General features: G+C 37.2%; 3 protein-coding genes across 15 annotated transcripts; all 3 read left to right on the top strand.

The window, feature by feature from the left end:
* Positions 1–7,159: 7,159 nt before the first annotated feature.
* On the top strand, positions 7,160–23,339 carry LOC120583309 (guanylate-binding protein 7-like). Its single transcript, XM_039838751.1, has 11 exons — positions 7,160–7,331; positions 10,198–10,392; positions 13,241–13,368; positions 15,171–15,280; positions 15,482–15,678; positions 17,067–17,312; positions 18,233–18,513; positions 19,477–19,689; positions 20,744–20,846; positions 21,179–21,372; positions 22,245–23,339. Exons 2-11 carry the CDS (start codon positions 10,203–10,205, stop codon positions 22,434–22,436), a joined length of 1,854 nt encoding a protein of 617 aa, XP_039694685.1. The 5' UTR covers positions 7,160–7,331; positions 10,198–10,202; the 3' UTR covers positions 22,437–23,339.
* Positions 23,340–59,745: 36,406 nt separating this feature from the next.
* Positions 59,746–72,750, top strand: LOC120583310 (guanylate-binding protein 1-like). The gene is made up of 11 exons (XM_039838752.1): positions 59,746–59,907; positions 62,670–62,878; positions 64,016–64,143; positions 65,045–65,154; positions 65,447–65,643; positions 66,234–66,476; positions 67,319–67,599; positions 68,372–68,584; positions 69,384–69,486; positions 70,277–70,470; positions 71,560–72,750. Exons 2-11 carry the CDS (start codon positions 62,689–62,691, stop codon positions 71,674–71,676), a joined length of 1,776 nt encoding a protein of 591 aa, XP_039694686.1. The 5' UTR covers positions 59,746–59,907; positions 62,670–62,688; the 3' UTR covers positions 71,677–72,750.
* A 12,530-nt stretch (positions 72,751–85,280) lies between these two features.
* KYAT3 (kynurenine aminotransferase 3) lies at positions 85,281–133,058 on the top strand. 13 transcript variants are annotated; one of them, XM_039838770.1, is made up of 15 exons: positions 85,281–85,414; positions 90,599–90,696; positions 102,663–102,720; positions 106,069–106,127; positions 106,712–106,856; positions 109,357–109,506; positions 112,240–112,326; positions 113,116–113,241; positions 113,345–113,465; positions 119,953–120,029; positions 120,895–120,984; positions 124,941–125,127; positions 128,559–128,635; positions 128,905–128,991; positions 132,677–133,058. In XM_039838770.1, exons 4-15 carry the CDS (start codon positions 106,072–106,074, stop codon positions 132,728–132,730), a joined length of 1,257 nt encoding a protein of 418 aa, XP_039694704.1. In that variant the 5' UTR covers positions 85,281–85,414; positions 90,599–90,696; positions 102,663–102,720; positions 106,069–106,071; the 3' UTR covers positions 132,731–133,058. The 13 variants fall into 13 exon arrangements, with proteins under 13 accessions (XP_039694704.1, XP_039694703.1, XP_039694700.1 ...); XM_039838769.1 differs by lacking the exon at positions 102,663–102,720 and having other exon boundaries at positions 90,599–90,640; XM_039838766.1 differs by lacking the exon at positions 102,663–102,720 and having other exon boundaries at positions 90,599–90,640; positions 106,053–106,127.
* The last annotated feature ends 11,121 nt before the right edge of the window (positions 133,059–144,179 follow it).

Below are 144,179 nucleotides of genomic sequence, written 5' to 3'. Positions count from 1 at the left end.
GGCCCAGCCTGACCCAGGAATTAAGGCCACAGTCTTACCTGTTTCAGTTACTGAAACAATAGACCATGAAGGGCTGGGTGCTGATTCTATTGTTCTACCAGAGTTAAGAAAGCTAATTCGAAGCCTGGTCTTCTACTGTACCAAGTCCTGACCATACTGGAAGCCTGACCAGAGAACCCAACAATACACAAAGCCCATCCTAAGCCTACCTTGGGGAGGAAACCAAGCCCGCAATACTATCCAACTGTTCTGAGCCAGCAGCACTCCCCATCAACCTCAGACCTTGGGCACGGCCTCACCCCAAAACAAACCCTGATAGTAAGCTCCACCTACACAAATATGTTTTCAGCAGACACATCCAGAAACCTAAACTGTACTGACTGATGAAGAAATGTCTCTACCAAAGTAATATCTGAGAAAGGAGGCAGCTTACTCAAATGCACAAACACAAATGTAAGGAGTCAAAAATCATGAAAAATCAGGTAAATATGACACCATGAATAAAAACTAATAAAGCTCCAATAACTGACCCTAAATAAATGGAGATCTACAATCTGTCATAAGTGGAATTCAAAATAATCCTCTTAAATAAGTTTAGTGAAATACAAGAACACAGAGACAACTAAACAAAGTTAGGTGGACAATGCTTGAACAAAACAAAAAGTTCAACAAAGAAAAGACAACATCGAAAAACAAACAGAAATTCTAGGTCTGAAAAATACAATAATTTAACTGCAAATTTCAATGGAGAACTCCAAAATCAGACCAAGTCATACAGAAGAAGAAAGAATCAGTGACTGAGAAAACAGAACATTTGAAATATCCAGTCAGAGGACAAAAAAAAAAAAGAATAAAGTTAAAAGAGTGGAGAAACTATGAGACTTACGAAACACAATAAAAAGAAAAATATTAACCTTATGGGAATTCCAGAAGGAGATGAGAAATAGAGAGAGATAGAAAGTGTATTTAAATTAATAATGGCTGAAAACCTTCCAAAGCTGGGGAGACAAATGGATGTCCAGATCCATGAGACCCAAAAGATTTCAAATAGGTGAAGCCCAGATGGGTCTACACCAAGATGCATTATAAATAGTCAGAAGTCAAAAACAGAAAAGAATTTGAAAGAAACAAGAGAAAAGAGAGAAGTTACATAAAAAGTAACCACTATAAGACTATTGAAGAGCTTCTCAACAGAAACGTTGCAGGCTGGCAGACAATGGGATGATGTATTTAAAATATTGAAAGAAGAAAACTGACAACCATTAATTCTATACCTGGTAAAGCTGTCCACACAGATGAGATGAAAGACTTTCCTGAACAAACAAGAGCTGAGGGAATTGATCACCACTAGACCTGCCTTACAAGACATGCTAAAGAGATTTCTTTGTGTGAAAGTAAAAGGATGTTAATTAACATCACAAACTATAACGAGTTACTGTAAAACTCATTGGCAATGGTAAACATATAGTCAAAATTAGATTCTGTAATATGATAATGGTGGTGAGTAATTCACTTACAACTGTAGCTAAAAGTTAAAAAATCAAATGTAATAACTTTACTGAAGTAAAGTTGTTATCAGTTTAAAATAGGGTATTATAATCTTATATTTTATGAAGCCTCGTGGTAACCACAGAAAAAAATACAAAAAAAAGTAAAAGCTTACCAATACCAAAAGAGATGAAAACATGAAAGAAGACAGCAGAATAAAAGAGCAAGAAAAAAATGGATATGCAAATAACCCAATAAAGGTAGGGTAGCTAGACTTATATTAGACAAAATATATTTTAAATTAAAATTAGTAAGAAGAGACAAAGAAGGTCATTATATACTGATAAAAGGAACAATCTATCAAAAGGTGATAACAATTGTAAATATTTATGCACCCAACATCAGAGCACCTAAATATATAAAGCAATAAGTAACAGAACTAAAAGGAGTAATAACAGCAATACAATAAAACTTGGAAACTTCAATACCTACTCTCAATATTAAATAATAGATCCTCCAGACAAAAAATCAAAAAGTAAACATTGGATTTGAACAACAATATAGATCATAGAGACCTAACAGATATATACAGAACCTTCTATCTGACAACAACAAAATACACATTCTTCTCAAGCACACATGGAAGACTTGCTAGGATAGACAATATGTTAGGTCACAAAACGTGTCTTAGCAAATTCAAGAAAACTGAAGTCATACCAAGTGTCTTCTCTGACCACAATGGTATGAACCTAGAAAAAAATATCATGAGGACAACTGGAAAACTCACAAATACATGGCAATTAACACTCTCCTTAACAACCAATGGATTAGAAAGGAAATTGAAGATGAAATACAAAATATATGGAAACAAACAAATTTTGAAATACAAATATCAAAATTATGGGATGCATCAATAGCCAGTCTAAGAGGGACCTTCATAGCAATAAATGTCCATAAAGAAACAAGAAATATCGCAAATAAACAACCCAAATCTACACCTCAAAAAAACTACATAAAGAACAAACTCGGCCTAAAGTTAACAGAAAGAAGGAAATAAGAACGATTAGAACAAAAATAAATGAAACGGAGAACAGAAAAAAAGGGAAAAGATTAATAAGAGTTTTTTCTTTGAAAAGATAAACAAAATAGACAACTTTAGCTAGACTAACCAAGAAAAAAAGAGATAAAATCCAAGTCAAAATTATAAATCAAAGAGGAGATGTCACAACTGATACCACAAATATACAAAGGTTCATAATAAGCTACTAAAAACAAGTATACATAAAAAAACTGCACAACCTAAAAAATTGGAAAATTTCTCGAAAACACACAACCTACCAAGACCAAAATTTTCTAAGGAATAGAAAATCTGAACAGCCAATTACTTTCTTAAAAGGAGATTGAAATGATAATTCAAAATCTCTAAAAGAAGGAAAATCCTGGACCTGATAACTACACTAGTGTATTCTATCTATGCCAATCCTTCTCAAACACTTCCACAAAATCTAAGAGGAGAAAACACCTCTGAACTCATTTAAAGGTCAGGAATTACCCTGATATCAAAGCCAGGAAAAGACACTACAAGAAAAAAAAAACAAAAAAACTATAGGCCAATATCATTGATAAATATAGATGCAAAAATTCTTAATAAAATACTAGAAAAGTGTATTCAGTGGCACGCTATAAAAATATTCACCATGATCAAGAGGAATATATGTACCTAGACTATAAGGATGGTTTAACATACTCAAATCATGATAGAAACTCTTAACAAACTAGTTAGAGAAGAAGCATACCCAAACATAATAAAGGCCACATAGGACAAACCCACAACAAACACTATACTCATGGTGAGAGGTTGAAAGCTTTCCCTCTATGATCAAGAACAAGACAAGGTGCTCAATTTCACCACTCCTAGCCAGCAAAGTCCTGGAAGTTCTAGCCATAGCAATCAGGCAAGAAAAAGTAAAATTGTCTCTATTTGTTTGCAGATGACATGATATTATCATTAGAAAAATCCTAAAGATTCCACCAAAAATAATCTGTTAGATTGAATTCATAAATTCAGTAGATTTGCAGGATACAAAATTAATATGCGAAAATCAGTAGCATTTCTATACACTCGCAACAAAACATCTGATAAAAAAGAAAATGATCCCATTTACAATAACATCAAGAGCAATGAAACACTTGAGTAAATTTAATCAGGGAAGTGAAATATCTCTATCTGAAAACTACAACACATTGATGAAAAAATTCAAAGGAAGCACAAATAAATGTAAAGGTATCTTGTATTCATGGACTGGAATAATTAATGTTGTTAAAATGTCCTTTCTACCCAAAGCCAACTACAGATTCAGTGTTGACTCTATCAAAATTCTAATGGCATTTTTTATAGAACTATAAAAAACAATCCTAAAATTTATGTGGAACCACGTTAGCCCCGAGTAGCCAAAGTACTCCTGAGGAAGAAGAACAAAGCAGGAGACATACACTTCCTGATTTCAAGCTATCTTATCAAGTTATAATGATCAAAACAGTATGGTACTGTCATAAAAACACGGAAGTAAACCGATGAAACAGAATTGACAGCCCAGAAATAAACCCGAACTTATACAGTCAAGTAGTATTTACAAGGGAACCAAGAACACTTCAAGGAGAAAAGATCTGTCTTCAGTAAATGGTGCCGGGAAATTGGATATCCACATCCTCATTGACAACAATAACAAAAATGATAAAAACAAAAGAGGAGAGAGCAAAAGAGACAGAGCTAGATAAGAGCAAAACAGAGAGAGAAAAATAGACATTTCTTGGATATAGGTAACTAAAAAAGGACTACATTTATTTGGTCGTAGATCATGTATTCACTTGAACCCCCAAATCAAACTTTATGGTTCAGGGACTATGGGGCCTCTACTATTTTCTCTGTTTAGATTCAAGTCCTGGATCTGCCAAGTTTAGTTTCAGAACTTTACTAAAATCTGTCCCTGATATTGTTGCATATACTTTTAATATTAAAACATGCCATACAGCTCCAAAAAGTGTGATTCTATTTTACAAGATAAACTTATGGCAGTCTAGCTGAGGCAGGATAGTTAGCCTAGGGAAGACCAACCACCTCCCCTCTCCCCGCCATATTCCCACCCCCACCTCCTCCACACACCTCCTCCCCTCACCCCAGAATGCGACTCTGGAATTTTTCCTCAGTCCCTTACTCAGTTCTCTCCTTGCGGCTCTAGAATTTCCCCCTTGTCTCTTTCTCAGCCCTCTCCTTATTTTGATTTCAAGGTGAGACCCCAGCAAGAGAAACAAGCCAAGACCAGGAGACAAGAAAGATGGCTTTGGGCCACCTCCTCCCATCCAGGTAGCATGAGAAACAAGCCAAGACCTGGAGGCAGGATGGATGCCTTGAGACACCCCCATCCCCAAGAAAACAAAAGCCCATAATTCAGACAACTTGAAGCAGACTCTCTGAGCTGCCTGCACTTTTCTCTTAAGTGTGTGCTTTCACTTTGATAAAACTAGAGCTTTTCTGATTGCTGTTTGTTGTACCCTTGAATTCTTTCTCTTGTCATAAGACCAGAACCTGGTCACTGGAGCTCCAGGGTTGGGCTCCCTCTTTGGATTCCCACCGTTTGATCTCTCTGGCTTCATAGCTAAGGATTATATCTATCTAGCTGCTCTTACAGCTAGGTGTGACCATATAATTAAGTTTGCATATGAAGTATGTGCTAAAGCGCTTGCCATTTGTGAACCTGGGCCATAGAACTTTGAGACTATACATTACTGCACTTGTCCTTCCATTCTCTTGCCAGTTAGTATCTGAATCACAAATGTGGCAAAGTGAAGCTTTTTAACAGATAAGTGCAATGCTTTAAAGGATACAGAACACCAGGATTGAAGAGATCTGAATCACTTGTGAAGCCAAGCTTTGCCTGAGGCCTAGAGTGGAGGGACATGCTTTCCTCCTTTAGTACACCTCCTAAATGATCCCAATCTCCAGAATTCCCACTTTATTCTTTACCCGCTCCTGCCATTAATGGGACTCAAGCATAGCTCTCAGCATGCTTCAGCACCTTCAAGACTCCACCTGCCTGGAGTAAAGTCTATGACCCAGGTCCCAATTGAACTTTGAAACTCATCCTCCATCAGCGTGGGTTTATTTATATATAAAATTGAGCAACACCATTTTTTCCCAGTGACATTTGGGGATACAATTTACTGGTATTTGGAATCCAAATGTGGAAATCATTGCTACCAGATAATTAAAGATAAACAAAGCAAAGTTCTCTTGGTGAATATATATCTGGTAGAAAAAAAAAATATGAAATACATAGAGAAGTGATGATTGTTAAATAATGGTGTAAATAAAGTGCTTGTTTAACTACAAAAACAATTTATTAGATTTGGAATATTTCTAGATGTCTTCACTATAGATATGCCATTACAGCTGGATTTTGTAGGATGACTCATATAAACACAGTTCAAAAAATTGATCATCCAATTTTACTATAATTCTATGCAGTATCCATTTTAACATTTAAAATATAAACTCATGTTAAAGACAACTTTCTGATGAAAATGTGATTGGTAGAATCATACCACTTAACGAAGGAGAAGCAGTGAATTTTATTCACTGGTATTTTCATTCTCTGTAAGTCTTCTATTTTTCTAAGTTATATGTTAGAAATCTATTTTTGATAGTACTGTAAAATTGAGTTTCTAACATCTGTTTTTTGTTTTTATCACTGTATTACAAAAAGCCCTTTCATAGAGATATATTGGCTAAAATGCATTCGACACTTTTGATTAATTGACAGTTTTGGTTCTGTAGTGCAATACAATAGAATGAAAAATTTTTAAGTGAATTAAAATTTCCCTGTTATACAACTCAAACATTATGCCAGAAGTCTGGCTCACGCTGAAATTCAGACATGATAGGAGTAGCTTAACAGAAGGAAACAAACTGATGAGACAAAATGTTTGTAGTATTTGACAACTTTTAAAAAATATTGGTTGTGTTTTTGCTCATTTTTTATTTCATATTTTTTCTGTTATTCAATTTTAAGGAGAACTTCAAATTACATTTAGTATTCTCTGTCTCCCCCAGTAAATCTGGAAACCCTAGTAAAAGAAAGAAAGAAAAAAAAACTGTAAGCATATGCAACAAAATAACTATGTATGTCTAAGTTATAAAACCAGGCATTTTACACATATACACACACACACTGGTATTTATACTGATAATGAAAAACTCACTGTCGAAAGCAAAATACTTTTTTTAAAAGGAAGGAAAAGAACTGAACAAGTAAAAAAACCCCTTTTTTTTAATAAAAATAAGCAAACTCCTTCCCTCCCAAAAGTACCCCTGAGAGACAGGCTGCTGACCTCTGTCAGGCTGCTGTTACTGACTCAGATTCAGCCTGTGGCTCTGCGTTCATTGTGGGGTCAGGAGAATTGGGGAGAAGGAAACAACCCTTACCAAACTGGGTGTGGAGGAACCAGGATTGTCCACCTCGTTTCGCCCCCACCCTCGGGCCTCTCTTTTTCAAGGGGAGAGGAGAGACGGGAGGGGGGAGGGGGAGAGGGAAGAGGAGGGGAGGGGAGAGGAGGGGGCGGTGGAACAAGATAAAAACCCTTAACAGTTAAACCACGAGAAGGGCGTGACTTTTTGGTTTAGATTCTTTTCAATTGACCTCACTAACATCTTGGCTGTAATATCCGGCTATATTTTTAGCTTCTATAAAAGCAGCCTGTACCGGGAGAAGCCAGACACAGGAGTAGAGCGAGGGACAAGTGAGGACAGCTTAGAATTTGTCCCTTGCCTGCCGCACCCGCACCACGTAAGTTCGCCCCTAAACTTGGTCTTGCATGCACGCATCCGTTAACTAACAACAACAACAAATGCGCAGCTGCAGGCTCCGCACTGGCGGCGGGAAGGCGGACAGTGCAGGGCCCGATGGTGGTACCCCGAGGGAGGCTTTGCTCTGGGCAAACCCCAGAAATTCCTTTTGCATGTGAGGCGGGTACCAGGCGGGGGACAGCGCGCTGGCACTGCGTGCCCCCCATTCGGTGCTCCTTCTCAGGCACCCGCCCTGGGCCGCACCGAGAGCTTTGTCTGGGAGAAGTTGGAGCGCATCCTACCTCATCTGCGGAAAGGGGCTGAAATTCTTTCTGGGAACAATTCCTGACCCCCTCGCAGAGTCAATAGTTGGGTTCCTTTCCTCCACCTGGCCTCAGGCATTTTCATACTGTGCTCCCCGACTCTCCTTCCCAGGCATCGGGAATACAAAAAGAAAAGATTGTCCTCATTTACAATTTATATCCTAAAAGAATGACACCGGATTATTTTCTTAACTTTTAATATTCCAAAGATACTACAAAATTGTGTTATTTACAATAATTCAGTCTTTCACTAATCAACTGTTAAAAATAAATATAAAGTCTAATCGTGTTAATTATGTAAGGTTTTAATGTGTGGTCCATACAAGAACTGTATCAGAATAACCTGTGGTAATTGCTGAAAAGACAGGGTTTGGGGTATTTTTAACCATCACTCCAGTAAATTTTGGAAAAGTGTTGATCATCTAACTCCATCTAATAGACTATTTCATTCTACTTGTTTATTTGGAGTTAATAGCTTCTGAGTTTGGGTACCTAAATATATTTGCGTTAAAACAGACACACACATTATAAACTTATTTATTCTTAACCAAAGTTTTTAAGCATTAAATCTAAGAAATAAACCTACAATTTCTCCTTTATAACACAGCAGTAAAAAGCTTATGTTTTGCTCCCCAGCTCTGCTCCCAGTTGCCTGTAGAAGAGCAATGGTGCAGAGGAAATAAACAAATTCATGTTTTTCCGACACATGCCTTATTATTTCTTGGCATTTTGCAGCTCACTGAACATATTGACACATTTCAGCACATTGACCAACTTGCTTTTTGTTGAAATGGTACATAAATCCTGGAAAGTTTTTTTAATTATTGAGAGCCTGTGTGTTCCCAGCATGTATAGTAATGAATCAGGCAGGAATTGTTGTTTTACTTATTACATTGATAAGAAAATGGAAGATCACAGAGGGAAGTTCCTTTTTCAAGATCTCACAACCAATAAGTGATTTGAACCTTGAGGTTTGAACCCTGTCAGCTAGCTGCTCAAGAATCTGTGCTCTGACTCCCAGGACTGCTCTGGGTTCCTTCCAGGAAACTCATCCCCCTCCCCCATCCAGTGTCCTGCCTCTCAGCTGTTACTGCCTTTCCTGTCCTGCCTCCTCATCCTCATGGGCTGTGTCCTCCCACTTGCTTGCTGCCACTGGGGAGAGGAGTCACTGTTTCAGTGCAAAGCCAGTCCTACACCTTCATTTAACAATTACCCTCCCCGCCTTCTTAGACACTCAGTTTTTAATCGATACTCACATAGGATTCAGTATGTACCAAAATGATTTTAAGAGCATTAAAATTTTATCAGATATTTAATTTTCCTACTGAACCAGATGACCCGTAGAGTGTTACTTTTAGTGTTTCCATTTTACAGAAAACAAAACAAGCATAGAGAAATTAATCTTTCCAGTGGTCACACAGCTAGGAAAGTATAGGAACACTTGAATATTGCTTAGCATTGTCTTTAAAAAAAAATAAAGGGACAGTCATAGCTCTTTGACTGTTCTCTGTCTCTCGATCTCATGAAACACCCAGTCACTGTGATGAAAACATTAAAGTAGAGCCTAGCCCAGCTGTTGGACTCTGGCAGATCTGGGCAGACCCAGACACACCCTGACTATAGCCTCTCTTCTCTATCAGCCTATAAATAAGAAATTTCTTCTTATTCCTGTTAAATACATTTATTTATTCCGGCAGCCATAACTTTATCTAGATCCTATAAGATCTGTCCTGTTGTGTTTTGAGAGCGAGCTGTATTCTTTTTCTCTTCTTCTTCCTCTTAGTCTTTCCTCCTTCAGCCTGCTCCTATTCCTACAATTCTCTAAACCTTCCTCATCAAGGTCGCAGATCACATTTACTTCTCTTTCTCAGAGAGGCCTTCCCTGACCACCCTCTATATAAATACAGTCCCTGCCCTCCCTATCATTGTTCCTGCTTATTTTTTTCTGAGCCTTTTCCATTATCTAATGCACATATGTGAATTTTTCTAATTTCTCTCTTTATTACCTGTCTCCTCCCTCTAGAGTAGAGCTCTGTGAAACAGAAATTGTATCTATTTTGCTCACCACTTGATATTGAACATCTAGAACAGTGCCCATCACATAGTAAGTACTCAGTAAATACTCGTGCAATAGTGAGAGATGAAATCATTCCAGAATTCCTGATATCTTCTCTGGTCACTCATCTCCTGCATGTCCCACTCTGCCTCTACTTCCCCCTGCCCCGCTCCCTCTCCCCTCGCCAAATATGTTAGTGTTTTCTAGGCTCCGTTGTCAGTGCTTAGTTTTTCTCATTCTATTCATTTTATACATCACATGGACAAGGTTGTTTTAGGGTTCATATATTGATCAATATGATAATGTGCATAAGGAATCCATACAGGCCTTGACGCTCTAAGCTAAATATTTAATTTTTAGAAACATAAAATGTAAGAAATTGATTTGTAAGTTCTACACACGGAAAGCAGACATGCATGTGATTTGTGTAACCATTAACTATGACTTTGGGGTCTTGTATGCTACTGAGTTGTTCTTCTGGGTTACAGATAACATGGCATCTGGATCCACCATGATGGAACCCATATGTCTGATAGAAAACCAGAAAAATCAACTAAGAGTAAATCCAAACGCACTGAAGATTCTTCAGGAGAACTCTCAGCCTGTGGTGGTGGTGGCTATTGTAGGGCTGTATCGAACAGGAAAATCCTACCTAATGAATCGCCTGGCAGGACAGAACCATGGTGAGTATTGCTCTAGAACAGTGGCCATATGCTAGGAAGCAGTGATAACACTGTCAGTTCACACCTCTTCCGGGGTCATCTTAAGGGAGAGCCTAACCCCTTCCACTAAAGAAAATTTATCATCACCAAATTAATAACTTCAACCCCATCTGTCCATAAAACCTCACTCTTTTGACCAGTAATAAGGGGTTTGCAACCCTATTGAAAAATCCACCCCATTTCATCCATTTTCATCTGTTCAGGAGCTCAGCTCCAGAAATGATGCTCTTTTTTATCTTATATCACATTTGCCCTAAGAAATTACAGGGTCATTTCAAGTAGCTCACAAATATTGTTCAACATGTCCTGTTTTTAAAAAGAGATGGTAAGAAAAACAGACAGTAGAATCCCTGCATATTCCACATCTCAGTGGGGCTACCATCCTTTTTTTTTTTTGATTCATTTAATATCAAAACTTTGATAAATTATGCCCATTTTCCCTTCCTCCCCAACCCTTCTCTCTCGCTCTGAACTGTCTGTGAACTATAACACATACAAAAGAGTGCTTGAACCATCTAGTTTGTCAGATGTATTTGTAATTTATTTATTTTCACTACTTTACAGTATGCTATAGTCAGAGGATACAACAATTTATCCAGTTGTTGACAATGAAAACTGGTATTATTTCTAGTTTTTATCCTTTATAAATGATGTCGTCATGAATATCCTCGTGTTTATATCATGGCGGACATATGCATACACTTTCCTTGTGTGATATACCAGAAATGGAATTGCCTTGCTAGATAATATCAGACAGCTTTTCAAACTTTATGAGCACTTTATATGCTTAATAGCAATAATTGAGAATTCTCCACATCCTCATAAAAATTTGGTAAAAGACTTTTTAACTTTTGATCTGTTTGACTATAGAGTTACAAGTTATTTGCCAAGTTACAAATAACAAATAAGTCTGAGCACCTTTTCACAAATTTAGTTGCTATTTGCATTTCTTATGTCAGGGAGGGTTTTTTTTGTTTCCTATTAAATTGACTCTCTTGGTTCCTATTGATTTTTAGGACAATCTGTCTATGTCCTGTTCAGCATTTCTGTCTATGAAGACTACACGCTTTTTTTTTTTTTAATGTCTTCCTGTGCGGCTTAGCAGCTCAGCACCATTAGGGGATAGACCTCAGTCATTGAACTCTAAGGATCCCCCTAGCAATCTCTCTCATAGTCCTTCTCTCAATGTGTCTCTTTCATCTGTCACTCTCCTTTCCCTCTCTCTCCTTCCTTCCTTTCTCCCTTTCTCCATTTTACTTCCCAATCTCCTCTTGGCTTCTAATAAAACATTTTGTCTTGGTCTTTCTTATAGAGAGTTTCTTGACCACCAATCATAAAGGACACCTTTTTTTGGCCTAGCCTAATTAATAGGCCATTTTTTGAAGGGTTAAAGAGGTTAAGAAAGATATATTAGTCAAGGGGTTTCAACAGCATCATTTTTAATCTACTCAGAGAACATGTGGTAATATTTAGGTGATTTCTATTGCTGAGGAAGTCTTTACAATCAAAATATTTCAAAGCACCACCCTACTCATAGGAATGCAAAGAAAGGAATTTGTACCCTGTCATGATCCAAGATCATGACCAAGTCACTAGTCTCTCCTTGTTGATGACTTTCTCCATGTTTTTGATACTTTTCATAACCAAGTATAATGACCTTCAGTTATACCTATCTTTTCTCACTGGGAGAACTGGACGTTCAGATTACGCTACATAAATCAGCAAGCAAGCAAATAGTATCATGATGCAGAAGAGTACAGACCATCTCAGGCTTACACCTTGTCTGTGGAGAACACACTGGATGTGGAAATGGAATAACTTGAGCCATGCTGAACCAACCCTCTGCTACGGATTTCAACACGTCCATTTCTAGTCTCCATTAAAAGAAGCATTGGCATATAGCAGATGGTCAGAATCTTGCTCTGTGAAACAAGATATGTCACTCTGAGGTTCTTGAGCATACACCTCACATCCTCTCCCTCTGTGTGTTAATTTAAGTTTTTGGAAACAAGCAAGTCTCACATGTCTTTTCTGCTTTCCCCACCTGAGGCAATTAACAAAGAATTCACCATTTGCTTGAAGAGGGGAAAAGAAATGAGGAAAATATGGAGAGACAGGAGTAAAAACACCAACAAAAGCTGATATACCAGTTCAGGCCCATGCAATACACATGTGACCCACTGAAGGGATAACTAAAAAGTGTTTAATGGAGGGACCATTTGCAAGGATATACACAGGGCAAAGGAAACCAATGAGAGATGGGCAAACCCCCAGATTGTGGCAATAGCAATGGCCAGGTAGCCATTATAACTTAAGTAGCCTGAAGAGGCAAGCAAAAAGTGGATACCATAATGTGGCAAAGACCAGAGCTATGGGATGGAGCTACATGAAAAGAGCTGTGACTCAACTTAGAGGAACAGAGGCACTGAGACACTATGGCTCACCAGGTAGAAGCTACTGGAACACATGCCTGAATTCTAGTCGCTAGTGCTTCCCACAGGTTGAACTCCATCAGAAGCTGGAGGACAGGGGAGTCAGATAAAAATACAAAAGTTAATAGAGTTTATCTTAATTCTATAACATGACACAGCTTTGGCCATTGATAGTATGAGGTGAATAGGGGACACAAAGTGTTTCTTGAGAAAGTCCTTAATATATATAAAGGTCAGACTGGCTGTTCTTTCTGAAATGGAAGCAACCTTCCTCCCAGCCAGGCACTCACGTTTCTGACAAGTTTAAGCAGTATAACTTGTGGGAAGCCTGCACTATCTGTTGTTACTGTATACTGTTCTCTCCTCTTCCTTTACAGGTTTCCCTCTGGGCTCCACAGTGCAGTCTCAAACCAAGGGCATCTGGATGTGGTGTGTGCCTCACCCCTCCAAGCCAAACCATACTCTGGTCCTCCTGGACACTGAGGGCCTGGGCGATGTGGAAAAGGTAAGGCAGAGAGTCTTCTTTGTTCTTGATACTTTACTTACATTTTAATCTGCAACCTCAATTCAACTTTTAGGATACATTTCTGTAAACTACAAATCCAATTAGTAATAATGAGGTTACATTTTGTTTCTTTGAATTTACTTTCTTGGTAAACTCAATGCTTTGGTTATTAGGGATAGATTTTATTTTTAACACTGAGGGTAAAAGATACAAGTTAACAAGTATTTATTGGGCAGCTAAATTGTAGGGCTTTTTGTTAAGTACTACATACATTCCACTGAATGAGGTAAAGACCCAGAACCTAGTTAAGAAAATAAGAAATATGCAGTGTTATCAGTACAGGATACCATGGGTACAAAAAGTGAGAACGTAACTCAGTCTTTCAGGTTGAGGAAAACATCCTAGAGAAGCCATAACCATGGGATCAGTAAGCTTAAGGTGTGTGAGGTTGATGGGTTTGGAAGTAGGACCCATGAAAATAGGGTTTCAGTTAAAGAATCTCCAGAAAAAATTTAGCTGCTCCAAGAACCATCATTAAGGTTTTAGTCCATCTCTGTGTTTTGAAGATGAATTCCTCACTGACTTCTATAAAACATGAGTTAGACCCACCAACAGCATTATAAATGGGATAATTTCAGTTATTTTGTCTTTATAATGTTAGTTGCAACCTTGTCTCCTTATTTATGTTAGCCTGAGTCTAAAATGAAAGTAGCAGCAGTGGGTCTTTCGCTTTCATTACTGCAAATTTAGATAATCTGAAATTTAAATTTTTAGGTTGAATGTACCCAATAATCACCTCAATGAAAACCCAAGATGGTCTAATAAATTTTAATTCGCATAACCTTTTTCTTTTTGTCTAATTGCATTTGTCAAGGAACCAAATGTAAACTGATAGCAGAACTACCTGCTGCCCTTACAATTTGCAGTGTATTGGGTAGTATTTCTACTTGTAACGAATTCTATTACAAAGTCACTTATGACTTTCTCGGAATCTCATTTTCAGCCTTATCATCTACTACCACACGCAAAACCACTACTTCAGTCCAATAAAATAACCTAGTAGTAATACCTTTATATGACTGCCACTTTCTGATAATTCTGATTGGCTTCTGTTAGTCCTCCCACCTACATGGACTTTGTATCTCCACAATTCTACATTCTGTCAGTTCTTTAAAGCCCAGCTAATGGGATTGTATCTCATTCAGACATAATTACTTCTTGCTCTGAATTCACAAAGTACATTTTTGTTTTTTTTGCATTTCCCTTTTGTCTTTTACACTATAACATTTTGATTCCACTCCTGGCAGCATTTATCATCTTGGATGCATTTACATGTTGCCATGTATACCTGCCCCTCCAGAAACTCATCTCTTGAGAATAAAGATTATCATATAGAATTTTATATCCACACAAGCAAATGCAGTCTGGCATTTTGTAGGTGCACAATGAGTAGTTGGTGAATTTAACTGAATAATATTTGTGTCACCAGTAAGCCCACAAAGAGAAAAATTTGCAGAAGGATCATTGCCCACTTATTATTACATACTTCTGTGTTCTAGGCACTGTATGAAATATTTGACAGGTATTTACAGTGTCATTCACTTCTGTTAATAGCTAAACAAACTCAGGTCCTTAGAAGGGTCAATGTCAGTAGTAAAAATGAGCTTTGAATTGAGCATTGTCTTCACAATCTGTGTTATTTGTCTTACTATTCAATTACAGTACAGCTGACATAGTGAATGAACAACTGAATGAGTGAGAACAGTAGATGCCTAAGTCCTCTGCTATAACGTACTTTCTAGGGTGACTCTAACAATGACTCATGGATCTTTGCCCTGGCCGTGCTTCTGAGCAGCATGTTTGTCTACAACAACGTGGGCATCATCAACCACCAGGCCCTGGAGCAGCTGCAGTATCCTTCCAGGAAATGAAGCACCATGTGTCCTTGTGTCTATGGGAATGTAATTGAGACTGTTTCTTCTTTTCCATGACTGTTCTCATTTTTTAAGAGAAGGGGACACAGGACTAATGGGAATGTTTATAAATCTTGTTTCTAAGTAAGATCTGAAAATTTTGCAGCAAAGCACTTCCCTTTCCTTAGCTATGTTTCCAGCTACGTGACTGAACTAACAAAACTAATCAGGACAAAATCCTCTCCCAGCTCTGGTGAAGTACCTGACTCAGCCAACTTTGTGAGTTTCTTCCCAGACTTTGTTTGGGCTGCACGAGATTTCATGATGGAGTTAGTGTGGAAAGGACACCCCATCACTGAAGATGAATACCTGGAGAATGCCTTGAAGTTGATTCCAGGTATCAGAGCATGGCCTGGCTGGTGGAAGGTTCAGCAGAAAGTGGAATCAACTCAGCCCTGTCACTCAGCACTTGACATCAACCTTTATTTGGATTAGATTGAGGCCCACGTTAGTGGTGATATGTGTATGACAGATGGATATAGATTTTGTTGTTATTCTTTCTGGAATAACTCCCGTGACCAGAGTTGAAGCTCACTGAGGAAATTTAGAATCCAATATTCGACCAAATGATTTTAGAAAATTTTCAGGATTACAGCTAATGCTAAAACTTCCTAAGGGTTAAATGCTTGTGTTACTTGTTAATTTCAGAGCTCCTCTACTTCTGTTTAGAGAAAAATGCCCATGAGTGTGGAAGACAGTAAACATAGAATCATAAAGATATCAAATGACTTCATTTTTGAAATATATTTCATGTAGTCTGTTATACTAATCTACATAGTTACATCCTTCACATAAAAGATATTTATACACTAAAAATTCCTCCAAAGAATCATTGACATAGCCTTCCAGTAAGACTGTTAAATCCTTCTTTTCCTGTTTCTCAGAACATAACCTACACAATATGTTGTCATGTCAGTGTAATAAGTTTATTACACAGAGTACATTTAGCAAAGATAATGGATGGTACCTAGAAGCATATCCTTTTTTGCTTATTTAATCATTTATTTATCCATTCAAGAATCACTTATTGAATAGCTAACATATGCCCAGAACCTCTCTGTGGAAATTGTCACATCTAATATAATCTGATATATAGAACAGGTGAGGTCTCCAAGTTGCATTATGTTAATCTTACTTTTTCATGATATCTACTAAAAAAAAAAAAAATCTCTGAACATATTTATATTGTGTATATTTTTTACTCTGATCTTTAGAAGTTTTTCTTTACTATTGCAAGTATTATCTGTGCTCCACATAGTATTTTCCCCAGCAATATCATAATTATCCTTATTTCTAAGAGGAAATATTTTACTCTTACTTCAGAGCCCACATTTTATTTTCGACATTAGGACTGTAACATCAAGAGTATTTCTGACAATTTTTTTGATTAATCTGCCATTCAGAAAATATCTAATAAATAGTCAAGCCACTGGACACCATGAAAGGGCTAAGGAAAACAATCATACATTTCTTCACTTGGGTTAGATGCCCCTCCTTTTTCCCCAGAAGTACTTCCTTCACTCTTAGCTATGGCAAAAAATAATAATAATAATAATAATAATCCTATGCTTTGAGTAGGTTGGCATTAGGTCAATTTGCATAATTAAATAAAAGATTTACAGGCAGCCCAATTACTGTAATACAAAGATCTCTGGAAATGAAAGTCTTCAATCTCCTTGCCTGACTACTATCTCATCAGTGATTGCTTTTTTTTCTTTTCTTTAGGGGAGAATCACCAAACCCAGAAATCTAACTTGTCCAGAGAGTCTATCAGGAAGTTTTTTCCAAAACGGAAGTGCTTTGTTTTTGACTGGCCTACAAATGACAAAAAATTATTACTCCATATTGAGGAAGCATCAGAAAACCAACTGGAACAGAATTTCCAGGTGCAATCCAAAAATTTCTGTTCCTATATCTTCACACATGCAAAAACCAAGACCCTACGAGAGGGACTCATTGTCACTGGAAATAGTGAGTCTCCTTTGTTACAGTCTGTCTCTCTGTGGTTCAATGTGTATGATGAAGCTGTGATTGCTCTCTGGATTTGTCCGTAAATGTCTTCCTTAGGTGATGTGGAAAAGCGGATATTTATGCCACACACAGATATGCATGTTTCTTCATTAAACTTTTCCTATATGAGGAATTACTGAACCTGCTACATCTCATGAAACTAGTACACTTATGACATAAACACAAACTGCTGTTAAGAATACACATCTGCATGTGGATGAAACGTTCAATAGGATAAGTGTTTCTTGGTGAGGATTCACGAGGTACTTTGTAAATTTTCACCAGATAGAAAATAAATAGCGCCTGAAAGCTCACTTAGGGTGTGAGAAACAAATTTATGTATAATCATATGTACAAGGCTGGATTCATGAACGTGCATTGTGGGCAGACACAAAGTACCCTGTGCTGAAATGGGCCCATGCTTGGTTTAATATTTATATCACTGTCCTGAAATTCTTGATATTTTTACAAGGGCCCCCACATTTTCATTTGGAAGTAATGCCCACAAGTTATCTACTTTAATTACCTGTAAAATACACTCTTTTTAATTTTATTTCAATGGGAAAAGTGTTCTCAGAAATCTTTGAATATATTGATTGAGATTATTAATTTAATATTATGATGAGATGAATTCATGAACCATAAAAGAGAGACTGGATAGGAGATACAGTGATGTTACTCTAAGAAAGTCAGTTTGTAGGGGAGCAAGGAGGAGGAAACAAGCCAAGGCCAAGGAGGAAGATTTGGAGGAAAAGAAAAAGAGAAAAAACAAAACTTCATTTCAATAAAATTGTTGTGGTTTTTAGAATGCTGATCTCAAAATCTCTAAAACAGTGAATGGGAAATTCCTGTCTATTCCCTAAATATCGTATGTCTTTCAGGGCTGGCCACTCTGGCAGAGACCTATGTAAATTCTATCAACAGTGGAGCAATTCCTTGTTTGGAAAATGCAGTGATAAATCTGGCTGAGCGTGAGAATTCAGTGGCCGTGCAGAAGGCAGCCAACTACTACAGTGAGCAGATGGCCCAGCGAGTAAAGTTCCCCACAGACACACTCCAGGAACTACTGGACCTGCATGCAGCATGTGATAAGGAAGCCATTGCAGTGTTCATGGAGAACTCTTTCAAAGATGACAAGTTGGAGTTCCAGAAGAAGCTTGTGGTAATATGTCTTAGCATATACTCTGTCTCTTTCTTGTCTTTTTAAGACCTCATAGTTCTCTTTGACCTCATAGTTCATGTGTTTCTCATTGTAGAAGGAGTTTAGATTCTTGTGAGTGACAGGACTCTATTGGCTATAATTGTTCCTTTTTCTGAAAGATCAGTTCTTTATTTTCTGTCATGAGAAAATGAATAACCATGTGCTTAACATCTTGAAACAAATACACATTTATTAGCTCAGAGTTCTTCAGGTCACATCCTAGCATAAGATGTATGGGTGCTATGCTCAGTATACCACAGTTGAAGACATGGATCAAATGTGCTAATATTAACATCTGGCGGCTCCATGGAATTTCCCCTCCATCTTTAAGCCAGCAATGGTACATTATATTTTTATGTTGTTTCTAGTCTCTCTGACTATCTTCTGTGCCACCAACTGGAGAAAACTGCTTTTAAAGGACTCATATAGTTAGATCATGTCCACCTGGTACTCTCCATTTCTTAAAGTCAGCTTGTACCATATATATAATCTAATCACAGTATTACTATTGGTCATATTCACAGGCCCAGGCACTCTGTAGGGTGTGGACATCAAGGGAGAGAACTCTTAGAGGAAATCATAATTCTGCCTACTATCGGACCTTCACTAAAATTTGTCTTTGAGTCTGGTTGTGACCATCCTATAGGATACAAAATTTCTCAGTTTGTATAGAAGAAAACCAAATGAATTGAAATTTATAAGTACAGGAAAAATATTTTTATCCATAGAAAACCAAGTTTGCAGAAGAAAGTCTACTTCTAGTCATATTGAATTTTCCACTGTTCATTGTCAATAGATGGATCACTGTTAACCCTACTACTGGTAAAAGAACCACAGATAATAATGGATTGCATATGTGAAAGTTGCTGGACTTTCCTTTCTAAATCCTTCTTTCCTTTGAATTTCTCCATATTTCTCTGGCAGGAAACAATAGAGGGCAAAAAAGGAGAATTCTTGCTTCAGAATGAAGAGGCATCTGCCAAGTATTGCCAGGCTCAGCTTAAGCAGCTTTCAGAGACCCTGATGGAAAGCATTTCCAGAGGAATTTTCTCTGTGCCTGGAGGACACAATCTCTACTTAGAAGCAAGGAACACAGTTGAACGGTCCTATCAGCTGGTGCCCAGGAAAGGGGTTAAGGTGAGAAACAAACAGAGGGACAAAGAACAGCAGATTGGGGTCAGAGGGTTCTTTTGAAAATCTAAAACCAGAGCACTGTTTGTGCAGAGAAAGCAGAGCATGACAATATCTCTCCATTTTTCAACTTTTATATCCACAATTAGTTAGATAATCTTAAATAAACCAGAAATATATCTTCCCAAATATAAAATTTGTTATCAGGAATCTAGATGAAAGAGAATATTCCTTTCATTAAGCAAACAATGTAACAGTTTTTGTGCTAGGTACAGGAGATACATGTTTAAAGAAACAACATTGTTTTCAAGAAGCTTAAGATCTTACCTGAGAAGGACATATAGTCAGTTGGTTATAGAAGGATAATGGTTATCACACAGGTAAACACAGATGGTTTTGGTGATTATGATGATGGCTGACATACCTTGAGTGCTCACTTCCCAAATCTAGTGTATTCTTAGGTGCTGTGTTTGGATTCTCCATTTAATTTTCACATAACATGAATTAGGTACTGCGGTCCTCCCCATTATACAGTTGAGAAATGTGATACACTGAGAAATTAATAAGTTACACCTAAGAACACACAGCCAGCAAGTGGTAGAGCTGGTAGGACAGCTTCATGTACCTGGCAGCCATTTAAATCTAAGAAGAAAGTTAAGGAAATCTTCCTGGCTGAGGAGGAAGGAACTAAAAGTTGATGTATCAATAAATGATATCTGAATAAAGAAAGGATAAAGAAGCATCCAGTCAGAAGAAAAAGAATATGCGGATATTGCAAACATTGCAGGATTGGTGTTTGTAGAACTGCACATAAATCTGGTTATCTGTAAACACAAGGTGGGTGATAGGCACCATCATTAGGAGAAGAGACCTAGAAAAGAGGTTACTGTCGAAGATTTTCATATCTAATTAAGGAGGTTGGATTTTTGATTGTGGCCATGGAAAGAAAAGAACTGTCGTGGGATCCTTAGAAGGATGAAGAATTTACAGTGTCCAATTTGTAGGTCCATTGAGCAATAATTTTCCTAGCAAGAGTCTGTACTCTTTCTTGTTTCCTCAGGCGAACGAGGTCCTCCAGAGCTTCCTGCAGTCACAGGCTGCAATAGAGAAATCCATCCTGCAGTCAGACAAAGCTCTCACTACTGCAGAGAAGGCCACACTAGGTAAGGAACAGGACTCAGCCCATGTCAGGGTGATTTAATTCCCGCAGTGCCCTGTGACAGGGGTAAGAGCAAAACCTTCCTGAACCAAGCAGCTTCTTCTCCTTTTGTGGAACAACCTAGCTAAATCTGAAAATAACGAGAGGGTTTGGTTGCTCATTCAGCCATTCAGTGCCATTCCATCACATTCTGAAACATGTTTTGCTGGTGTGGCTAGTAGGAATATTCAGAGTTTCCTCCCTGACATTTTAAAGTCATTTCAGTCTTTTAGCTTAGAAGGTCACAGCTTGGCTTAACTGTCACTTTCTTCCCTCTGTAAAACATGTGGAGAACAGCTGAGCGTGCCAAGAATGTGGCAACTGAGAAGGAACTGGCACTGCTAATACAGAAAGTACAGGAACAGGAGGAAAAATTGAAGGCTCAACAGAAAAGCTACAATGAAAACATGGCCCAGCTGAAGATAAAGTTGGAGAGAACGGAGAAAACCCTACTGGAAGAGACAGAAAGAATGCTAGAGCACAAGCTGAAGGTAAAAGTCTGGGTGTGGCTGGGCATTGCATTAATGACAGTACCTTGTTTCCTCAGGAAGGGAAGCACAAAAATTTTAACTAAAGTCATGTATCCAGAGAGAAATCCAAAGTCCTGTGATTCAGTGAAATGTCAAAAATTCTGGATCATTCAAAAGCCCTAAATCTATAAGACTCCGTACCTTCTGTAGTATTAGAGTTTGGTGGGTACAAATAACATGCCCCAGGCTCCTGAACTGCAGTTTGTGGTGATTATAGGGTCTCACCGTGACCCCAAAGGAATAGGACTTCAGTCCTATTGTTTTTTGGCTGTTTGATACAACCATCAAAGAGACTGGATATAGATCAATCAGGTCTGAAAGTTTCAGATGTGTCTGATGTGAAGTATGGGATGCTGAAATTCTAACATTTGCTGCAGTCGTTTCCAGATCTGACCGATTTATTCTATACACCCAGAGTACCCTGCATTCTTTGTCCCAACCTGGATTTGATTAGCCAGTGTTCTAAAGAGTCAGCAGTTCCTGTTATTTGTTACACATTTGTGATCATCCTCCCCAGCAGAACTGAGAAATAATTAGAATTAAACCTCTATCCTCCCCAAAGTGCATTCCTAGGTCTGGAACACATTCCTGGGATAGCTGTCAGGCCACAGCTCCTCCCCATCCCCCATATGATGGTGCTAAGCAATCATAGGAAGTTACAAACCATGGATTCTCCCACTACCCAAGTCAAAATGTTTAGAAATATTAGATAAACTCATCCAAGTGCATGTAAGTTGGTAGAGAAATAAAACATGTGCTTAGCTGTTGCATTTGTTAAATACAAAGTGCTGATAATTGGGGATTTTCAAAAGAGAACTCTTTCCTTTTTACAGATCCAGAAAGAACTATTTAATGAAGGGTTTAAAGAGAAATATGAGGAGATAAATAAAGAGATAAAACAACTCAAAGAAGATAATGAAAGGTCGAAAATTTATTCACCAGAGAATATTTCAAAACTCCTTTCTTTGGCAGAAACTTTGTTAACTGGAGTATGCTGGGGTGTTAAACTAATCACTGAGATGTGAGATGTATCTACAATTCTGCCTCTATAAAGCATGTTTAAAGGGAATCTTATGTTTTAATAGCCTATCACTGTGGCTTATTTTTGAAGTATGTGTATCATGGTGGGTTCATCTAAGAAAAGTTTAAAAAATAAAAAGTGATTAAAAGAATATCAGGGTGTGATATCCAAAGTTTAAAAAAAAAAACCTTAATTTTGATTTAAAATTAAATCAAAATTTAATTTAAAACCCTAAATTTAAAGAAATGGAAACAATTTAGAAGATAATAATTTATTCATAAAAATATCTTAAGCAAAGTAAAATGGCAAATGAGAAAATAAAGAAAACATTGGCAATCTATATTAGAGTTATGGAAATTATTTCTTTAAGCTATGATGAGTCCTATTAAATCAGTGAGGAAAGAACAACAATCATATTTTTTAAATGGGCCTAAATATAAGAAGAACATAAACATGTTTAACTTCACCGATTATAAAAGATGTGCAAAGTAAAACCAAGAAGTACCTGTGTCACCTCGCAGATGTTCCAAAAGAACAGTATTGATAGAACACTATGTTGGCAAGAGTTTGGAGAAATTGGCAGTCTCTCCTATTTGCTAGTGAGAATGCAATTTTAGGCAAATCCATGTCAAAAATTCTAAATGCAAATACTAATCTAGCAAGTCTACATTCAGGAATAAATCTTATAGATTTATTTACCCAAGCTGAAAATGACACATGTAGTGGTATATTTGTTGCAAGATTGTTGTAAGTCCAAAAGACTGGGACCAACTTTAAATTCCCTCTGTCAGATACTGATACAGACATCCCAAGATATACTTACAAAGGAATACTCTACAGTCACTAAAATGAAAGGAGAAGCTCTATTTGTATTAACGTGAAGAAACCTACAAGATTTATCATAAGTGAAAAAAAGATGCAGAACATGTATAGAGCTGTACCACCAAATTTAAAAATAATGAATATGTGCGTATATGATCATCTATCTGGAAAAATATAAAATAAACTAGTATCCATGGACACAACAGGAATGAATGCTCATAGTTGAGATGAGACATGAGGATAACTAACCTTATATTGTATATTCTTCTGTGCCTTTTACATCTTGTATGGGTTATTAGTTATTCAAGCATGAATAAATAACAATTATCAAGATTAAAATTGAATAATAACACATGAAAGGGCAAGTTTCCATGACAAGATCAAAGTATTTAATACTACTAGAAATAACACAAGTCAGTTCAACAGAAAGAGTCTACTTACTACAGCAGAAAATGGAAATTACAAGATGTGCATCTTAATTTTTTTGTCTGTTGAGCCTCTCAACGTGGCCTTGAAATTCTAGACTTTAATTTATCTTCAGATATAAAGTCTACTGAGATGTCAACTGGAGTGGTCTTCAAATTCCCACCCCACTTTTATAAAAATGGTGATTTAGAAGGAAAATTATTTTCAAAGTCAGCTCAACATTTTAGGAATTCTTTTCAGCAGTACAAAGCTTTAGACTTTTCTGGCTAAAAAGAGTTTTTTGTAATTTCACGAGTCATATGTATTTTCTTGACTCTGGATGTTTGCACACAGGACACAGACTCCCTTAAATACCCCGGCTCCTCACTTTATACCCTTTATTTGCAAGCCTCTGTTCCTCCTCACCCTCTGCTATTTCCTGATCTCCTGAGATTAGATGTAGTTTTCTCCTTGCGCTATCATTATGCTATGACATCTATGCTACCATAGCACTTTTACATAATTGTGAAATAAAAATGACCTGATTATAGCTGTCTCCTTTACTGCTTCATGGTCTCATGCATTTGATGATACTCATCATCGTATATTTGGCTACCAGCACAAAGCCCTCCCTGTAAACACCGGGTGTTCAAAAAATAGGGGTGAACATGTGCACGAGCTGCCCCAGTTACCATTTCCTTACTATATTAACTCTCTAGGTTTAGGAACCAGTGCATCAGGGATTTGCAGATGCAAAACGGACATGAACACCTGTTTGAACCTGCTGCCCTCTTCTCTCTGAGGGACTGGCCACTTCCTGTGCTTTGGCCTACTCAAGCTTCTCTCCCATGACCATTACCCAGCAATGAAGCTACTACCTTTGTCTCACTGTGCAATTAAGACATTTAAAATTGTAAAGAAAAAGTGGTATCTTGTAAACCTCTCATTTAGAGCATCATTGTTCCATGCATTCGAGGGGCTTCATTTGAAATAAAACTATGTTTTTGATATGAGGATTTCATGGAACATGATACCCACAGGTGACAGAGGGATAAAATCTACAGGCACAGCTCTAATGTCTGTGAGTTAATGCCCAGTTGTCTTCGATTTTCCCCATCCAAACCCACTGGAATGAGAAGTCCTGTAGCTGAACCTGTCCCCAGACCCACTGGTATCACCAGATGAATGCTCCAAATACTGCAAATTTGTATAGAATTCTGCTTCCCCATCAAATCTCCCAACACACATGACCAGCAATACAAATTAGAAACAGTTAACACGAGAATGGTGAAGTGAAATGATCACCGTTTAGAGAAAGGAAGATATCAGGAGTGAGGTGAAGGGCGATAAAAGCAAAATGAAAAAAGTCTTCACTCACTTTTTTAGTTAGAAATTGTCACCTCTTGGACTAAATTTACACAAATCTTAAGATTAGGCTCCGGTAAAAAGACCTCTGCCATTCTTGAAAATTAATAAATAATTGTTAAATTATTGAAAGAATCAAAGGTCTATACAAGGATGCCTTCTAACAATTTTGGGGGAAGGCAGTTTCACGACCAGTCTTTCACATATTTTGGTAGAGTAAGAAGGGAGCCGCTTCAGACATCTCTACATTCCTTTTGCTAGTTCCTCAGATTTGTCTATATCCTGCCTCATGAGTACTCACGAATGTTGTTGTCTCTCACTTGTTACTGGTATTGTATAATCCTCACAGCATCTATTTATTATAGAAGTTCTTCATTTTTAGAGGGGATGAGATGCAAGAACTTGTTAGAAATGCAAAGAAAAATAGAGGAGATTTTCTCTCACAGTACAGGAAAAAGCTTAACAAAGCCGGAAGACTGACAAGACCCTGTCAGCTAGTCTTTTTTGGACTATTCAGATGCAGGTTAATTCTGCCAGTTATGCATACATTGAGCAAGACCATTTAAACAACCTCTGCAGCCTGGGAAATCCTTCTCTGAAAACAAAGGGCTCACTCCATGGTGGATGTAGGAGCGTCTGTAGATTCTCTGGCCTTGAACTTACTATATCAGAAGCTGGGTCCTCCCTGGTGTGTGGAGAAGCAAGGAAACAGGTACAAGCCCTGGAACATGCACAGCTGGCAGGAGCTACTTGGCCTACCATACTTGTGTCTTTTTCATACCAAGGTATCAGGACCTGATTGATTCTCCTAACGATCACATATTTTAAGCCCCAGTGACTTCATTATTTTTACTGACTCTCATGCCAATTAATAAACTCTGTTGTTAATTCAGAAAAGAATGTGTCCTGTACTAAATCACCAAATGTAAAGGGGTTATTCTAGATTTGGTCAAACTACATGCTTATTAACCATTCCACAGCTGTAAATTGGAGTCGGCATGTAAACATACACAGTGCAGTGTTCATGCTGAAATATTTTCAAGTTGACTCCTTTCTGGATAATATCATTTTCTCTAGTTCCAAACTGCTATTTTCCTGAGCTTTGTCTCTTTATTTGCTTACCAGCATAAAGCACTTTTACTGGGCCCTGCAAATTTATCAATTGCCCCTGTTTTCTGTCCAAACCAAGTAGACTAGTTAAATTCCTTATTTCAAGCCTCCTTTTCTATTTGACCTACTTTAACATATTAACTCATCTGTTCACAGTTGAACATTAATATATGACAGACTTTATGCATCATATTGATTACTAGGTGCTTGTCTAAGAAATGAATGAACAATAAATTCCAATACCCAATATCCAGCAGAAAATGTTTCCTGATAAGTGATTTTTGTTTTTTGAAAGAGAATGTACTTTACTTTTGTGTATTTGCTTTTTAGGATTTAAAAATAATTCACAGTCATTAAAAGTATTCACTAGACACATAAAAGTAAAAAATAAAAAATAAATACAATAACATTAATGAATTAGAAATACTGCTGATATCAGATTACATAATATTCAAGACTCTGATCTGCTTGTTATAGGCATATAAATGCCTTCATAAATAGAACAATTTTGTTCCTTTCATGAATTGAATTATTCTCAGCAAACACGTCCAAATGTATCTACAGAAAATAACTTTGTTCATCTGGAAAGGAGTTTGGAATGTAGGCAGGAAATTTATTTGTTTATATTATTAGTGAATTAAAAGTCTTATCAACAATAAAATTCCTCTCCGTTACAATGTAAAAAAGAAATCTTTTTTATTATTGAATAATTAATACTGAGTATATCTTGATAGAAAGAAAGTGACTAGAAAGTCAGGATAAAATTTCACTTTATTTACACATCGAAGCAGATGAGAATCTTTTACATTGCACAATTTTTTTTAGTATCAATAATATCCTGTTTTCCTATAAGAGGACAGGACAATGTCTTAAATCCTGAACTTTCTGTACCTTCCTTCATAGAATTCACCCTATGCTCACTTGGGAACTAAGGTTAGTTGCCTTCCTCTGAAAGAAAAATCAAAACTTCTTTCATCTTCCTGAGAAGAAAGGGTTGCATGATAGAACCCAGGTTAAGTTCCCAAGGTGTCATGGAACCTAGAGCTCTAGTTTTCCAGGTGTTCACATTTTAAAAGGCATGGAGCCTAGATAGTTGAAGACAACCCTGGATTCTCAAGCTGCCAATGGTTTTGTTTAGCCCTGTAGAGTTATACTGACATTCAAAATTTTAGAGAAAGGACTCTTGCATACTTGTTCCAAAGAGACACTCTAAAAAAGACATGGACAGGAGGCAGAAAAAGTGGCCTAAACAATAGAGGCTTTGTTCATCCCTCTTTAACCAAATCAAAGTTGCGACAGAAACACGGAACAAATAGCAAGCAAAGTCGCATGGGATCTAGATGAACAAAAGCACTACAACTAGGAAGAGAAATAAGAAATCACCCTGCAATGAGAGGAAGTGAAGATGTGAGGCTTTCTGCTCTCAACTGCCTGAGTGGTACAGAGGCTGAAGCAGTTGTAGCCGACAGCTGCAGATGCCTCTTAAAGGGGCCGTGTCTGCAAGCAAACTTTTGCAGTGGTGGACCTGCTCGCTCTGAGCACCAGCATTGGGTCAGCTGCTCGGGGGGCACCAGGGAGTTACAGGAGGACACTGAGTTGTTGGTGTGAGGGCCAGAGGTGAGAATCTCTCCTGGGCAGAAGAGCTGGTGGTATCTATTATTCTTCTGTTGAGCCCTTCCCCGTCCCAGTGTGTGGACTCAGGGCTGCCATAGCTGAGACATCACCAAACTAGATAACAGAGGTTGCTCCACACAGAGAATTCCCTGAAACTCCACATCTCCCACCTCTGGCCCCACTCAAGCCACATTTAATTTTGTCATAGATGAGTTTGGTACTCCTTGTTAAGCCAACTCCAGGACTAACGCTGGTGGCAGCTGACCTCAGTTTCTGGCATGGCCTTCTGAGGCAACTATAAGCACAGCATCTGTGGGTTGCTTGCTGAATCTTAACAGGTGGACCCAGAGGGACACATTCTGGGGCTAAACTTGGCCTGTAGCTGAACCCCTCTCAGGACGGTGCCATTGGACACCTGCTACACATAAGCCATGCTAATAAGACTGGGAGACTTAGGAGCTTTGCTTAGTACACAGAAAAAGACACAGAAAGGCAGCCAAAATAGGAAGATAAAGAAGCAGGAACTGTATGAGAAAACAGAACAGGAATAATGGAGTCAAGCAATCTAACAGATGCAGAGTTCAAAACACTGGTTATAAAGATGCTCAATGAACTTAGAGGAAATGTAGAAGAATTCAGTGGAACTTTAACAAAGAGATAAAAAATATAAAAATGGAAATGGACATTATAAAAGGGAACCAGTCAGAAATGAAGAATACAGTATCTGAGTTGAGGAGTATATTAGAGAGAATCAACAGAATGAAAGAAGAAAAGGATTGAAACACTGATATAGAGGATGAGGAGGCCAAGGACACCCAATCAGAACAGCAAGAAAAAAGTAACCAAGAATATAATAATAATTTAAGGAGCCTATGGGGCACTATTCAGTGTAAAAATATCTGTGTCATAGGGGAACCAGAAGGAAAACAAGACGTTGAAGAGCTATTTGAAGAAATAATGATGGAAAACTTTCCTAACCTGGTGAAGGAAATAGACATACAACCCCAGGAAGCTCAGAAAGTCCCACATCAAGACACATTATAATTAAAATGCCGAAGGTTAAATGCAAAGAGAGAATCTTAAAAGTAGCAAGAGAAAAGCAGTTAGTTACCCACAAGGGAGCTCCCATAAGACCGATAGCTGATATCTCAAAAGAAACTCTGCAGGACAGAAGGGCTTGGTACAAAATATTCAATGTGATGAAAACCCATGGTCTAAAACCAAGAATACTTTATCTAGCAAAGCTATCATTTAGAGTCAAAAGACAGATAAAGAGCTTCCTAAACAAAAATAAGCTAAAGGAAGTTATCATTACCAAGCCAGTATTATAAGAAATGTTGGAGGGACTTATTTAAGAAGAACAAAACATGTATCAAAAACATGAATAAGAATGGTAACAACTCCATTCCTATCAACAAGTACCTCACATGGAAAAGGATTAAGTGATCCAACCAAAAAAATAGAGTGGCTGAATGGATAAGAAAACATGACCCCTGCATATGCTGCCTACAATAGACTCACTTCAGATTGAAAAACACACACAGACTAAAAGGAAGGGGATGGCAAAAGATATTGCCTTAATAGACCTAGAGGGTATTGCACTAAATGAAATAAGTCAGTAGAGACAGGCAAATATTACATGTTTTTTATGTAAATATGGAATCTAAAGAACAAAATAACAACCAAAAAAAATGGAAATAAACTCATAGATACAGAGAATATTTTGAGGACTACCAGCTGGGGTGTGTTGGGGGAGAAAGTGAAAAAGGGCAAAAAGATTAAGAAGTACAAATGGATAGTTACAAAATAAACATGGAGATACAGAGTGTAGCATAAGGAAAATAGTTAACAATGTTGTAATAAATATGAAAAGAGGAAGTGGGGTATTAGATTTAGTGGGGTGATCACTTTGTGAGTTATATAGATCTCTAATCACTATGCTGTACAACTAAGATGAATATATTATTTATGAATTATGCCAACTATAATTGAAAAAAGCTCATTGGCTCATACAATGTAAATGCAAACAACTACTTGCCTATTATAGTTCAATAACGTCGAAAAAAAGAGTCATGCTAAAAGCAACATAAAAAAATGAATACAGAAACAGGAAGTGGACCGGAAAAACTGTAAACAATAAATGGGATCTGTATGTACTACTTCTACAACTATATGAATCTACGAGTATCTCAAATTAAAAGTTTATTTTAAAAAATCAATAAAAATACTTATTATCTCTATCGTATACAAAAAAATGCTACCTAAAAATTTTAAAAAATGAATTCCTGATACACACAACAACATAGAGGAATCCTGAGTCTCTTTATAGGAAGTTCAATAACAGACTAAACTCCTCAATAGAAATCAGAATAGTGGTTGCAATGAGGGAGGAAAAGAGGTGATTGGAAAGGGGCACGAGGGGACTTTCTGGAGTAATGGAAACATTCTACAACTTTTGGGGGGCAATGGTTAGAGTATATATACAATTGTCAAATGTACTGAACATTTAAGACCTATGCATTTTATGGATGTTAATTATACCTCATTGAAAAAAATGAAAGTAAAAAGTAGAAAAAAAAAGACATGGAGAAATAAACTTTTTCAGCTTATACACTGCCACTTCCAGCAAGTGGTAAATCCTGCCATGTCCTGTATGACCCTGGAAAATAATCCTGAGTGGGAACGGTGAGAGATTGAGAAAAGAAAGAAGACAGAAATTATTCTATTTGGAATAGAATAATTCTATTCTAAAGTAACCCTGCCCTACTTTCACTTTCAATCTTACTTATATTAACCCTAAATAAGATTTCAATTTTTTTTCTGTGATCATATCAAGGCTCATTTGGGAGGGATTCACTAATGTGATTGTTTGCAAGTCTCATTTCATTATGATTGTTAGATGGAAGGCCTCAGTCTCTTACCGATTTCTTCCTGGAGACTATCCTCAATTCATTATCATGTGAGCCTCTCCACTGTGGTAACTTGCTTTATCCATATGAGAAAGAGAGAGAATGAGAGAGAGGAAGAGAGAGGGGAGGAGGGAAGGAAGGGAAGGGAAGAAAAGAGAAGAAAAAGAGCACTGGAAAGAGAAAAAGAGAGGCAGCAGAGAGCATGCTATCAAGATCAAAATCATTCCTGTAACTATGATATGGGAAACATAAAGAAATCTAAGATGGCTACCCTGTCCCAGAGGAATTTTTCCAACCTCTTCTCCCTGGAACACTACCTTTCCCGCAGGTGAAACAAAAGACCTCCAAGTATGAGGAAGTAATCAATGTATAAATCTACCTGCCTGCCTTTGTTCGAGGCTCAGACTCTGGAGAGTGACTCCTCTGAGCCCACTGGCATAAATAAACCTCCTTTGATTTTTAGTTCACTGAGTGCCACTTGGTTCTTCTGGGTACACGGGCCAAAATCCGCAACATTTTGGTTCCCTGACAGGGAAACCCAACCACGCTGGCCCTTTGAAGCCACCGGTCTGGGCACAACGCTGAGATGCTGGTCAGCTGAGGCAACTGAGGAACTAGAAGGTGCACCCCGCCCCAGCTGGGCGGTCTTGGGCCCGGCTGCACTTGGCGGGCCCTGCTCCATCGTTTCCCCCGGACTCTGAGTGGCGAGAATAAGGAGATTCGGCAGATCCACATCAGACACGGTAAGGCCTGGGCCCCACAGACCCAGACAGGCCCACCTTAAGGGTGGAAGGGGAGACTGATCACCTTCCAGGGGCAAGCGCCCCTCAGGCAGGGACTACCAGGGAGAGAATGTTTTAACCTCTGAGAGTGTGTGTGCGTCTGTGTGGATCTCAGAGACCTGTCTCTTAGTTTCCAGTCTGTGGCCCCACGGTGAAGAACTATGGGGTCTGAGAAGGCCCCAACCTGCAGTACTGTAGCAACATCATAAGGCATAACGGTGATTCATCCCTCTGGGGAACGACCAGGCCCAGGGTTTATACGGGTACACCTTAGCCAAGATGCACCGAAAGTCTCCAGAGAGACACGGCCAGGTGGGCATCTGAATGTTCTCTGAAAAGGGACACACTACCCTTTGTCTGTCTTTGCGGTACCGACACAGTAGGAAACGTGGGGTCAGGTCAGAGTAAGGCAACGGTCCTTGAGAATATGTTAAAGAATTTCAAGAAAGGTATTTGCCTCAGAGGTGGTTATTACTGAACTGGTAAAAAGAGGCAAACTGAAGGAATAAAGAAAGTGTGAAAGAAGGTTTGCGGAAGTAGTTGAAGGTCTGTGAAGGGAAATCTTGAGAGGAAATTTTGTGAGGGGAAGATATAGGAGAAGGTTTGTGAAGAAATTCTGAAGGAAAATTTTATGTCATAAAGTGAAACAAGGTTGGAAATTTAAACACAGAAAGGCAGCCGAGAGAAAGCCAATGCAAAAAAAATTGGAATTGTGTTTTATGTTCTTTAGACTATTGGTCTGATGCAAATGTTTTGAAAAGGTTTTCTGGGAAGAAAACTAGGATTCTGTATTTCTTTGAAATAATTTTAGTGTTTTGCATTGCTTTAACTAGGTTTCTAAGACTTTAGAGAATATATTAGCACTGGCCTCTGTGCTTACTTCTCAAAGGAAGCTCCCTGCAAATAGTGGGGGAGTTCCACTAAGCCAACTGTCTTAGACTGTGTGTTGGAAAATTTTAAGGAGGGTTTCTCTGAGGCGTATAGAGTCATGCTGACCTCGGAAAAACTTGGTATTCTTTGTGAGCTTGAGTGGCCCACCTTAGGGGTAGGTAGGTCCTCAGAAGGGACCTTAAACCTCCCCCACAGTGAGAGCAGTGTATTGGGTAGTGACAGGGACCCCAAGATATCTAGAACAAGTTCCATAAATAGACACATGGGTGCAGACTACCACTATAGTGCTCCCTTGGGTCCAGTTCGGCACAAATAGGCAGGGACAGAATAGGGCGTTTGTGGTCTGCCTGGCTAAGCGAAAGGACAAGGAAGCACCAACAAAATTAATTCACCCAGGGACCCTAAGGAAGATTCTATCTTCTGACCGGCCATACATCCGAGTAAGCTCCATCGGTCCCCACGAGGCCACTCTACTATCAATTGCCAGACAGGCTCTACCATCAGTGCCTTTGCCTCCTCCTACCGCCCCAGAGCCCCGGCCCGACACCATGCCTCCCATCTCGTTCAAGTTCAACTTGATAATAGGAAAGCCCGAAGAACAGCGGTGGAGTGCCCGGAACAAAGACGGCCGGATTGGAATGATTCTTGTCCCTTTTGTTAAAAAGCTCGTGAGATCCCCACTACAGGGAAAATAGCGTGAAAAGTCTAAATTAGAGGTAAAGACTGGGGCTAGGAAGTCAACATATGTGTCAAAAACAGCAGAGATACACCAGGAGGTAACCGACAAATGGGGAAAGCAGAAGGTGTCCCTGTTGGCAGCTGCATTAGGGAACCCGGGTCTACTGCAATAGACGGCTACTCCCACATGGCAGAAAGAAACCAAAAGGAAATTACACCGTAACCAATGTGCCTTGTGTAGAGAGATCTGCTATTGGAAGAATGAGTGCCCTCGTCGCAGGGAAACTGTAAGTCCAAAAGGGCCAGATAATTTGAATAAACCTGAGCCAGGCGTCAAAGAGGACTGGGCCGAAGGACAATCAGACTAGCAACGGTTGCTATAGAAGTAGGGGGCCAATCAATAATTTGTATAGTGGACACTCAACACCGTAGCCTCGGCCAAACATCAAAAAGGAGTCAGTAAGTTTCGAGGGGCAACGGAATTCTGTCAGTTCTGAGTGCTAGGTTTAAATGTAAAGGTTCCACATACTGTAATTACATTAATGAATAGTCAAGAACATAAGCAGCTGACCAATGCCAGAATAACTTATTATCAGGGATTGCTGTGCGAAAACCACGAGTCCATCTCAAAACTCTAAGCACATTAAACCCTGTAGACGGCCTTGGTGCCAGAGGTCTTTAAGGTGCCCAATAACTGGGACTGGGCAGAGAAGGAAGCAAAGTACAAAAGGGCGCCAATTTTAACTGCCATAATACAGGGACCATCTCCAGGTGACCTTAGGCAGTAAAAATCTTGCAGGCCTGAAGGTCCTTGATCTTGGTTGGCCATGAGTGGCATTGTCGGGACTGAGACATAATCAATGTGCAAACTGCAAAAGGAAGGACACTGAAAGGGCAAGTGTCCATCAAGCCCTGGGAAGCCGGGGAAGGGTGGACCTCATAAGCCCTCACCCCACAGAGCAAGCCTCTCACAAAGGGGTTGCTCTCTTCTGCAACAATGGAGGCCCAAGTACTTGCAAGCTCCAGTCCTAGAAAAATCCGCCAGGATCACAACAGTAGAACCTCAGGTCACCCTCGACATGGCAAGAAGGAAAAACTAAATTTTTACTAGATACTAGAGCTGCCTACTCTGTCTTGACCCTTCCCATAGCTCTCTCTCTCTCCAATGCTAACTGCACAGTGACAGAAATAAAGACAGAAAGGGAGCAGCCCCCTTTCCTACCACACAGTGCACGTTTGTAGGCAACCTAAGGCTAAACCATTCATAGACAACCCGCCTCTATGTCAGAGTTTCCTACTAGCAGGCCAACTACCTCTCAGCAATCTGTTAAAAGTCAGCCCATGAGGCAAGCGGGAAGGGCCCCACCCAAACCTCAGGAAGGATAAGGCTATTTAAAACTGTCTACTATGACACCAACAGAAAATGTGTAACATTTACTACTAAGTGAGCTAACTAATGTTTTAACATCTCAGATAATAACATTGAACTGCAGCTCCACTACTTCTGTAAGGTATGCAAATTACTCTTCTTAATGGAAGAACTATTGTTATGTTAAAACCGAGGGAAGAATTTTCTTACAGCAACAAAGCGATCAGCTTCATCTTAAGCTAGTCTCAGATATGAGACCCATCAAAAGAGGGAGGAAATGAAATGAGACATCTCTTGCAGAGTTAATCTTTTTAGTAAACCTAGTTCAGTTTTCTTCCCTCCTTGCTTTAGGAAAAAGGTCCTTTCCCTCAAATCCTGATAATTGCCCAAACTGGTAACTCAGATCCTCTGGCTATTAATAAGGATCATCAGCCCATTGTTAAGCAGAAATTGTGTTAAAACAGGCAGAGCCCTTAAAGTCTGAGTGGGAGGGAACTTTAGGCCAAAGGCTTTTTTTTTTAACTCTATAAGAACTACGTTAACCAAACCTGTTTTCCTTTACTCGCTTAATAGGCAAATTAATAGATATATGATTTAAAGAATCAGTTCGAATATTTTTCCTTGTCTAGGGACTAAGGCTGCACCTCAGCAGGAAACTCAAGACCCCACCCTGACTGAGGCAGAAAGGGAAAGAGCTCCACAAAACCCCAGTAGGCAGGGACTACGTTACGACCCTTCTCAGCAGGAAGCAGATAACGGTAAAAGAGACCTCCTGTCCCTCAACATCCATACTAATAATAAGGGGGTTCATGGCTCTTAGAAAAGAGTTAGGCAGGAAAAATTAGTTAAGGGGTTTCTAGGTCTGCCTGCAAAGACACTGAGGTCATCCTATCTCAGGATGGGTTCTCTGTTATCCATCATGCACCCCAAGGCCTTTAGGCTTCTCACCTTACAAAATCCTTTTTGGGAGACTCTTTCCCCAGAGCGAAATTGGGGGAAGGGTGTAACTGCAACTATGTTAGCAGAAATTTAGGAAAAATAGAGATTTAAGTGTATTCAGTCAGTAGAAAAAGAAATTTAGTAAGTTTTGTGTTAGGATCTGGCTGGCAGAATTAACTTTTTGAAAAAGGTTTATACACAGGCATTTGTAATAAATTTGGAGTCATAATCGGAAGACTCATCATAATTGACTTATTTTTCTAACTATTGTAATATAATTCTCATTTAAAAGATAAATTAAACTTTTGAAAGAGCCCCCATCGTTCCAGGGAATTAAGTCCATCCCTTTTAGTCAGGAGAAGAAATATAGGTTAAAGATTAGAAAAAAGAGCCATTCTGGCAAACGAAACAGGCTCTCACATTGTTATATTAGCGACTCTCACTGACATTAAACTTACAGATATTACTCTGTGAATCCACCACACCTAGTAAGAAAACTGCGTCTCCAGAGAACCGGGAAACTTAGACTGCAGAACGTTTTCTTGATCAGCCTCTCTGGATCATGTTCTGGAAGCAGCAGAAATTCTACCTGAGATTGTCGGCCCTGTTCTGGCCACTCCCAGAAGCTGGCCAGTATATGCACAGCAGAAACTTGAAGAATTTCATCATGGGGCTCCTTATAATTGGACTTTAGGGAGGAAATTGGTGCAAAGAACTGTGAGCTATGTATCCATGTTACCAAACGAGGTCAGAAAATGTCCACATCAGTTTTCTATAGCTACAGTGAATGACAGTGCTTTTCATATATATATATTCCAGAGCTGCACTGGATATGGCAGGATTTACCACTTGCTGGATGCAGCAAGTGGCCCCTGAATAGGGACCTGAGTACAGGAAAACGTGTAAATGAGGTAAGGTGAATAGACTCTTTCAGGAAAAGCCTACGCAAAAGAGTAGGAGGGAGAAAATACAGATCACAGCCTGGTAGAATTCAAGAAAGCACATGTGTTAAATAAATTTGATGAATAGACTGTCATAACCAGGAGTAAAACATAGGACAACAAGGGTCAAAGGACTGCAATATTTTTGTACAGAACTTAAAGCTACACTTAGGGCTAGAAAATATGCTGTGCACACTCACCAGATTCAGCAATTTTAGATCTCATATAGAAAACTTGTCCCTGGTTCCCAGAGGAAGGAACTGTAAATAATCAAAGCTGGGAAAAGACTGGGAAGCTACTGAATTGATTCCCGCCCAGGCAAGGTCCGAAACTGGGTGGCCCCATATAGGCTTTACTCGATTTGCAGAAACAAGGCCTACAATTGCCTCCCCAAATTTAGGAAGGAAGCTGCATGATTAGCATTATAAAGCCTTTCTTCTACCTCTGATAACAGGGGAATTGCTTGGTCACCTGGTCCCAAAAGCCCTTGCCGGGCACAGTGGCGTGTGCTTGTAGTCCCAGCTACTAGGGAGGCTGAGGAAGGAGGATCTCTTGAGCCCCAGAGTTCTGGGCTGTAGTGCACTATGCCGATCAGGTGTCTGCACTAAGTTCGGCATCAACATGGTGATCTCCCGGGAGCTGGGGACCACCAGGTTGCCTAAGAAGGAGTGAACCAGCCCAGGTCAGAAACGGAGCAGGTCAAAACTCCCATGCTGATCAGTAGTAGAATCGAGACAATGAATAGTCACTGCACTCACGGCCTGGGCAACATAGCAAGATCCTGTCTCTATTACAGCAGGTAAAAAGGGAACTCTAAATAGGGGACTGGAAGAATAATAAGTGGCCCCCAAAACATATAATCCAATAGTATAGGCCTGCCACTTGGGCAAAAGAGATCTTGGGATACCATATCCCCATTTACATTCCTGTTGTGTCCAGAATAACCAGACCCAACTTGAGTGCTCTTAACCAGGAGACAGTTTATTAGCCGGCGGCTGTCCTTGCAAAGGAGCAGCCCCGAATTGCCAAGATACAAGGTTTTTAAGCCCCAAATCCCATTCTTCATTCTGTCTTAAACACAAAGGTCCATCTTTCTCCTATTCACTACCTGTCAACCCACTGGTCAGGTGTGCAAGTGGGAAGTACAGAAGCAGAAAGCTTGTTGTTAAAATGTTATGTTCCTATGGGTGATTGCCTATGTTCCCATGGGCAATAGCCAGTGTTCCCATGGGCGATGGCCAAACAGTAATTTTCAGCTTATGTACAATTGATTATTTTTCATGCCACGCAAGCAAGCAGGGTTACACAGGCTAAAATTGGCAGTTAGCGTATGAGCTCATTGTTACAAGTTTCATGATTAACAGAATGTGGTTAGGGGTTCCAGAAACTAGGCCTAAGTTATAGACTTCCTTTGTCCAGTTTCAGGTTTTAATTATTCTTTAACCCTTTCACATTTCAGCGGGCTATTACAATTCCCATATCATCCAATACGTTCCCACATAATCCAATACTATAAGCCCACATAATTACGTTCCAACATAATCCAATACTATAGGCCTGCCACTTGGGCAAAAGAGATTTTGGGATACCATATCCCCATGTTAAATCAAATTATCCGACTGCAGGCAGTTACTAATAAAACTAGAAGAGCCCTGACCCTCCTGGCACATCAAGAAACTCAGATGAGAAATGCCATCTACCAGAACAGTTTGGCACTAGATTATCTATTAGCAGCAGAAGGAGGTGTATTTAGGAAATTCAATCTCACCAACTGTTGTGGGCAAATAGATGACCAGGGCCGGACAGTTAAAGATCTCGTCAAACAGATGACGGGACTGGGACATGTGCCCATACAAACATGGCATGGATGGGACCCCAATAACCTCTTTAGAGGTTGGTTCTCCACTTTTGGAGGCTTTAAGACCTTAGAGTTCCTCCTCCTCCTCGGTACCTGCCTCCTTCTGCCTTGCCTGTTGCCTCTTGTTTGGACAATTACCTCCCTTATAGAAGCTACAGTAGAGAGAAAGACTACAGCAAAGATCCTTATGCAATAGAATTGTTGGTCCCTGGTCCAGGGAGACCAAGAGAGAGATCAGGAAGATAGTCAAAAAGGTGATGCCCTATAAAGAATTTAGATGAGCATCAAAAGGGAAAAATAATATGGGAACGTAAAGAAATCTAAGATGGCTACCCTGTCCCAGAGGAATTTTTCCAACCTCCTCTCCCTGAAACACTGCCTTTCCTGCAGGCATGAAACAAAAGACCGCCAAGTATGCAGAAGTAATCAATGTATAAATCTACCTGCCTGCCTTTGTTTGAGGCTCAGACTCTGGAGAGTGACTCCTCTGAGCCCACTGGCATAAATAAATCTCCTTTGATTTTTAGTTCACTGAGTGCCGCTTGGTTCTTCTGGGTACACGGGCCAAAATCTGCTACTAGGTTGTTACCTACTCATAGAAGTAACGACATGAAGTAATATCATAATGTTCATGATATTAATTAGAAGCAATTCACTAGGTTCAGCTCACATTTGAAGTGGAGAGGATTGCACAAGAGTGAATAGTGAGAGGCAGAAATCATTGGGAGCCAGTGTCAGAAATTGTCTACTACAGTTTCTTTGTGGGAGAAGGAAGTTGAAATTTGAAGGTGCTTATGACTGAGCTTCTGGAATATTTGTAAAATCCTCTTCCTTGACTTACATGGTGGCATAAGGACATGCGTACTTTTAAAAATCATCTACTATAATATTATAATTTGGTTATTACCCTTTATGCATGTGAAATTTTGATTAACTTTAAAAAAAAATCATTGTGACTAGATCAGATCTAGGAGAGTAAGTGTGAACATTGCAAGTTAGGAGTCTAGTATAGGATTCTGGGTGACTTGGACTAGAGATTTGAGAGTTTGTCTTGTTGTGGCACGATCAATTCTAAGATCCACAGAGCCAATTAAGATGAATTGTGAGCCTTTGTTAGCTGGCCAGCAACTGACTCTCTACCACACAGGGTTCGAGGAGATCAGCCTCGAGCTCCCAAAAGAGGCAGTTTACAAAGCCTAGCCAAACCCCAGTTAACATCAAACAAGCAAGCAGATTAACCACACCATAGTTAGTCATCAAATAAGCAAGCAGATTATAGAAGCAGAAGTTGGCCATTAGCATATCTTTGCCTAGAACCATACCCTTAACATTCCCCACTGTTTTTAGGGGAATTCAAATCATTGATTCCTGCCTGCACCCTTTTTGACATACGTAGTTAACAGTAGGTCTAATCCTCTCCTATTCTGTCAAGTTTCACCTAAAAGCCATACAAAGACCCCCTTACTTTAGGATGGAGAGAATTAAGATGGTCCCACATCTGCGCACAAGTGAATCCAGGGCCCTCCAAGGAAATACAACAAGGGATGAGACTTCGTGGTCAGGCCTTGGGGGAACATTGAGAGTTGGATTTCACTGAGGTCAGCCCAGGAACCTTCGGATTCAAGTACTTGCTTGTGTTCATTGACACTTTCTCAGGATGGACTGAAGCCTTCCCCACTAAGCAGGAGACCACTCAGGTAGTAGCAAAGAAATTAGTCTCAGAAATAGTGCCTCAATTTGGCCTGCCCATAACACTGGGGTCCGACAACGGCCCGGCGTTCATCGCCCAGACCAGCCAATCTCTAGCAAAGGTGTTAGGGATCAATTGTAAATTGCATTGCGTTTATAGGCCTCAGAGTTCAGGGCAAGTAGAAAGAATGAATAGAACCTTGAAAGAAACCCTAAGTTCAAGCTAGAAACTGGTGAAAACTGGTTGAGTCTCCTCCCCTTTGCCCTGTTAAGGGCACGGTGCACACCCTATTGTAAGGGCATCACGCCTTATGAAATAATGTTTGGAAGACTCCCACCTCTCCTCCCCAAGTTAGGGGTAGAAAAGCTAGCGGAAGTTCATAATTTTTCACTGTTTAAGTCCTTACAGTCCCTCTATCTCACACGGCAAGAGACCCACCAACTGGTCTCTGCCACCAGAACAACCGCTCAGCATCCAGTCCAGCCACACAACCACGCTCCAGGCGATTGGATCTGGGTGAAAAAGGTACAGCCTGCTTCTCTTGAGCACCACCGGGATGGACCTTTCCCTGTCATCCTCCCAACACCCACTGCGGTCAAGGTGTTATGGCGCAAATGATTCTGAGACCCACGGAGTCAATTGAGATTAATTATGAGCCTTAATTAGCCGGCTGGCGACTGACTCTCTACCACGCAGGGCTAGAGGAGATCAGCCCCGAGCTTTCAGAGCAGGCAGCTGATAAAGCTTTAAGACCATATCCTGGTGGTCTCCTGAACAAGCAAGCAGATTACAGAAGTGCAAGTTGGCTGTTAGCATATCTTTGCCCGGAACAACACCCTTAATTAACAAGTAAATGGATTACAGAAGTAGACTTTGGCCATCTTCATATCTTATACAATACACTTCCTAAACCACACACAAGCAAGTAGGACAACTTCTGGTATTTAAAGATATTTCTTCCCTGTAGCTGACTTAGCTAGTTGGCTCACTTGAAAATTTTCCACCCTTAACAAAGGTAGCTGAACGCCATCATTAGATTCACCATACCAGGATCAAGGCTGCACATCCACCACAGACATCAGAACAATGGACCCTGCGTCGGACAGAGGACCCACTAGAGATAAGACTATCAAGGGTCCAGTCTGGACCATCTTAATTCTCTCCGTCCTAAAGTTTAGGGATCTTTGTATGGCTTTTAGGTGAAACCTGACAGAATAGGAGAGGATTAGACCTACTGTTATGTCAAAAAGGGTACAGGCAGGAATTAATGATTTGAATTCCCCTAAAAAATCAGTGGGGAATGTTAAGGGTGTGGTTCTGGGCAAAGATATGCTAATGGCCAACTTCTGCTTCTGTAATCTGCTTGCTTATTTGATGATTAACTAGGGCGTGGTTAATCTGCTTGCTTGTTTGGTGTTAACTGGGGTGTGGCTGGGCTTTGTAAACTGCCTCTTTTGGGAGCCGGAGGCTGATCTTGAACCCTGTGTGGTAGAGAGTCAGTTGCTGGCCAGCTAATAAAGGTTCACAATTCATCTCAACTGGCTCCGTGGGTCTTAGAATTGATCGCACCACAACAGGAGGTCAAGAAACTGATAGGTAAAGTTATTAGATGTTTGTGCACTGGATCATAAAAGTCCAAAGATTTACAATTAGAGTAGTGATGGAGAACAGCCAGATGCTAAAATCTTGAGTGAACGAAGAGATTGAGAGGTCTAGAATGCCTGAAATAAAGAGATAATATGCAGTACAGGTCAATGATACGTGCTTTAAAGACATTGTATGTGTTTTGTCTTTGTTATTTGTTGTTTTGTGTTTTTTTGTTGGGGAGGAGGTGATTGAGGGGTTAAAGAAAGTAGATTGACCAAAATGGAAGCAAGAAAGGACATCTAATCTACCACACTTTCAAATGTCTAAATTTGCAATGTAGAGAAAAACACTTAAGGGAGTTGCTTGCATACCCAGTACCAAACCTGTTCTGCTTATCAGCTTCAAAGTTCTCCATGCATTATTTCACCATCTTCTCAATGGTATATTAATACCCAAATTCATAATGATCTGTGAGAGTTAATTGAGATAATGTATATAAAAGTCTTATCACATCGTTATGGTCATTGGTATGTGAAAATCAATACCTCTTTTAATTAATGATTAAATAACAAAGACATTTCTCAACTTGATATTTAAACATATGCTCCTTCCTGATTAAGTTTTCAGGATACAAAATTTGTAGTAATGTATAATCCTTTATATTGTCATTATTTTTTTCTTAATTTCTGTTTTCATAACTCACATTTGTAAAATGTCTAATGAAAATTAAAGGATATACAATGCTCTTACTGTAGAGCTTTACTTCTCTGTTAAATAAAAGTGGTTTAAGAAAGTGTTGTTAGACCCGTGGCTTTTTAGGCACATACTCTAATCAAATGACTTATCTGTTTTGTCCAATACTCATACTATGTGAACAGTATAAGGGCATGGGGCAGTGAACACTTTAAAAGTGTTGGAATGATCCTCATTCAGAGTTTTATCCTCATACAACGTTGGGGGATTAGTCTCGATTTGGTCAGGAAAACAGTCACCACCAAGCATTACAGAGAGAATATATGTGTTTTATGTAGGAATTATGTGAATATAGGGCTAACTTAAATTATAAAGGGGTGCTGGGGTATGAAATTCTGGAAAGAGGTGATTGAGGGGAGGACAAAGAAATAATTACTAACCAGTACAGCCTGAAGCGCTGGCAAGGGAAGAAAAGCTGTAGCTTGTAGAGAAGTCAGAATACAGTGCCATCTGGTGTCAAAGTGAGCCTGGAGACATCTGCTGAAACATGGCATCTGACCACCACTGTATATGAAGCCACTACTGCCAAAGAATAACTGCACTGTTTCTACTTGCATCTTTCAAATATTCCATGATACTTTTATCTAAAATATATAAAGAACTCTCACAGCTTAATAAAACACAAATAACTCAATTTTAAAAAGTGAGCACAGGATCTGAATAGATGGTATTCCAAAGAATATATATAAATGTCAATAAGAACATATAAAAAGATGCTCAAAATCGTTAGGAAGGAAATATAAATCAAAACCACAATGAGATTCCCACTAAGATGGATAGAAACAAAAAGACAGATAATAAAAAGTGTTGGCAAGGAAGTAAGAAAATTGAAATCCTCATAGACTGCTGGTGGGAATGTGAAATAGTACAGCTGCTTTGGAATACAGTCTGGCTTAAAAGTTTAAAACGTTAGAGTTACCATAATCCAGCAATTCTGTTTTTAGGTATATACCCTTAAGAAATGACACCAATCACAAAAAACCTATTGCTGCATAATTCTGTTAATATTAAATGTCCAGAGCAGGCAAATCCATAGAGACCGAAAGCAGATTAGAGTTGTCTAGGGCTAGGGGTTGAGGAGAAATACTGCTAATGTATACTGGGTTTCCTTCTGGGGTGATATAAATTTCTATCACTGATTGTAGGGGTGGTTGCAGAACTCTATGTCTATACTAAAAATCATTAATTGTACCTTTTGAGTTTGTGAATTGCATGGTACGTGATTTATATCCTAATAAACCTGTAATTTTTTAAAGAAGGTTATGGAACCAGCAATTATGTATATTGCCACCTCTTTCCACTTCAGATCCTCTTTGTCCCATTTTACCTTGTTTCACCTGACATTGGATTGGCTATTGGAATTTTTTGATATTTGCTACGAACAATTGAGGTTAAAATACATTGAGTTTGGGTTTGGTGGAATATATATTTTTTGGTTTACGATTACTTTCATAAATAGTTCATCCTTTTCTAGCTGCCCCAGGATTTTTCTACTTCTGATGGTGTATCACCATGTGAAGGTACGAGGCCAGAGGTCACACATGGGGCCACATTTTAAGGTTCCCAGAACCAGTGATGTGTGGGTAGTGGTTGCAAAACAAGGTTTGAAATGTAAAGAACCAAAACTAGTCTGTGCGAAAATTTTCCAATCATCGGTTTGGTAACCTTTGAAATAAAAAATTCAGTTCTTATCAATGCTTGGTCAAAAATGGAAGTTTCCTATCAGAAAAATATTCAATAATGCAGTGTAGACAAATGTAAATTCGCTACATATTATTCCTTTTTAAGTGACAGTCATAGAGTAGAATTCACCCCAATTCTTGTGTTTATAGTACACAAACCTCTACTAATTCTGTGACAAGTAAGTATGTTCATGTGTAAAGTAGTTTTTACTCTTCTCAACCAATTAGATCGTGTCTTTTGTACATGTAAAAATTTCACCAGTGCAGCAAAACCATCTACCAAAGAAATGTTCCTAAGACAAGGTTCCTACTATATACCTGTGAGTAAATAGTAAGGGATGTGATTGCTGGATTAGCATTCCTACTAGCAAGGGATGACAGTTTCTGTTGCTCCACATCCTCACCATCATTTGGTGGTGTCAACATTTTGGATTTCCATTCTAATAAGTATGTAGTGTTATCTCACTGTTTTAATTTGCAATTTCCTGATGGCATATGATGTTGAACATCTTTTCGTATGCCGATTTGCTGTCTGCATATCTTCTTTGGTGTGTGGTGTTTGTTCGGTCTTTTGCCCAATCAGCATAGTTTTGATTGTGTTATTTGTTGTCTTGTTAAATTTTAAGAGTTCTTTCTATGTTTTGGATAACAGTCGTTTATCAGATATATATTTTATAAACATTTTCTCCAAGTCTGAAGTTTATTTTTTCATTCTCTTGAAACAGTATCATGTTTTTGTTTGTTTGTTTGTTTGGTCATGCTGCAGTCACCTTCCTTTAAATTTTTATAAGAATTTAAAAATGTATTTAGCCATTATCTTGGAAGGGTTTTGTAAATTATAAAAATGATGTAAGCACAAACAAAAAATAATAATTTAGGCTATGAAATTAAAAGACAGCTTAAATGGCCTATAATAGGATATTTTGGAAGATATTTCTTAGAAGATCGTCTTCTAGGAAATCTGAATTTAAAGGCAGTGGTTAAATGTGCAGCTCCAAGAGCCTCATTAATGACCCAGCTTTCTTTTTATGTTATTCACTAACTCATTTTTATTTTCCAAGGCCAGCTCCCCTCATGTTACCAAAATGACAGCTGTTGTTCTAGGTGTTACATTGTAATTCAACATACTGAGAATGAAAGGTGTTGTTTTTCCCAAAGTTTCCTTTATTTTCTGTGAAAAAAATATTCTCCCAGGAGCCACCAACACCTCTGGACCATAGTACAGAGGAAGAAATTGGCCACAATGTACATAAACCAAATGCAATCTGTTATTTTATGTGTATCTATTAACTTTAATAAAAGTCAATCTGAACTAATTAAGGTGGGACATAATTCAGATGAAAGACTGTTGTACTCAGAGAACTTTTGATCTCAGGAATTTCCAAGTTTGTTAGTACTGTTACTGGAGAGTGGGGTCTTCTCCCGGAGCGTTGTCCAGGTTCTTGATATCTTTAACAAAGAATTGAGCAAGACACTGAAATACAGTAGAAAAGAAAAGTTTTATTAGAAGGGGAAAAGAAAAGTTTTATTAGAAGGGAAAGTACACTTCAGACGTGGAAGCGAGCCTGAGCGAGAGAAGCATGGCTCAAAAGGCCTGGTAACAAAGACTTCAAGCCTTTATCCCTTTTTTGCAGTGGGTGGTTACTTTTCTTAGAGGAGTGGGCTTCCTTGACTGGCAACTAAGATTGACAGGACTCAGTGATTCATCATTTTGCTTTCTGCGCATGTTTGTTCCCAGAATTCAGTCTGTTATAATGATATTAATGAATTTCCGGGCATATGCATCATATTATAATGAGACTCAGGTGAGTTGAAGGTCGTTGGGGTTTTCATTGCGCAGGTGCGAGTGACTGGCTTAATCTGGTACCTAAATCTCTACCTGCTGGTTTCTTTGTGTGAGTTAAAAAAAAAATGCCTTCTGGCTTGCTTGATTGTGGACAGATTAGGGTGGACCCCTTCTAAGATAAGATGACCTCAGTGTCTTTATAGGCAGACCTGAAACCCGCTAACTAACTTTCCTGCCTACCTCTTTTCTAAGAATCATGAACCCCCTTATTTATTATCAGTATGGATGCTGAGGGACAGGAGGTCTCTTCTTCGTATCTGCTTCCTACTGAGAAGGGTCGTAAGGTAGTCCCGGCCTACAGGGGTTTCTTGGAGCTCTTTCCCTTCCTGCCTCAGTAAGGGTGGAGTCTTGGGTTTCCTGCTGAAGTGCCACCTCAGTCCCTAGACAAGAAAAAGAAAATACAAACTCGTTATTTAAATCATACGTCTATTAATTTCTATTATTGATTTGCCTATTAAGTGAGTAAAGGGAAACAGGCTTGGTTAATATATTTCTTAAAGAGTAAAAAGAAGACCTTTGGCTTAAAGTCTCCTCTCTCTCAGACTCTAAGGGCCCTGCCTGGCTTAACATCATTTCTGCTTAATGGGCTGATGACCCTTATCAATAGCCAGAGGAGCTGAGTCGCCAGGGCAGTTATCAAGATTTGAGGGAGAGGGCCTTTTTTCCCAAAGAAAGGAGGGAAGAAAACTTAACTAGGTTTACTAAAAAGATTAACTCTGCAAGAGATGTCCCATTTCATTTTCTGCTAAAAGATTAAGAATTTTACAAGTGATGTCCCATCTCACTACCAAACATACAAAAGCTTTCCTTTTATAAGCAGAACTTTACAGGGGCGTCTAGGGAATTTGGGCAAGCAAAGGACAATGGAGTCTAACAAGAAAGCGACCTACTGTAATCAGCCTACTCTCAAGATAAGCTGATAAGGGAGCATGTTTTTGTTTTTGTTGTGGCGAGATCAATTCTAAGACCCACGGAGCCAATTGAGATGAACTGTGAGCCTTTATTAGCAGGCCAGCGACTGACTCTACCACATAGGGTCAGGGGAGATCAGCCCCGAGCTTCCAGAGGAGGCAGCTGATAAAGCTTAAGACCATATCCTGGTGGTCTTCTGAACAAGCAAGCAAGCAGATTACAGAAAGCAGATGTTGGCTGTAAACACAAAGAAATAAGACAAATATTTCCGGGGAACTCTTAGATCAAACAGGGCCTAGCAGGCAGTTTCGTTATCTACATCCTTGTGGCTGTCAGTGCTTTCCTGGGGGCTGCCGCCTGAAGATATCACTTCCCTGTCGTTATGGCTCGAACGATTCTGAGACCCAGGGAGCCAATTGAGATTAATTATGAGCCTTTATTAGCCGGCCGGCGGCTGACTCTCTACCACGCAGGGCTAGAGGAGATCAGCCCCGAGCTTTCAGAGGAGGCAGCTGATAAAGCTTAAGACCATATCCTGGTGGTCTCCTGAACAAGCAAGCAGATTACAGAAGTGGAAGTTGGCTGTTAGCATATCTTTGCCCGGAATAACACCCTTAATTAACAAGTAAATGGATTACAGAAGCAGACATTGGCCATCTTCATATCTTACACAATACACTTCCTAAACCACACATAAGCAAGTAGGACAACTTCTGGTATCTAAAGATATTTCTTCTCTGTAGCCGACTTAGCTAGTTGGCTCACTTGAAAATTTTCCACCCTTAACACTATGACTGATTTATTGGAAAGTTTTTCATTTCTACATTTTGGTTTTTAGTATTTGCTCAGACCTGGAGGCAGAGTTCAGGATCATGAAGGGAGAAGTCTGACTAAAATTAAATCAAGGCAAAGCAGAGGGCAAAAAAAAAAAAGGGTAATTTTGAACATTTGGTCAACTTCCTACTTCAGCAAGTGAGGAAATTAATACCTCTACACATTCCTCCTTCATCCTTCTCTTCACTGATGCCAAAATTCAATTTCGCGATCAAAGAATATTATACTGTGAAGAAGGGTTTATTCTTTTATACTGAGAAAGAAAGAAAGACTAATGTAGAAGGGAAGCAAGAGAATTAAAATGTTGAATCAAGCTACATTCAGAGACTGCAGTATGCCCAACAGCCTTGCAGCCAGGCCAGGAGAACACCTGCAGAGCAAAGGAAGATTTCTCCTGGGATTGCTAATGACTCATTTCCCACAGCTGTGAAGAGAAAATAAGAAAAATAGTCGTTAAGTGGCTGCCCTACCCAAATAAAATTGTTAATTCCCTATGGCTAAAATCATAGGGAACCTATAGATTAAAGATTGGGAACTGCCAGCCGGCCTTTCACATTACAAACTCTTACCTTTTCATGCTCCATACTCTTCCCCTTCCTGTTCCTCACTATATGTCCATATCAAAGGAAATGGAACTAAAGAATGATATATAAACCAAATTCCCAGAACACTCAGAGGCGTTTTTCTCCTTGTTTTAGGTTTTCGTCTTTGCTCTCCCTAGTCTTTTCTTTAACCCTTCTTTAATAAACTTTACTTTTGACCCTCACTTTGGCTGTTTGTGTTGAATTCTTTCTACACTCTCTGCCAAAGAAACCTCTTCTCTCAGTGTAGGGCTTGGTCTTGACCCACTCTGGGAAATTTGCCCTGTCCTGCATCAAGATCAAAGTCTTCAAATAACCACTTTGTAAGGCCTGATTAAATTCTGAAAGAACAGAGGATACACCTCCAGCTCATTCTCCGGGTGGGTGTGGGGTATTTGTCCAGTTATCTCTAAAAGCATTCATGATCAACCTTGTCTTCACTTGACTTCATCAGTATGGTTTGCTGTTTGGAATTGTTCACTGCCCTGACCATATCCTCCTACATACCTACAAGCAGGTTTTTCAGTATATTTTTTTGTAGACTAATCGCTCTTTAGCAGTGGCTTTACACTGAGTTTTGTCTCTTACTGTTTTTATCAGCAATTCATATGCTCTTCTAAACTGCATTACACAACTTCTAGCCCAACCTTCACTTTGATAGGCATGGCCACACAGATATGAGGACTTAGTTCTAGCATAAGTAATTTCGACCTGTTGATCAGTATTTGGCACTACATCTATGAAAGGTTTATCCATGCTTGTAGCAACTATTAACAGAGGAACTCAAAATTAAAGTATAAGAATTAGAGAGGAATTTTTTCTCAAGTTAGCTTGGGTCTCCTGCATGTGTTGAAGGTAAGACAATCCCATTCCCATCCAGGTTGTCATCTGCTGTTTAAATGACACTGTCCCTCTTTTACCATTTTTCCCAGGGTGTACACCATTCTAATTTTTTCCTTTTTCTCGTATTCCATTAAACAGGACAGTTATGTTTAAGTTTAAACTTTACTCAAAGTTTTGGCAATGGTGGGTGATTTAATCAACCTAGTCATCTTTTGAGGCCTCCTTTTTTTCCTCCTAAGACTGTTCTTTTCTCTATCTCCAATTTCCAATTACCATTCACTTATTATGTACAGCAGTTTAGGTGACTAGGTGACTAATCCATTACTCCAAACCAGGTTCCCATCCTACCTTTGTATATTCGACAAATCTTTAATGTATTTTGGTGAACAAAATATCATCTTCTCAGTATCATCACTACAGAAAATCTTCCCAAAGTAGCATAGTCCTGCTTGCACAGTGTAAGTCTCATTCTTGAAGTCCCTGGTAGATTCCATCAGATTCTATGGTGAAGTATTTGAGCAAAAGGAATGGGATTGGTTCTGTACCCAAATTTTATTCACCCATGAAATACCCTTGTAAGTATTGTGTTTCTTCTAGTAGAAATAGAGTGTACTAACATAACCAGGTATATTACTCTTGCTGCAAAATCAAGGAATTAAGAGATTACTTACTTTCTATACAATGGTATAACTAAGAAACTTTCTTCCTCAGAGAATAAGAGGTCCAAATTTCCAGGTATAAAACATATAAATCAAGAGAATATACTCAATAATATTGTGACAGTTTTGTACGGTGTCAGATGGTTGCTGGACTTATCGTGGTGATTACTTCTATAGGTGTATAAATGTTGAATAACTATGGTGTACACCTGAAACTAATACAATATTGTATGTTAGCTAAATTTTAATAAAATCCTTTAAAAAAAAAACATAATGAAGTAACCCCAAGAGCTGGGGATAAAAAGAAAATCTTCGCCTTCATTCCTTTCTTTTCAAATTATTCTGTCCGCATGCATTTGATAATCAGACTTTAAATTATGGCAGGCTAGATATGGGGAGAAACCTTCCCCCTACAAAACACTTATAAATGTCAAAAGAAATGTTACTAACATTTTGAATTGTATGGCTGAGTTCACAAGAACATAAGGTCCCAGGTATTAAATATAAAAAACAAGAAGAAAATCAGGGTAGTAAGTGACCACCCTGAGGGGATGTGCCAATCTTGGCGTTATTATCTTTGACTCTTAATGGCCATAATAATTGCTGAGGATGAGGTCTTGGGGCTGAGTTAGGTATGTTTTACTAGTTGGAAACTTAGAATAAAATGGAGATGGTTAAGGACTTCCAGGAAAGGACAGACTAATAAATATTTGTCTCCAGCAGAGAAAAAATTGAGTTTGACCTACCTCAGAATTTAAAAATAAAACCTTTTCTTCACCCACGTTTTGGATTTAATTTACATTACAAATGTGGTTTAGAAAACTACTTTAATTGGGCAGGAGTTGGTGGGGCTCCAGGGCACCTAGCAGCAGCAAGTCCTTTTTGTAAGGCTGTCTTCAACTTGGGCTCAGAGGATTCCCACAGATACGTTCCAAAGAAACGTGGGGCCTAAGTACAAACTCAAAAAAGGGCACAATCCCCCACAAGCAAGAAACATGGAAAGCAACAAACAGCAGAAAGATCCATAAGGATTCCAAACACTGTAATTTTGAACTCAGGTTATAAAATAAAATGTTAACACTGTTTAAAAATACAGGAAAGAATAGAAAAAATCTAAAAAAAATAAAATGCCATAAAATACTATTAAGGAGATTTTGGGGGAAAAAAAAGAAGTAAAGTTTTTCTTAAATTGATAATATAGTTAACCTTGACAGTTAAATCAGAAAATAAGGTAATTCTGGAAAAGGCAATTGTGAAGATAGTTTTGAGTAAATTATCAAGACTGTAGCACAAAGAGACAAAGATCTGGTATATATGAAAAAGCATGGAGACTGGATCAAAAGATCTAATTTGCATTACAAAGAGAAAGGGACAGTATTCAAAGAAATAACTGGAATTTTCCAGAATTGACAAATTACATGAAGAAATTCTCAGTAAAAATGCTTTCAAAAGGCAAATTTTAAGATCAAGTAGATGATTCTAGCAGGAAGGCCTGGTGCAGTAAGTAACCAAGAAGGAACATAATAGCACTCATATGGGTACATGTAAACATATTTAATAGGACTTTAAGTGCATTTTTTCTCATTTCCTGGAGTTTTAACAGAAGGAGGATCCAAAGAGTATAAACCACAGATGGCAATGCCACTATCCTTAATCTTCTAAGATTGTGAAAAAATTCTTTGTATCCCTTAGACCAAATTCTAATGCTGGGGTATATAAAAAAAGGAGATTAGTAGTAGAAAATTCCACTGGAAAGAGTTAGTGGTGTGTTGCTATCTGCCCCCGTCCCCCCCACCCCCACCGCCTTTTTTCCATAGCATTATGAGGCATATTGTTTGCCCACCCCATCCATAAGCCAAGTAGAATTAGAACTTCAAAGATCCTCTTGAAACCTGACATGTGCTCTCTGGAGTTTGGGAATGCTAAGATTTGTGCCTGAGTTGTCTAAAAACATCGAAAAGTCGGAGGCTGGTTGAAACGGTTTGTGGCAACAAGAGGAAGGGAGAGGATTAGAGCTGAAAGCAGTCTGTCCTTCCAGGTTAGGTAGGTATGCATACGTTTATGTCTGCGCAGATCACTAGGGGTTCTCTAAACTTGAGTGTCTGTATATATACTCCTGCTTACTGAATAGCTATATATATAATTTTTATTAATGCCTGTAATTGGCGTTCTACTGGAAATGACTTTGATTAAGCACTGTTTAGGATTGTTAGATAGCTAGTCAGATATGACTGAACAGGGAACAAAGGAATAGGGGCCCAGCCTAGACACCACACAAAGAACACCCCAATGGTAGCAGAATTCTGGATATGCACACATGCACACTAGGCAAAGAGTTATATAGCAGCCAGGTGTCAGTCAAAATAACCTCACTTGCCAATCACCTAGAAATGCCTTTGGGACCATCCGTCATCACAGCCCAAATATAAGGCAGACATTCCCACTTCTGAGCCCTTTTTGTCCTTCTGGGTCCTCTTTTTGGTGGCCTTTTATGGCCTTTTTGCCCTTTTGTGGTCCTTTTGGCCCCTTCGTGTTGGTTATTGAGCTGAGACCATGTGCCTCTTTGGGGCATGCTTTGTGTTTCTCCAGGTGCCTCCTTGGAGCAGTCTTTGTCTTTCTAAAACATACTTTTAATAAAACAATTAAATCTCAATGACCTGTGATTCTTCAATGTATCACTTGAGGAAGAACTGAGGGAAAATGCTAACTACACTTCTGTGCCACCCTTATCCTTCTCCCTCCCTTCTGCCATTGGGGCAACACTGAAACTTGATAGGCCCCAACAGTGACAGAATCATATCCCAGGATAACAGCATTTCAAAACCCCGGCTGTTTTTCTCTCCCAGTTTTACTGAGATACAATTGATACATAACGTTGTATTAGTTTTAGGTATACAACATAATGATTTGATATACATATATATAGTGAAATAATTACCACAATAAGTTTGGCCAACATACATCACCTCACAGTTACAAATTATTTTTTTCCTGCAATAAGAACTTTTACAATCTATTTTTTGTCAACTTTCAGATATACAATACAATATTGTTAACTATACTCGCCATGCTGTACGTTACTGTCCCGACCTGCAGGACCTAGTTATTGCGTAGAACCCGAGGAGGACCGTACCTTGAAGAAAACATAGGCGGGAGAAAAGAATGGAGGCAAGACAGTGTTCTGATCAAGCCTCAAGATTTTATTTTCGAGCGGTTATATTTATACACTCAAGTGGAGAGGGCAGGGGCGGGACTGATCAGGGAAGAGAGTATTTGTTACAAGCTCATTGGCGTCCACCAGATGAGGTGACTTCTACTTGGCTAGTCAGAAACAGATGGGCTGTGCCAGCAGTTGCAGGCTCCCGCTCTACAGGTGGCGGAATGGGGAACAAGGACACGGGAAATGACGGGGCTTCACAGTGCCGTGGCTATCCAAAGGTTACAGCTAGCAGAGTTTGTTCTTGATGTGGTTATTATCTTCGGGTGCAGGCTTAAGGCTCCCGACACGTTACATCCCAGAACTTATTTTTCTCATAACTGAAAGTTTGTACCTTTTGACTACCTTTGCCCACCCCCTAGATTTGAGTCATCTTGAAAGGAACCCTGCCCAAGATATCTACATGGCAAGGTGCATTGACCTCAACACTCATCATGTGATGAGTGGATGGCTAGATGACAGGGTTAGAGGAAAGGAGTCAAAGTGGGCCACAGGTGGAAATTGCTAATGGGAGACTCCCACAGGGGAATCTGCAAAGAACTCATTAATCATTCCATAAAGGAAAATGCCCTAAGGCACCACCAGAGTGTTAATGTTTCATGTAAGATGGTTTCCTTTTCCCTGGTTTCCCGTGCGTTATGAACGCAACTGGTGGTGTCATAAACATAAGCTAGTGTGCTGGGGAAGGGGGTGGGGGCTGGGAATGAGAGGAAAAAACATTCCTCTTCCTCACTGTGTGCCTGTAAAGCTGAGTCAGGCCTTAGCTGAATGGGAGTGGGGTTGGGGTAGCGGGGAAAGTGTACACATGGTGGTAGATCAAATTTGAGAGAAAGGTTTTTAGCTTTAATTAGATGGAAATTTTTTTTGAAAAAGCTATTGTTCATTTTGCTTGAATTACTAATGAACTAGTGGATTGAGAGGATGATCCCATAATATGAGTTACAGGGGCAGTTACTGAGAAAGAATAAAGTTACTTTCTGCTTAGACAGATACAAAATATTAACTGCATTCGAAATTAAGAAAAGTGACAAATTTGAACAGTTAAAATAAGATAAAGGTTAAATGCAGGGAAAAATAACATGTTAGACAGGGATGGGAGCGTACTTGTATGAATGTTAAAAGTTGAATAACTAAAAAAAATGTTAATAATATGTGTAACTTACAAACCAGTAGAGGAACCAGTTAAAATATTGAGATACCATTGCAAAGAGAAAAAGTGAAAAAGAGTATGTGATGTGCATGAAAATACTAATAAGAGCCTTATATTTTTTCCAACATAGAGTGGACATCCTGACCCAATGCTTTATCTAGATTGAATGACCTTAATGTGGATGGAAATTTCCCCTATTATCAGTCTTTATTTCCAAAAGTAGGAGATCATCTACTCTCATTTGCAGACCCTCCCATGGGAAGGCACGTGATTAAGCTTCTGCCAAGCAGATCTACCATTGTGAGACTTAGATACAGATATGAGCCACCCAGAGATGCTATTCTTTATACCGTAGTTGCTTTTCTACAAATGTAAAAGTAGAAGAGTCCAATTCCTCAGACTTTCTGGCCTTTGAGAGGAAGATCCTGGTGCAGGTGGCAAGTCCTGTAGTGTTTTCTCTTGAGATGACTTTACTGTATGGGTGGAATTGTTTCTTACTGAATAGCTATATAGTCTTGCTCCTTCCCCATCCTCAGAAATAAACCCTCGCATGTATGATCAAATGATCTTATCGAGACCACACAATCTGATCTCGGAAGCTAAGCAAAGTCAGGCCTGGTTACTACTTGGATGGGGGACCACCTAGGAAGACCAGGTGCTGTAAGCATTAAAGAAAAATAATAAAAAAAAAAGACCACACAGATGGGAAAAAAAAACCAGTTTGTTTAACAAATGGTGTTGAGAAAACTGGATAACCACGTATGAAAGAATTAAATTGAACCCTTAAGCCATGTATAAAAATTAACTCAAAATATATTAAAGATCTAAACATAAGACCAAAAACTATAAAACTTCTAGAAGAAAACATAGGGGAAAACTTCATGACACTGGGTTTGTCAATGATATCTTGGATATGTAACCGAAAGGACAGGTAACAAAAGCAAAAATAGAGAAATGGGGTTACATTAAAGTTTAAAACTTCTGTGCATTTAAGAAAACAGTCAACAGAGTAAAAAGGCAACTTGCAGAATGAGAGAAAATATTTTTAAATGATGTATCAGATAGGGGATAAATATTCAGATATATAAAGAACTCCTACAATTCAAAACAACAAAATAAATAATCCAGTTAAAAAATGGTCAAAGGAGTTGAATAGACATTTCTCCAAAAAAGATATATAAATGGCCACCAAACATATGAAAAGACGCTCAAAGTCACTAACATCAGAGAAATGAAAATCATAGCCACAATGAAAAATCTCCTTACACCTATTGGGATGGCCACTATCAAAAAAAGAAAGAAAATAACAAATATTGGCAAGGATAAAGAGTAATTAGAACTGTTGTGAAATGTTAGTGGGAATGAGAAATGTTGCAGCTGCTATGGAAAATTGTATGACGGTTCCTTAAAAAATTAAAAATGGAATTACCTTATGATCCAGAAATTCTACTACTGGGTATATATCCAAAAGAACTAAAAGCAGGATCTTGAAGAGATATTTGCACACCCTTGTTTACTGCAGCATGATTTACAATAGTCAAGAGGTAAAAGTAACCCATATCAACAGATAAATAAAGAAAATGTTGTACATACATACAATGGAATGTTACTCAGCCTTAAAAAAATGGAAATCTCGTGATATGCCACAACATGGATTAACCACTAAGACTTTATTTTAAGTGAAATAATCCAGTTATAAAAAGACAATACTTTATGATTCCACTTATGAGCTATCTAAGGTAGTCAAACTCACAGAAACAGAAAGTAAAATAACAGTTGCCAAGAGCTGGGGCAGAAAAATAATGAAGAGTTGTTCCATCAGTATAGAATTTCAGTTTTGCAAAGTAAAAAAGCTCTACAGGTCTGTTGCACAATAACATGAATATATTAACATTCAAGTGTACTTAATCTGCACACAGAAAAATAGTTAAGATGGTAAATTTTATGTTATTTTTTTAACTACAATTAACAGGAAAAAGTAATGCAATAATATCCTTAATAAAACAAACCCTATAAAAAGGTTGATTTTTTTTTTTTGAGGTCAGAAAAGCATTAGCTTTTTGAAAAAATTTTATTTTATTATTAGTTTCAAGTAAATAAGTCAAGCAATAATCCATACTGCAAAATTAAAGCAATTAGCAAAAAGCAAATCTATAAGTCAGTTTATATTTGCCTATATATTTGCCTATTATATCCAATATAATCCCAAGCTGGAGGAGCTTCAGAAAGTGATCTTAATTTTCACTGAGAAGAATTGGTTGGTAAGAGGAGCCAAAGCAATGCACTGGAAAAGGATTTACTATATTATTAAAACAAAATATAAATAATAGTCATTTAAAGTGAGGTACTGAGTTTATTAGGATAGACAAACAACAGAACAGAATAGATGGCTGAAAAATAAATTTAAACATGAATAAGAACAATTGTCGGGCCATTTTTTAAAAAAACTAAAATTCAATCTGTTTCTTATCACTGACATCAAAATAAACTTCTTTTGAGTAAAATTTGAAACGTTCCAATATGAGATATTGAGACTAGCTATGTCAATAATCAGCAGTCCTCCTTCCTCTCATCCATTTCTTCGCTTTTATTATTTGGATGCAAGTCAATCTCACCCACTACACTAAATCATATTTAGGACAATGATTACATCTAATTAATCTTCACACACCCCTCATATTGCTGTGCACATAGTACATACACTCTCTATACACGCACATACATATTGCTGACTGTTTTTCTAACTTGCTGGTCTTGCCTCCATTGTATCTGAGACTCAGTGACCCCAGCTGAGTACACAAATTCCTGCTGCCGAGTACCCTAAAACATGCCACACAGAGTTCTCTATATGAAAAGCAGCTTAATATGAAAACATTCCACCCCTGAAATTCAGAGTCTGGACAACATTTGAATCCCCTAAGTGCATGTGTATATATATATTAATTTTTAATGTAATAATATTAACATGTAAATTAATTTGGTCTATGACTATCTTTTAGAATAATATAAGTATTCTAGAGACTGCAACTCCAAGTACTTTGGAAAGTGAGGAAATATAGCTTTCTAATACCCAGCATTTAAAAGAAGTCCATAGAAAAATTTTCAAACAGCTTGACAAAAAAATAAAATGCACAAAAACTGCAAGAATGCATTGTACTAAACAGAAAGGAACTGTTTTCCTACCATCTAGTCTATTTCTGAGAAACTAAGAGCTTGTTCTTTCACTTCCAACTGACGTGTTCGATTAAAATACTTTCAAGTTATCCTTAATTGACACAAGATACTCCTTACTCATAAGAAAAGAAGAGCCAGAGACTTCTAATTTATAAAAGGACTAATCAGGCTGTCATAGTGAGGGTAAAGAGAGAAACATGCAGCACCAGAGTGTTTCAGTCCACTTTTGTAAATACAGAGCCATGGATGGAAGAACCTAATTTGATCTTCCTTTTTTAATACGCTGACTCATCTTTTGAGGAAATACAAAAGCAACCAACTATCAGGGCCTTGCAGCCCAATGAACTGCTCTTAAAAGACCATTAAACATCTTTAAACTATATTTGCTGGTGTGTAAAGTACAAATAATAAAACCTACAGTATAAGCGTGTGCTGAAGAATAAATTAAATTTTATTAATAACATCTGTAAAAAACCTAGAAAAACAAGGGCACTTATATCTTTAACACCATGGACCTGAGTACATGTGGTTGGACCCACAGACTGCAGAGCAGAAGGCAATGGTAAACTATTGCTACATTTTCTTTGCCTACTCTCTCTCTGTCTCTCTCTCTCTCATTTTACTAAATTAAATAAAATAAAATAGAAAGCTTTTATGCAATTATTCAAAAAGAAATTAATCACACACAAAAACAAGACATGCTAACTATCAGAGACTGGCATGAAAAAGAAGGAAATTAAGCAAAATTAAACACCATTGCAAAATTTGGACCAGTGGTCAGAAACAAAGCAGTAAATCAGTTAGTGAATTTCTGTGAAACAACTAGTCCCTTGCAAACACATGCATCAGACAACCAAACAGATGACTGTATACACGGGCATCACCAGATGGCCAATCTAGAAATCAAATAAACTGTGTAATTGGAAGCAGGAAATGGAGAAGCTGTATTCTCTCTTCCAGATAATTTTTGAGAAAATATACACTGGATTAGTAGGAGTAAAAAGGCATTATGTCTGTAACTGACTCTCAAATAGTTCAGACAGAGAAAGAAAGTAATGTGGTAAATAACATTTACCAATGTAAATGTTGCATAATTCAAAAAGAAATTATGGGGAACTAGGGTAAATTTCCTCTACTATTTTTAGCCAAGTTTGTGAGAAATTGGTATTATTTCCATTTTTCTTGGTCGTAGTTTTTTTTTATTAATAATTCAATCTCTTCACTTGTTACAAGTCTATTCAGATGAACTATTTCTTCCTGAAACCTGTTTCAGTAGTTTGAGTCCTTCTATGAATTTTTTAAACTAATTTGTTGGCATACAGTGTTTCAAAATATTGCCTTATAATCCTTTTTATTTCTGTTAAAAGATCAATTTCATTGATCTTTTCAAAAAACTGGCTTTGGCTTTCATTAATATTTTTTCTACTTTATTAATTTTATAACATTCATTCACAAAAATTTCATTTTATTTTTTTTCCACTGCTTGCTTTAGATTTGGTTTGCTCTTCTTTTATCAGTGTCCTAAGGTGAAAGAATATTAATTTGAGATCTGTTGTTTTCTTAATGGTTGCTCCGGGACTAACTATATATATATATTCTCAGAATAAACTTCAAATTTATGCTAAAATTAATTCCAGTGAGATACAGAACTGTTACTCTTATAATCATATTTCCTTTTCCTCCTTTTGAGCTATTATTCTGAAATATATATTACATATTACATCTAAATATGTTACAATCTCAACATTACATTGTGATGATTATTAATTTATATAATTTCATTCTTTTAAAGAAGCTGAAAGAGAAAGAATAAATTTATAGAGCTTGTTATATTAACTTTTTTTATTTACAATTTCTAGCTCTCTTTATTCTTAGGGGTTCAAGTTAATATCTTTATTCTAATAAACTACCTCCTTTGTATACCCACCTACCTCCTTTGTGCTATCATTATTAAATGTGTTACATTTATATATGTTATAGGTCCTGTGATACAATTATATAAATGTCATGGTATACAATTGCTTTTTATATCAGTTAAGTAAAAGAAATATGCATTTATATTGTCTTCTATTATTATATAGTTCTCTTTATGGTACTCTTCGTTTTTCAGGTGGATTTATATTACCATCTGGGGTCACTTTCTTCCTGCCTGAAAAACTCCTTTTAGTATTTCTTGTAAAGTCAATCTGCTAACAGTAAAGTTTCTTGAAGTCTTTACGCTTGAATTTGGCCCACATTCTGTTTCAAATAAAGTCATTTATTTTGGGGAGAGACTCACAGGTCTCTGTGTTTATGGACTGCCACTCTTCCTGGACAAAAAGCTCTGAGCCACTGTCCCCTCTACTGGGCAAAAATGGTTGTCTGTAGTCCTCTCCACTTGCCTCTCTCAGCTTGGAAACTACAAATGAGCCAGAATGAGGGTAATCAAATTAAGCCTGGTGATCTCAGCCTGCCATGCCTGAGCTAGAGCCTTCACTTTATGAATGGGGCTGGCAGGCAGTTGGGAGCCCCCAGCCTCCATGCACACTAACCAAGAATTTAGTCTCTGCAACTCAGTTTTGGAGAGGGTGAGAAATACTGGTAGCCTGCCCCTCCTAGTGAGATACTTTTTGCCCTGCTTGGAAGATGAGAGATTTACTGTAAAAGTAAAGGGTACATGGATTTGGTTGTTAAGTCATTGCTTTGTGTTCAGTGCTTTCAGTTTCACATTACTCTAAATCTGTTAAAGAGGTTGTTGCACTTCTAAAGAATCGCCTTTAAAAATCAGGAAGGCCCCATTACATTGGACGGGTAAAAGTCTAGCCATCCAGTGAGAGACAGAGAAGTAACAGAAACCACTCCAACCTAAACTGGAGAAAATACAGGTAAGAACTATATTTTCTCATCAAAGCAGCTTTTTCTCAGGACTTGTACTCTGAGAAATGGAGCACAGGGATAAGGTTGGGACAGGGGTGGGAAGAGATTTATAAGGGGGTTTGGGAGTCTGTTAGTTTTCTAAAAATGACCAGCATGAAGATAGGCGCCTAATGTGGGACATTGTAATGAGAATTCAAAAAGAAATCCTGGCATTATCAGGTGGCAGCGCATTCCTAATTGTCACTACTATACTTGTATGGAATTAGGCACCAGCAGACAGGGGGCTAAACTAAGTTGGAAATGTGTTAGGACTTTCTCTTTGCTGACTTTGTCTGTGTCGACTGGGAAACAGTGAAATTACTATTGTCTTTGATGGAACTTTCTCAATATTGATCTCACTGCAGCTAAGAAACTGAAAGGGCTACAAATATGTTATTTTCATGAAATAGAGATGCAGTGTAAATAGCTGTCTGACACTGTTAAAGAAAAAGAAATGAAAAACCAAAACCCACAGTGAAACATGAAGATTCATGAAAATAATACATGTGAACTTTGTTTCAAAGTGGATTTCTTCATTCAGAAATAGCCTAGGTTCTGATTGCCAGGTGGAAGGCGGGTTGAGAGCTGGGTGAAAAAGGTGAACGAATTAATAAGTGTAAATTAACAGTTACAAAACAGTCAGGGGGATATAAAGTACAGCGTAAGGAATATAGTCAATAATATTGGAATAACTATGTATAGTGCCAGGTGGGTACTAGACCTATTGGGGAGATCACTTCCTAAATTATATAAATGACTAATCACTATGCTGTTCACCTGAAAGAAATATAATATTGAATTGAAAAATAAAAATTAAAAAAATTAAATGAACCCATTCTCAGTTTAGAAAAAAAGTGCAGCTCGCTGCCAGCGTTAATTTAATTTTACATAAGCACACTCTTTGAGGCTGAAGCAAATCTGACTGCTTTTCAATGTGAAAATAAAATGCAAAAACTGCCGTTGGAGTTATTTCTAACAGAACTTGTCTCTAATCCTAATGTAACAGAAATGTATACATAAATCGGATTCATCAAATGAATCTTCGTCTAACAGCTGTTCGAGAATGATATCATGCGTAGGAATGCTACGTTTTCTAGGATTTGACATTTTCAGCCATCAAGAATTACTATATTTTGTAAATGGAAATACCACTACTAAAATCAGAATGCTATAAGTAGAATGATGTCATTTGTTTCCAAAGACTAGTGATATACTAGAACGATAAAAAAATAATAATAAAAGTGAGTTATTTTGTGGCAAACTTTGGGGGTAAGGTTAGGACTGTAATCCACGAGTTATTTCAGGATAAATGCTGCAGCTGCAAGCTCCACCGGCAAGTATTCCCAGGGAAAATGGGAAATGGATTAAAAACATAAAAAGAAATAGCCCAGGTTCACTAGATTAAATTTCTTAGTGCCAAATTCCTTTTTACCCCTCACAAGAAGAATTTGGCCCCGCCACTTTACTAAAAAGCTTCCTGTTTAAAGAATCTACTGTGGTGCACTATTAAAACTGACATTTTTATTTACTTTGACTTCTCTGTGCTGTCGAGCAGTTTCGTTCCTGCCTCTGGAAACTCTATCCCTGAATTCTTTGGCTTGGCATGAGCTTCATTCATTGCCTATTTGTCTGACAGTTCTCTCTTTCCTTTCAGTTCTTCCACCCCTTTCCCTCGCCATCTTTCTTCTCTCTCTCTTCTTCCTCTACCAAATGAAAAAAAATAAATAAATAATAACAGAACAAAACAGAAAACCTAGAAGAGTATGGCTGGAAAAATATTTCTCTTGAACAACCTCCTCTCTAGCTCTCCTGATCTCTGAATCCATATTTCATAGTCTTTTGTTTCCTTACAAAAGACTATACATGTGCATATGCACATGTATACACAAACATGATTTTTAGCAACGTTCAGAATTTGCAATTGTGCAGTCATACTCTCACTGAGTTGGAGGATACTTTATTATGAAGCTAATGAAATTTAGGTATAGGTATCAGAAGCCCTTGCTTATACAAGCCTGTACCAAGGTTTGGAAGGGTCACTAGCCATGTGTTTCACATGGTCATATATTTTTATAAAATTTGCAAAAGTAAGTTATATTGGTTCCGCTTCTGCAGTGGTGGTATAGAGAGTTCTGTGGACCCTCGTTCCAGTAAAATAAGTATAACTAGGCGGGGAAAAAACACACTTAAAATCTTTGGAAATTGTCCAAAGGGCATACATCAAATGATATAACATTTATTCATGAAAGCCTTTACTCCTAGAAAGAATTAATGAATAAATAAATAAATATTGAATTTCATACATAGATCCAGAATGTAAAATACTCTCAACTCTATTCTATTTTCCATTTCATGTCTAGTGTAAAATTTTTAATGAGAATTCAAAAAGAAAGTTATCCATGGTAAATTAAAGATTTTGAAAGTGGTGAAATGTTGATAAGTCACCGTCATACCAATATTTTTTTCCAGTGCACTACTTCGATTATATTTCTTCAACTTTCCAAAGTGATACAGATCTTCCCCTCATCTATCTCACTGTTGACACAAAACTTTTGGCCATGTAGAATTTTATGACCCTATCTTCTGAATGCAAAATAACCTGGTGGAAGTTCCTTATCTACTAAGTTCCTTAGGGTGGAAATTCTAATTCATCCCATCTCCTGGTGGAAGTTCCTTATCCCTAAGTTCCTTAGGGTGGAAATTCTAATTCATCCCATCTCCTCCCTTGCAGATAAGGTGACAGTCTGGACATGGACTCAGAGACCCAGATGCCAGGCCCAGTGTGCCTCATTGAGAACACTGAAAATGAACTGACAGTTAATCCGAAAGCTCTGAAGATTCTGTCTGCTATTACACAGCCTCTTGTTGTGGTAGCTATTGTGGGTCTCTACCGCACAGGCAAATCCTACCTGATGAATAAGTTGGCTGGGAAGAAAAAAGGTGAGGGGCACCAGCAAAGCTCTGCCAAGTCCATTCTGTCCACACGTACTCCCAGCACTGAGTATGGTGTTGCAAAGAGAGAGCTGGAGATCGGAAGGAATATCGAAAGCTAACTTTCAATACACAGTTATGCTTTTATCTTCATTCTAATATGAAAGAGTCAACTCAATCTCTCTTCCCACTTCGTTTTCATTTCCCCTTTTTAAAAGCATAAACTGTTCCTTTCCCAGAATTCTATGTTTAATTTTTTTAGGCAATCACCATATCGTTTTCCACAGAAAGTATACCATTTTACATTCCTACCAGAAATGCACAAGCATTTTAATTGTTCTACATCCTCGCCAGCGCTTGTTATTTCGTTTATTTGATAGTGGGTTCTAATGGGTTTGAAGTAGTATCCCTAATTACTAGTGATGTTGAGCATCTTTTCATGTGTTTATTGGTCATTTATATATATTTTCTTTGGAAAAAATGTCTATTCAAGTTCTTTGCTCATTTTTAAATTGAGCTGTTTTATAGGGTTGCATTGTAGGACTTCTTTATATATTCTGGATAGCAATACCCTATCAGAATCATGACTAGCAAATATTTTCTTCAATTCAGTGGGTTACCTGTTACTCTGTTGATAGTGTAGTGTTCTTTGATACACAAAGTTTAATTTTGATGAAGTCCAACTTATCTATTTTTTTCTTCTATTGTTTATGCTTTTGGTGTCATGTTCAAGAAATTACTGTCAAATACAACATCATGAAATTTTCCCCCTTCATTTTCTTCTAGGAATTTTATAGTTTTAGCTCTTACATATAGGTCTTTGACCTATTTTGGTTAATTTTTATATAAGGAAAGCTTTCTGTCTTTGACCACTGAGTATGATGTTCCCTGAAGGTTTTTTGTAGATGGCCTTCATTATAATGAGTTAGTTTCCTTTTATTTCTAGTCTGCTGGTTGTTTTATTATGAAAAATTATTGGATTTTTTCATGTGTTGGATATTCTAATTTCCCTGTTCTCTATCAGTAAGATTAATACTGGTTGTGGTCTTGTTTCTCTCTCCTAACCTTGATTATGCTTTTATCTCAATTACCAGACCTACCTGCTATTAGAACTCCACTCCCTCTTACTTCCACTGTCCCTTGCAGGCTTCTCTTTGGGCTCCACAGTGCAGTCTCACACCAAAGGAATTTGGATGTGGTGTGTGCCTCATCCCGAGAAGCCAGACCACACCCTAGTTCTGCTTGACACCGAGGGCCTGGGAGATGTGGAGAAGGTAAATATTGAGGATTCCATTTTGGGACAAGCCCCTGATTTCTGAATATTCTCTACATACTTTAATTTTCCTTCAAATAAGAGCTCGCATTTAATCATAGTTTGTTTTTTCATTTCTGCTTATGTGCCATGAGATCAAGTTTAGCAATCAGGGGTCAGGAAAATATTCGTAAGGCAGAATCCTAGGAGAATAACATAATGGTCAGTAAATAGTGTTTTAATTATTAATAACAGGCTGTAAGCCTAGCCAGTTAACCCAGATGCACCAAGGTAGTACAAAAAAAATCAATGTCATGAGTCTTATCCTGCAGAGAACTTTAGTGAAGTATTTAGGTTCAGAAGTCCTATACTGTTGTGTTTAAATTTAAACTGTCACTAACAGAGTGGCCTTAGCAAATTATTTGACCTCTTTTAACCCCAGCTTTCTGATCTGTAAAACAAATGTAAACAATATATATTTGCTTCATAGTATTGTTTTGAATATTTAGTAAGTAATGGAAAAATGTTAAGTGCATAATAATTGCTCAATAAAATAGCTACAATTAAATATTATATAGGTCAATTTTGTGTAAAAACATAGAGTAAACTTTAAATTAAAATTATATTCAAGGCCTTAGAACACCCACCAATCTTGACTTTTTCTTTTGCATTTATTTGCTAATAATCATGAGAGGACCTAATGAAAAATCAGTGTACAGCAAAAACACTAATTAGAAAACTATTCAAAGTCCAAGCCCTACTAACAATCACTATCGTTTCAAAATGGTTTCCTTTTATAGGTCATTAATCTATGTGGGGGAAAAAAACCTTGCAATTAAATGAACATCCTTTTACTACTGCTGATCTGAAAAGTGCCATGAAAATGAAACATAATCCTAGCCCAAATGTGTTCTGATTTCCAGGGTGACAACCAGAATGACTCCTGGATCTTTGCCCTGGCAGTACTCCTGAGCAGCACCTTTGTGTACAACAGCATGGGGACCATCAACCAGCAGGCAATGGACCAACTGCAGTATCCTTTTTGTAGTCCAGAACAGCATCAAAGTCAGAGGGAAGACCTATATTAGAAAACCGGCTGCCCACATATGAATCCTAATTGAATGAAGGACAAAAAAGAGAAAACATAAAAAATAAACACAAAAAACATTTAAAAAAAAAATAAAGTCAAGGGAAAGATCCCAAGCATTTACTAAATAATTGCCATGAGTTAGAATCAAAGACAAAACAAAGGTTTTGAATATGTGGGGCTAATATGGCATTGAGAACACTGCTTTTACACCAGTTTTCCTTAGTTCGCTTCTCAGGTATGTGACAGAGCTGACAAATCGAATCAGGGCAAAATCCTCACCAAATGCAAATGAGGACGAGAATTCAGCTGACTTTGTGAGCTTCTTTCCAGACTTTGTGTGGACATTGAGGGATTTTACCCTAGAGTTGGAAGCAGATGGACAACCCATCTCAGCAGATGAGTACCTGGAGAATTCACTCAAACTTAAGCAAGGTAAAGGGGCTTAGAATTGATTATCGGGAGTGACAAAACACTAGAAACTATCGTTTTTTATTTTTCTATTACAGTTTTATTATATTTATGGTTTTCTATTTCTTTTGAGCTGGCTAATACTGAGAATTAATGCTTGTTTAACATTTGAATTAATAGATTCAATTTTAAGTTATCTCCTCCCCTGTTCTAAGAATAAGTTTCTTTTTCTTTCACCTTTCCCTATGCTGTGATCAGATTGATTTTATCTCCCTGATTAGGGCATGCGATGCTGTAATTAACTAAAGAATATGGAGTAGAATGGGCATTTATTTAAAGAAAATTGATTAAAGAATGAACATTGCTCTAGGCCCGTGGTTGGCAAACTATGGCCCACTGGCAAATGATGGCCAATCCAGCCTGCCAGCTGAATCATAAACAAGGTTTTAATGAACTAATGCTATGCTCATTCATTTATAGATTATCCATGGCTACTTTCATGCTACAATAGCAGAAAAGAAACCCCAAAGCCTAATATACTTACTATTTGGCCCTTTACAGAAAAAGTTTCCAAGCCCCTATATTAAGCAAATTCCTTTTTTATCTTCCTCCAGGTACCAATCAAAAAGATAAAAATTTTAATCTGCCTCGATTATGTATCCGGAAGTTCTTCCCACAGAAGAAATGCTTTATCTTTGATCGGCCGACTCACCGGAAGAAGCTAGGCCAGCTTGAGACGCTGAATGATAATGAGCTGGACCCCGAATTCAATCAACAAACTATAACCTTCTGTTCCTACATCTTTAACAATTCCAAAACTAAAACTCTTTCAGGAGGCATCGAGGTCAATGGACCGCGTGAGTCCTTTTCCCAGCCTTTACTCTCACTATTAAGACTAAAAGAAGGTAGAATAACATTCATCTAGTTTCAGCTTTGAAAAATGCCAATCTACCACTATTATTGTGGTAAATTCTAGATGGCACCAACATTTCTAATAGATATTATTAGTTAGATTTCTTGGGTGAGAAAAGATAGGAAATTTTATTGCTTAAAATTTCCCCAGTGAACTAGACCTGCACTGTCCAATACGGTAGCTATTAGACAAGTGTGATGATCTAAATTTAAATGTAGATTAATTAAAATTAAAGAAAATGAAAAATTCCGATGATATAGCTATATTTCAAGGGCTCATAACCTACATGCGGCTAGTGGCCACCACACTGAATAGCACTTACAGCACATTTCCATCATTACAGAAAATTCTCTTGGACAGTACTCTGCTAGAATAAAAAAAAAAGGAGGACTCCTGTTTAATTGTCCCACAAATATTGATCAAATGCTTACCGTGGACCAGAACTGATGATAGAGACATAAATGAGAGAGGTACAGTTTCGATCCTAATGGTGCTTGTTTGTAAAGTACATGTACAAACACAGGCCTATGGTATCTAGAACAGAGGTTCTCACCCTATGATATGTATTCATATCACCCAAGGACCTTACCAAGAGGAAGGTCTAATTCAGTTGACTGGAGCGAAGGCTGGGAGTCTACAATGCTAGCAAGCTTTCAGGTGATGCTGAGAACACTGATACTGTGAGAGGCAAATAAGTGATAATAGACATCATCAGAATTACACAGAATAGAATGTTTCCTCACCCCACCCATATACACAAAAAAATCATTTGTTCTCTATTTGTAGGACTGGAGAGCTTGGTGCTGACCTATGTCAAGGCCATCAGCAGTGGTGATCTGCCTTGCATGGAGAACGCAGTCCTGGCTTTGGCCCAGATTGAGAACTCAGCTGCAGTGCGAAAGGCCATTGACCACTATGACCAGCAGATGGGTGAGAAGCTGCAGCTGCCCACTGACACCCTCCAGGAGCTTCTGGAACTACACGAGGCCAGTGAGAAAGAGGCCATCAAAATCTTCATCAAGAATTCCTTCAAAGATGTAGACCATTTACATCAAAAGGAATTAGCGGTAATTTTTTCCTCATGTTTATATAGATTAAAGTATCTGAGAGCAAAGTACTACTAGAAAATGAAATGAACATTTGTTATGAGAAAAAGAATTCTTACTAGACTTTAAAATGGTGAAAATCCTATTCATTATTATTATAAGAACCAATTTTATTATAACTCAAACATTTTATTTCATGAATAAACTAATAATCTGTCTCATAATTTAATTAAATGCATATAAATAATAATCAGAGCTTCTAATCAAATTACATTCTGTCAACAGATTGATTTGATATTTTAGCCAAAAGCAAAGAAATATGTAGGCTTAGTTATCTTGAGCAGGCTTATGTTGAGACACATTTATTCCACGTGCAAGCACTTGTCCAGTTTGAAAAGCAAAAGCTTATTTCTAAAGCTGTATTTGTGGGTCTAGAGAACTTAGTGCTGACCTATGGCAATGCCATCATCAGTGGGGATCTACCCTGCATAGAGAATGCAATCCGGGCCTTGGCCCAGGTTGAGAATGTGGCCACAGTGCATTGTCCACTATGACAAGCAGATGGGTAGCATAATTACTAGCATAAAACTAGCAATCTCTGCTCTAAACTTCACCTCCAAGAAAAATGGGATTTCAGTGGAACATCAGGATCAGGAGGAAAAATATGGTCCTGCTAAGATGCCTGTAAGTTTTTCTAGGGGTCACAGACTTTAGTTTTTGAGAAGCCTTTCCAAAAATTCTGAGGTCAAGCTAACTCCTTTCTATTCTTTTCACTTCCCATTTCATATTAAAGGCACAGCTAGAAAAGAAGCGAGATGACTTTTACAAACAGAATATGGAAGCATCATCAGATCGTTGCTCAGCTTTACTTAAGGATCTCTTCGATCCTCTAGAAGAAGATATAAAGCAGGGTATTTATTCCAAACCAGGAGGGTATCGTCTTTTCATTCAAAAGATAAACGAGCTGAAGAAAAAGTACCTTCAGGAACCTAGGAAGGGAATACAGGTAACTAATATTTATCTGTTGACATTTGTCCTTGAAACACAAATGTGACCAAGTGTAATTGCATGCAGATGTGCACACAGATGTGCAATTACAGGATGGAGAGCATTGATTCTTTCATTCAATAAATATGCTTTCATTCAATAAACAGGGAGTCTGTTATACTGGATATGTATAGCTTATGTCCTCATCTAAGAGAGTGTAAAGAATTAACAATTGAATTATAAAGTGAATTATAAAATTTAATCATCAGGTCGCTATTGTAATTTATTATACCTAGATTTTTATGTTGCAAGGGACAGAAACACAATGATGCTCACTTAAACAAAAATGACAATTCATAAGTTTAGGCTTCAAAGTGGCTATAAGGATAACTGGATCTAAGATTTCAAAGAATATCAGCATCTGTCTCTCTGTCTGTTGCTCTCTTCAACCCCACACTTCTATCCCTCCCATTCTCCCTCCACCTTTCTTTGGATCTGCTTTCTCCACAATGGCCTTAATATCCAGCAAGCTTAACCATATGAGGCCACAGCACCAACAGCTTCGAAATTAGGGATCTCAGTCTAAAAGAACAGAGACTCTCTATCTATAGCATATCAATCTCTTATAAAAGATTCTGCTTTGTAGGGTGCCATGCTTGGCCAGCTTGGAGCATGTCCCCACTCCATGACAGGGAATCTTGACCACAAGACACACCAGGGCCAACAGGAACAATTCCTAGAGGAGAAGATGGTGGGCAAATAGAAATAAGCACATACAGCCATTTCCTATTACTAACTCCATTTTCTCTGGGTCCTAGGCTGATGAAGTTCTTCAGACATATTTGACGTCCAAGGAGTCTGTAACTGATGCAATTTTACAGACAGACCAGAGTCTCACAGAAAAGGAAAAGGATATTGAAGGTGAGGAGCAAGTTAAGAGACTAGATAGCCAAGCTCTTAAAAGTTTAACTCATTTGTCTGGGTGAACCTGGGATTCTTCCCCCTCCCCCCGGCCCCCCCCAAGAATTAATTATTTATTTATTTTAAGATTAAGTTTATTGGGGTAACATTGGTTAATATAATTATATAATTTTCAAGTGTATATTATAATGACATCTATATATTATTCTATTGTGTGATTACCACCCAAAGTCGTTTCCTTCAGCTACCATATATTTGATCTCCTTTACCCACTTCGCCCCCTATATTTGACCCCTCCTCTCCCGTCCTCCCCTACTCCTTACCCTCTGGTAACCAATAGTCCATTGTCCATGTCCCTGAGTCTCTGTTCGTCCTGTTCATTTGTTGATTTTAGGTTTATATCCCACATATAAGTGATATCATGTGATTTTCAACCCTTTCTATATGGCTTATTTCGCTTAGCATGATTATCTCGAGGTCCATCCATGTTATCGCAAATGGCAGTATTTCATCTCTTCTTATGGCTGAGTAATATTCCATTGTATATATGTGCCACAGCTTCTTTAGCCAATCATCTATTGTAGGACACTTCGGTTGCTTCCATGTCCTGGCCACTGTGGAACCTGAGATTCTTAAACTAGAGCAAGATAAGGAAAGATACCTCTTGCTAGCTGAAGTCATTTCTGAGTAGGGCACATGCAGTCAGCAGCAATAATGACAGATAAGTGTACAAAGAAAAAAGAAGCAACATGGTCACCCTCATAAATTTTTCTTCCTTTCCTCCTGACAGTGCAACGTGTGAAAGCTGAATCTGCAGAGGCGGCAGCGAAAATGTTGGAGGAACTGCAAATAAAGAATCAGCAGATGATGGAACAGAAAGAAAAGAGTCATGAGGAACATGTGAAACAATTGACTGAGAAGATGCAGGCGGAGAGAGCCCATTTAATGGCGGAGCAGGAGAGGACTGTCGCTCTTAAACTTCAGGTACTTAATTGCATCACCTTGAGGTTTCTCTTTTCCTGTTTTCTCTTCACTCTCCCTGATCTCTTCATGTGGCATTAAGAACTTGAAGCACATAAGGACCTTGCTTGCCCTCTTGTACTTTTCAATCCCTGTCTGCCTGTCTGAACTGGCTCCTGCCTATGTCTGGCTATTAAAAGATCTTATTTGCATTTATATCCAGTCCTTTATCAGTATATCCTTTAATTAACGATAGCTATTATCCTAGGCATTATAAAAAATGTTTTATCTGTATCTCTTGCTTAAGATCATATAAAGCAAGAACTGGTTATGTCCCTACTACTTAGGAGAAGAAACAGCAGTTCATAAAAGATTAAATAGATTTTATAGGGTTACACAGCTTGATAAGATATCTGAACTGTCTTTGCCCCTTAGAGGAATCCACAATGATTGTTTTTCTGTCACACCTTGTATGACTTTAGCTCTAAGAGAAACTTTATGAGCAGAAAGACTCCTTAACTCTCATGCCTCTGTCACACTCCTGCCTGTTTTCTATGTTCTACTCTCAGTTCATGCTGAGTTGGGAATTATGTGCAGAAATCCAGTATGGACAGCCTGGGGCCCTGATTTTACTTATATTCTGCTATGCCTGCCACCAAGCTGTAGAGCTTAAATCAAATTTCCTGATCTAAGATTCACACACTTCATCTGATTTTGAGAATTATTTCTGTTTTTTTATGTGTGTGTATAAAAGTATATAAAAGTCTCTGTGTGTGTGTACAAAAAACTGCACAGATAAAATTTGAAAACAAACATATGATTAAGATTGCCCACAAAGGCGGTGTAGAATTAATGGGGAAAAAAGATCAAGATTTGTAGTTTAGGTTCGTGTCATCATAAAGATGTATAAGCCAAAAGTATTTCTTGGCTAAAGGAAGAGTAAAAGTAATCACTGAGCTAAGATGCCCAAGAGGAAGTATAAGGAAAATTAATGATAGAGAACATTTTGAGAAGAAATTTAATACTAGAAAATCTATGGATGTGGAAATTAGATAGAAGTTACAGGTTTCCTTACTGCTATACTTTACTCACTCTCCATTTGTCCCTTTTTAGGAACAGTCCCGGTTACTAAAGGAAGGATTCCAAAATGAGAGCAGACAACTTCATAATGAGATACAGAATCTCAAGAGGAGCATGGAAAGACCCAGGACCACCTGTATCCTAAGCTAAAGTCCTGAAGAATAGAGCTCTCCTGGTCACTTTTTAACCAAAGGATTGCTCAAGCAGTTTTAGAATTTGAAAAATTGTCACTATGCTTGATAATCATTAGGTCTTGCATTTTTATAACACCAAAAATTTATAAAGACATGCAGTACTGTAACTGAAATTATGTCCATCTTCCTAACGATATTGTAAATTGTATAACAAGTATGCATTTCACCTCTGTACCGACGCAGGAGGTATCATGAGTTGGTTCCACTCAGGAGAAGCTTATTCTTCCAGATGACCATTAACGAATAGTGAGCAAAAGTCTTAGGTAAAAATCTTGGGTCATATTTGGGCATCGTTTTGGCCAAGTGTACAACAGTTTCCAATATCAGGGACAAACAACCATCGTTCCTTCTTAGTGAAGACCCTGTACAGGTTTCCACTGTATCCAGACTGCACGGTCCCTGATCAATGATGTGATTCCTAGCCACCGGTAACGGACAATGCTCACTGATGGCTCCAAGCTAAAGTAAACCACTTTATGTAGAGATTTAGATTCTCTACAAAATTTCCATAGGAAGATGGAAGAAATCATTAGCATGAGTAGGAGCTGGCTCATAAATAAATGGGCTAAAGAAGGAAACTTTCCCTTCTTGCTCAATTCACTCAGATCATAACTTTAAAGGAACACTTCAGAACTTTAAATAACTGTCACTGGACTAAACTTAGTAACATGATAGCAATTATTCATTGTGTGGTTGTAGCAATATACAACTGGCAAAGATGGACTTTAAATGATGACAGATAATGTGTTAGAAAATGGCGCTAACTTAATTATTAGATTCTTTATAATCCTAAAGCTTAGGCTATATTCTCCCACTTCTTAACAGTCATACTTGAAAGTCTGCCGATTTTCCCAAAGAAAATATGGATTGTTTTTGACATTTTAAATCAATAAGATAATGCTCTTTGTATTACTTAGTATGTGTGGAGTTTATCTCAATTGTTAAAACTCATAGGTAAGTGGTTGATGTTTCTTAAAGCAATTAAGAATTATTTTCAAGCTGGAAATAAAATATGCTTCACTAAGCTTTCCATTTCTGGTGCGGGTTTTTTTTTGTTTTTGTTTTTGTTTTCAGTTTCTCACCCAAAAATAAGGTTTTAGTCTTTATTGCATCTATTGGCTGGCTAACTTTTCTGTAAAAAACAGATAGTAACTATTTATGGCTTCGTGGGCCACGCAGTCTCCATCTCAACTACTCAATTCTACCACATGGTATGAAAGCAGTCATAGACAATGAATAAATAAATGGCCATAGTTGTGTTTCAATAAAACTTTATATTCAAAAATAGGTAGCACCCACAAGCCATAGTTTGCAGACCCTTGCTTTATAGAAACAGTGGGCAAAGTTGCATGCATCTAAAGTAACATATGGATTCAATTGTGTATGTTAGGTTCTTGAAAATTTTATGGAGTGTTTCGAAATACTACATGAGAGACAAAGAGAGAAGCAGCTAATGTCCCTAAATTCACATTAATAAATCTGCTTTTTCTGATTGTGTTGAGATCTGTTATTCCATCGAGCCCCCTTCCTTCCATCAGATGGTGAATGCTGCCTTCTGCAGTTGAGCACGTGCTACTAAATGGTGTTTCTTTACTTGAACTGCAACTTCATAGGGGACCAGGTGAGAAGCACAGCATATTAGAAGGAGTATTTACATAGATGTGCTCTTCCAAGCTGAATTGCCACAAAGTAGTAAATAAAACACATTTTTATTAGCTGAAGAAACCATGGGAGAAAAGAATAACTGCCTTCAAAGCCGTATTTGGTTTCTTTACTATTTAAAAAGAAGAAAGTTAATACAACAACATGGATGGACCTAGAAGGTATTATGCTGTGAAATAAGTCAGACAGAGAAAGACATATGATCTCACTTATGTGGAATCTAAAGAACAAAATAAACAACAACAACAAAAAAAACAGAAACAAACTCATAGATACATGGAACAAACAGATGGTTGCCAGATGGAAGGGGCATCGAGGGACTGGGTGGAAAAGGTGAAGGGAATTAAGAAGTACAAATTGGTAGTTACAAAAGTCACAGTAGGTAAAGTACAGCATAGGGAATATAGTCAATAGTATTGCAAGAACATCTAACCACTGTGCTGTACACCTGAAACTAGTATAAAATAACTGTAATAGAAAAAAATTTTAAGGGAGGAAAAAGGCGAAGGGGAATAACAGGTTTAGGTTTCCAGTTATAAAATAAATAAGTCATGGGTATGTAACATACAGAGTGGGGAATATAGTCAATAATATTGTAATAACATTGTACAGAGTCAGATGTTACTAGACTTATCATGGTGATCACTTCTTTAGGTATATAAATGTTGCAAAATTGTAGCATGCACTTGAAGCTAATATAAAATTGTATGTTAGCTATATTTTAATAAAAATTGAAAAAATTTTTTTAAAGCATCAAAGAAAAAAATTCACTAATTCTCTGCAGTGTAAAACCTGTCATAAGTAGAAATGTCATGTTTCAAAATGTATTTGCAGGGTGTCTTTATTTTAAAAAATAAGAAAATTGAAACTAAGCAAAATTAAGACAGAAAATCAATAAGGAAAGAGTGAACCTGAATTACACTATAGAACAAATGGAACTAACAGATATATTAGAACATTCCATCCAATAGCAGTACAAACTTCTCAAGTGAACAGGGAACATTCTCCAGAATAGATCATAGGTTAAGCCACAAAACAAGTCTTAACTAATTTAAGATTATTGAAATCATAACAAGTATCTTTTTCTGAACACAGTAGTACATTTAATCATATATGCATGAGTTTATTTCTGTTTCATTGATCTATGTGTCTGTCATTATGCCAATAACATACTTTTTAAATCACTGTAGCTTTGTAATATATTTTGAAATCAGGAAATGTGATGCTCCAGCTTTAATTTTCCTTTCTCAAGATTGCTTTGACTGTTCTAGGTCTTTTACGGTTTCGTAAGAATTTTAGAATAATTTTTTCTATTTCTATATAATATGCCACAGGAATTTTGTTGAGGACAGTACTGAATTTGTAGATTGTTTTGGGTAATACAAACATTTTAAAAATATTAAGTCTTATAATCTATAAAATTAGATATGGAATGTTTTTCCATTCATCTGAGTCTTCGTTAATTTCTTATATTAGTGTCTTACAGTTTTCAGCATACAAATCTTTCACCTCCTTGGTTGTTTATTCCTAAGAACTTTATTTCATTTGATTATATTGTAAATGGGATTATTTTCTTAATTTCTTCTTTGGGTTGTTCGTTGTTAGTGTATAGAAGTGCAGGTGATTTTGGTATGTTGCTTTTGCATCCTGCAACTTTGGTGACTTGGTTTATTAGCTCTAACAGTTTTTATTAGTTCTAATAGTTTAAGGTTTTCTACATGTAGCATCATGTCTTCTGTAAACAAAGATCATTTTATCCTTCCTTTCTAATTTGAGTTTTTTAAATTTCTTTCTATTGTCTAATTTATGTGGCTAGCATTCCAGTATTGTATTGAATAGAAGTGGTGATAATGAGTCTAGTTCCTAATCTTAGAGGAATAAGAATCCTTGTCTTGTTCATGATCTTAAAAAAAAGTTTTCATCATTATGATGCTAGCTGTAGGTTTGTCATATATGGCCTGTATTATGTTGAATTTCAGTCTTTCTATATCTAGTTTATAGACTGTTTTTATTATGAAAGGATGTTGAATTTTGTCAAGTGCTTTATGTGCATATATTGAGATGGTCATATGATTTTAATCCTTCATTCTGTTATTGTGGCATATCAGGTTTATTGATTTGGGTATGTTGAATTATTCCTGCATCCAGGGATAAATCAAATAATATTTCATAAGTGTGCCAAGAATACACAATGGAGAAAGGATAGTCTCTTCAATAAATAGTGTTTGGAAAACTGGATATCCATGAGCAAAAAAACAATGAAATTAGAATCTTACTTTACATTATACACAAAAATCAACTCAAAATAGATTAAAGACTTTAACACAAGGTCTGAAACTATAAAACATTTAGAAGAAAACAGGGAAGAAGCCTCTTGATGTTAATCTTGGTGATGATTTCTTGAATATGACTTCAAAAATATAGGCAGCACAAGCAAAAACAGACAAGTATGACTATATCAAACTAAAAAGCTTCTGCATGGAAAAGGAAATAATCGACAGAATGGAAAGGCGACCTATGGAATGACAGAAAATATTTCCGAAGCATATATTGATAAAGGGTTAATTTCTAAAATTATAAGAAATTACTAGAACCCAATAGCAATAAATAAATAAATGGGCTGATAAAAAATGGGCTAAGGACTTGAACAGACATTTCTCTAAAGAAGACATACAAATGGCCAACACTTATATGATAACATGTTCAACAGCACTAATATCAGGAAATGTAAATCACTACTACCATGAAATATCACTTTATACCTATTAGATGGTTATTATTTTTAAAAAGATAGCGTTGGAGAAGTTTTGGAGAAATTGGAATCCTTATACACTGTTAGTGGGAATGTAAAACTGTGCAGCAACTATGGAAAATAGTATGTGAGTTCCTCAAAAAATTAGAAATAGAACTACCATGTGATCTAACAATCTCACTTCCGGATATATAAATAAAAGAACTGAAATCAGAGTCTTGAGGAGGTAGCTGTACTTGTACCTATCGTAGTATTACTCAAACTAACCAAGGTATAGATACAACATAAGTGCCCACTGACAGATTAATGGATTTTTAAAAATGAGGTGCATACATATTATGGAATAGTATTCAGTCTTCAAAAAGAAGGAAATACTGCCATTTAAAACAACATGGATGAATCCTGAGGACATTATGCAAAATGAAATAAGCCAGTTACAAAAGGACAACCAGTGTGTGATTTCACTTGTATGAGTTGTCTAAAATAGTCAAACTCTTAGAAGCAGAGAATACAATAGTGGTTGCCAGGCCTTTGGGGGCAGGGTGGGTATGGTGAGTATGGGGAATTATTGTCCAATGGGTATAAAGTTTCAGTTATGCTAGATGATTAAGTTCTTGGTATCTATCTGCTGTATAAGATAATGCCTATAGTTTAAAACACGGCATTGCGTATTTCAAAATGTGTCAAGAGGGTTAATTTCACGTTTAGTGTTCTTACCACCAAAAAGAAGAGGATGGGGATTTAGGGAAGTGTTGCATATGTCTATTATCTTGGTTGTGGTGATAGTATCATGGGTGTTTGCATATGTCCAAACTCACTGAATCCTACACATTAAATATGTTCAGTTCTTCGTGTATTCATTATACCTCAATAAAGCTGTTTTTAAAAATTCTGAAAAACAATTCTCCAGATCCAGATGGCCCCTCCTGACTGGTGAATTTTACCAACCATTAAAAGGAGAAGTAACACCAATTTTATGCAATTTTTTCCAAAAAAATAGAAGAGAAAACATTTCTCAATTCATTCTATAAGAGCAGCATTATCCTGATACTATAATCAAACAAAAACAGTTCAAAAAAGGAAAAGTACTGATCATTATCTCTCATAAACATATATGCAAAGATCTTCAACAAAATATTAGCAAGTTGAATCAAGTAAAATATGACAATAATGCACCTCGATTAAATGGGTTTTATTCTGTGAATGCAAGGCTGGTTCAAAAATCAATGTATTTCACCATACTAAAAGTCTTAAGAAGAAAAACCAGTTAATTATATAAACACTAAAAAACCTCGACAAAATACGACACCTATTCATGATAAAATTCTCAGTAAACCAGGAGAAAATGTGAATTTCTTCAAGCTGATAAAAGGAATCTACAGAAACCCTTCACCTAAAATATGTAATGATGAAAAACTGAATGCTCTAACTCAGGAACAAAGCAAGGATGGCCAGTCTTCGCCACTCCTATTCGACATCATTCTGAAAGGCTAAGTACAATATGGCAAAAAAAGGAAAGAAAGAAAGAAAAGAAAGAAAAGAAAGAAAAGAAAGAAAGAAAAGAAAGAAAAGAAAGAAAGAAAGAAAGAAAGAAAGAAAGAAAGAAAGAAAGAAAGAAAGAAAGAAAGAAAGAAAGAAAGAAAGAAAGAAAGAAAGAAAAGAAGTTATAGATCAGAAAGGATAAACTGTCCTTATTCTCAGACAAATGATTATCATATAGAAAACCAAGAGATCGCTAAAAAAAAAAAACAAACAAACCAACTTTGGAACTAATAAATGAGTTTAACAAGGTTGTAAGATACAAGGTCAACACACAAAAATTAATTTTCAACTGTATTTCTAGATAAAAGCACTGAACAATGGGAAACCAAAATTTGAAAAACAGTAGCACTTACAATAGCTTTCAAAAAAAATAAAATACTCAGGTAGAAATCTAATGAATCATGCACAGGATCACTATGCTGAAAACCATTCTAAGATCAAGAAGTTATTGGATAGTTCATGATCCATAAATCTCCTTAGATTCCACCTCCCTTGCAGTTTTTATGGTGTTCCTTCTATTCACTGTAAAGAAGGTTTAAGACCCTTCTCTCTAGAGTTAGCCCTGACAAAAGCAGGTGCCTATCATTCATTAAGTCCCACTAAGCACTAAAAATACGTCCATTGTGTTAGGCTTTTATCCAAATAGATAAAGGAAAAAATATGGTCCAGAACTCAGAGTGCCAACTAATATGCCTACCACACACATACACATATCCCGCCCTTCCCACCCACTGAGAGTTCTTTGGCAGAGAGAAATTCATAGAACACAAGACAGGATTTACTACCCAGGTTTTACTACGGAGAATTTTCCCCCAACCTAACTTGAAAACAGACTCCCTAGGGAGTTAGATGAGACTGTGAAAAGCAGCAACTGCTTAGGGTATAGGGATCCATTCATTCAAAAGTTATTGGTTGAGTATCTACCAGGTCCTCTGCCAAGGAATGAGAACATAGTTGTAGTCCCTCTCTTAAGGAGCTAGCAGTCTAGTGGTGAATACAGAGATTAAACGAATAAATACAGAAAATTAAATACCCAAGGAATTAAGGGGAGAGAATTTCTATGATTTAGGAAGAAGTTGAACTAAACCCTCTACCCCAAAATACCTCAGATGGCTCCTTAGTATGTCTTAACCACATTTCCCCTTATCAGTCATTTAGTAGAAAAAAAGAAATCCAAGTTGGGAGGGAGAGCTAGGAAGAGAGAGAAATCCTATTACCTGGCCCCCAAACACAACTTTAATAGTATATCATGCTCACAGCAGCTCTCTTTTTGAGTGGACAAATGAAAGAAATAGAGAGAGCAATGAGCTCCATCTAGTGGCCAACATTTTTATTTCTCTTCACAGTATTTTATGGCTACCTTTTACCACCCCAGCTGGTTGTTCATATTTATTGCCAGTCTCTCTCCCACGTGGGCAGGAACTTTGTCAATTTTGTTCATCACAGAATCGGCTATCTAGAAGGGTGTCCGGCACATAGTAAATACTCCATACAATGAATATTTTTAAACACCCCAACTCCATTCCTGATGCTTCTCTCTGCAACTTTAACACTTGATTATTTAATATCTTATTGAATGTTATAAGAATTTGATAGTTATTTATATTCTCGTACTACTTAAGAGTAGAATCTTCTCCCTCTCTCTCCTCACAAAGGATTTTATCATTATCGCTTCTTTACAGACCTAGAGAATCTGGTGTTCATTTATATTCTTGCCATTGCTGTGGGGATCTATCTGGCATAAAGCATGTAGAACTGACTTTGGCCTGGTAGGCCAAAAGGATATTACACACTATGACAAATTAAAAGAGAAAAAGAATAGTCTCCTTAGAAACCCTCCGGGGTCTGAGAACCTACATAGAACCTACATAGAGAGAGGCCTCCGAAAGCTTAAGAGCGCCGTCATGAATATGGACCAGGAATTCCAGAGGCAAAGTCAGACTGTGAAAGGAAACAAAACACCTTCCTGAGAAGAGCAATTTCTACCAGGTTCTAACACAGTGATACTCACTTGCGTAGCAACATTTTCTAACACTTTAGCCAGAAGCCACACAGAGTCCATGTCTTGAAGGGCACAATACTTGACAATGTTTTCAAAAGGACAATTTTAATGACCATATCTTACATATGGACGCCGTATTTTAAATGAATTTTTCCTACCGATCTGATTTGTAAAGTCAAAATTCATTTTCTCTTTTTAAAAATTGTTTCAGAGACTGTGAAGAATTTCTCATTGACTCAAGTAATCAATGCTAATATTAAATTGCTATAATCCAGTCAAATGTATGTGCAGACAGATAGACAGCCAGACAGACAGATAAACAGATACATAGTTTTCCTAGGCAGTCTTTCTATGGATAAATGTACAATTCCTATTATGATTTTTGAAATATTTAATGTTTGCACAGCTATTATCTAGCCGCAAAGCATTAATTGACTGTGATAATATATACACACAAAATCTTTCATTTAAAATAGCTACATGAGGCTGAAAACTGAACATAACTTTTTTGACAAATGTAATTGTGTATATTTAAAGTATATAATGTGATGATTCGATATACATCTACACTGTCGGATGATTAGTAAGATCAAGATAATTGACCCATCACCTCACACAGTTAACATGCTTAACTCTTTTGTGTGCATATGCGTCTGTGGCGAGAATGCTAAAGAGCAGCTTTCAAGAACATAATTCTTTGTAGCACGAATGTAGAAGGTGGAAAAGGCTTTAGGAACTTACAAACCCAGACTTAATTGTCTATTTTTCCCCTTGAGCAGGTCCTTCTTAGTACTGCTCTAGTGTTGTAAGATAAGGTAGACGTTGTTCTACCAGCCTGTCTCTTATTATCCAGAAGGGACAGCTACCTCTTGAGAAGCATTTCCATATAATTGGGCATTGCTAGTATTTCCCACCTTAATCTCCTCCCTGTCACTCCTCTATTGTTACATGGAAGGCCCATGTAAAAGAAAAGTTGGGATGCCTTTGGCAAACAAATTAGATAGTCAGTAAACCATCACAGCTATACTATGACTGCATGTCAGAAAACTCATATAAGTAAGTTAATCAAAATTGATTTCCCTCTCACATAAATACAGTAGGTCTAGGGATAGAGTGGTGGTTCCATGATGTTAGGGCTTAGGCTCCTTCTCTCCATCCTATTGCTCTACCGTCCTCAACTTGCAGGTTCTACCTGGTGGTCCAAGAGGGCTACAGCCATCATGTCTGCACTTAGACTGTGAGGGAAACCACAAACCAAGAGAGTGATAAAAGCATACATTTCCTGGAAGCAGTGCATCCAGCTTACACTTGTAGCCCATGGGCCAGAATTTAGTTTTATGGCCAACCCAGCTACAACACAGGCTGGAAATGCAGTCTTTCTACCAAGCGCCCATGTACCCTGCTGAAATTTGGGGGCTCTATTACTATAGAATACTAAATATTGAGAAATAACTAGCAGTCCCATCCTAAAGATTCTCTTTCCCTTTTTCTTAGGGAACAATTTTATAATACTTACTAAGAAACAAGCACAGTTCTAAGTTTTTCAGACCATTACAATAGCATTATAAGTAAGGGTCTATTATCCGCATTTTACAGATGAGGAAATTGAAGCATGGAAATGAAATAACTTGCCCAAAATCATACGGCTAGAAAATTGCAGAGCTGGGATATGAACCACCAGTTAGTCTGGCTTACCTACCATACTATACTGCCTTCTCTCTGCTATATTTCAGAATATTTTTAGTCTTTGTATAAGGAAATGGAAAAAGCTTTATCTATATAAGGGAGATACTGTCTTTTTTTCAGAAAACAAATCAGTAGAAGACATAAGGAAAATATACCTATTAGCTCTTAATTCCAAGGAGTCACTTATATTTCTCTTTTAAATACCAACCTGAGTATAAAAAATTAACACAAGTCTTGCCATATGAATAAAGCATTCAAATGCCCAGCATTTGGTCATTCCATTATTTAATGAACATGTGTGTAACAACAATAACAACAGATGGCAAATCAAACACATTTACATTCTCTCTCTCTATTTTTTCTCTACTTCTTAAAATAAGAATAAGAAGATTCTTTTAAGCCCCATGAGAACGAAAACAATAAGAGGAATGACAGTGGCAACAAAATTACAGAAGTTAGAAAGCCATTGGACAGGTGGTAACTGATAACAGATTTAAATAAGCTAAATCCTAGACCAGTCATGAATAAAGCTTTTTTAGCTTTATTCGTGAACTCTCCAAAGGTTCAGGATTAAATACAGGAGAATCCTTTAAAGGTCTAAGAAACAAGCAGATCTCCAGATCCCCACCCCTGGTCCGCCATAGTCCCACCAATTTGCCCCGCTTTATCTCAGCAAGAGATTAGTAGTAGTTTATACTCTGGGGAAGGTAAACAGAGAGCATCTATAATAGGAGAAATCAAGCACAGCTGATGGTGGAGGGACAATGCTAAAATAAAAGAAATGAGTGAATATCACTATAATGAATGTGGAGATCTTTAGCCCTCCTTCTGCCACCACCCTAGTCCCAGCCAAACTCATCATCTCTAATTCTAACAACCTCCTAACAGATCTTCCTACTTCTACTCTTGCCTACCCGCAAGTCTCATTTCCAAGGCAACTAGAGTATGTTTTTAAAATTTTATTAATTATACATTATTCTTCTGCTTATCAATGGGTTGGCTGGGTTGGCTGCTTTGGAAAAAAAATCTAAACCCCTGTCTGTTGTCTTCAAAACTCTGCATGACTTAGCCCCTATCTTCCTGTCCACCCTAATATGGAAGCATTTTCTCCCTGGATCACTACGTTTTAGACATGCTGGTCTCTCTTACTCCTTGAACATGTCAAGTTTGTTTCCATATAAGGGCCCTTCCAATTGCTATTTTCCTTTCCAGAATCATTTTTTGCAAGGTTGCTTCTTCATCATTCCATCATTCAATTCTGGCTTCAAACATCAGCTCCTCTAAAAAGGGCTTTCTTGACCATCCTATTCAAACTGACTGCTGTCTCCACTCAACATTGCTTCTTTCATAGCACTTATCACCCTCTGAAGTCATATGTATATATTTAATTATCTATTGTCTGTTTCTCCCTCTGCAAGTTTTAACACACACACACTTTCTCTGCCTCATTTTCCCCAGTAGCCTCAGCACCTATGTACTCAAGTCATATTTGTTCAACATGAGAAAAAGAAAAGCAGCACCTGTCATTGGGAACTGAGCTAACACCTTTACGCCTTCAGTGTTGTTAAGAACTAGCCACTGTGTGTCCTATAAAACATAACAACCTGACAGAACACCGACATCAGACAAAGTCACTCTGTGATACTGATGAAGTAGACAACAAACGAGATCACTTCATAATCTTGCCTAAACAGACAAAAACAAAGTCACTTTGCAAACTATAAAAATACCAAACTTCCTCCTCTCCCAGGTAGTGAAATTGCTGCTTCTTTACCAATCAGATCTAGCCTTTCAATTTTTCTCCCTTCATCTATATAAGCTGTACTATGATACCCAATCTTGGAATTACCTCTACATCCTGACAGCATCCCAAACAGAATGAATTTCCATTTTACTGAACCCTGTCCCGAAATCACCAAATATAAGCCTAAACTTTATAATAAGTCATTCCTAACACTCTTATTGAAATGACCCATGATTCCCCAAGGTGTGTGTTCTCCCTCATTGCAATGAGTAATAAACCCAACTTTCTGACTACAGGTATATTCCCGGTGATCTTTCGGCCTGAGATTATTGACTAATGAATGCCCTCCATGTTACCAAAGAGATCTGTCTGCCTGCATGCATCTAAGTCCAATGAGATACATCCAGGTTTTGCAGCAAAGAAAGTAAAGGTTTATTTTAGAGAGTTGCAAGCCCAGGAGATGCAGATCTGGCCCCCTGATGGCCTCTAGGGGACAGGTTAAAATAGGGGGAGACTCATTAGTCATGTAAACTAAGAAAGTTGGTGTCATGGGTGCTACCGATTGGTTGGGGCTGGGGAAACTGATTATCGTGTCTGGTTCTGGAGTCGGCCATGGTATCACCCAGTCTGGTCTCAGGGGAAGGTGGTCAGCGGAGCTGTTCTGCCTCCATAGGCCTGGGGCTGAAACGCACCTGAAGCTAAGATAGTTATCTTTAGTTTAACTGAAACTTATTGTTCTTGTGATCAATAGACCTGAGGCTTTATTCTTAAAAAGTTCTGTCCTAAGGCTTAATGAGTAAGGGAGTTATCATACTAAGGTGGATGGATAAGGAAGGAAAAAGAAAATGAGTCATAATGCTATTATATTAGGCAAAGCCTGGTTGAATCAGAAAAAAAAAAAAGCTATATTAAATAAATGAAGTTTGTGTCACACTCACAACAGCTCACAATCCAAGGGGTGATTATAGTATACAATTTCTCCATTCGCCTTATCATACATAGTCCTTGTATCTAGGTGAACGATATATTCCTTCAACCGAAGATTATATGCTCTTTCCCCTAGGTCTGATTGACACTGTCACTGCCATTCCCACTCTATCTATTCTCTCATCTTCTTAAAATAGGAGCAGAAGAAAATGTAATTATGAGACTGAATTCTTAACAGAAGCTCTCCTTTTGCTAACACTGCCCTCCCGAAAGGAATTGTGCTGGCTGGAAAATTACTGCCTGGCTATGGCCCATGGGAACATAGGCTATCACCCATGGGAACATAACATTCTAACAATAAGCTTTCTGCTTCTGCACACCTGACAGGTAGTGAATAGGAGAAAAACAGACCTTTGTGTTTAAGACAGAATGAGGAATGGGATTTAGGGCTTAAAAACCCTGTACCTCTACATTTCAGGGCTGCTTAATTTGGGGTCTGCGTACCCCTGGCAAACCCAGCTGGCTGAATAAAGAGCATGTTTCCTATAACTCACTGATTTCTGGTGCTCCGTGTGTCTTTCCGGGGCTGGCGGCTACAACAGAATAACTCACAGTATTCCTATTTCTCTTAGCCAATGTTCCTTATTCATTTTTAAAGTGTTATTTACACTCGTCCTTCAGTCACATCTCTCTTTTGTTCTCAGTTTTGTGACTGAATTCATTTTACTGTTCAGGAATAGAAAGTTCTGCCTTTTCCCCCTCGCCCCCATCACAGGTGATAAATCTTTTTGCACAATTTTTAAGCCTTGCCCTCTCACGCAGCTTTCAACATTATTCCAACTATAACCCTCCTCTAGCCTAAATCCTGTGACCCCATAGCATGCGTTTTCTTCCAAATCAATCCTCCTCCTATAATACGCCCCAAACCAATCAGTTACACATACCCAATTAGAGCCCTGGGTCAAAATTTCACACCCAGTCCCCGGCTATATCCAAGTCCCCGCCCCATCGCACTCCTTTATCCAAACGCGCCTCCATTCCGCAGACCTAATCCGGCCGGCACTTCCACCTGCCCAGTCCAGTCCCCGATCCCGGCTGTCTTCACAGCCAGTAGCGTCTTCAGTCCAGACCCCATAACCAATCCTCGGCCATATTCCGGTGCACCTACAGCCCTGCACCTTTCACCGCCTCCATGCCCACCCCAAGTCCGGTTTCACCCAGTCAGCGATCACGGCCGCGCCCCTCAGCCAATCCACGCTCTGAATCACCCTAGAGTGAGTCCCGCCCAGGCGTTGGCCCCACGTCCGAATCACTTAATCCCAGGCCCCTGATCCCAGGGGGGACTCGAGCTTGAGAGGCAGGGTTGTCGCTTTCGAGAGGTAAGTGGGCGGCGAGGCAGGGCACCCCAGTGCGGAGTGAAGGTTGCGGTGCGGACGTGCGGAGCGGTGCGGAGCGGTGCGGAGCGAGGCCGGGAAGGGGGGAGGTCAGCTGGGCTGCGGTTGCAGGAGCTGCGCGCCAGGCGTAGCTGGGAGGAAGAACCGGGGCTGGATTTGCTTCAAGACTCGGACTCGCCCTCCGGAGCCTTAGTCGCTCGCGCGGGGCTGGGCCTGGATCCCACCCTAGAGGACTGTGGGCGTGGCTGCAGAGCGTCTGCGCTGTAATTAACAGTTTTCTCTGGAAAGGGAATGGCACCGAGGTGCTTGGATTCTGAGATGTGATCCTTGGACCCTGGTCATCGATTGCCACTTTTGCTCTTGATTTTGCATTTCGGGTATTTTGAAAACAACGTGGGAAGGGGTAACACCGACTGCGGTTCATCCATAACCAGAATTTTTAATAAAAAATAAGGCAAAGTATTAACCTGTCACATGAATGAATCTTAGTGAATCTAAAGTTTTTAATAAAAAAAGAAAAGCAGTCCAACCTGTTGCTTTTGGAGTCCAAGCAGCTTTAGGAGTGCGAGCCCCGCACCCGGTACAAAAGTCATTCCTCCTGCGCCCCGGTGCGTGAGCTCCTCCGCTGCTATCGGAGGCTGGAAGTGGGGATGCTTCCTCACGACCACACCTGGCACCAACGGTACAGGTCAACCATTAGAAAATATTTTTCACGTTGTGCCAAAACTCAATTCCTGGCAGCTCACACCAGTCAGCCATATTTCTTCCCTCGAGAATTTATAATCACACGAATCCCATTTTCACAGGACAGCTTTTCAGCAATTTCAGGATCATGTCTCAAGTACTGTGCCGCCTAAATATAGCTAATTTTTTCCACTCTTGCTCCAATGGCATAGCTCTGAGACATACTGTTCCACTGTACTAAACCAGCCAGGACCTTGTTTACTGGCTACGTGTCCTCTGATATGTCACTGAACCTTATAAAGATTCCAGAAGTGAGCTAACAGGTAGAGCATGAAGTGCAAATAATCTTTCCTTTGGTCAGACTCTTAGCACAAGCCTTTTTTATAGTCACCTCAGTTTAAATCTTCCTTGAGCTTGCAGTTAACTTGCATGTTCTGCATTTTGTGAAATTAACTCTTCCTACGTCTCATCCCTGTATGCAGAGTGGCTGTAAGTTGATCATTTAGATTTAAGTCCAGAGCTTCAAACTTTTCACACTTCTTTTTGATGGCCTTGCTTACATTTTAGCTCTGGATTCTGCCCCAGCCATTCACCAGCCTTCTTAGCTTCAGGTCACCCCCAAATCTGCCACACATACCTTCTGTATCTTGATGTTAAACAGTCAGTTCCTATGATAATAGTTTAGTTTTCTTTGGTCATGCATATTTGAATGGGAATTTACCTTGTGTGTAATATGCCATAATCAAGTTTACTAGATCACTCTGATTCACAATTGTTTTTAAAAGATAAACTAGAAAAAATATACAGTGAAAATATTGTTTAGAATTAAAAGCCAGATATCTTTTGATTTTCTCCAACTTTTCAATGACATCTATATTTATTTAGTTAGCTTATTGGTGAACACACCTATGAGATGTTACTTGCATTAGAAAAATGCTGCTTAGAATGTGTTTATATGAAGCGCAGGAAAAATATAGCTGCAGAAGTACTGAATCTGTATCTGTCAGCCTACTTAGATTTTTTTGGAGACATTTTTTTCAGCGAAGCCTTCACAGTTACTTCCACAATGAGATTACCTAGTGAGAGAGTGATGAGTGAGAAGGAAAGAGAGCCCAGATCTGAATATTGAGGAATTCCATCATTTAATGGCAGGCTGGGGAAGAGGTAGAAGGAAAATAAAGGATTGTTGTATGTCAGAAGCCAAGGGAACATGGTGTTTCTGGGAGACAACTCGACCAGCAGTATCTAAAAGTACAGAGAGCTCAAGGAAAGTGAGAATTGCAAAATATGGGTTTAACAATATGAAGGTCAAAATTGACCTGAGCAAGAACTGCCTCTATGGAGTAATGGGTACAAAAGGCAGATTGTTATCAGTTTGAATAGTATAGGTTGAGGAAAAGGAGACAGCTAATACAATGATATCCGTTTTAAAGTTTTGCTTTTGAGATCATCCTTGCCTCCGCTATTTTCAAGTGGCTTTAGCTCAGAATGATCCTTAGCAGCATATTTTGGGGTGGCATAGCTGCAGTCTTTCACCTATAAAATATAGTAGAAATGCTGGAGAATGTGGGAGGCTAACTTGAAACTGATGACCATGAGTTTGTGGTGAAACCAGTTCTATCCTGTGTGACTTTCTCCAGCAGTTAACAGCTTCATGGGCCACAGAAAAAGAAGACACTGTAGTTGCGTTCATCCAGGGCTAGGGTTTTATAAACAGGTGAAAAGATAGACCCAGGTGGGGGCAGGGGGAATAGGACATCGTCAAGAACATTATCGAAGTGGTGGAAGTGGCATCTAAAATAAAAGAAGGCGAGGGCTGATTGGGAAAAGGGGAGACAACCTCCTAGAGAACTTGACGTTACTGAAGAATAGTACTAGTTGGAATGATTAAGCGAATTGAAAGGATTGGTAGTTCATGGGCAAACAGAAAAATGCTTTAATTATTTTGGAGTTACACCAGATGAGATAATGGCAAAATGCAGGGTGCAGCTGTAGGAGAGAATGACTAAGGAGGCATGAAAAAGAAGAGCGATGGACATGAGAATGTCAGTTGTCAGATGCATTATCTCAGAAAACGTTGAAATTACCTGGATTGATCACAGGATTTGGAACTGAGAAATGACAAAATCCTAATGTATGACAGGGAGTTATCAGCAGGTCAAGAGGTAACATCTTGGAGGCGGATGAGGGAAGTAATAGCGTGACAATAGTAAAATGGACAGCAAGCAAGAAGTAAGTGGGACGTGTAAGAACAAAAGCAAACACTGAGGAATACAGAAATGGTATCTTCAAGAAACAGTAAGGTGTGAGTTAAAGCAAGGAGGTACAGGGAATACTGAAAAACATAAAGATGTAACAAAATTTGCTAGTTATGCTGCAGCTATTCCTAAAGATACAGTGGAAAGTTTGGAAAGTGGAAGAAAAATGAAGAACTGGGTCAGTTGCCAGGCAGTACATTGCATTGTGGAGGTTATGTGTTGTCCAAGAGAAGAGAAGGAGAAGATGTGGAATTTAGACTTTGGGATTTCTGGATGAAAACAAGTGGATTTAGTGTCAACTCCTTTAAATATTGAGGCCTTGTGGCAAAGGACACGGTGTACCCATATCCTGGGGTGAAATTTCCCAAGAGCTGCGATCTAAGCTCACACACATGATCAGCCGGTGACTAGTATCTCCTGAGATTACCTTCAGACTAGGGATTCATTAATTCATCTGTTTCAAAACATGGGGAAACCTAGGCTCAACAAGAGCTAGTGACTTATCTGAAGGTAGAAACCTTTTTTAAATATCAAGAACGAGGATTAGAGTCCAGGTATTCTGATTCCTAGTCCTGTATTTCCCCCAGTTTTTCTCAAGAAAGTAGAAGAGATTTCTCTCATTTTTGTATTTGCAAGAAAGTATTTTGCTTATACTTTGCTTAATACCAAAGAAATGAAGTCGAATTTAATTAAATGGATGTTTATTCACTAAAATATATATATGCATATGTGTATACTCCTAAATCAAATAACTTCATATACTAAGTGAAGATCGTTCAGTATAGTGCCTGTCGTTGGGTAATTTTTCTTAAAACTGTCCTTACTGCCTAACCCAGCTAATATTCCTGAACAGAACAACTAGTGACAGGAGAATAGACATGCCTTTATTTAAGAAAACCTAGTCTTTGACTTGAGAGATATAAAACATAAGAGGTAATTATTTACTTTACAGAAGAATCAGTATTTCATAAAAGGACTCATTTGGCTACTGGAATCATTAATTTATCATGTGAATTTATGTATTCATTCACCATTTAACACTTATTTATCGAGTACCTACTATATGCCAGAGACTACAGTGGTGAACTAAACTATCAGGTCCCTGTTCATGGAGTCATAAACATTATAAATTTGTGAATGAGTGACCAGCCACATACACACACACACACACACACACACACGCACGCACACACACACAGCTTTGCAGAGAATTAAAATAGGCTGATGTGATGTGGAATGGCTAAGAGGCTGTCATTTAAGCTGAAATTTTATTAATACAGGATTTTTTAAAGTTTACTTTTTAAGAAACATCCAATATATTATTTTTCATATCTGAAGCTTTCTGTAACCTTAACATTTGGTAAGTTGAAGAGATTCAGAGCTAGCTTCAGGGGTCCCTTTGAATTCTTAGAATCTGTCTCTTTTAAAGTTTGATCAAAGATAAAGAAAATGCCGTCCCTTGATAACAACTTGTGCAGAGTAAAACCTGATGAAAGAGGTCTCTTTGCCTGAATGTTTTTAGAAAGCTGAGTTTTCTTCTACTTCTAAGTGGCAGTATAATAATAGAATTTCATATTGCTTTGATCTATGTACATTTACCCGTGATTGATAATGATTTCCTTACAGAGAGAGAAGTAATTCAGAATGCATGCCTGTTATACAACTGGAATATCTTGAAATGGCTTGCTAGCTGACTATGGAATCATTGAGAGAAGTACCATCTGAGAAAATAACCTGAAAGTCACTCATATATTCTTTATATTTATCAAGGACCTGACATAATCCTTTTCAAACAACTTTCTAAATAACCTGTTTTTAACAACTTTAATTTACTGTTACATGTTGTGCTTTTACTAGTGACTGTTATCCACCAGTAAATTTTGAATAGATTTTATACTGATATATTCTGGATTTGATAGCTACTAGAAATGGAACTTTTACTTAATGCTCTTGACTAAGTTAGAGCCTTACTTTTTGAATTCTTAGTATCCTTACAGATCTTTAGTTTACAATGAAATATGTATAAATTTGTATAAGAGGACTTTCTTAGAATAATTAGAATGATTCTAGTTATAGGGGTTATAGCATAATAAGAAAAGAAAACTCAACTATCAAAACTTTTTATTTATATTTTATATAAGCTTGTGGTCTGTGTGCTAGCTATAACTGTCTGATAGTGACGTATCATATATTCATGCTCTTAAAAATTTTTTATTTTATTCTGTAGCATGTTTTTGGCTCAGAGGAGACTCTTTCCTTGGCAGTAAAGGTAAATTCCTGAAGATGATTTATTCTTCAAAAATCTTCAGACTCTTCACTTCTGCTGTAGGTACTGCTTAATCACTTACAGATAAATTATTTTACATATTCTGTGATATCAAAAAAAAAACAAATTTTAAGGTACTTTACAAATATTTTATTGGAATGAGTATTTCTGTTACATAAGCTAAGTCCTCTCATCAATGGCAAGAACTGACATTCACTGAGCAACTACTTGCCTGTCTGTGTATCTGGCATAGTACTGGGCATTGCGTAGTTACTATCTCATTTTATCTTTACAGAACTTTTCAAGTTATGAATTGTTACATTCCTGTCTTACAAAAGAAAGAGAAAGTGGAGACATAGATAGGTTTAGTAACTTGCTCAAGGTCATACACTTATAAGTGGCATAACCAAGATACCACACTCACCCCTGTGTAGCTCTGGCACTCTAAAGGGTAGGCTCTGCCTATTCAAAATAGGATATTATAGTGACTATAATTGCAGGCCCTGTGGCTTCAAGATTATAGAAAATATGGCGGATTGAGGACCAGATTATGTGACATCATGCAATAGCAAACAAATCTCTTCTTTGTTGCCACCATGACTATCATAACCCGGGATAGATAACTGACCCAGTTTCTTCAAGTCAGTGGCATGAGAAAAAAAGAGGGCAAGAGATGTTTTGGAGGGACTGCTCGGGGATAAAAAGAGGCTTAAGAACCACAACCACCAAAACAATGTGTTGGCCTCGTTTAGAAAGTTAATTCAGTCAATTTTTAAAGACAATCAGAGAAATATGAATCTGTATTGGATATTAGGTGATACCGAGGAATTATTGTTAGGTGTGATAATGAGATCAAAGCCATATAAGAAAATGTCGATACTTTTTAGAGATATATGTCAAATATATAGGGATGAAATGAATCTAGGATTTGCTTTAAATTACTCAGCAATAAAGAATGAAAAGAGGGAAAGATGAAGCAAATGAGCCAAAATCTTGATAATTATTGAATTGGAGTAATGTGTATATGATCGTTTTATATTATGTTGAATCATATGAAATTCTCATAGTTGTAGGTCAAAAATGGGTAAATATTGGCAGTTTCATATTGTTCAACCTAATATTAATCTCAACATTTTTGTAAGTTTGACATTTTCATAAAAACCATCATCAACTTCTTCTTCTACACGTAAGTACTGTGATTTCTACCTCACAAAATGTCTTTAGTTCTGTCTCCTTTTTGTTACCACCACGACTACTTTAGGGTGACCAGATAAAACTGTGGTACTAAATTAAGGCTGTGCGTGCAGAACTATTATCCGCGGAGCCATTAGAATGTATATGCCCAAGAACCATCCTGAGAGAATCTGTAAATCTGTAGTGTATTCTGAATAATCTTTCCAGGTAATTCTAATGTACATCCCAGGTAACACCCACTGGCAATGCTTTATTCAAGTTTATAGGTCACCTGGAATATACCCTTTCCCTACGTTTCCTCAGAGCCTTTGAAGTTAAAATAGTCGCACAGATAAATACCTGTTCTTCTTGCTGTTGGGCAAATAGATAAAGCATACCATGAGTGTTATAAAGGGTAGTAGTGATAAGTTTAAATCAGGAAAGACCTATCAGAACCAGCCCTACTACTTACTGTAAACCTGTTTTCACTAGAAAATCTTTTTCATCCACACCATTCTTAATATCATTGAAAACTTAATGAGGAAGGGAATGTAATGAGGGTTGGGCTACCCTTTATCTGGATCATTTGCTTTTTTGGGAAAAAAAATTATTTTTATTGCTTCTGTAATTTTTTAAAAATAATATTTTAAATGTTAAGGAAAAAATTACTGCTATACAGCAAGAAAAGAACCAAGACAAACCCAGGATGAGAATTGCTATCTGTCCCCTGTTTCAGCACCTAGATCTTAAAGGCATAGAAACTGGGAGATAAAATTTATATTATCCTCTGGTGCCAGAAAGCCAAAGAATGAATTAGTAGATAAGATGGCAGAAACAGAGAGAGATGGATGGGTGAGAAGGAGGGAAAAAAAGAGAGGGCGGTGGGGAGGGAGGGAGGGAGGGAGGAGGGGAGGGGAGGGAGGGAAGGAAGGAAGGAAGGAAGGAAGGAAGGGAAGGAAGGAAGGAACTAAGGAAGGAAGGAAGGAAGGAAAGGAGGGAGAGAGGGGGAGGGAGGGAGGGAAGGAAGGAAGGAAAGAAAGAAAGAGAAAGAAAAGGAAAGGAGGAGGGATGCAGGAAATAGGAAATAAGGAAAGAGAGGGAGGGAGGGAGGATTGTTCTAGAGAGGTCTCATGGAGCACCAACTCCTACTGCCTAATGAGTATCCCCCTTTGTTAGTGTAGTCTTCATTTAAAGTTTAGGCATTCAAATTGCTATTTGTAGCCCATTGGTTTTCTTCTCGCTCCCATTAATAATCTATTGTCTTCTTATCTTCAAAATAGCCTTCCTAAATAGGACTTCTGTGTGCTCAAACGGTGGATACATGTAACACGTTTGTCAAAATCCATAGAAAGTGGAGCACCAAGAGTGAAACCTAATGTAAACCGTGGACATCTGATAATGAAGTATCAGTGTTGGTTCATCAATTGTAATAACAAATGTTAACACTCTGATCGGAGATGTTGGCGGTAGTGGCTGTGTGTATGTGAGAACTCTGTACTTTGTTCTCAGTTTTGCTGTGAACCTAATACTGCTCTAAAAAAGTCTATTTTTTTTTTAAAGAAATTCTAAAATATACATGCCCATCAGAGAAGCACAAAACATTTATTTTATAGCAAATAAGACAAAAACTTTCCCTGATCCTTCAGTCTGCCTTTTGCTAAAGAAATCACAGGCTACTTTTTCACTGTGGAAATTTACTGTACATTTAGTCCATACCCAACCTCTCCTTATTGCTGTGGTGTAAAGTTACTTGTGCTATTTGTATCGAAGAGATTCCTTTCTACTTTCTGAGTCAGCGCAAGTTTTTGAGTATTTGGTAAGTAACAATAACTGTGCTTTTCTACTATAGATTCAGCTCATTTCATCATCATAGCAATTGCACGGGGTAGGCATTCCTTTTCCTTTTTAACAAATGAGGAAACAGTTTCAGAGAGGTCAAGTAACCTGCCTACTGTCACATAGTTAGTAGTTTTGATATTTAATTTTGAACTAAGATCGATCTGGCTTGAAAGCTCTTTGCATTAAACAACCTTGGAAATTTTCATGAGAATATAGGCATATATTACAAGGCACAGAACTTGGCTAGCCTGTGAAGGACTGTGTCTCCTGGGTATAAGTGCCCAGGAGATATTACCTGTCTCTCGGTCTCAAATCCATGAGACTCATTTCCATTAGTTATCCTGATTGGTTTAACCTGACTCTGTCACAGGGAGATGGAAAAGCAAATGTCTGGTAAATAAATATTTGCTGTGCTATCTTTAGCAATGGGATGCAGAGAGGACTTTGATCAAGGGGGCCTTGCTAAGTTCCTTCCCATCACACTTCATATTAAACTATAGTTTTCTATGATGATATCTCCCTTCCTGGAACAGGTCCTCTGCATAAATTCTTTTAGGCATTTTGGGGAAAAGTCAAAGGTTTTTCCTGAGTCTTTTCTTAAAAATAATGAGAATCAGTATCCGAGAAGCATATTTTGGGGTGGCAAACTCTGCTTCCGCTTAACTCCATTTCCTAGTATTCCAGCTATGTGTTTACCTACTCTGTCAGCTCTCAGGGTTAAAGAAACCCTTGTTTCCAATAAACTTCTTTCTCTAAAGGTATTGCTGAAAGGTAATTTTCAGAAAAAGGCAAAGTCATGACTCATACAAATATAAAAATAAACATGTATTAAAGATTTTTGTTTTATTCATATAGTGTGAGAGAACAAAGCAGACATTATATCCAGTTCAAAGGAAAAGTCGAAAAGCACAAATTTATGTGAAATAAAAGAGTTGAATTGCAGATGAAGGCAAAACCAATTTTTCACAGGTTGGAGGGAAGTCAGTCAAAACTCTAGAACCAGAGTTTGCATGCCTATTAATTATCTTCAATTTACAAAGGTGCAAAATATCTCAGACCAATTCTAGCCTGCTAGAGTCAGACCTGTAAGGGTGTGCTATAGCCACTGCATAGGTTTTCATTAAAGTATACATTTTTTTCTACATTATCTATATATTCTCTCTCAAAGAGGATCCAGATTCTGTTTGCATTCATTTTGTCAACAAATATCAAAGGGCTACAACATATCAGGCACAAGTAATTATAAAATAAAGCAACTAAATATATGTTGCTTAAAATTTCCAGTTAAATGTGTGTGCCTTTGAGTTCGTTATAATTGGATTTTCCCCTTGTATGTCTTAAGTTAACTGTCCCTACTTTGCGATTCCACTTCAAAGTTTTCAGTTCTTCCACCATTACAGGAACATTGTTATTTTTCTGTGCCATCTAGTGGCAAAAGAATGTAATTTGTTTGTGTGGTTTTTGTTTTTTAGTTTCTTTCTTTCTTTTCTTTTTTCTCCGAGCGTATAGTCATACCCTGGAAAACATCTAAAATCTGAGATAATTCTGTTAGCCTGCTTGCTTGAGGAGCATTTTGTCCAAAGGAAAAAGAGAACATGTTTCAGAATACCTTCACTACTTTTTTTAATACACTATTTTTAGGTTCATAGCACATTGGAGCAGGAACTACAGATTTCATATATACGCCCTGCCTGCCTCCATGCATAGCCTTCCCCATTATCAGTATCCACTACCACAGTGGTACATTTGTTATAATCAGTAGACTTACATTGACACATCCTTGTCATCCAGTGTCCATAGTTTATATTAGGGTTCACTGTTGGTGTTGTACATTCTGTGCGTTTTGACAAATGTACATGGATATGAATCTCCTTTCTAGTATCATACAGAAATAGTTTCACTGCCCTAAAAATCCTCTTGTCTTCTACCTATTCATTCCTCTTCCCCAAGCCCGGGAAACCACTGATCTTTTTACTGTCTCCATGATTTTGCCTTTAAGCTTCCTCCCATGTCTTTTCTTTGCTCCATAGCTCATTTCTTTATAGCACTGAATAATATTCCATTGTCTGGATGTACCACAGTTTGTTTATCCATTTACTTACTAAAGAATATCTTCCAAGTTTAGGCAGTTATGAATAAAGCTGCTGCAAACATCCGTGGACAGGTTTTTTATGTGGACATGATTTTTCAAATCCTTTGGGTAAATACCAAGAAGAGATTGCTGGGTTGTATTTAAGAGCATCTTTAGTTTTATAGGAAACTATCATGACAGCTTTGTAAAATAGGCTTTTCCAAGGAACAATAAACTGCATCTATTTAGAGTGTAAAACTCAGTAATTAAGATATACATACCATGAAACCACTGCTAAAATCAACCTACAGAACATTCCATTACCCCTAAAAGGTTCTTCATGTTCCTTTGCAGTCCATCCCTCATTCTGTTGACTTGTTCTCCATCGCCACAGACTAGTTTGCTTTTTAAAAAAGTATATAAATGGGATCATGTAGTATGTACTCTTGTTTATGGTTTCTTTCACATGCATAATGATTTTGAAATTCGTGAGTAATTCATTCCTTTTTATTGGTGAGTAGTATCCCATTATATGGATAACTACCATTATTAGTTTATCCATTCACCTACTGATGGACTTTTGGATTGTTTCCAGTTTGTGACTATTGTGAACGAAGCTGTTATGAACACTTATGTATACAAGCCATCGTGTGGACGTAGGTTTTCACTTCTTTTGGATGATCATCTAACAGTGGAATGGCCGGGTTGTGTGATAGATGTATGTTTAATTTTTAAGTAACTGCAAAGCAGTTTTCTAAGGCAGTTGCAACATTTTACATTTCTACCGAGGTTGAAAGAGTTCTAGCTGCCCATGTCCTCACCAACACTCAGTATCCATAATTTTAGCCATCCTGATGGGTATCTAGTGCTACTTCATTATAGTTTAATTTTCATTTCCCTGGTGACTGATGATGTTGAGTATGTTTTATGTGCTTCTTACCCATCCCTCATCTGTGAAATGGCCGTCAGATCTTTTATCCATTTGTAACTGGATTGTTTGCCTTCTTATTAAGTTGCCAAAGTTCTTTATATATTCTGAACAAATCTTTTTTTAGGTCTATGTCTTGTAAATACTCTCTCCTGTTCTGTGGTTCACCTATTTAATAAGAGACATTTGAGCCACTAAATGATATAGGGGAGATAAAAATACAACTTTTTCCTCTGCCCTCCTAGGTTTTCTGGCTGAGGCCCTGCAAATTAGACTGACAGATTAACAAGGGTAAAACAGAGTTTTACTACTACTATTTACTATTAACAGGAGAACGCAATGATGAGTAACTCAAAGGGGATAGTTAGTGATATCCTAAAAAAGAACAATAAATTTGTAGAGAAGTGACAAGACAAAGATTAAGGGGTTTAGGAATGGAAGAGAAAGGTTGTTTTAATAAGACCTATTATGTAGATTCCTCTGGTGCTATTTCGGCTTATAGAATCTAGAATTGTCTCCAAAAACTAAGGACTGTCCTGCCTTTCTTGGTGGTAGAGGGGGCAAGAGGCCGAGAACTTTTCTGGTATCTGTTTCGTCTTGATTTCCTTCAACTAAACATGATCCTTATGTCAAAATAGCATTTTTGGGGGTGGCTTTTACTGATTTCCTACAATGTCATAATAGATTTTATAGATTTTGTTTAAGTCAACCAATAAACATTTTTTGAGTCTTCATTATGTACCACTATACTAAGTGCTTTATGTGATATCTCATTTCATCCTTCTAACTGTCCTATGTTGTAAGAAATATTTTTATCTCCAATTTACCAATAAGGAAATATACCTTTGGAAGAGTTTAATAATTTCTTTAGTCATACTGTTAATGTCTTTAATCACTATTCTGTATGTCCCTAAGCAAAACTATTGTTAATTCAATATATATGTTTTACTGAGAATCTACTATGTGAGTGTAGAGATATAGGTACGCACACAGATATACATATACTTTTTTTTCCCTAGGGAATTTGAAAGATATAAGGAGACAAACTTCAGGTTCTAAAAGAAAACCTGAAAACTGATGTGTATACACATACCATAGAGATTGTGATAAGCAGGAGAGAGGTCTGGGGGAGGATAGGGGAAGAAAAGATTAATTATAACTGAGAACCTGAAAACATTTCTTAGACATTCAATCTAAGATACATTTTATCAGGTGGATTGTGTTTAAATATTAAACAGGTGGATCTATTACTTTCCTTTGGCTGCTGTAACAAATCACTACCAACTTGATGGCTGAATACAACAGAAATTTATTCTCTTATAATTCTGAAGGCCAGAATCCAAAGTTGGATTCTGGGTCAAAATCAAGGTTTCAGCAGGACCACAGAAGTTCCCTCCAGAAGCTCAAGGGGAGAATTTATTGCTTGCTTCTTCCAGCTTCTGGTGGCTGCTGGTATTCCTTGGCTTACGGCCATCTCACTCTAATTTCTTGGGCGGCACCTTCAACTCTCTTTCTGCTCCATCTTCACATTGCCTTCTCTGTGAGCATATAATCTCCCTCTTATAAGTACACCTCGATTAAATTTAGGGCCCACCCGGATAGTCCACAATTCTCTGTCTGTCTCAAGATCCTTCATCAAATTTGCAAGGGTATAAGGGTATATATTTTCATGTAAGGTGATATTCACAAGTTCCAAAGATTAGGATATGATGGCTTTGGAGAGGTCATTTCTGAGCCTGCCACAGTGGGGATTATGAAGATCATATCCAGAGGAGAGAACTTGAATAAAAAGTGTGGTAAACGGAAACTTACTGAATGCAATTAGAGAATGACAAGTGATCCTAAGCTGTTGAATCACTGTATGTGAGGGGATGGCATGGTGGGAGTGAAAGCTGGAAGTAAATTAAGGCCTTGAATTTGAATTTCGTTTCAAAGATTGAGGAGAATCACTGAAGATTTCAGAGCAAGACAGTAGCATACCCTAATCTGTGTTTTAAGTACAGAACTCTGGAGCACTGCAAATGATGGAAAAGATGCAGTATGCCATTGAGGTAATTCAAAATGAGGAAATGTAAAAGAGATAGGATTTCCTTCCTGTGTTCAGAAAATACCTTTGAACACAGTACTTGCCATGCACCATTTTAGATACTGGAGATACAGCACTGAACAAGACATGTTTTGTTTTCTGAATTTTCCATTTTAGTGAGAGAGACATAATTAACAAGGAACAATAAATAATTTCAAATAATAATGAATGTCATAAGAAAATTAAATGGAGAAATATGCAAAAATTCTTGGTAGTACTGGTGGGAGGAGGGGATGGGTAATGTTAGGGCATATAGTTTTAGAAGCCCACTCTGAGGAGGTTCTACTTGAATAGGGAGCATAATGAATTGAATGACATAAAGAGCCAGCCACGTGAAGATCTAGGAGAGGTGCATTCCAGGCAAAGGACACAGTAATAGCAAAGGTTCTTTTATCATTCAGCTCTGCAAAATCTTACCTTATATCAGTAAACATTTCACTCTCACTCATATGTAAACTACAAGTCAATTGTGGCTGTGCTCCAGGCTGCAGCTGTACTCAGTGTGTCTTTATTCCAGAATCCAGGCTACAGGACTAGCCCTTACCTAGACATGATCTTCTCATAGTAGAGAAGGGAAGAACTAGAGGCCGAGCCTGTAGCAGAGACGGTTTGGAAGAAGAGTCAGAGACTGGAAATGTATAACTTACATGGATAAAGGAGAGGAGGGTGGACAATACTTTTTTTCGCCTCCTATCTCCATGGCCTTTCATTGAGTTTCTCAACAATGCTAGCTTTGTAATTTAATAATAGTTACTCTCAGGTCAGTAGATGCAAGCTACAGCCAACTACCAGATTCAGCCTTAAAGCCATCTCCGTGTTCTCAGCTCCTTCCTCTTAAATATCTTTTTCTTATCCTCTTAAGTTTCTTTTTCTAGTCCCTAGAGCAAGAAGTCTTGGAATCGGTCAGGCGTATGCGCCCTTCCTGTAACGTGCAAGTCCACATCTTCTTCCAATGTTCTTGTTACTCCAAGCACCAGACATCCTGCCAGGACCGCAGGCGTCTCTTACAACACGAGACAAACCTTGCAACAGCGTTTAAAGCTTCTCCTGGACGTAGTGTGTCGCATTCACTCACATTCCATTGACCAGAGCACATCACATGGGCAATCTCAAAGTCACTTCTTCTGAAAAGGAGAGATGAATAATTATGTAAAGTAATATAACCTACGACAGATAGGAACACACCCAGAGTATTTAAGGCATAGAAAGAAGGCTTCAATTAGAATAGGGAACCTTGGTCTGTTTTGCTCACTGATATATCCCAAGCAGAAGAGTACCTTGTACATAATAGGTATTCGATAAATATTTATTACATGAGTGGATCAAAGTCAGTATAGTAGAATGTAAGGGAGACATGAGATTGCATTCACTAGAAATCAATGAATTGGCATATAAGAGAAAACTTAATTTTACCCCTGCCTTAGAATTTGGTTTCCAGTCATCTTTTCCCTCTGGCTCTTTGTTCCAGCTATAGAACTTTGAGCTCCAAATCTTCAGCTCTGCTGTAGAGGCAGGGTGTCTACTCCACTCTTCCTATCAGCTTTCCCATGTAGATGGACTCAAATGGACTCTGTGGCCTGAAACCCCTCCTTCCTTCTAAGGACAGTAGTTCCTCCTATTTTTCTGGAAAATGCTCTTTTCCCCATTCCACCCATGGATTTCAACCATGCGGTATATTTATAGAGACATTATCCAGGAGCACTGACAGGTTCTAGGTCGGGGAGCACACTTGTAGGGACCAGGGATTGTGGAGTCAGGCCTGTACTCTTTTTTGATTGGGTAGAGAGCACATCAAAAAGATATCAAAAAAAAAAAAGGCATTTCACTTCATCTGAACACCTCTCAATCTTGCCTTCCACTGCTTTTTCTAATATCTTTTCATCATAGTGTTAAGGAGCTATGTTAATATAGTATTTTTAAATTGTTAAATTGTTGGGGAAAGCCACCGTCTATTAGCCAAATCTAAGCCATTCAGAGCTCTTCCCTAGAATTTTTGAAACCAGAAAAAGCCACACTCAGTCCCTTTAGGGTGGTGAAATTAAGAGGTATGACTGTTTCATTTCACGTGGAGTAAAGCAGCAGACTGAGACTGGTTAGAAACGTAGATAAAGCAGAGCCCTGGTGAGGTTCGCGTTTCTAGTTTCAGTTACCCTTGAACCTGGCTGCACCTCTTTGCTTCTCGTGGTGACGTGAATTTTCTAATAAATTCCTCTTTTCACATACTGTTTCAGATTGAGTTTCTGTCCGTGCAACTAAGAGGTCTGGTTAACATAGCTTTGGAGCTTTAAAGGCATCTGTACATTGGTCTGTTTCTCATCTTCAAAAGTAGGACAGAATAGCACAGAAGTTTCTTTTTAGTCAGGTTGGGGAACCAGCAAATTTCCAGCAGACTCAAACTGGTATTGTGTCAATAACTTACCTTTCCAAAGGGAAGGGTGCAGAAAGTTGTTATTGTTGTTGTTGTTTTTTAAATAAATCTGTATTTAAACATAAAAGACATTTAGGAAATGCTAAGGAATGAAGAAAAAAATACTGCGCATCATTACTGTGGTTGTTGGAACATCAAACTTTATATATATATATATTTTTTTTCTGTAACAGTAAATCAAAAATTATTGTTTTGTTAGTTTAGATTGAACTAGATGAGAATAATATTGAGGCTATTTCTCATCTTTCTTGTGATAATACTTATATTGCAATAGGGCATTCACCTTCTACATCAAATTTTAAAGGAAACAGCAGGCACCGTATAATTAAATGCACAGTAGATACACACTACCTATAATGGCAAAACACTGGAAATAACAAATACCCCAACAATAGGGCAGTGAATGAGCAAAGAGTGATACATGAGCAACCTAAAATATTACCTACCAATTAAAAGTAGAAATTTTATGATGACTAAGAAAATTTGTAAAATGTTTATGATACTGTTAAGGGAAAAGGCAAAATATATTTAAAAAATAAGCTGTTGCCACTATAAATACCTAATTCATAGAGCCGAAAGATAAAGATGTCTTGGCTATCGTAACAGCCAAGCACCACATTAAAGTGGTGCCAGTTGTGCTGGTGCTCTATGCTCCAGCCTAGTCATGAAGTCCATCTATTTCTCATATCTGGTTATTGCCTTCACCTCTCCAACCATTAGCTGTTATTTCCGTTTCCGATAATTTCTCATACTCTTTATCTTTTCTGCACTTGACTCATAGCCTGTGCTTTCTAGATGTCAGCAGCCTTGATATCCCCAGCTTCAGCCCACCATTTGGGAAGACTTTCTACACCTGTTTTATCCCGCCTAAATGCAACACGTCTTACAGGCAGAGTCCTCAAAATATACACAATTGAAACTTTAGTGTGCTCAGGCCTTAGGAGAATGAGTATTTTTATTTTCTTCTTTCCAAACTTTGCTTGTTCCAGCATCATTGCAGTAAACATTTTAAAGACTTAATAACTAAGCTTTTCTCATCTCTGCCAAGTGGTACCTAGTGGTGATTCTATAGGACTGTATTTTTCAGCCTAAAAAAAAAAGACGAAAAAACAGATGTTGCATATTATTTCACTAGTAGTTTGTATTTATAACATAGCAGAACGATATATGTATGCCGAGTATTAATCCACTGGAAGCAGAAGCTACCCCATCGAGTTAGCCAGTCCAATATTTTACAGGCTCTATAGATGTTCTATTGTACACCTAAGGCTCATACTTAATTCCCTATGGGATTCCAGGTTTATTTTAATTTCCTAATATTGGATCTACTCTGGCAAGTAATTCTTAAGTTGTGAGTATTTGCACCTACTGCTTGATGTTGATGTCTTTGGACATTGTGGGGTGGCACACATTTTCACCACTGTATTAGTTTCCTCAGGCTACCTTAGCAAAGTACTGCAGACTAAGTGGCTTAAACAACAAAAATGTATTATCTCACAGTTTGGAGACTAGAAGTCCAAGATCAAGATGTTGGAAGGGTTGGCTCTTTCTAAGGAAGGTAAGGAAGAATCTGTTCCATGGCTCTCCTCTACCTTCTAGTGGTTTGCTGGTAATCTTTGGTATTCCTTGACCTATAGAAGCATCCCCTCAGACTCCGCCTTCCCCTTCACGTGGCATTCTTCCCGTATGCCAGTCTGTCTCCAAATTTCCCTTTTTGTAAGGATACCAGTCAGATTAGATTAGTGCCCACCTTAATGACCTCAACTTATGACATCTGCGATGAACCTATTTTTAAATAAAGTCATATTCTAAGGTACTGGGTGTTAAAACTGTAACATATGAATTTTGCAGGAGACACAATTCAACCCATAACAATCACCAATCATTATATCTCCAGACTTTATTTCTGCCATGTTGGTGTGAGGGTTAGTCAGGAAATTGCTTCGGCTGATAAATTGTGAGTAGAAATGAAGTTTGTACATCTAAGCAGAAACTTCTAAGAATTTTTTCCCCCTCTATTATGAAACTGGCAGTGTTCCTCATGGAGGCTGTTTCATCAACCTATGTCTCAGAGTGACAGTGACATTGAACAGAGTAGGAGATGACCTTCAGTCGATATGTACCATGAAAAGAAATAGAGCTTTATGTTTTTTAAGTCACCAAGATTTGGGGATCATTTGTTATTGAGGCATAGATTAACTTAAGTTGACTGACACTGTAAATATCTAAATTGAGCTAACTTGTACCATATGTTCACTTCTAATATGTGGGTTTTTTTCATTCATTCATTAGATATTTGTTGAAGACTTGCTGTGTGCTAGGCATAGTACTATGTGTTGGTTGCTGTGACAGTTAATTTTATGTGTCAAATTGGCTAGGACATGGACCCAGACATTTGGTCAAACACCAATTTAGATGTCTCTGAAGGTATTTTTCAGATGAGATTAACTTTTAAGTCAGTAGACTTTAAGTAAAGCATATTACCCTCTATAATGTAATAGGCCTGATCCCATCATTTGAAGGCCTTAAGAGACAAAATTCTAAAGTCTCACCACCCCCCAGGAAGAAGGAATTCTGCCTCCAGACGACCTTCAGATTCAAGCTGCAACATCCCCTCTTCCTGGGGTCTCCAGCCTGGACTGCTCTGCGGATTTCAAACTTGCCAGCCTCCAAAAAAGATTGCATGTGCATCACTTTATAGATGCACATCCTATTGGTTCTGTTTCTCTAAGAAACCGGATTAATACAGATACATCAGTGATCAAGCTAGCAATAGTCCTCACTTACAGTCTATGGAAGGATACAGACAAACAGAAAAATGACAATGTTATGTAGTAAATGCTGGAAAGTACTCCGTGTAATAGGAGCACATAAGAGGAGCACCTAACCTTGACTTCAGGCATCAGAGAAGGCTCTCTGGAGGAAACGAAGTCTAACTTGAGAACCAAAGGTGGCAGGTGTAATAGGAGCCGAATGCAGAGACAGAGTGGCGGGGACCAGGGATTAGATTGAGTATAGAACATGTATTCTCAGCTGGGACTTTATTGCCCCCCAGGGGGAGAAAATTGGTTCTTAGCAAGTGAAATAAACCTTAGCTATTACAATATTTTGTGACCATGCAAAGCTCAACTCCATCTGACAAAATCTTATTCCTTAATATTTAATGGGGGAGTAGGGAAGATATTCGAACAAATGTGTCTTAAAAAGTCTCCTTGGGGGAGGCAATGATGAAAAAGAGGTTGAGAAACAGTACAAGAAGACCAATTTGAGGAGAGGAATGATCACATGGAGTCACAGGAGTGAGAAAACATAGAATATTTGAAGTATCGGAATGGTTGAGGCATAGAGTTGGGAAGGAACAGAGGCAGGGAGAGTAGTAAGGGAAGGCTGTTTGTTCAAGCCACAAATTTTAAAGAAAATTAAATCTGAAAGTGTATTTGGCTTCAATTGGCTAAATAGTTTAAGTAAAATTGGAATTTTTGTCTAAATTATCTACGCAGACTGAGCTCACTTTTTTGTATATGAATTTGTACTTTGTTTTTGTAGTCACATGTTGAATGAACCATTAAGTTTTAAGCATTTTTTAGAGATGGCAAAAGACAATTGTTAAACTCTATTCTATCTATCATTCTGGGACTTTTTAGTTTTATAATTGTAGTCTTTAAAATAGCGTCATGTTCAGGTGGGTACTTAATCATAATGCTATTCTGAAAGGCACATTAACCTCTGGAGAATTTGCCTGTGATTTACTTCACTGGAGCTTCAAAGATTAAAAATATGAGAATAAAAGGTATTTTTCCTTGGTTTCATTATTGGGAATAGAATGAGAACAATGGTCTATTTAATAACCATTATCATTATCTTCCTCCCAGATTGAATTAAAATTACTTTAATATTCTATTAGGAAAATCTTTACAAATATGCTGCCAATCATTTTTTTTTTTTTTATTTCCAGCAGCTTGTTAACAGTGAACTCAAAGCTAATTCAGTGATTTTGAGAGACAGTATAAACTTCATTCTAGAAACTAAAGAACTAAAAAATTGTATGCTGTACTATAATTTTAACTTTTAATATTTTTCCATGGCAGCCATAGCTTGCTTGCTGTTAAATAGAACTGATCTAATATCTAATATACTTTTTTTTAAAAGGTAGCATTCTAGTATTTTTTAGAAGGTCTTGTTATGTAAGAGATAGTACATGGAAATGGTTCTGAGTATGTGTTTTGGAATCAGACTGCCTGGATTCAAATCCTGAGGTGCAAATGTTTGGGTTTAAATGTAACTAGCTTGTGTAAAGTTATGTGATCTTATCCTCTCTGAACCTCTCTTTCCTCATATGTAAATTATAGCTAATAATAGAACCACTGCATAGGGTTGTTGTGAATATAAATGAGTTAATTATGTAAAACGCTTGAAACATTTTCTGGTATATACTCAGTACACAATAATGTTAGCTTTATTATTATTACTAGTTGAAACCCCTTATTAAGTAGTTTAAAAACCATTCATTGAGTGCCATATGAAAAACCTACTTGTGAAACTGTTAGCACATCTTACCTAAAATGATCTTCAGACTCAAGATATTTTTTAAACTTTTTATTAGCATCATTTTTATTCTCTTTGGTACATTTCAGGTCTTTAAATTGATTTATTACTTAGGTGAGGATGATATTTTGGTTCTTATGTGAGAAGATAAACACCTAAGGTTCATAAGAAAATGCACTCCTCAGGACAGTAGTTGGGGAATGAATTCCTCTTCAGAATTTTTTTATGGGAGTCTAGCATTTATCTTTATGGTGCCATTTTCCCCAGGTCGACAATAGAGAAGAGAGTTTCCCTTGATCTTCTGGCATTTTTGAATTTTGATTAGAGAAACTAAAAAACTTTTAGTATTTATATCTTTCAGAAAATGTCTTTGAAATTTAAAAATGCAAAACGAATCGAAGGCCTTGATAGTAACATGTGGTAAGTACCTTAGAACGAACAGTCGTAATTTGGTGAATTTTTTTCCTATACATTCTTTTATCTTTATTTGGGAAATTTTTGCCTTATCAATGGTCTATAAATCAACTTTAATTTATCCATTAAATGGAATAGAAGAAAGTTAATGATCCAGACACTGATTTATTTATGTAGCAAATGTATCAAACCCTTCGCTAAGCATTGGAAATAGGCAGAGAAAAGACAATTTTGGTTGATGCCCTTATGGAACTTACCTTCTAATTTATGAACTTTTCTTATTAGCTCTATTATCTAACAGTTAATAAGAGAACATAGCAGTGGCTGATATGATTGAGAAAACTATATGTATGTGATTAAAATATGGGTATCATGGAACTGAGATTTGTAAGAAGCATTAAGTTCATTAGTTCAGCCAGCATTTTATTTAGTGAAGTCAGTTTGTAGATGGTAAAATTTTTGTTGAGAACTTATTATTTTTAATGTTAGACTAAACTGTCTTATTTTTCAGTTTTATAATAGGACTGTAAGTTATAAAGTTAACTTTGTAATTATTGTGCTTATTGATATTAGCATTTTTTAAATCTTAGGATCGAATTTACCAAATTGGCTGCAGCACCCTCTGTTGTGAATCTTGGCCAAGGCCTTCCAGATATATCCCCTCCTCTATATGTCAAGGAAGAATTATCAAAGATTGCAGCAATTGATAGCCTGAATCAGTATACAAACGGCTTTGTAAGTATAGGAGGACTATATGGGGAATAAGCTTGTATTTCATATTGTATTGTGTATGAACATACTTTTGTCACTTCTGTGTAACTGGCTTTATGGGACCAAGTGTCCCAACCTGATAACCCTTGCCCTGATAACCCTATGGTGAACCGTCCCCTACTTCCTGCCCCTCCACAGTTCTGTCTTGTGCCAGGATGATTCTATAGCAACAAAGGAGGGAGAATATTCTCTTGAGACATGTGTTTCTCTCCCATTAACATTTATGCAGCCTTAGCACTGGCCTCTTAATTAATATCCTCTTATTTCCATCTCGTTCCTTGCTTCCACTCTACCTCAACCCAACCCGCATCCTTCTGCAATTAAAAGCCCAGAATATTCAGAGATTTCCTAGATTCTACCAAAAAAAAAAAAGCTGTCATAACCTACTAAGTGAATTGAACAAGGTTGCAAGACACAAGGCCAATATACAAAAATCAATTGTATTTCTCTATACTAAAAATGAACAGTCGGAAAGTAAAACTTTTTAAAATACAATTTATAATGGCATTAAAATACATGAAATACTTAGATCTGAATTTTTAAAATATATGTAAACTCTGTACACTAAAAATATAATACATTGCTGAAAGAAATTTGATAATGCCTAAATAAATGGAGCGATATATGATATTAGTGGATTAGAGCACTAAATATTGTTAAGATGACACTTATCCTTAAATTCATTCATAGCAGAGTTTCTTAAGTTATGGCCAGTGGTCAAATCTGACCCATTCCTTTTTTTTGTAAGTAAAATTCTATTAGAACATAACCATGCCCATACATTTGCATATTCTCCAGTTTTTGTAAATATATGTGAGAGTGTGTGTGTGTGTGCGCGCGTGCGTGTGTGTACATGTGTATATATATATATGTTTTGGTACAGGCACTGGGAATGGTGTTGCACTATCACCAGGCTGAGGACATTCGTATCTCGGGGGGATGGGAAGGAAGTGATGTTGAGGAGAAATAATTTTTTTTTTACACGTCTTTGCCTAGTTTAATTTTTATATGAAGCATGAATTATCTTTGTAGTTAAAAATTTAAAAACACAAACCCATATCATTCTAAGAAAGGATGTTTAATGTTTATAATTGCTTTCAGATCACCCTTTGCTAGAATTTGTTAGACCTGATAGTAAAATGAAATTCAAAGGAAATTTTGGATTTCTGGGAGTGGTGACAGCCTTTCACAATTCATGCATATTTTTTGAGCTTGAATTTACAAAGTCTTTTTCTTTTGCTATTATTTTTTAGTTTAATGGCTATGTTCTATCACCTCCTCTTTTATTAATTATATGCAGTTTCTCTAATATATTATCTAAATTCAAAATAGGATAAATGTGCTATAGCTTTGTTTTTGTTGAGTTTAACTCAGTGAGGATCTGGAAAATACTAGCCAATATTCTGAAAGGAATAAAAAGATGACAGATAAATGCATCTTTGACAAAAAATGCCTCCTTTTTTTCACAGGAACTGGGGTGGATAACTTAGAAGGAACCTAAGACCCTTTTACCTCACAAACCTGGGGTGTATCCAGCCAATTTCCCTCTTCTGCATTCTGACTCAGTTTATTCCTCCAGAGCCCAGGCGCTTTCCAAACAAAAGGCACATGGCCTGCACTTGGATACGCACAAGTGACAGAAAATCGGGGTGGTTCCCCAAAAGGAAAAAGAGAAAGTAGATGTTAGACGGGAAAAAATAAGAAATATTGACTTTAATACCAAAAAAGACAAGGAGGGGGAAAGGGAATGGAAAGAAAGAAGAGAAGGGAACAGAACGTGGACGAGAAGATCGAGGAGGCGCTACTCAAGAAGTTGCAGGCCTCCCCAAGTCTCAGACTTTGTGCATTTACAAACCCTCATTTCCTGCTCTCTTGGCTATCAGTGTGAATAATGTTCCATTTCTTCCTAACATTTGCTATCGCATCAACACTAATGTGTGTTTCCTTGGTGAATTCTTTTTCTCTCTCTCCATAGTCCATTGGTTGGCATAACTTTCTATCCAGAGACTTAGAAGAACAGATTCGGGCAATACACAGTTAATGTAGGGTTTCTGGCTGATTTTAACTGGGAAAAACATCCAGCTGTATTCAATATGATTTAATTGCTGTCAGAATAAAGTATTTAAATCTGATCTAATTACTATCAAAAGGTACTATCAAGAATATATTTGGCGTTGAAGTCAATTTTTATTCAAAGCAAATACTTTGAAATTTTGTATTCTAAAAATAATCATTTAATAGGAAGTTTTTAATCATTAGTGAGTCTTCATGACCATTCATGTAGAAACCCTCTGAAGGTAAGAAAAGATTATTTTAATTTGTTGCCAATTAAAACTACAAATTTTCTTTGGATGATTATACAACCCAAATTTGAAAAATTCTTACCTTTCAGAGCAAAATTACCTCAACGAACTAGGTCGCATAATTCAAGGTGTTTTTTTTTTTTTTCGTTTTTCTTTATCAGGGTCATCCATCACTTGTGAAAGCTCTGTCCTGCCTATATGGAAAAATTTATCAAAATCAAATTGATCCAAATAAAGAAATCCTTGTGACAGTAGGAGCATATGGATCTCTTTTTAATGCCATTCAAGGATTAATTGACGAGGGAGATGAAGTAAGTATGTTAACACTATCATGTTCCTTATATTCATCATTATCATTTGTTCTGCCTTTGAATCTTTTACTTACTTTGCACTCTTTTTAATTTTTAATTATTTTTGAAGTATGATGCATAGCTGCAAAGTTCACACATCTAAAGTGTACAGCTCGATAAATTTTTACATATGTTTGTGTGTGTGTATCTTCATGTATCCACAAACCGGATGAAGATAAAGTACATTTCTAGCCCCTGGAAGGCTCCCTTTGCCCCTTCCTAGTCTGTATTCTCCTGAAGGTATCCATTCTTCTATCTTCTATCACCATAGGTTCCTTTTGCCTGCTCTTTAACTTGATATAATCGAGTCAGATAGGACGTACTCTTGAGTCTGTCTTCTTTCATGTATCATTTTATCTGTGACAGTCACCCATTTTGTTGCATGCAGTTTATTCTTATTTTTTCAGCCTTTTTAGATAAGGGCAGAAGGAAGGGACTAGCAGCCATGAGGGGGAAAAATGAATCTTAGTTTTCACTGCTACAGTAACCTTTAATCTGAACATAACATAACAATGAACATTTGGTCATTGTACTTTTGTGCCCAGTATTGTCAGTAGTGAGGGAAGGAGTTCCCTGTCTAGTAGAGGAGATAAACTTGTAAAAAAGTTAAGAGGAATGTAGTGTGATTGTCTGTAATTGAGAATGTATAAATTATGGTGATGACAAAAGGAAGAAGTGATCGACTCTACTAATATAGGTCTAGAAAGCTCCAGGGAGGCATTGCATAAGCCGAGTCTGAAGAATGAATATATTTACCCTGATCTATATTATTATTTCCTCTTTGAACTGTCACAGCACTTTATCTGTACCACTTTTATAAAAGATATCACTATACTTTGTGTTGTATTATTATTTTACATCTCTAATTCCTTCTACTATGCCTGACAATAAGCCACTTAAGGAAACATGTTAAGGAAGTACAGTCATGCTTTCAAATACACGATCTCAATCCTATAACATAGTTGAAGGTCTTACCTCACACTTTGATGTTGCTTCCTCCTTCTCTGCGCTCTGCTGTGGTATCCCAGGGCTTAGTCCTTGGCCTTCTTTTCTCTATTCTTCCTTCTCCGATCACCTTATCTAATAGTTTGAAACCACACATGTCACTTTCTAACATTTTATCTTTATAGCATTTATTATTATCTTAAATTAATTTACTTCCTTGTTTTCTTGTTTATTATAAATTTCTCCTAGTACAGTGTAAGCTCCAGGAGAACTAGTTTATTGCTGTATTGCCAGTGCCTAACATAATGAGTGTTCAATAAATATTCTTCAAAAAGAGAGGGGAATTATTCCTGTTATAAAAATAATTACAGTGAAGAGTATCAAGTATATTTTTTTAATTCGACCTCCCTACCTCCCCAATGTTCTTTCCTTTTCTGGGCTCTCACTTCATATCAGGCACTATGTTTCTTATTAGAGTTACAAAGGTAGGTAATTTCACATGCAGTCCACATGAGAGAAAGATTGGTTCCTAGTTCATTTCTTTGTCCTCCAGAATACCTAACACCAAACATAAGCACATTATGTATAGGTACACAATGTGAGTTGAATGCCTAGTACAAACAAAGGGGCTTTAGAATGTAAGGGCCTCTTTTGACTCCAGTGAGAAAGGCCTTGAACAAGTATTTCACATCATAGGTAATACAAACAGTAGAAAGTGTGAATTTAGAACAATAATTAGGTACCATTAATTTAACCAACAACAAGTTAAATGAGGCAACTTAGTGCAGACTTGTGAAATTATAAATTACTGTTGCCAGATTTTTCAAAAGCAGTTTGGCTATATATAGAAAGTGCCATAAAGATGTTTATACCCTTTAACATAGCAGTAGCAATCATGAAAATATATTCAGCAAATTTTTTTAAAAATAGAGAAACTATACATACACGCAAATGGACATAGCATTGTTATTTATACAAGCAAATTATAAGAAAATTATTCTAGAATTCAATAGACTCACAAAGATTCGTTAAAATAATAAATATTAGAACTCAATATGAAATTTTTGTGAAATATTTCTAGATTTAAAATTTTTTTTTTTAAAAAGCAAAGAGACGAGAACATTGCAGGGACTAGGAAAAAAGACAGAATCCAGATGTAAGTCACTTAGAGGGGAAGTATAGTATCTGACAATAACAATAGCATCCTAACTGATGATCTTCCTGCTTCCACTCTTTTTTCAGGATGCTTTTGAGAAAAGGGAAACATCTTTATTCTCAGGATAATATTTAGAAATTAGTACTCCATAATAGAGAGCATTGCAGTGTTGTTTTTCTTTATTGTCTGACTTCTGTCACCATCTGATATTTTATTTTCTAGCTTGAAATTTAAAACTCAGTGTTTTTGGCTAGAACATCCCTTTGGGAATATGAGAGCTATGCCTCCTTCCCCCCCCGCCCCCACCCCAAAATCTACCTATACACATATAAAACTTTGCAGACAATTTGAAGGGTCCCCACTGCAAGCCTATCTGTAGATCTCCCTAAGAGATCAAAGACTCCAGTTAAGGCTCTTGACAAGTTTATCCCCAAGGTCCTTCCTCTTGGAAGATATAGCTCCAGGAAGAAAAGGCGTGCTTTTTTCACTGCTTCATCTCAGCATGTAGTATAGTGCCTCGCACACAGTAGTTATACAATATTTATCAAATGAATTAATGATCGATGTTGTGTTTTTATTTGGTTTTATTTCAGGTCATAATAATAGTGCCTTTCTATGACTGCTATGAGCCTATGGTGAGAATGGCTGGAGGAAAACCTGTTTTTATTTCTTTAAGATCTGTAAGTTCGCTGATAAGATTCACATGCTTTAAGTTTTGAAAATACCAATTACTTTGTTGCCAGTAATGTTTCTGCCCTGATTACATTTTGGAATTTACTGTATGTCTCTACTATGACCGAAGTTAATCAGCAGCTTTAAGAGGGGAACTTTTATTACTTTGTCACGTGTGCCATGTGTCTGTGTTGTATCAGTGTCCACATTGTATATAATATTATCTTTTGTGGTCATGTGTCTTCTCCACTGACTGAGCACCACTAGGTCAGAGACCATTTCCAACTCATATTTATAGCACTGCACCCCAGCGACTAACAGTGTCTGGTGTACATTTGGTGCTCAGTCACTGCTTGTTGAATTCTGAATGAAGTGATTTTTTTTAATTCTGCTATTACCTTTAGGAATATAATCAAGTGTAGCACCATCGTCTTTTTAAAAATCTCATCAAAATAGGTAACATACTAATGTGAATCACAGACTCTTCTACCAGCCTTCTAGTATCAGACTTGTTAACCATAGTTAGAACTGGCTCCTTTGAAGGAATATAGGCACTTTAACAGCTGTTAATGTTGAGATTTTTCCATTTAGCAGGTGTGAGCATGAGACTCAAGCCCTCTTGGACTTTTAAGGTAGAACTAAAGTTTAGTTATTTCTGTTCGTTTTCTGTTAGTCATTTTTTCAGTTACATTTACCATACCTTTCTCTACTTTTTTTTTCTTTATTAGGTAATTTATTTGTAAGACAGCAAACACAAATTAATTGAATTAAATCACATCTTCATTCTTTATGTTTAGAAACCTGTCAATGGGAAAAAATGGTCTAGTTCTGACTGGACTTTGGATCCTGAAGAACTGGCAAGTAAATTTAATTCCAAAACCAAAGCTATTATACTAAATACTCCACATAACCCCATTGGCAAGGTGAGTGAGTCTTTAATCTCTTTATACAGTTTTCTGACCTGTCATTTTCTGACACATTGAATAATAATTGGCTCTGCTATTCTATATCCTTTTATATGTATAGGTGTACACAAAAGAGGAACTCCAAGTAATTGCTGACCTTTGCATCCAATATGACACACTCTGCATCAGTGACGAGGTTTATGAATGGCTTGTATATACTGGAAACAAGCATTTAAAAATAGGTACTGATTATTACATAGTCACAAATCTAAATGTGTTTGGGCATGTGTAGAACTGGGTTGGAAAGGATCCCAAAACAGCTTTAAATTAGTCTTTGTAATGGGTGTCTGTATGAGTACTTAAAAATGGGATTTGACTGAATGGTGCTTGAATGAATTAATGAACACATTGATAGACAAACAGTAGAAACTTAGGGGAAGAGATTTTGGGTCACACTATAAAACTACGAAACCAGAGAAGTAATACTTTTGCCTATATCCTTGGATTTTTATCAAGAATCCAGCTCTTATCTGGTACATAAGACACAGGGAGCTTACTTATTTCTGAACTGGACAATCTGTGCTGAGCAAGTTGCCAAAATGCCAGGCCAACAGCAAAAAATTACAAGAACAGTAAGCTTTTGCTGCTTGGCCCTTGCCTGGGATTTCGTCATTAGTACTGGGCCATCTCATAAAGGCCATGGTATCTTCTGTGGTAACCCACATTTATATCAGCTATAGGATTATAAGCTGGGCTACAATCTTTGGGTCTTTGCACTTGTTCTTCCTATGCCTGGAAACACTTTTCCCCCAGATATCCACATGGCTCAGGCTCTCCCCTCCTTCAGGACTTTATTCAGATGTCTATTTTCATGATCACAACATTTAAGATAGTTATACCTCTCCTTTCAGCATTTCCTTTGTCATTTTTTTTCCTTTTTTTTTTGGTCTTCTATAGCAGAAATCAGGATCTGTATATTTTACTTCTAACCTGCAAGAAGGGAGGGACTTTTGTTTGTTTTGGTCTCCTCCAAATGCCCAGCTCCCAGAATAGGATCTTGCCCATGGTAGACGATCAAAGAGTAGTTGTTGAATAAATAAATAAGAAGTATGAAAAGGACAAGGGAAGAATAATTAAAATCACTGTGGCAGAAACCAATAAATAAAAAAATTAGTGCACTTATATGCAAATAGTTGTCCTTTTCTTAATTATCTTTATGGTACATTACAAATTGTTGTAGCGACTCAGAAGAGGAAATAACTGCTCGAGGGGATCAGCGAAGGAGTAGGCAAAGACGGAATTAGGCAGAGAAATAGAAAGAAAATTCCTATCAGATAAACAACATGTATTGAGGCAAAAAGGCATGAAAGATCAAGATAAACTTAAGGAAGGTCAGTGGTTTATAAGGGTGTGTTGTAGTAACCTGCACAGATGAGAGTGAGCAAGTAGGGTGATTCTGAAGGACATTGTATCTGACAGTAGAGTCTAAACTTCGTTGAGGAGTGTCAACTTAAAAATAAAATGGCCTTTCAAAGTGAGCAGCAATAAGCATTTATTGAGATCAATAGGAATAGCTGTTCTGGAATTATTAATTTAGACAAAAGCCCAAATAATGTTCCAATGAGGAGACAAAGCCATGGGTATTTCTGAGAAAGGGTGGGGGGAACAATTACATCAATAGAAGGAAGGCATTTCTGTTGGTGCAGGTTACATGTTAATTTTAAACACCGTTTTCAATTTTCAAGCCAGTAGTCATAATAACTGCTTTCTTGTTATCTCTGCAAACAGTTCTCTGGGGCCCAAGGTTGCTTAGGTCCAGTTCAAAGGGTATTTTGTCCTGTTTTTAACATTCCAAGATGTTTTTAATGTTAAGATTTAAGGCATAAGATGTGCAGGGCAGTTCCTCTGGCACGGTAGCTCCGGCTCCATTTTAAAGTAGCTCCATTTATATTATTATTTATAGGAGGTCAGTGGTTCTGAAACTTACTTTAGAGGTAGAGCACCTTGAAGCTACCATGTTCGCATCATGAAATATTGCATTCCATCCTGAAACAAGAAGCAATTTTCCTGACATTAAATTAGAAGTCAATATAAAAATCACAATTCCATGTGTATTTGTCTGTAACAAAGCTATTGAAATATCTGAGTTTTTGTGATTTTGCCATTAATAATGATTTATTAAATGCACATTTGTTTCACTCTGGTAGCATTCACCATCACATAAGTGGTAGCGCTTAAGTGCTTAAGAAAATTTCGTGGAGGAAAATTTAAAGTTGATTTTTTAAGCTCTATACAATAATTCGATCACCAGAATACCAATGAGTATGCTTTGAGAACTACTGCAAAAGGTATGACAGCACAGGGGAATTGATTGTGTGATTGGATTTGTTTTATAAAGGTAAGAACCAGCTACAGGTGAAGGTCTTAAGCAAGTCAGGTGCCCTGACAGTGGAGATGATTCATGGGAGCTGTTTAGAAGAAGAAACTATAGAGCACAGGATATAGCATAGGAAGGAGGGAAGCAAGTACGATTCTGAGATCTCTAGCCTGGACCACTCAATAGCAATGCAGCCCTTAACCAGAGACGGAGATGTGGAGAGGAAGAGCAGATCTGTGGGGAAGAGCTGAGCCAAGGAAATTCCTGCTTTTCATGCTTTAGTCTTGCTAAGTTTCAGCATCTGTGAGACACAGGGGAGGAGATGTCTGGAGACAAGTAGAATTATAGGCCCGATGGTCAAGATCAAATTATGAAGGGTTGCATTTTTTGGCAGTCATCAAAATTTTGTCGACATTAGAACCCATGGAAGAGAATGCATTTTCTCAGAGAGAACGTGTAAACAGAGAAGGCCAGAGGTTTGCAAAGCGTGGTGCCTCAACACAACAAACTAGTTCTATGTCAAAACTGCATGAGTTCACCATTGCCCATCTCGTTGACCTCTGCCTTGGGTCGTTTGAACTATTCTCCAATAGAAAATCAGGCAAATATGGGCAATTAATTTTTCTTGGTAGGTTTTTTAATAGAAATGTTATTAAATTATTGTTTTTTATTTTATTTAAAATTATTTTATTTAAAATTATTTTATTTTAAATATATTTGATTTATTTTAAATATTTAAATATTTAAAATAAATTTAACTAATTAATTTATTAAATTATTTTATTAAGCTTATTAATTTTTGTTTTAGATTAAGCAGAGGGGAAAAGGCATCTATCCAATGAATGAATATAATTCTATATTCAACATAAAACATGTTCTTGCCCATGCGAGAATTACTCAAAGCTTTAGAGTTTTACTTAACTCAGTTTAGCAATATTCTTTCTAAACGATTACTTTAAATGATCATGAAATTATTTTTTAAACCTATATTATATTTAAACCTTATGTTATAAGCCCTTCATGGTAAAAATGTAACAGATCATATTTGCTAGAAATATCAAGACATATTTAACTCAAATTTTTTTTAGTTGTCGTAAGGGCCCGTAAAGACAAGAAAAAAAATGAATTCACTGTTTCATTATTTAGAGAGTGCAGTTCAGTTGTATGAAAACTTATTCTATCAAATACCGTGGCCTTTGTTACGTGAAAGATTCAGGATGGCTGTTTCATCAATTTGCAGAGTACAATGGTAGTTCTTTAACACAGTAAGGCTTTCTAGCCACATATCATGAAATTAGCATCATCTCCATGTTTTCCTGGTGTAGCACTCTTCATCATGCCTCTAATCTTTATCTGACTTCTATTGAAGCTAAGTTGCCTATAAATAACTGTTATAGCTGCTGTGGCTGATTTAAGGATCATAGATCATAAATGAGAAATGTAAAGACCAGTTGCCTTTCAGATATAACTGCAACCTAAACTTACTGATATTGGATATAGTTGTTTTTAAATCATCAGACCAGCAAAGATTTCTTTTTCTTTTTTACCTCTGTGTTACTACGATCACGCTCTGTGCTGTGGTCATCCGTTCTGCTGATCTGTTTACTTTAACTTCTGTGGCTCCCCAAATCTCTGATATTGAGAGGACACGAACATCTAGATGTTTTAAAATTACTTTGGGCTCTTTTTATTGAAATAGTAGATTTTGTTCTTACTGGATCAGATTCATGATTCAAATGATATCTCCAGGTTTCAGTAAAATGACATTTCAGTTAACAAAAGAAATCTCTTATAAAAGATATACTAATACACTGATATTTATATACCAATCTATCGATATTTGGGAAATTAGTATAAAATTTTTTGAAAGCTATTCAGCTGATCGGCTTACTTGAAAAAAAAAAAAGACATCCACTTTTATATGGCCAAAATAGCCATCAAAAAATTAGCTCTCTTTAAATACTATAATTAGGTTTAATATTTTGTGAACGAAACCTGCATTTAGTGTGTAAGTATTTTTTAATTTCCTTCATATGTAACTTATGGTGAAAACATGTTAGGATTGTATTAGTTTCTCTGGGTAATTCTTATTTTCGAAGATTTTATTTCTAAATATTGCTCTTACTAGTAGGCCTTCTGGATTTGGGATATTTATTAGTACTTTAAGGGAGTGAACTCAGCATTATACATTGTTTAGATTTTCTCTGGTCAAATAGGAAAGTGGCACATGTGTCATGGTGTTCTTTGGGAATACTTTGGAAGACTAGCAATGTCTCAAAACTTGAAGGGATATAATTATTTATGTTAGAATATTCCTTCTTTGAATGAAACCTTTAAATGTTTTCTCCATTTATCTTTTTGGTTTTTGTTATATTTCACAGAGAATACAATTATAAATGTTCTGATTTATATAGTTTTAATACTTTTACAAATATTGGCAGGTGTTTCATGATAGACTGAAATTACACATGCACCTGTTTTGGAAATTTCCTTAGTTACCTTACATTAGTAGGCATTTTACTTGCTTATGAGAAGATTAAGAAAACAGCTTAAGTCTTGCCCCTCCAAATGAGTATTCTCCCTTTGTGTGTACCAATACTCTTAGAATAATATAAGAGCACCTAATGTATCTCTAAAAAACAAGCAAAAAACTTGTGGGATTGCATATGAAGAACTTCACAACTTAAATATTTGAGGAACTCCAAAAAGCAATGTCGTAGGTAGCATTCTCAGATTACCAAAGAAATAATTTACCACTGTCCAGCAAAATTCACAAACTCTTGCGTTTTATACCTCCAGGACTTTGTTATCTGCATTCCTTTTGCCTAGATTTGACTTTTCTGTCCCCTTTTCTGCCTGGCAAAGGCCTGAGTGGTCTACCAAGTCTCAGCTGAAGCATTACTGGCTACAGAGAGGCCTGCCCCCAACACCTTCTGTCCTTGCACAGTACTCCATGCCTATTGCTATCATAGTGCTTATCACACTGTATTACAGTTGTTGTTTTATGTATCTCCTACCACCACTAGACCTTAAGCTCCTTGAAGATAGGAACTGCATCTTTCTCATCTTTGTTTCCTCTAGCCCTAGCTTAGTCCCTAGTGCCTGATCGTTGTTAATAAATGTTTGATGAGTGAATGAAGAAATGAATTGATAATTTTAATGATATCAATCAACTTGAAAACCTTTAACACTCAGGTTTCATTATTCGTGGAGTCTATATTTGCATACTCACCTACTCACTAAAATGTAGTTGTAACCCCAAAAACATTACTTACAGTGCTTCATTCGCAGACATGTGCAGAGGGGTCAAAAATTTGTCACCTGATAAGCATGTTCCCAGTGAGAACTACAAGGCAACTCTCTGCCTTCTCGTTTCAGCTCCTACTATAAGCAAGTACCCTTTTAATGGTGGTTTTGCTGTTTAAAGTGGCCTCTAGGGAAGTGCTCAAGTGCAATCTTATGTTTCTGTGGGCAGGAAAACTGTTGAGCATTACAGAGAAAATACGTAACATTAGACTAGCTCCATTCGGGCATAGGGTCTAGTGCTGTTGGCCATGGGGATGTTTGGGAGTGACACCTGAAGGGTTTGGGGATTCTTTTGGGCAGAAAAAAGTTCTAAAATTGATTGTGGTGTTTGTTGCACAACTCTGTGACTATACTTAAAACCACTGAATTGTACACTTTAAATGAGTGAATTATATAGTGCGGGGTTTATAGCTCAATAAAGTTAGCAAAGTACACATACACACATGCCCGCGTACAGACACGGATTGCCAGGCCCCACCCCCAGAGTTCCTGATTCAGTAGGTCTGTGATGCAGTCTAAGAACTTGCCTTTCTTATGAGTTTCCCAGTGATAATTGATAAAATGTGGGGGCCACATTTTAAGAATCATTGCCCTATGGATCCTGGAGAAATAGACTCAGCAGTTGGGCAGAGTAGAGGTGAGCTAAACAATAGCCAGGACCACAACCAAAACTGTCCATAGAATGATTATACTGAATACACAACTATAACTCACACTGAGCACTGGGTGCTGGAGCTTGTGTGATCGCTGCGCTGCACCAGCCCAGAACACTGCCTACTGGCACCTCGCCACTCCTGCCCCTGGAAATAATTTTGTTACTTGAAATTATTCAATCTATTACGTATTACTTTGGTGCCATAACACAGTGTTTTCAAGCATTGTATCATTTTCAGCTGTGCTTAGGTTAAAGTTACACTATCTTTTGAGAAACTTATTGAAGTAACTATACTGACATTTACTATGATACATTTATGTTTTTTAAATTAAACCAAATATAGACTGATTGGAAAGCATTTAACCTTTTTTCTTTTCTTTTTCCTGTTCAGCTACTTTTCCAGGCATGTGGGAGAGAACAATCACAATAGGAAGTGCTGGAAAGACTTTCAGTGTAACTGGCTGGAAGGTAAGCCGAAGAATTTAATTGCTTAAAAACAGGCATATACTTTATTTCTTATAGAATTTTTTGTGTTTTAAATGCATATACATCCAGTTTACAGGGTTTTTATATTTACTGATGTTTTGCTTATTATTTACTCATTCAGCTTTGATGTTGGCCTTTATTCTTTCTGAGACCTAATAGCTTTTAAAAAAGGTAATTTTTTATTTTATAAGTAACCACTAATGTCAGATTACTGCATGTTAATATAAAAGGAGAAAAATAATGATAGCTAATATTTTGGCACTTATATTATGTGCCAGGTTCTCAGTGCTTTACATGTACTGATTCCTTTCATTCTCATAACCACATTATGAGGGAGTATAATTTATTATCCCCATTTTACAGACAATAAAACAAAATACAGAGAAGTTAAGGAATTTGCCTGAGGTTACACTGTGAATAAATTCAAACCAGGGCAGGCAATCTAGCCTTCGAATCCATGCACTTAAGCACTGCACTGTATGACACAATAATCATTTATCCAGTTGAAATTTGGTTGTCTTCCAACCTCACCTCTCATAAACATGGCTAACAAGCAGGGAATATCAAAAACGAGGCCTGCAGAATCTCAAAAGCTGCAAACTAGAAGAAAGAAAGATAATGATGATTGCATGCATTGTTTACCTTCTGAAGGCAGAGTTTACTAACTCCAGATGGAAACTTTTCCACAAAAATAAGTATTGCAATGACTCTAATACTGCACTGCTTCTGTAGTGTGAACATTTTACAATTGTATATATATAATAATTGCATTAAGCTTATCTACTCAATTCGGTACATATAATTAGATTCATTTTTTAAAATATGCTTTTATCTTTTTCTTTTCCAGCTTGGCTGGTCCATTGGTCCTTATCATTTGATAAAACATTTACAGACAGTTCAACAGAACACCGTTTATACTTGTGCAACTCCTTTACAGGTAGGTGTTAATAGTAATTTGGGGCTGAGGCATGGTCATTTGGTGAAGGTGTTATCTTTACGTTGTGCGTTTGAATTGGCTTATTAGTTCTTCCCTTCATGTCCTTTTTGAGCAGGGCTTCTAGTATAATTTGAGAATTTAGGAGCAGACACATATTTATTGCTATTAAGAATAGTGTGTTGTTATAGCTTTTGTTTTTTAAGCTTTTGTTTTTTAGCTTTGAACACTCATACATTGCTGATGGAATTACAAAGTATAGCAAATTCTCTGAGGAACAGTGACAGCATCAAGCCAAATTACAAATGTGCATGCCCTGTGAAGCGGAATCTATCTTCTGGGAATTTCCCCTATATCTGTTATCTGCACATGGAAGAACCTCTGTATGTGCATGGCCATTTATTGCAGAAAATAGGGGATAGTCATTATCTGTTTAAATAAACCATGGTCTAAATAAACCATGGTCTGTGTTAACTTTTAAAAATTATATGTCTATTAGCTTCCTATCCTTGGTAACAAATTACCACAAACTTAGCGGCTTAAAACAACACAGATTTTTTTATCTTACAGTTCTAGAGGTCAGCAGTCAAAATGCACTGTACAAGGCTAAAAGCAAGATGATGGCATTGATTTGTTCCTTCTGTAAGCTCTTAGGGAGGGTCCATTCACTATCTTTTCCAGCTTTCAGGGGATGCTCGCATTCTTGGCTTGTGGTCACATCACTCCAACCGCTATTTATGTCAACACACACCCTCCTATGACTCTTAACTGTCCTTCTGCCTTCTTTCCCTTATAAGGATCCTTGTGATTGCATTAGCCCCAGATAATCCAAAATAACCTCTCTATCTCAAGATCCTTAACTTAAAGCCCCTTTGCAAAGTCCATTTTAGGTAAAGTAACATATTTATAGGTTCTGAGTGCTAAGACATGGACATCTTTGGGGGCCATTATTCTGTCTAACATCATGGCTGTTTAAAAATAAGAAAAGAAAAGTAAAGGAAAAGAGTGAGGAAGCTCTATAATTACTGATGGAAAGATTTCCAGAATGTATTGTAAAGTATAAAAGAGCAAGATACAGAGCAGTATATTTATTTATGCTGTATTATGTATAAGAAGGAAAACTACTTTCTTGAAGGATCTCTGAAAGGCTCCATAATGAAACTAGTAAAAGTGGCTATTTGTAGGGGTAAGGAAAATAGGTGAAATTAGATAAGGATGGGGCAGGGGGCGGTGTGCAAGATTTTATAATGCATCTTTTTATATTGTTTCTATTTTTTTTTATTATTTAAAAACAAGGATCTGCATACCATCCTGCGAATAATCAGAACACTAAAAGAAATTATTTTTTTGGAAGGTAATTAAAAGGCCAAAAGAGTGAAATATGTTAACTACAGTAAATTTATTTTTTTGCTTCCTGTCAAAAATACTTACTGAATAAGAGAAAAATCTATTTTGTAATTCTTTTTCCAGTGACTCTAAAGTAGTATCATGATAAAGGATAGTTCTGACATTTGGTTTTATTATATATTAAACTCGTTTTATCTTCTAAAAATAAATCCATTCACTTATTCACTAAATATTTACTGAGTATTGGAGATACAGCAGGCAAAAATTCCTGTTTTCACGGAGGTCATAGGCTATAGGGGGAACACAGATAATAAATATTTTAATAATATACTATGTCAGAAGTTGCTAGATGCAATAAAGAAAAATAAATTAGTGAAGAGGAAGGATACAAAGTGCTAAGGGGGAGAAGATACAATAAATGGAGTAATCTTTGAAAGCCTCACTGAGAAGTTGACATTTGAGCTATGAGCTAAAGGAGGTTAAGCAGTGGCATGGTAACCTAGAGAAGAACCCTCAAAACTATAAGAACAACAAGTGCAAAGGCCCGGGGGAAGGCAACCTGGTTGTCATGTTTATATCAGTGAAAAACAAAGAGAACACAAGTACAAGGAAATAGTCTTCGGCCATGCTACCCTGAACAAGCCTGATAGTATTTGGATGGGAGACCACCTAGGAAGACCAGGTGCTGTAGGCGTAAAAAAATAAAAAAATAAGGGATTGCAAGCTGACAAGGTCCTAGGGTTGCCTCACCTTAAAAACAAACAAACAAACAAATAAATAAATAAATATATAAATGTATGTATGTATGTATGTATGTATGTATGTATGTATGTATGTATGTACAAGGAAATAAATCAGAGAGGTAGCTGAAAGCCAGATAAAGTAGGGGCATGTTTGTCACTGTTGGTAGAGACTAGTGAGATAGGAAGCCACTGGAGAGTTCTGAACATGGGACTGCCATGATCTAACTCGTGGTATCAGAGGGACTCTGGCTGCTTAGTTGAGTTGGAAGACTATCGAAGTGTTCAAAGAGAGAGACAGCAGTGGACTGAACCAACATAGGGATGAGTAAAGTGGTGAAAAGTGATTGGGTTCTGAATATATTTTGAAAGTAGAGCTGGCAGTATTCGCTGATGGGATCATGTGGCATATGAGAAAGAGAGAGGAGTCAGTATAATTCTACAATTAGGACAGCTGTTTATGTCTCCAGGGATTTGAGTTTTCTGGGGCAATATCTCCTACTATAGAGAATGAATAAGTTGCTGAGACAAAGATTCGGTTAAGAATCTGAAACCTCTTTTTCTGAACCAGCGTATTCTCCATTTCAGCTAAGTGGCCTGTTTTTTTCCCCCACGCCCTCAGGCAACTATATTTCGAAACTGGCCCAGGCTAAGCAACCAATCCTTATTTATCCAAGATTTTCTTTAGTGCTGAGGAATCATTATTATTCTTTTTTCCTGCTGAATTCTTTTGGCATGCAGTCTTCTCTAAGATCTTGCTTTTCTCTGTCTCTCAGTGTTGTTTCTTGCCAGGCTGCCTCTCTTGCTACCTACCCCGCAGCCCCTCTAGACTTCTCTCAGTTCTTCCAAAAGAACAAATTATATCCAGCTTTGTTCATGTAATTGTTTTCTATCTCATTCCTCCCTTCTGCTTTCACCAATGTATACTAATTGGAAGCTTCGTGAAGGCATGGGCCATGTTTATCTTGTTTTTATCATTATAGCTCCAGCATTTATCACAATGCCAGTTTTCATATACGTACTCAATTTATTTACTAATTGAATTTATCCTTTAGTTCTTGATATCTCTTGATTGTGATTAATTCCCTTAAAATTTGGCCACTCTACTCTGCCCTTCTATCTGTTAACTATTCCAAGTTCTTGAATTTGCTTGGATATCCTGGTTTGCTCTGAGAACCAATATTTATAAGTTGTCCCAGTTTATACTTGCCTACCAAGCACCCTGCTTGGTATAGATCCTGCTTGAACAGATAAGTGTTCTTCACGTATGCCCTGATTCAGACTTGTTTACCTGTTGCTGACCTCATAACATCGGCTTTTCTCTGAGCTCAGTTTCACTCCTGTGTCTTCTGACTTTCCTGAAGAAGGATAGAGAAGTCACTCCACATACTCCAAAAACTTGTTTCTAATCCTGGGATATGAGTGATTAGAAGAGGGATTTGCACTTCTGTGGGGAATGACACAATGGGTCAGCTTTCATTTCTACTACTCTCTCCAAGGTAATGGGGAAAACCTGGCTAATTTGTCATTTCTCTGGTCATCTTTCAGACTTAGATCTAGCAAGTCATTCTACAGCTCACCTCAATAGAAAGTAATGTCTTTATATATACCTCTTTTTCAACTTTGATTTTCATTGCTCATTCTTAGCTTTTCATTACATCTAAATTATTAGAATTAATAATTTGCTTGTAAGTAATTCCTCAGTTAATCTATAGAGTTTATCACAGGTTCCTAGGAATTCAACTGTAATTCCCTGAATGACTTTTTTGCCAGTAATATTACTCAGACCATCTTTATTTATTATATCAATAAACTCAGAAATAAATAACATTACCGGATTTTTTTTCTACATTTTTTAATCTTAACATACAGGAAGCCTTGGCTCGAGCTTTTTGGATTGACATCAAGCGCATGGATGACCCAGAGTGTTACTTTAATTCTTTGCCAAAAGAGTTAGAAGTAAAAAGAGATCGGATGGTACATTTACTTGAAAGTGTTGGCCTGAAATCCATAGTTCCTGATGGGGGATACTTCATCATTGCTGATGTGTCTTTTCTAGGTTTGTAAAGGTTTTATTATTTCAAATATACTGAAACTTACATGTAAAATTTTATCAGAATTATGAAGAAAAGATTGGCGTCAAAGCCATATCAACATTTTATCTGTGGAAAAAATGGATTTTCACAAAGTCAATGTTTTTCTACTATAGTCTTGACTTTGAGGTACTTGACCTTAAACGTGATTGTTGTTACATAGTTATAGAATCAGTTGTTCTATTTATTCTATTAAACATAGAATTTACTATCATGTTGTTCTGGTGTATAATTTAAAACAGATACATGAAATAATATATATGCCCTCTGTCCCTTTGAGTAAAATTTTAGTTTCCTTTTTATTTGGAAAATATAAGGTTTCTAGAATGTGGATACCATCAAGGATTATTTGCCACTTTAGACTATACCAAAATGAAGTAAAAAGGAAAATGATTTTTATTGAGGGTCTACTACATGCCTAGGACTTTCAAATACCCTTTTGAAAAAAAGCACTGTTAGTGCCATTTTTAAAGACATAAAGACTTAGAAAGTTTTAAGTAACTTGCTTGAAGTCACACAGTTAGATTCTAAATAGTTCTGTCTCCAAAAAGCAATGGTCTTTATATTGCCTGAAATTGTTATGTGTAATTCTGACATGCTATATAAACCTAAAGGTAGAAGCCTAACATTTTATACATAATTTAACTTTCTTCAAAAAAACTATAATGTTAGTAATAGTAAATGTAAAAGCATAATTTATTCTCACAGAAATTACACTCATTCTAAATTAAATGTTTTAAGGTTTTATTACAATGAAGCTATATGACACTGAACTTGAAAAGCCTTTTATATTACCAAATTTTATAAAGCTGGAAACTTTTGATTTGATAATAAAAGTGATTATTATTTCTTCATTTTTTGTGAGAGAAACAGAGGCCACAGTGACCAGAGGTTCTTGCTGTCCTATTGCTAGAGAGCTGTATTTGTCAGGCTCTTAAGCTTTATTTTTATGTAAAATCCATTAAGATGTTGTATACTCTGAGGTTTGGAAACCACTTTTCTATATTGGGTCTAAATGTGGAGCTTATTTCATGACATGATAAAAATAAATAGCATAGTTGTCATCACTTATATTTTTGCCTTTGAATTGGAAATTGCAAAATTTTCAACATGAATTATTTTGTATAAAAGAAATTGACTTATACTTCATGTTCCCCAAAGGAATTTGAGCTAACTCAGAAGTCTTCTGTGCAATAATATCCACATAGAAATGTTCGTTTATAATAGAAAATCAATGTCACATAGGAGGAGGAGGAAGCAAGTGTTTAAGTCACCTAGTTTCATTTAGTGTTGTAATTAGCATTAACTTGAGACTAAATGTCATGGCAGCAAAGACAAAAAGAAAAATTGAATTAGTTACATAATTGTTGAATAAAAGGAAACCTTTTAGAAAAAATAATTCTTTCCTGGAATCAAACTTTAAAGTATTTATGCTGTAGTAGGTATTATGCTAAGAGGTTTACAAATATCATATTCTCACAAAAGCCCTAGGATTCTGATGCTATTATATCCTCATTGATAGATGAGAAAGATGAGATAGGGAATCATGAAATTTACTGAAGTTAACTGATAAGTAGCAGAGCTGGCCTCTGAATCTAGAGATGCATGTTCTAACCAGGGAAATTGCCTTTTTTCCCCTATACTAAGTATCTTTCCAGATCAGTGAGCTTTATTCTGGAACTAAAAGGGGAACATTTGATTAGAAGACACAATGACAAATAAGGAAAACTATTTGTTTAGTGAGATACTAAGGTTCAAATTTATGGAGCAGATAGTGGGAATGCAACAACCAATTTTGATTTTTATAGGTTACTTAAATACCCTAATGCTATTAATAGGATTCAGACTTCTAACTTCAATAAAGAAATATTTTTTTAGTTCCTTTGAGGATCTCTGACTCAAGTATTCAGAAAAAATAGATTCTAACTTTCTTCTAACTATAAAATCTTAAGAATTGTATTCCTTTCTTTCCTTTTAAGCGCCATGGCAATAAAGTCATCTTTTCTAACCATTACAAGAATAAATGAGTAGTACAGCTAGTGTCAATTACAGTTAGTTAATATCCTCCTGTTCTTCCTTCTACTGCTTTAGGTAATCATTTCTTTCTCTGGGTTGCCTTTGAATATACTACTATTATATATTTGTCACACAGAGTTTTCATATAATTTACAATAAACATTAACTTGTTAAAGTGATCATTTTTGATAGAGCCAAACCTGAATTAAATACATATACATACATATAGTGTGAAATACTTGAAATAGTAATTTAACTTTCTCATCTATAAAGTGAAGATTATAGCTACTGCTCAAAATTGTAGGACAAATAAGTGAGAGAATCATGTAACATGTTTAACAAATAGTAAGTTCTCAATAAACAGTAGTATATTATTAGCATTATTATATGGAATTTTTACATTCTTAAAGCACAGAAGAGAATGGAAATAAAATCATTAAGTAAAAATATATTAAGATTTTTTAAAATACAGGTGAATCTTTCATCAATGTCAAGGATTTTACATCATTCATTTGAAGAGATCCAGTAATTTTTAGCGAATGAAAAAAAGAAGATGGTTACCTCAATTTGCTTTGAGCAATAAATTGTAAAATTTCATTGATTATAGTAACCATCAATGTTAGTTGCTTTGGGCAATTCAAAAAGATCCAGAGTACAAGTCAATAAAATTGAAACAATATGCTGAAACTGAATGCCAGAGAAATATCTTGCTCAGGTCTTAAAGCAAGATTGGAGCAAGAGATAAGAATAAGAATATATATTTGAAATTTTTCTCCAAATTTAACATTTTTTTTTAAAGTATAATATAGGAAAGAATGAGGCAAACAATAAGGATATCACTTGGAAGATCTACAGACACTTTCCCTGTATAAATAATAATATTAATTTAGTCATTCAACGAATATGCTTTTCATCTCTTATAAACTAGACACTGACCTAGACAATAGGGATAATGATAGGTTGCCATACAGACGCTTTGCCCTTGTAGAGCTTACAATCTAATAATGAATGACTATTTGGAAATGAAATTATTACTGAAGAATAAATACTCTTTAAATTTAGACGTTATTTTCTTAAAGACGATCAGTCTTATGTTGATTCTAGATGGAAAGACAATACTTTTCTTTCCTTCCCCTTCCTTACTCTTCCAGTGCTAAGAGCTGTATGCACAGGCATGATCAACCAGATGCATATGTGAGTACCAGCTTAGGGTATAGGTGAAGCTCATCTGTGAATTCCTCACTTCCCACCCCATCATGCAGCGTGAGACTCCAGCAGATTCTATGACTTATCTTCTAAGAAAATTTTGAATCTTGATAGACTTAAATGAAATACATGTTGCCTAATACATAGGCCATCTAATTTTTCATTGTTGTTTTAGATGCAGACCTCTCTGATATGAAGAACAGCAATGAACCTTATGACTATAAATTTGTGAAATGGATGGTTAAAAATAAGGTAACGTTTATTGACCTTTGCAATATTGTGCTGTATTTTATAGTTAAATTATGAAGGAAACCTGCTGACGTGCTTTAAATAATGTTATTTGTAATTTTGTTACATGATAGTTCACTTCTGGCTATTTGGAGGATTTTAAAAACATTTTTACTTTTGGAAATCATTGTGAATATTTAGAAGTATCTATTTGTTTCTAATGTTTATGGTCCTAAAATTAATATTTGAATTATAAGTAGTTTTCCTATTTTACCTTTCTATTTATTTTTTAGAAACTGTCAGCCATTCCAGTTTCAGCATTCTGTAACACAGAGACTAAATTACAGTTTGAGAAGTTTGTGCGATTTTGCTTCATTAAAGTAAGTTCTCCATTCTACTCAAAAACACATTTATATGTGTTTTATTAATGTCCTTCCTTCTGATTTATAAATCACCACTTTTTTCTGTTACTAGATATGATGTGCTCATGTGCAGCTTTTAAATATTAGCTTGCTGCACAAAGAGATTTTGGCCAAGTGGGGAATGAAACGGATTGGCACGTGAGAGGACAGCAGTTAAATATTGGCTTGCTGCCATGAAATTAATAGCCTACCAGAACAAGAGTGTTGACTTAACAATGTAATCAGACTTCCATATGACATTACAATGTTTAGCATGCAATCAAAAATTACCAAATGTGAAAATACAAGAAATTGTGACCCTTAATAAAGGAAAAAAAGCAATAAATAAAAACAAATCTCAAGGTGACCCATATGTGGAAATTAGCAGACAGAGATTTTAAAGCAGATTATAAGTATGTTCAAGAAGTTAAAGGAAAATATGACCATAATGAATGAAAAGATTAAAACTATTAAAATAAAGAATCACGTGGAAATTCAAGAACTTAAAGGTGCAATATCTGATATGAAAGATGTATGGGGCTTAACACATGGAGGATTGAGGATGACAGGAAAAATGGTCCACTTAAAATACAGATCCATAGAAATTATCCAGTCTGAAAACGGAAAAATTATTTTTGAAAAATGAAGAGTCTCAGATCTATGAGAGAATATCAAATGATAATATATGTGCAATTGGAATACTAAAAAAAAAAAAGAATGTAACAGAAGAAATATTTTTAAAAAATAATGGCAAAGTTTTCCCAGATTTTATTGTAAAGCAATTTACAGATCTAAAATTTTAGTGAACCACACCAGCATATAAAGAAAACCACACCTAGACACATAATAAACTGTAAACCAAAGGTATTGATAAGATCTTGAAAGCACCAAGAGAAAAACTGCACCTCCCATGCACAGGAGCAGATATGAATGCTAGCTAACTTCTTATTAGAAACAATAGAGACCAGAATACAATGAAATGACATCTTCGAAGTGCTTCAATAAAAAATATATTAGCCTAGAATTCTATATCGAGGAAAATATCTATTAAAACCGAAAACGATAGATACATCCCTCATAAATGAAAGCTGAGAGAATTCATCACTATTAGATCTGTACTAAAATAACATCTAAATGTATTATTGCTGTGTTTAAGATGCGATTGCTACTTAGATCAAGTCTTACTTAGATCAAGCTAATCTCTGTAACAACACACTCATCTGTAAACGTAGTTAGAATGTAAAAACTGTTTCAACTTTTAGAAACAACCTATAGACTAGGAAAGACTTATCCAGAATAGAGTATAAATATCAACAGACTAACAGTGTCAACATTTAATTGACTGCAATGTAGAAGAAACGGTAAGGCCATTAGTGTTCTCATCTTACAGTAGATCTATGAATAGAGGTATATGATTTGAAGTTATAAGCAGGACTAATGAAAGTTAAAAATAAGACTTCCAGTTTTAAAATGGTAAACACAGCCCTTACCCATTCTCTTCATGGAAATTATTTTAAAACAACTAGGAGAATGCAAAACAAATTCACACTTCTCCAGAAAATGAGAAAATTGCCACAAACAGTGAAGGTAATGGTAGAAGATACCTAAAAAGGTTCCTGCTTCTACATCTTCATATTGTAGACAGACAGCAGGTAGCCTATCCATTATTCAGAGCAATAGAAACAGTTAAGTGTACTGGCAGTACACTTATTTTGGCAAAATAAGCCAAAAAGGAGCATTTTACAGTGGTTATGGGTAAATTCTCAGTAGCTGTCAAATGTATGAAAGGATGCTCACCTCACTCTTAATAAGAGAAATGAAAATTAAAACTGCAATGAAATTTTATCTATTAGATTAGAAATAACCAAAACAACTGAAAAGTTCCATAAGACACTTTCATAGATTGAGAATGGGAGTATAATTTGTACTCTTTGACTTGTTTTTGTGCTGATATATTTATTTGATTGTTTTCCTTTTGGAGACCTGCCTTGAATTTGTACTTTGAAAAATTCTGTTCACTTGAGATGGGATATTCACTTAAATTTTCATTTGTACTATTATGTTTTATTTTTTTCTGCTTTACCAAAATATGTTTATTAAACTGAACAAATTATTAGAGTACTATCCAAAACTTAATGAGCAATGGCTATAATTTGTTCAACTTGCCTATTTTAAATTAGGCAAATGCCAGTTAATAGTACCATTCACCATACTCATGATTGTGTGTCTCCATGTTTGTAAATGTTATTTTAGCAGAAGACAGACTTTGCAGATTTCAATGCTTTTAGAAAACTAGTATTTTCAGTAAAATTTTTCTGAGCAGCAAAGAACAAGAATTTTTTTCAGAAATCTTAGAATTGAATGTAAACATTGGCAGAAGACACGACCAATAAATGTACAATTTGTCAAATGAAAAAGATTTCCCCAGTACAAATTTCTTTCCTAAAGACATTCAAACACCCTGACTCAAGATCAAGTCTCATTCCTATAATCTCACCAGATTATAACTGGCCCACATGAGGGGTGTTAGGTCATGTGCAAAAGTGAGTGAGATGAAAGGCAAGAAAGCAAAGTAAATTGATTTTACTTCGTCGTGAAGGAGAATTTCGAGTAAAGAGAATCCACTGACTTAGAGATCTTGCTGCTTGTACATCCCTCATCTGAAAGCCTCCGTAGTTAGCAGTGACCACAGCTGCTGTGAGCCATTGAAAACAAGGGCGTTTATGCCTCAAGTCTTGCTCCACGTGGCATCCTGTGTGTGTTGTGAGCTAAGGGAGTGGTTTTCTTTTGTTGTCTAGAAGCCTCTTTGAAATAGCTTTGTGATTTGTGCACACTTCGTACCCAAATGGATGAAAATAATGTATTTGGTCCCGTCAGCACAGACTCTGCCCACATTGATGTGTTTTATAAGTCTGGGTCTTCTCTGGCACTTCAGGCTTCTGGGACTGCCACAAGTGGCTCTGAATAGTCACGGCGTCTGCACTGATGGACATGGTTTTGGCTGGGATCAAGTTAAACTGTTTTTAATCTGAGCTGTATATACAATTTGTCGATCATTGTCTTGGTGATGTTCTTTGGCCCCATGCAGGTTAAGTTGTAGATTTCTCTGGTGTCAAGATAGTAGTAAAAAAGTGCCCTTAACTGGCAGCCAACATTACAAAACAGTACGATGTAATGATTGGCGTCACACTTCTTCATTTTCTCTAATATTGAATTCTTGTGAGGCTCATGTACAGCCAGACAGCAATGGGATATAGCATTATAACGATTAGTTTGTTTGATTTGCTCTTGAAAGAGCTTGGGACCTCTGTAGTTAGCCACCAAAGCAAGGGAAGACGTTGCAGACACCATTTCCCAGTCTTTGTCCGTGCTCTTACTAGGGTTGTGGCTTAATTTAGGCAAGGCTTCCAGTGACTTAATTCACTGGGAAGGCATGCCCCCAAGTGAATGTCCTGGGACTCTGTTATTACTGTGGAGGCCAAGGACAGGCTAGAACTCAGCTGGGCCCAGCTTAAGTTATCAGGGGTTGAGGAGCACTTGGTTCCCAAATCACCGCATGATTCTTCCTGATGGACTAACTTTGGTATCTTTTTTTATATTTAAATCTTTACTTCATCTTGAATTTATTTTGATATGTAATGATGATGATTTCATTTATTTACAGAAAGACAGTACGCTAGATGCTGCTGAAGAAATCATCAAGGCATGGAATACGTAGACGTCTTGATAAATGCAAACTGTTAACTTTTCAGTTTGGAGTTGTTATTAGTGCTGCCACTTCCTGGATACTACAAAAGAAAAATCAGTACAAATGAAATTTAAGGAAATATTTTTATTTTTCCAAAGAACCTAACCCCTTGATAACAGTATTCAGGAGATATGATTTTTTTTTTCAGTTGAAATGAATTAAAATACCTTCCATTACCATTTTATGAGTCAGTATAGCATCGTGGATAAGAACTGTGAGATAATGTTTCATGCTTAGCCTTTGTGCTTCAGTTTCCTCATCATAAAAGGAGAATAAAAAGTGTTACACTTTATGAAATTTGTGAGTTGTGTGTGAGGATAAAATGGACTGATGTATATAAATCTTGGCAAACAAACACTCAACTAATGTTAGCCAGTTTTACTTCACCACTATGCAAAAATTCTTAACCTCCTTCAACTTCATATCTTTGCTTTGTCTACCAACCTGCGGTCCCTCCCCTTCATTTACCCATGGCTTTGAACTTTACTCACATTTATTTCTCTCTGTCCAAGTACTGCCGTTATCTGGGTGGCTTCAAGGTCCACATGAATTACCGAGGCTTTCTGTACTTTGACCTTCTCACAGCTGGTGACATTCACTTCCACTTCAGCCACTCACTGGCTTGGCCATGCCCTGAAGCTTTCATCATTCCAGACTGTTCCGTCTTTGGAATTAGTCGTCTCACACTGTAACCACTTAATCTTACAATATTCTCTCTCTCTTCCTCCTCCCCTTTCTCCCCCTCTCAAAATATTACTTCTTTAAACTCAATATAATTTCATGTATATTATTTCTCAAAAACTGGTCCATGGTTCATTTACATCAGAATCAACTAGGTTCCTTGTTGAAAATATATTCTAGTCTTCACCCAGATATACTGAATAATAATTTCAGAATCTGGCCCTTTCCAGGTGATTCTTATAACTACTAAGTTTGATAATCGCTGCTATAGTCCATAGAACCCTTTATTTTATTCCTATCAGTCCCCTTATATCTTTACTCCCTTCCTCATCCAGCTTAGATTTCATCATCCATCACTTGGGCTGCTGAACACTGCTGTAGCAAAATGCATAATTGGGTAGGTTCTAACAACTATGGCTGTACATCACTGACCCAAACTAGACTTAATTCTATGATTTCGTAATGAACTTTCTCTGCCTTTTACTATAGCAGCAATTTTTAATATTCTCCGTTCTCCATAATAAAAATGTCCAACCTTCTCCATTCTTCTCACAACTCAAAGCCCACCACCACCAACACAATTAAATGACCTCTTCTTCTACTTCTGGGGGGATGGGGGGACGGGGGAGAACCACAACAGAAGCTGCCAAACCATCAGTCCCAACAGGATCCTACCAATGAACCTTTCACATCAACATCAGCATTCAGCCTTTCTTCATTTCCTCCTGAGGATGGGGCAGATTGAGGAGAAATTGCTGGTTAAACAGTTCCAGACTCAGCCACCCAGAAGGAGGCCCAGGAGAGTACCCGACATGTTTGATGAGTACCAAGAGTCTGGTATGGCTGGGTAGAATAACCAAGGGACAGAATAGTAGGTATTAGGCCAGAGAAGTAACAGGACCTCAAGGACTAGTGTAGGGGTAATGGTTTAATCCAGGGAATCAGAGTGCCATCCCATCCATCCTTTTTTAAAAAAAAAAAATTGTATATAAAGTGATTTTTGTAGCATAGTTTATAATTATTACAAACAGAACAACCGAAATGTGCATCAACACAATGGACTATTACACAGCATTGAAAATTCACAAACTATAACCACACACAGTGACATGAAGGAATTTCATCAACGCTGTTTTCATAAGGTTTCTTCACAGTACCTTCAAAGAATAAGCTGGAGTTCTCAGGAGACAGTGCTCTTTAATACTGTGATCATTAAATCCTCGCATGCAGGCCTCAGCCCTGAGGTTCTAGAATTTCTGTGCTCACTGTGGTGAGGGCTTCCTTCCATGTTTTGGTCCAACAGTCAGGCCTAGGACTGGTCCATAGGAAACTTCATGTCTGGGTCATCTAAGGGAGAGAGGTCACCATCCTTTCCACTTGGCTGGGATGAGGAAAGCTGACATAGGGAAAGAGGAAGGCATGGATTTTAAATATGGGGTCTGTGAGTAAATAGGGCAATATTGGACCAAGAAAATTTTTAACCTCACTTAACACCCCTGGGACTCTAGAGACCAAGGCCAGACCTGAGGCTTCCAGAAGCCTAACTAGATATCCAGGCCTAACTATGGTCAGAAACAGTGTAATGGGGTAAGGTGGGGAACCCAAAGGAGTTGGACAGAGGGGTCCACAGGAACCTAAAACTCACAAAACAATAGCATTGACATTGGCTCTGCCTGATATGCCCAGCTCGCTCCTAGATCTTAGCTCCACATCTTATTCTAGTGTTCACTGTTGTCGCTGCTGCTGCTCAGAGTATTCGGCCTTCCGATTTTTAAATCTCACCTTTGCACTCATCTAGGATGAAGTTTCTAGCCCCTTCCTTCCTTATTGAAGATTGGGTACTTGGTTTTCTCAAAAAGAGACTTCAACCTTTTCCCCGCTCTTTCTTGTCGAGAGTACATTTCTCGGACTCCCTTGAGGGAATCCCAAATCCTTGAGGTTCTTGCATCTTTTCAAAGGATCATCTGGCTGCTATGTTGAGATTAAACTGTAGGGGCAGCAAAGGTCAAGGTATGTAGACCTATTAGGATAATTCATGTAAAAGATCACCGTGTTAGCAGAAAGGTAAGAAATAGATTCTGGATATATTTTGAAGGTAGAACCAACAGGATTTACTAACAGGGTTTATAAAGGGCATGAGAGAAAGTGAGGGCTCAAAAATGAATCTAGTTTTTGACCTGAGCAACTGGAATAGTTGAGTGCTATCGATCACCAAGGTCAAGAAGGCTTGGGGGAAGTTCAAGAGGTGAGTTTTGAACATGTTGAGTATGAAATGCCCATTCAACTTTCGGGTGTATATACTGTGTAGGCAACTGAATAGTCAAGTGCGGAGTCTTGGAAAAAGGCTGAATATATAGGTATTTGAGAATCTGTAGCATACTGATGATATTTAAAAGACATGAGTCTGAATAAGAACACCAAATACGTCAGTATTAGCAACAAAAAGAGGATGAATGACAGCTTTAGACTTTTGAGAAATTTTACTGCAAAATGGAATAACTCCTGGAACAGCTTTCCTTATTTGATGATTCCACTTTCACACACGCACACATACACACACTCCTCACTTACTCTCAACCTTCTGCAATCTGGGTTCTACGCCCAATATTCTCTTAAATTCTCTAATGACCTCCATGTTCCTAGATTTAAAAGAAACGTTTTAGTTCCATCTGAGTTTACCTCTTTGTATTTACCACTGCAGACCATACTAGCCTTCTTAAAACCAATCTTTCTTGTTTCTATGATGCATATCTGCAAATTGCCTCCCCCCTTTTCAGTTTCCTTTGCCTGGTCCTTAAATATCGATATTTTGTTTTTCTCATTAAGTAACGTAATCTACTCTATATGCTAGTGATTCCTAAATCTGTGTTAGTGTAGTCCTACCAAATTTCAGGCCCATATTTACAACACCTCATTTGTCATATCAGGTGGACAGTTCACAGGCAAACCCTATCGAGTTTTGTCTCCACCTCAGTAAATGGTGCCACCAATCCAGTTGTTCAAGTCAGAAAATCTAGAAGTCATTCTTAATTTTTCTCCCCACATCTTCAATATCTAAATATCCTAAATATCTATCCTGAAAATCTCTTAAATCGATCATTTTCCTCTGCTCCAACTGCCACCACTCTGGTACCAGTCAATATCCTCTCTCAACTAGATTACTAGTCAACCTCTTAACAGTTCTTCCTGCCTTGCTCCTTCCGATCTACTATCCCTGTAGAACAAATGAGCTTTATCAAATGCGATATGATTGTGCTACATATGTTCACATAGCAAGTTACAGAAAGCCTAACCCGTATGGGTTTAAGTCAAAAAGGAATTGTCTGTCTCAACTGAAAACTTTAGGAGTAGCTAATTTAAGTTACAGCTTGATCTAGGACTCATTATAACATGTCACCAAGCTTCATCCCATAGTTTTTTCTACCCTGTGTCAGCTTTATCTTCAGGTTGCTCCCTCCTGTAATAGCAACATGGCTGTAGCAGTTTCTAAGCATCACAGGGTAACACTAGGAGATCCAGCAAAAGAGGACACTGAAGCCCCAGCAAATGGTATAATGTGTCTTACTGGCTCATTCCTGAGCTACCTGCCAAGGAGGTTGGACATGTTAAATAACTTATGCCAACCCAAGGTCAACTCCACCCAAACTACATTGGTCGAAAGGAAGGGACAGAATGAAGAAGGGAGGAAATGGATGAGCAAACATCTTAAGTGACTTTTAAAAGCCTTTCATTACTCTCCATCACTCTTAATGTAAAGACTACTCTCCTCATCAAGGCCTTCATTGCCCTGCATGATACTGTCTTTCTTATTTCTCCAGTTTCATCTTTCCCAGTCATTTTTCCTACTCAAATGTGTAGTCATAGTGGACTCATTTCCATTTTTAAATAAGCCTTTTTCTCTCTGCCTTTTAGCACACGTCATTTCCTAATGTTCAAGCATGTTTAATATAGGGGGTGTATTAGTAGTGCTTAACTTTATGTGTCAGTATGTCCAGATATGTGGTCAAACATTATTCCGGTTGGTTCTGTAAGGGCGTTTTGGGATGAGATTAACATTTAAATCAGTCAACTTCGAGTAAAGCAAATTGCCCCCCACAGTGTGTATGGGCCTCATCCAGTCAGCTGAAGGCCTTAACAGAACAAAAAGCTCACCTCCCGCAAGCAGGAATGAATTCTGCCAGCAGACAGACTTCAGATTCAAACCGTAATACCGTCCCCTCTTCCTGGATCTCCAGCCTGCAGACATCCTACAGATTTGGACTTGCCAGCCTCTGAAATTGCATGAGCCAATATCTTTAAATCTCTTTATGTATGTATGTGTGTGTGTATGTGTATATATACATATGTATACATATATATACATATGTATATATACATTTTTAGTTTTGTTTCTCTGGATACAAATGGGCTAGGAAAACTGAAGGTAAGTTCTCTACAAATTTCCAAAGTAATGAAAGAAGTCATTCTATGACATTATACTGCACAATAATAAGAGAGATGGACTTCACATAGTAAACTGGTGAATTTTTGAAGATTTTTATGGATGATGAGGAGTAAGGCAAAAATTATGGTTTGACTATCCAAAAGCCAATAATATCCATCTTCTCCTTTAACTACTTCTACAATAGAGGCTAAAAAGCCAAAATACCCAATTTCTTCACTTCCTTTCCAACTAGTCAAAAATGCCTGGGAATAGCATCTCTTCACAGAAAGAGATGAAAGGCAAAGAGTTAAAAGGCAAAGTTATCCTGAGACTTTTTGTCTTTTTTTGTCCTCTTTACCTTTCTACCCTCACCTTACCTGTAATGTAGAAGTGAGGTCTGGAGGTGCAACAGCCATCTTGCATTCGCAAAGCAACTAGAATGAGAGTGAAGGCCTGCAAAATAAGCAGAAAGATAGGAAGAGACTGAGACCCTGGAAGCAATTTGGAGCCATTATAGCTAACCCAAGACTCTGTAATGCATGAGACAAATAAACCCGTATTTATTTAAGCCACCGTAATAGTTTTCTGTTATTTATGGATGAATGCCTTACTACCCAATATGGAGAATATGGTACAAAGATGAAATTTTTCTTCTAGAAGATAAATTGGTCTGATGAAAAGACCTTTAGGCAGATAGAGGCTGATCAGAAGGCTCCTATAGGAGCCCAGGAAAAAAGACGATGAGGGCTTAAAGGATTTAGTATGAGAGAAAGGCAAATCACCACAAATCTTTGTCAAATTCATGATTTTTTTCCCATCATTCTTATGATGAAAACAATTATATTATCACACAATCACCAAATATTTTAAATCAAAAAATTATTCCTAGATAAAACAAGAAGTCTCCTCGGTCTCAATTGGATAAACCCAAGGGTAAAATAAAACAAAACAAAAACCTCAGCTACGTTCCTGTGACATGAGAATTTCATTTTATTGCTGCTCTGAGAATATATCTAATTACTCAATCATGCCAATTAAATAGGAAGTTCACCTGCTGACAAACAGCTATCTTGGGATATATCAGAATAAATTGTAGAAATAATTGGATTTTCTAATCAATATTAACTTCATCATATTATACAGCTGCTATTTTCTTTGTATTTAATACAGCATATTTTTCTTATGTAAAACTTCATTTGTAGATAAACCTTGTGATTAGAAAGATGAATAAAATTTTGTCCTTTTGTCAATGAGAATGGTTATCCTGTCTGAAGTATTATTTTCATAAACACATCCTCTCATTAATTAGCCATTAAAAGCATAAACATCTTATTTTATCTGAAACTTTAGTGCTATATCTTCTAACACCATAATTCCATTTTTCTGTTAATTCCTGAGATGATTTATTTTAACACTATTTTTATAATTATTCTCGAAGCAGTCTTTTGGACAATATATGCATGAAAGAGTACAAAACTCATGAAAACTGTTCAGTTTTCTAAAAAATTTTTTCTCTGAAATGTCTATCTCCTGATAAAACACGTCTGCCTGCTCTACCCTGGGGCATAACCATTTTAAAGTAAAGTCAGCTCATGACACTTCTCTGGAGAAAACCCTTCACTGCCTCTCCATCTCAGAGCAAAAGCCAAAATGGGCGCTCTGACCTTCGAGCCCCTGCATTACCTGAACCTACTCTTCCCTAACCTTATCTGCGGCTCCCTTTTCCTTAATGCGCTCCCTGCCCATCCCTGACCCCCAGGCCTGCTCCAGATTAGCTCCTTTAGACCTGAGGTTCCCTCTGCCCATGTCTTTCCCCACAAGGCTCATCTGGCTACCTCAGCTCTTTACTCAAAAGTCACCTCAGGAGAGCTTATCTGATCTTCCATTTTAAATTGTAAACCCTGCCTTTCCCCATCCCCTTCCTTATCTTATTTTTCTTCTTAGCACTTAACACCATTGAATTTACAATAGGTTTCTCTCATTTAATTTATCATCTGTATACCCTCCCTGATATAAATTCCACGAGGCCAAGGATTTTTAATGTTCTGTTTGTGGCTGTAACCCTAGCACCAAGTGCAGAGTTAGCATACTGTAGGCACTCAACAAACATTTGTTGAATTAATGAATTTCTTCAAATTGAATTTGGTCCTTAGAACACATTTTTTGTTGTTTTGTTTTCAACTTCAGGTCTCTCTTTGGCTCATGACTTTCACTTATTAACGATTTCCTAAAGTGCCAGAGATCATTCCTAAAACTGCAGCTATGATTGGCATGACTCAGCCACTTCAGCCAGGCTCCTGAATCACCTGTGCTGAGGGCTTCAGCTGATCAATCATGTGGGACTCTGTCTGACCTCTGGAAGCCCAGTCCCAGGATACAAGACTCAAAGTTGCACTTGGCTCTTGGCTCCAAGACCTATAGTTTTAGTAGAGTCGTGGTCTGCAAGCATCTTTAAACCATGTCGTGCATATATACACATGTATATGCACACACATGCACACACAGAAGCTTGGAATTACATCCATCACCCTTTTGCCTGGCAAGTAGATATTTCTAATCAGTGTTTGGTTCTCACTCTAAAATGATATTGAGAGGGTGTCTCAGCTCCTGCTGTTCGAACGTGGGGAAATGGGCTTTTAAATCAGTGTGGCATTTTTTGAAGGAAATTTCACAATATTTATCAAAATGTTATATGAGCATACCCTTCGATGCCCTGATTCTATTGTTAAGTATTTATCCTTTGAACATGCAAATGTTCACCAACAAATATTAAAAAAAAAAAAAAAAAAAAGCTGGAAACAACCAACTTTTCCATTATTGATAATGTAAAGAATGCAATCCATCTCTTACTTGAAAAAAACTAATAGACTTGAATGTGATCTATGAAATTAAATAAAAACACATCAATAGATTAACATACATAGGTACAACACATATACATACTACATGAATTTGAATTATGCAAATTAGCAGTCTTTCTAGTCCTCAAAATTTTAAATAATTTTAATTTCCCAAATAAAATATTTACTTTAAAAAGTATATAATTTCAAGACTGGCAGGCACTGTGCCTACTCAATTGCAATATGGCAGTGTCAACTGAGCTGTAAATAGTGACATCTTTTGGCCAGGATGCTGAGGTGGGAAGGCATTTGGGAAATAAAAGGAATTGAATGACCTCCAGTGTAGTGAGATGCAGCATTGATGCTCCAGTGTTATTTTCAGGCATAACCTTTTGTTCAGGAAATGGGAGTAGCTGTCTACAGCGCTCGATAAATTATCTCAAGTCATAGAACCTCTCCTTATTTCATAATCTATTAAAGGGAATAGTAGTAGGTCCAAATACCTTTGAGTTCCAAATAAAAGTACTCAAAGGCATCATCTATCACAATGTTTAGCTATTTGAAAGCAAGCCATAACTTGTCTTCAACTTAAAGTGTAGCTCATATCATGTTATTATGGAACAATTTCATGAAAATTTGAAAGAATCGAACAAGTTTAGCTATTTTAGATGTAGAAATTTGTAATCAGTTTAGTGAGAGATTCTCAGAATCTCTATTGAAAAATCAAACTATCGACCTTGGGAATTATATTTTTCCCACTTTATTTTTTTTCCTTTAACCTTTTGACCCCTTCATTCATTTTCCCACCCTGCACCCTCTACCTCTGGCAATCACCAATCTGTTCCTTGTATCTATAAGCTTGTAGTTTTTTTTAAAGTTTTCATATATAAGAACGATCATATGGTATTTGTCTTTCTCTGCCTGACTTATCTCCTAATGTCCTCGAAGTCATTCTATGTTGTCTGAAATGGCAAGATTTTCCTTTTTATGGCAGAATAATATTCTTTTGTATATACATACCATAGTTTCTTTATCCATTCTTCCATCAATGGACATTTAAGTTGTTTCCATATCTTGACTATTGTAAATAATGCTGCAATTAACATGACAGTGCATATGTCTTTTCTATTTAGTATTTTTATTTTCTTTGGATAAGTATCTTGAAGTGCAATTGCTGGATCATAGGGTAGTTCTATTCTGAGTTATTTGAAGAACCTCCATACTGTTTTCCATAATGGTCACACAAATTTACAATCTTTTTCTCCACATCGTTGCCAACACCTGTTATTTCTTATCTTTTCGATAATAGCCATTCTAACAGGTGTGAAGTGATAGCTCATTGTGGCTTTGATTTGCATTTCATGATGTTAATGATGCTGAGCATCTTTTCATGTACCTGTTAAGGCATCTGTATGTCTTCTTCAGAAAAATGTCTACTCAGATCTTCTTCCCATTTTGTAATCAAGTTGTTTGTTTTTCGGCTATTGAGTTAGTTGTATGAGTGCTTTATATATTTTGGACGTTAGCCCCTTATCAGACATATAATTTGCAAATATTTTCTCCTCAGTAAGTTGCTTTTTCATTTCGTTTATGGTTTCCTTTGCTATGCAGGAGTTTAGTTTGATATAGTCCTATTCATTTATTTTAGCTTTTGTTGCTTTTTCTTTTGGTGTCAGATTCAAAAAATCATCACCAAGGCCTGTGTCAAGTTGCTTATCACCTATATTTTCTTCTAGGAGTTTTATAGTTTTAGGTCTTACGTTCAAATCTTTAATCCATTTTGAGTTAAATTTTGTATATGGTTTAAAATAGTGGTTGAGTTTCTTTTGTCTTCTTTTTTTTTTTTTTACATGTGTCTATCCAGTTTTCCCAGCACCATTTATTGAGGAGACTGTCTTTTTCCCCATTATGTATTCTTGGCTCCTTTGTCATGTATTAATTAACCATATAAGTGAGGGATTATTTCAGGGTTCTCTATTCTGTTCCATTGATCTATGTGTCTGTTTTTATGCCAATACTATACTGTTTTAATTACAGTAGCTTTGTAATGTAGTCCAAAATCAGGTAGCATGGTGCCTCCAGCTTTGTTCATTTTTTTCTCAAGATTGCTTTGGCTATTCAGAGTTTTTTTTTTTTCCTTTGTTTCTGTACGAATTTTAGGAATATTTATTCTATTTCTTTGAAAAATGCCATTGGAATTTTGATAGGGATTATATTTAATCTGTAGATTGTTTTGGGTAGTATGGACATTTTAACAATCTTCAATCCACGAGCACAGAATATCTTTCCATTTATTTGTGTCTTCTTCAATTTCTTTCATAATGCCTTGTAGTTTTCAAGATACAGGTCTTTAATGTCCTTGGTTAAATTTATTGCTAGAGGTTTTTTTGGATGTAATTATAAACGAGATTGTTTTCTTTGTTGGTCTTTCTGATAGCTCATTATTAGCATATAGAAATGCAATAGATTTTTCACATTATTTATCCTGCAACTTTACCAAATTTATTAGTTCTGACAGATTTTGGTGGTTTTTTGTGTTTTTTTTTGTTTTGTTTTGTTTTGTTTTTTTGGGGGGTATCTTTAATATCATGTCATCTGCAAATAGTGACAGTATAACTTCTTCTTTTCTAATTTGGATGTCTTTTATTCCTTGCCTAATTGCCCCAGCTTGGACTACTAATACTATGTTGAATAAAAGTATTGAGAATGGGCATCCTTGTCTTGTTCTTGATCTAAGAGGAAAGGCTTTTAGGTTTTCACCACTTTACATTATCTTCCACATAACAGAAAAAATAATAATAAAGCAAAAGATATAACCAATCCCTCATTTGCAAAATAGATAGTAATGTAGAACTACAGGTGGAGTTTAAAATAACCAAAAGAGTAAACATGATAACCCATAGACATGTTAGGAGTGAACATTTGATGAGAGTGCTACCAAATTAGCTTGAGTGATCAAAATACTGGGTTAGAACAGATAAATGCAAAAAGTGTCATGATTTTTTGCAGCTTTTATACTGCTTCTTGATACAAATGCCATAGAATAAAGTTACTAAAATCAGTAGATGATGGCTAACCCATTGTGGGTTTTGTGGTTTTAACAGAAAAGCTACATTCAAGTTAACTTTCATTTTTTTACTTGAAAAAAAAACCTCACCCGATTAAAAGTATTCTACATAACTAATGGTATACTAAATACCACCTGTATTAAGTTATATTTGGGAATTGCTCATCTCACTGTCATTTAAACACTCATTACGAGATTTGAGATTCGGTTAGCAGTGAGTACATTGTTAATATTCAGATAATAATAACACTAGGGATAATAGCATGAACTCTTGTTGATGTCTGAGCATGGGACGCTGAGCAGAGACTACCTATTTTGGCTAAGATCAGTGGTCGAACAGTGAGTGGCAAATGTTTTTACTTCACAAAAGTGAGGGACAGGGTCCTTCCACGTCATTAATGAGAAAGA

This window comes from Pteropus medius, unplaced genomic scaffold (genome assembly GCF_902729225.1).
Source record: "Pteropus medius unplaced genomic scaffold, Ma_sr-lr_union100, whole genome shotgun sequence".
Classification (NCBI taxonomy): domain Eukaryota; kingdom Metazoa; phylum Chordata; class Mammalia; order Chiroptera; family Pteropodidae; genus Pteropus; species Pteropus medius.
Note: the sequence above shows the minus strand (reverse complement) of the source record. Positions and strands in the feature narration are given on the sequence as shown.

Bases quoted from the DNA above. Each gene is read 5' to 3' on its own strand.
- LOC120583310 (XM_039838752.1), top strand. From the start codon at position 62,689: ATGGACTCAGAGACCCAGATGCCAGGCCCAGTGTGCCTCATTGAGAAC. The intron at 64,144-65,044 runs GTAAATATTGAG...TCTGATTTCCAG, and splicing joins GCCTGGGAGATGTGGAGAAG to GGTGACAACCAGAATGACTC. The intron at 65,644-66,233 runs GTAAAGGGGCTT...ATCTTCCTCCAG, and splicing joins TTCACTCAAACTTAAGCAAG to GTACCAATCAAAAAGATAAA.
- KYAT3 (XM_039838760.1), top strand. From the start codon at position 90,655: ATGATTTATTCTTCAAAAATCTTCAGACTCTTCACTTCTGCT. The intron at 90,697-106,068 runs GTAGGTACTGCT...TATATCTTTCAG, and splicing joins TCAGACTCTTCACTTCTGCT to AAAATGTCTTTGAAATTTAA. The intron at 109,507-112,239 runs GTAAGTATGTTA...GTTTTATTTCAG, and splicing joins TAATTGACGAGGGAGATGAA to GTCATAATAATAGTGCCTTT.
- LOC120583309 (XM_039838751.1), top strand. From the start codon at position 10,203: ATGGCATCTGGATCCACCATGATGGAACCCATATGTCTGATAGAAAAC. The intron at 15,281-15,481 runs GTATCCTTCCAG...CTATGTTTCCAG, and splicing joins CAGGCCCTGGAGCAGCTGCA to CTACGTGACTGAACTAACAA. The intron at 21,373-22,244 runs GTAAAAGTCTGG...TCCTTTTTACAG, and splicing joins TGCTAGAGCACAAGCTGAAG to ATCCAGAAAGAACTATTTAA.